The following is a 121,855-nucleotide window of genomic DNA, read 5'->3' on the forward strand; positions in this document are numbered from 1 at the left end:
AAGATGAGACTCATTCACCTGTGATTTTTCTGGCTGGCTGTGGCCCTAAGTAACAGATATCCTGAGGGATTATCTAGGCATGTACTGTATACATGAGAAGCACAGTAAATTAATCCATAATTAAAGCATGCATAACCAACAGGAGCAGCCTCTGTCTCTCTCTGCTACCACGAACGGCTTGTGTGAAGTTCTACCATTGAGTCCAAGGTCTACTTAGGACAGAGGTGGGCAAACTATGGCCCGCGGGACCGTCCTACTCGGCCTTTAAGCTCCCGGCCGGGGAGGCTAGCCCCCAGCCCCGCCCCTGCAGCCGTGCGGGCAGTGCGGCTTGTGCCTGCCCACCTCCCAGGCTTTCCAATAAGCCTGTCCTGCTGCTCTGAGCGGCATGGTAAGGGGGTGGGGAGAAGGGGTGTTGGATAAGGGGTAGGAGGTCCCGGGGGGTAGTCAGGGGCGGTTGGATGGGGTGGAGGTTCGGCAGTGGGGGTCGGTTAGGAGACGGGGGGGAGGGGCGGTCAGGGGACAAGGAGCAGGGCGGGTTGGATGAGTCAGGAGTTCTGAGGGGGGCAGGAAGTGGGAGGGGGGCCAGGTTGTTTGCGGGGGCACAGCCTTCCCTACCCGGCCCTCCATACCATTTTGCAACCCCAATGTGGCCCTCGGGCCAATAAGTTTGCCCACCCCTGACCTAGGAGGTCCTTCTCCCATGGAGCCACAAACTCCCGCTGAGGCCAACAGGAGCAGAAGAGAGGTCTGCACCGGTTAACCCCCTGCAAGCCTGATGCTGCCCCCACTGGACTTAAGGATGGACTCCCATTGACTTCATTGGACACTGGACCAAGCCTGGGTCCCCCTGGACAAAGCTAAATTTCAGGCTGTCAGACCCACAATCCTAACCCAGTCCCTCTTTCGCTCTGTGTCCACAGACTCCCTCACTTCAACTCCCCTCCCATTCCCCGAGCGGCTGCATTGACGAAGCAAGGCGTACGGATCGTCTGTAGGTATATTTATACGTAAATACAAAAACCGTCTCGCCATGCGACAGCGCATAGGAACATTTACAATGATCTCCAGCTCTGGCTCGATCAAGTGAACGTTAAATACAAAACCGAAAAGGTTGTAAAAATAAGAATGTACATTCAGAGAGCTTATTACAGTATAAAGGTACTGAGGGTCTGTTCAGCTGCCAACCTCACCTCCCGGGGCGGGGAAGGAGGGGCATGATGGTCAGATAGCTCAGCAGCACTTGGGAGGGCTGGGGTTGCACAGTCTGTGCGTTGAATGGCAGGCCGGGCACCGCCGGGGCAGGAAGGAAGGGGTAAGCAGCTGCTCCAGGTTTTTGGCTTCTATACCTTAAGGTGGTTTTCGCTTGGCACTTGGCAGCCGCAGCTCATCCCGATGATGTCTGCCTGGCAGAGATAGGCGGGAGGGGGACTCCCTGGAAAAGCACCGCTTCTAGCACAGAAGTAAGTTACCACCATCAGTTGAGTTCAGACTTCCTTGATAACACCCAGTTACTCTGACAGCACTTCTGCCCTGCAACATTTGGTACCTACTGCTGCCCGTCGCTGCCCCCTAGTGAGCAGGTGAGTCATCTCCAGCCTGGGAAGGAAGGGTCCCCTCATCACAGTAAAGATCTGCAACTCCTCACTCAAGGGAAAAGATGGGCCCCGGGACCCCTCCTCCAAATAAGACAGGTAAGACTGTGTAACCCCTGCATGGCACCCCGGCATGCGCTCTGACCTAGCTGGGCCTAGCGCCGCATCTCCGCACCACAGCACAACTCACGCCGTGGTCTGTACGCTGACGTGCGTGTGTACTAGCGAGTGTGCGTCTTCTACAGCCGCAGCAGAGGAGTGAAAAGAAAAAAACAAACCAGAGCCAGTATCATCACAGCGCCATTAACAATGCAAGGCTATAACTCCCCACTCGAGAAATCACAGCAGTGAGACAACATTACAACACTGAGCCCCAGGAGCAGCCAGAACCAGGTGCGTGTGTATATGTATCTATATAATACTTTCGTAGGCTAGACTTGAACACATGGAGTACATATTATATACACACATACAGACAGACGGACACACACACCTAGTGGCAGGTAAGACTGACGTATGTGCCTTTTCTAAGCCCAAGGCTTGGGTGGTACTGGAAATGGATATTTATTTAAGTCAAGTCCTCCAGGTGGATTTCAGGTGGTCCCACAAAAACAAAATCATACTGAGGAGCAGATCCTCTTCCCACTTATCTCTAGTTACCCCTGGCAAATGGCAGCCACAATTTGGTTTGAATAAGGCACAGTTCAACAGCAGGTGGTAATAGTTAAGACCACGAGTCGCTAGTCAGTGGCTACTAGCTGTGATTCATCAGAACCAGCTAGCCAAGGAAAGGTTGGAGCCCTAAGACAAAGGAGTTTGGTTATTGAAGGCTCTGCTGAATCCAGACTGGTCGTGAGGAAGGCGGGCTGGTCGTGACTGACAGGAGAGCCAGTCCCTGCCCTCGGGTTGGGTTGTGTCCCCATTAGCTCTTCTCCTGGCCTGCCCGTGTGGGAGTGGGGGGCAGCAGGCCCTCTCTCTGCACATGCTCAATGATGGCCGTGTAACAGAAATAGTACTGCTCGGGGGTCTGGATGCTGAAGGCCCTCTGCGTTCTCATCCGCATCACCGTCTGGGGCACGTTCAGCGTGCCCGTGTCCTGCAGCTGAGAGAGGCAGATGTCCAGCGCGCAGAAGGTACCTGAGGGAGGGGACAAACAGGCCGTCCATCAAAACACGGCCACTGTAGCAGCACCACCCCACAGAAACACCCGACAACCCTGCTCCCCCTCGTAGACTCCCAGTTACTGTCCTAAGAAGTCCTACAATCTCAGCTACTCTTGGGGAACCACCTGCCCTAACTCCACAGATTAACACTGAATTCTTGCAAGGGGGCGGAATTCCATCCCTGAAGGACATGCAGGGATTTAAGGCTCCAGGCGTGCATGTGTCCTTGTCAATATGCCCAGGCGGATTCCACAGAAAGGAGTTCCCGCCTGAGTCTCCCAGGAAGGACCAGCCCAGTTGGGAGCAATCTGCCATGTCAAAGAGACGCTCTCGGGATCCCAGCTCTCAGGCTGAAGGTACATGGCTCCTCCCGGGAAGGGACTAAGGACTGCCTGAACCAGAAACAAATCACAGCCAGCCCTCAGTGTGCAAAAAGCCCCGTGGGGCGTGGAGTTGGAATTGGAAAGTACCGGGGGAGGGTGACAGTCTCTGTGGCTTCACAGTGGGTCTGGAGAGCATCCCATGCGGGGGAAATACAGTAAGAAGAAAGAAGAGCTATTTCCTTCTGAACTGCGGCGCTTCCTAGGGGTTCACTAGGAATGACGCCAGCAGGGTTTCACTCTGTTCTCTCTGTCTCCTATTTACAGGGGCTCCCCTGGCAGCCTGCTCTCCGGAGTTGGAGAGAATTACCTGTCCTGCCGATGCCAGCGCTGCAGTGGACCACCATAGGCGGCCCTCCTGCGTGACCTTTGAAGCGAGGCCCCAGGACACTGGCCGCCAACCTCTGCTGCTGCTTGACTGCCCCCAGGAAGTCGATCAGAGTGGCAGCTGAAGAAGGGACGCCGTAATCCGGCCAACTCAAGTACTGGAAATGGGACACCAGACGCCTCTCTCTGTGCTGGGTGCGAAAGCCCCGCCATCAGTGCTTTTTGCTTCCATTCCATTCCCCTACCCCCATCCGCCCCGGGAGCGCCCCTTTCCTCTCAATGTACAGCGTGGGACTCCAGGCATTCCCTCTTCTTCCTGGAGCAGCTGCACACCAGCCACTGCAAGCCCAGCAGCATGGACCTTCCCTCATCCAGCCCATCCCTTCTCCTGTCACATCACCCGCATACAGCATTCCCAAGGGTCCCATCTCCCAGCCGGGGATCAGGAGGCCGCCATCAATGCCAAACAACCCAGACACAACCTCTCTCCAAGCCAGCAGAGCTCATCAGCACAGTGGGGTCCCGAGCCCAGATGGCCCACACCACAGTGCTGCCGAGATACCATGCTCCACCCCACGTTTCTCCCTTCCGCAGAGGTGGCCGTACCCCTCTCCCCACGCAGCTGCGATTCTCCGCAGGCAGCCGAGAGGACAGCAGCTGGGGCTCACTCACGCTGCCTGCTCCTTCACGGGCACCAGTGAGGACTGCAGCCTCCTTCCCCCACGGAGCCTAGTCCTCTGGCCCCTTCCTGGAGAGGTTCCTTGCAGCGAGGGGCGGGGGATTACCTCAGTGTTATAGATCTCCAGAAGGGTTTTCTTGTAATGGTTCAAGTTCTCCACCCCAAGGTTGGTGACAGTGAGGGATCCGTAGCACACCTGGAAGTCTTTCTCCAGTGGCCAGTACTGGCCACACTTCCTCCTGCCTCCCTCCTCAAGCCTGTAATATACAAGGGGTGGGGAGAAGGGTGGGTTCTTCATTGCCTCTTCCCTGAAGCGGATCGGGGAGGTTGTTCCATCCCGGCCAAGCCATCTACCGACCTGCAGGGCAGCTCGGTCACAGACATGCTGGCAGGCTCTCACCTGCCTGTACCCTATACTCAGACCTTGCTTGGTAATGGGAGAGGAGGGAAATGGGAGACACAGTCCTCCCCTGCAGGAGGGGTGAAGGACGTGACGAGCCAAGCACCTTAGAAACAATTGCTCTGCTGAGGTTTAGCAGTGACCTGACAGCATTCCCCAAATGCTGAGCAGCCACATGTCAGACTGGTAAACACTACACTCAGACAAACAGCTGGGCCACTTAATCCATCGTTACAGGGACCTTTGAATCTGATAGGTCATTTCGACATACACCAGGGTACTCAGGTTGGGAGTCACAACCATTCTTCCTTTCTTGCCTTTTCATTTAAAAAAAAAAAAAAAAAAAAAAGTTTCCAGCCCTAATGGTTGTGGAGAGAACCTTGTAAACCTGATCAAAGCGTAATTGAATGCGGTGAGCCCTGCCTGACTGGGCGGTTAACAACAGTTCAGGGGCTCTCAACTGGAGTGGTGGACACCAGCAAGCATCAGAGGTTGCAGTTATCCTGCCCTTCCAGGTATGGAAAAAACGGAGACCCACTGATGTCAGCTATTCCCCAGAATGCGAAAATCAGACTCCACACTTAAAATAATCATAATGCTTCGCACATCTTCAGTGTGTTTCACAAACATTAAGAGACTCAAAACTCCATGGGGGCAGATATTAATAGACTGATTTTACATATGGGGAAACTGAGGCAGGGAGATTAAATCACCTGACCAAGGTCACAGAAGGAGCGGGCTTTAGAAATGGGAAACAGGATCTCAAAGTACTATACAAACTCTCTCTCGCTGCATATATATATATATATATATACACACACACACATATATACACACACAGTGAATATATATATAGTGTGCGTGTATGTATATATATAAAATTTGTGTGGCATTTCGTATACACATATACACATGAACTTTTCCTATACATATATACATGTATAAATTACAGCCACCAACAATCAAAATGCAGCCACTTCCTGGGCAGAATATGGCAGATGCTTTAACAGTGCACAACACCTCTACAAATGTTTAGGGCAGCAAGTGAAGAAGAAAGCAAGCTATGCCATATCCGGTGCTGTCTGCTCAAGTCCCAGGAGTAGAGATTTAAGGAAACAAAATGTGATCACCCAAACCAGATTTCAGCCTGCACCATGGCACTAACTCTCATTCTGTAAAAAGGGACATAGGATCTTGAATGTCCCCAAGTGGCCAGGACCTCTCATCCAAGAGGCTGAGTGGGTCTCTGCTCTCCACGCACACTCACTCACCTGGTTGTCATGACAATCACCAGAACGTTTTGCTCCCACACCATGCGCCAGAAGTCGCAATACGTGTTTTCCAGAGGTCCTGACAGGACAGATCACATGTGAGAAAGGTTATAAGTGTTGGACACATCAATTCTCATCCAGCATCCCAGTGAACGTGGGGATGCACAAATTGCACCTCCCACTGGATTGCTCCAGCCAGTCCCCTCTGGCCACACCCTCAGGAACAACCCAAGAAGAAGGCAGCACCTGGACCATTGGTGTATGGCAAATCAGCACTTAACAACGACAACAGATCCCCTAGGGCTGCCTCATCAAATCATGTGGGTCGCTGCGATGCTACATGGAGCTTCTAGGAGTATTAGCTCTAAATGCACATATGGTAGCTCCTGCTTTTCACTGCCCAGCACTCCTGTGTGATTATTAACGGTTGGGTGGTTGGTATTAGTTCCCTTCCCCTCCCAGCCACATTACCGTTGCTGTCACTGATACCAGAGCCAGCTCACATGGCTGGAGAACGTGGCTAGAGTAGGAAGAAACTGAGGAAAATGACCCACTGTAAACACTACACCCATTCCTCCTGCAGACCAAACACGATACAGGCCAAGTGCTTAAAATGGCCAACAAATTTCTAGCTGGCTATGTCTGCCACAGGTTTGCACCCCATTCTTCTGGCCCCGCTTAGCTGCTGGCCATGTCTCAGTTGCATGCCACCAGGTTTGTGAAGAGCAACGTGGTGACATGAAAAGCTTTTGGGAAGAGCTGGAGGTAGGGTTGTGAATTTGCTGTGGACCCTAGACCCCGTGGTGGTTTTGTGTAAACATTGAGAAAGGTGTTGACAACAAAACAGCTGAGCCTTCTGTGGTAGAACGCTGCTGCGTCAGGGATGGGCTGGCCCGTGTAAATGAGGCAGGTCCAGTGCCTGTGACAGAGCGGTACTCCCAATTGGCCATTAAGAGGGTGGGGCAGCACCTGGAGGCTAGAAAAGATCTGGGAGAGACCCAAGGAGTCAGTCAGGAAAGTTTAGGAGACTGGAGGGGATCTCTAGGGACAACTGCCGCATGCTCTCCGCAAGCACTCCCTGGGAAGAGGGAGGAGTTGGCAAGTTTGGAGAAGGCTGAAGAGCAGCAAGATGGGTTTGTTGGCTGGCCAGGGCCAGAGAAGGCTGAAGGCAGGAAGAGCAGCAGAGGACCTTACCTGCTGACATCTCCAGAAGAACCATGAGAGGCCCTGGGGTAGTGAGGGATGCTCCCAGCAGAGAGGCTGTGGGGAAGCTGGCAACAGAGGGGTTGCACTCCAGCTGGAAGGCTGGGGAGGCTGGCTTGCTACAAGGCCAGGAGAGGGCTGCGCTGGAGATCCAGAGCATAGCAAGGGACACTGAGGCTGCGCTGGACAGCCAGGGTGTGGCAAGAGATGCCAGGGCTGTATACTGCATGTACTGTCTGGACAACGCTGGAGAATTCTGGACTATGGTTATGGGACTTGTTATGATGCATATACATGGAACTTTTGTAATGAATTAACCCCACCAGAACATTTGGATTGTTTCGAGGGACTCTAAAAGGGGAAACTGAGGCAGATGCTTCTGTCAGGCCACGACTTGCTGCAAAATGGGGGAGTCCTGGGGGGCTGCTCCACAACAGACAGCATCTCTGCTGCCAGATGCACACCAGGCACCTTGTGAGCTCACTGGGATTTGACGGGGGAGCTTTATGCTGCTACGCCCCTATTCAGTTGGAAATATTGATGGGGATTTTGTTTGTCTGGTAGGAGACCATGTGGTCCTCTTGAAACACTTTTTTTGGGGAGCAACAGGGATGTAGGTACTCGAGAGAGAGAGAGCGCTCTGTAACTAGGCAACGGCACTGAGTGATTTGATACATACTTTGGGGGCAAATAATTTGTGGAAGGGTTTTTTTTTTGTTTTTGTTTTTTTTTTTTTTTAAAGTTTGACCACATGGCTGGACCATGGACAAATCAAATAAAACCAGCCAGTCTGTCCCACCCCTGCTCTGTCCTGACCAATGGCTCAACTGCTCCCCAGAGGAGTAACGGGGGAGGTTCCTGCGAGATGATTTGCCAGGACTGTTCCATTCCCTGAGACCCCAGGGCACATGAGAGTTATACGAGCTCTGGCAAAAGGGGCCTTGGATCATTCCTTAAATGCAGGCAGATGCTCTGCAAGCCCCAGCACAGCGAGACGGATGCTTCTATTGCACAGCAGGTCCCTGATTCAAAAGGAACCAATGTACGTGGTGCCAAGTGCCGTAGAGACTCAGGCTGTGACTGTTCCCGGGAGAGGGCATCTGCCTTAGCCAGGACGCTCGTTTCCAAACAGGCAATCAGTACTGGGTGAGACCTTCGGCTGCCGAACGCTCATACGGCTGATGGGAGAGGGAAGCCATGTTTCAGGACAGACCCCATTCCCTGCCCGCAGGGCCTACAGATACTTGGCCTGATTTCCCCTTGGACTTGAATGGGCGTCAGCACCTTTGAGATATCAGCCTCAAATGGTATGTGCGTGCTGCGATTGGGAGGCCCAGCTGCAGCACACACAGCCGTGCCCGCGCTACCTCGGATCCAGCTAGCTCGCTAAAAATAGCAGCGAAGCGGCAGGGGCATGAACTAGCTGCCCGAGTATAATCCCGCCGGGGACCCGCGGTGCGTGCTCTGGTGGCCAGCCCACCCAGCTGCCGCCACGCTGCTGTTTCTCGCAGGCTAGCTAGCTCAGGTACGTCCACACGTGCTGCATTTGTGCCTCTGGACCGCCTGTGGTCACACCCCCTCTCCGCCAAACTTCTCGTTCCCCCACCCCCCAAAATCCAGGATCTCCCTTCTCAATGGGCATTGGCCGAGCTTCTCCCCCGGCCCTCTGGGCTTTGTGCCAGCCTGCAGGGAGGGATGTCTGGTGTCCCCGGCCAGTGCTGCTCCTCCACTCTGCAGGAAACAGTTCTGCAGCACTTTATCTTTGCACAGAGCTCTCCGGACGTTAACTAACCCTCACAGCACCCAGCTGCTAGGGAAATAAGTAGGGCCCTACCAAATTCATGGCCAGGAAAAACGCATCACGGACCATGAAATCTGGTCTTTTGGGTGTTTTTACCCCGTCTTATATAGATTTCACAGGGAGAGACCGGTGTTTCTCAAATTGGGGGTCCTGACCGAAAAGGGAGTTCGCGGGGTGAGGGCGGAGGGGGAGTCAGGGTATTGCCACCCTTACTTCTGCGTTGCCCTCAGAGCTGGGCGGCCAGAAAGCGGCAGCTGTTGGCCGGGCGCCCAGCTCTGAAGGCCGCTCCCCGCCAGCGGCAGCAGACAGGGTGGCAATACCACCCTTACTCCACTGCTGCTGCCTTTGGCGCGGGGCTCCCGGCCAGCAGCCGCCGCTCTCCAGCTGCTCAGCTCTGAAGGCAGCATCACCGCCCCCAGCAGCAGCGCAGAAGTAAGGGAAGCAGTATCGCAACCCTCCCTACAATAACCTTGCAAACCCTCCCCCCCCCAACTCCTTTTTGGGGCAGGACCCCTCCAGTTACAACACCGTGAACTTTCAGATTTAAATACCTGAAATCTTGAAATTTATCATTTTAAAAATCCCGTGACTGTGAAATTATGGACCATGAATTTTGTAGGGCCCGAGAAATAAGCATGCCACCCTCCAGAAGGGGAACAAACCGGCTCAGAGAAGCGAAGTGACTTGTCTAAACTATTGCTTCACCTCCCAGACTTGTCCTACGCACAGCTGCCGAATAGCCCGCTGAAATCAACGAGAGTCTTTCCATGAACTCCAATGGGCTTTAGATCAAGCCATCACCCGATATCTCCCCTCCCCACCCCTTTGAGTGAGCTCCTCCCACAAGCAGCCATACTCTAGGGATGCTTCCAACACCTCACCACCGCATGGGGAAAAATTAGCATGTGCTCTGCACCCATCGGCAGCCAAGCTCCCCCCCTGCCACTGCGAGTGCGCCGCGTCCCCGCTCCTCCGCCTACCTCCCAGCGCTTCCTGCCGCCAAACAGCTGTTTGGCAGCATTCGCACGCTCGCGCATGGGGGGGGGGAGGGAGAGCGGGAAGGTGGCACGCTCTGGGGATGAGGCGGGGCTGGGGTGGGGATTCGGGGAAGGAGTTGGAATATTGGCAGAGAGGCGGCGGAGTTGGGACAGGGCCTCATGGAAAGGGTGGAGTGGGGGCGGGGGTCGAGTACCTACAGGAAAGAGGGGAAGTCGGCGCCTATGGCTCCACCCTGTTCCTTCCAGCCCCTCCAGAGGCAAGAATCACTCTTTACAGGACTCTGATGAGCACAGACTGGATCAGTGCCGAGACTCTCCCAGCCAGCCACGTTGGCAGCATATGAACAGCAACCTGCCAGCTCACTGCCCCGACACTGCCTACCAGTGGGCTCAACGTCGTGGCGTACTGACCCCATTCTAAGAAGAGTATGATCTTACCCTGAGTACCAATGTAAGCATTCCTTTGTTTATAGCCATCCATGAAGCTGGCATTGATGTAGTCTGTCAGCTGGAGAGAGAAAGATACACAGACCGTTACCACGCAGAGCGTAACACCACAACATGCTGGAGGAGGAATGCCCAAGGGCAGGGGAAAGCTGTTAGTCAGCTGAGCAACAGAAAGAGTCTGAGGTATGCAGGTTGGGACAGATAGAAGAGGAGTGGGCACCATGCGTTCCCAGATTCCTGAACCTCATCTGGGGCATCTCCCGCAACCCAGCTTCCATTCTGGGAGGGAGCTCAGGTTTGCATCAGTTTTAAAACACTTTGACACTGGCCTATTTTAAAACAAAATCCGCCCACGGCCCATTGCACAGCCATGATGCTGTTTACAATTATGCTACCACCACACAGGCCAGTTTCATTTGGGTCAGCAGTGCCATGGGACACGCAACCTGCTCCCACCAGGCTGGGTGGAGCTTAGGCTATTGCTATTTCCAAATACCCCTGACAAATAACCGGGGGGAAGGTGTGCAGTTGAAAGAGGGGAGCCCAAATGCCTGCAGAGATCAAATAGCAACTAAAAGCAGGGGAAGGGAGTGAAATGTGATGGAGCGAAACTCCGGCCCTTCCGATCACCTGGAGGCGTCTTAAAGTAACAAACTCAGCAGGGAAGAGAAACTGTCAAGTCTGACCAGATTCAAATCAGAGCCCACAAATAACCTCCCACGATGCCTTGCTGTCCATGTCGCCCAGGGACGCAGAGGGCTGTTCCAGACATGGGCTCTCTTCACTCCCTTCCTCGCATAGAAAGCTCAGACATGCCGGAAGCTTAAAGGAACAAAGATCCCTTTCTCTGCAAGGACCCAAGTTGGGGCACTCAGGGGTCTGTGTTCCTCCTGCAGCAACTGAAAACTTGACACGCACCCCAGAGTGATGCCCAGAGCTGTATCTCTCAGGGATTTAGGGGTTAGTGTCATAATCAACCATTCTAGGAGTGGCGCCCCCAAGACTCCAGCCTGGGTAGATGAACGAGGCTCTCGTCAGCAATTTTCGGCTGCATGCTCACACAGCCGCAGTTACTCCGAAGCCTCCCCGTGTGCTACGTTCGGGTTCAGAGCTTGACAGGCTGAGCTATTGTTTTTAATGAGTGCCACACTGCTGTCCCTTGAGCAGCCAGCCCAGCGCACTGTTTGGCTCAGTGCCCCCCACATTCACTCTGGCAGGAGGCATTTCTCACCAGGGAGCATGTGCGCTGAGAGCGACAACAGAGGATTGAAACTGGCATTTGGGAGCTTCCAGCTAGCAGAGCCCATAGCGCGAGATGCTGGCTGGCTGTCGGGGCTCAACGTCGTACCCGGCGAACGAGTTCCCCTCTTGCTTTCAGAGGAGAAGCTAATGCTTAGAGCCAGACCCTCAGCAGGTGTAAATCAGTGTTAGCTCACTGAAGTCAATGGAGCTAGGCAGATTTATTTCAGATGAAGATCCAGCCCTTAATGTTAAAGGCCTACGTTCTTCCGAGTGTTAAAGTAGGGTGGGACATGGGGTGCTCCTTTCCGGTCACCCCAGCATGGCCAAGGCCCTCAGGGTTCCCCTTGCCCAGCGCTGCTAGGCATGTGGCTCTGTCCAGGAGAATTCTCCACTACCGCTGTAACCGGTGCTGGGGTTTCCGATGCAGGGACGAGGAGGGCCTGTGCTGTTGTTTAAGCTCAGGGCAATGCACGACCAGGTGGGAGATGTGGGTTTGAGACTCTAATTCGAGGCACCACAGGCTGGCAGAGCATGTAGGTGTCTCCCAACTCCGAGGGAGGCCTCTTCCCACCAGCCACACTGGCCTGCGGGTTTGCCTATGTCCTGAGTGCACAGCATAGGAGACGGAGGGACCTGGTGAGGAGTGTAAGGCAGGACCTGAGGATGTTCCTCAGGGGTGGGAGGGAGCGGCAAGAGGGGAGAGAGTTGCCAGCCTCTCCTGGGGACCTGGCCTAAAAGCACCTCAGGGTCCCACCCTCCAGAGCCTCTGCTCTCTCAGAGCTGGCTGCCCCAGGAGAGACCATGCTGTGAAGGAGCAGGCATATGTGAAAGCCTGGAGCAGGTGGTGGGCTGGGTCTCTGGGCTGGAGAGAGGAGTCCCCAGCCAAAATAAACCCCACCCTCACAGTTTTACGCGGTGCTTTCAAAACACCAGGCCACGCACGGCTCTCACACTGCCCCAGCTGGCAAATCACTCACCCTAGCACACAGGCATGTCCAGCATACGACTGCCACCCCAGGAATGAGGGTGAGGGGCCGTCTAGACAGCGGAGAGTCAGCGCCCCAGGGAAAACTCTGCCTGCTTACCTCCGAGCGGCTGTACTGCTTGGTCAGCTTCACTCGAGTTTGGTCCAGGCATGGCACGTCCCCATATCGGTTCTTCTCCTGGTTATACGGAGCCCTGTGGGGCACCGAAGAGGCAGGAAAAGTGAGGAAGAGAGAGCGGACGGGGAGCAGTGAAGGACTCTGTTCTAGATCACACCATGCGCCTGGTGCCCGAGTTTGGGCTCTGCCGTCAATCAGACCCAGGGCTTTCCTCATCTCGGGAAAGGCCCGTCTAGCAGATTGTTATGGTAAAACTGACACCCACTTCTCGTCTCTGGTAAGCTGGATCGTGATGTTAGGAGGGTTGCTTTGTTCTCCCTCATGCTCTTGGACAGCACTGGTAAGTCTGCAATCCAATAATAAACCAGGCTGAATCTTCCCGGGCAGCTAGAGCAAGGGATCACCCATCCCAATGCACCTGACCGGCACCCTCAGCACAACTGCAACCTTCTCAGCTGGAAGCACTGCCTCCTTCCGGCCGCGGCTTTGCACGGCCACAAAGGAAGGGGCTGGTTTGGTGGCTCTCTGCATGCAGAGGCACACAGCAGAACCAGGTTTGCTCTCCCCTGGCGAGGCCAGTAAGACGTGGACACGTGCACAGTAAATGCATCCTGGTCTGAGGAGTCCCTTTTTCAATCTTACTGCTGATTTCTAAACCATCCCTCTGCCCTCTGTCTCCTGCTGCTGAGCCTGCCGTGAGAGGAAAGAGACTCAGGTCAGACCCGCTGCCGCTGCACGGACTAGCCAGCCCGGGATGAAGAGAATGGAAGCAGCTTCCTCATTGAAAGAGAGGGATTGTGTCAAGCAAGCCCAGCTATGGTTCTGATTTTGCAGACTCATTGGTGATCTATCCCTCCGACACCGCCATCTCCGTGCCTAGAGGCTTTCCTTGCATACTTACAGGGAGCAGATGAAGGTCCCTGCAGGACTCCTGCGCCGGATGTCTTCGTACTCCTCGTAGATTCCCCGCTTCTGCTTTCGGTTCACATGGTCCATCAGTTGATGGACAGTCATGCACTTTGGTCCAGGAACATGCACCGAGCCATTATCTCGCGGTGAAACCAGCGGTACCAAGATCAGCTCATCCAACGGGTCTGGGTGGCCATTCTGCTGGGGGAGGAACCGGCAGTTCCAGCTGAGAGGGTCCAGCTTGAGGGATCCCCCTAGGTATTCAGGGAGACATTCCCGGGGCAGGTGTTCCTTCAGCTCTGACATCTTCACCATCTGAACCTGGGGGAACAGAGTGAGATGGGATGGGGTGAAACGCACCCAGAGCATGGACTTGACCAGCCTGTACGTGAAGAGAGAGGGGCTTGCTTGAGACAGTGGGCACGTAGAAGGGGATGTAGTCTGTCTGTCTGGGGCTAAGAAGTGAACTGATCCACTTCCCTCTTGAAGCCATTACAAGCCTTGTAGCCTGGAAAATTCCTCACAAAAGGGTCTTTGAGTAGCTCCCTTTCCCCTCCATTCTCTTGTTTAGAAATCTGTTCTCTTTAGTGAATGGAGCTGTTCTGACATACTCCAGTAGGGGGAGTCTGCCTTTCCTCAGCTGGAGCAGAACAGAGATCTGGTCTGTGAACCGTCTGGATAGAAACAGCTCCCTTTCCGTGACTACAAGGCTCGATTTGTGACTACTGGGGAGAAGTCCACATTTCAGGTGGGTGCTTTTCATACAAGTCTCCTGCTCTAATCAGGAGGAGTGGGGAGGGCAGGTGCAATTCAAAGCCACAACATTATAGGACCTGGGAGCATTAAACTCTGAGGACATGGTTCCATCTGAAGTTATTTAAGGATACTGATGAGGTTGCCAGCTGTACAGCCTCTTTGGTTAAGAAACATTCACACTATGGTCATCATTTTGCTAGTTATCTGAAAGAGGACCCCTTCCAGGCATGGACTTGGTCTATAGAGCGTGGCAGACACCGGGGGCCGTAGAAAGACCGTACACTCTGATTAAATTCCTTTACTTTGAAATGCTGCCCAAATTCAAGGTCTGAATATGATCTCTTGGTTGATGATTAAAAGGGAATTAAAAAACTGTCCTTATTTTCCAAAAAGGAAGAAATGGTTTCAGACCCTAGATGGTTAACAGAACTCATGGGCAGCCCTGGAAATGGACTGTGAAGAAAGGATTGTTTTAAAAAATAAAATTATTTGCCAATACCCAAGGTCAGGCTTCGGAGTGAGACGATGGTACCTCAACCCCTTCTTGGGAGCAAAAGCAGGAAGCTGCACTCCTTACATTTTGATGACAATATAAACACCCGAACCACTGGAAGGAATGCAAACCCCTGCTTTGCTTTACTACTTGTAGATTCTGTGGTGCTAAATGAAAAGTGAAAACCTAAGACAGACAGTAGTTGGATGTGATACAATCCACTTTTGCAGGAAAAGCCCAGAAGCCTGATCAAAGGACTTTGCAAATTAAAGCCTTTTCCATTTAGCCTGTTAGAATATGATCTGCAATAGGCCGAATGCCCTAAACCCCGCCCAAAAAGTCAGGACTGGGCCTTTAATTTAAGGCTACCTATGAGTTCTGGTAGACCCCAGACCAGCAAAGCAAGTACAGTTGAGTAGTTATGCTGATTTTGATGGCACTATTCATCTACTTAAAGTTAGGCACATGTTTACTTGCTTTGCTGCACTGGGACCTAAATCAGATGGTGGTTGTTTTTTTTACATACACCCTCCCACACATGTTAAAAAAAACAACATTTAATTTCCCCTTTAAACACAACGGGGCCCTGAATGGGACTGGGGCCAGCAGCCACAGTTATCATACACATTAACAACAACAAGAGAGTCCAACTGGAGATTCTCAGCCAAGGGCAGCCTCGGAAGCTTTGGCTGCAAGAGAGCATGTCGCTGTGCCAGCAGGGTAACGGTGCAGCCATTTGCACAGACACAAAAGCACTTTGGTGTGGACACACGCAGGCACAAGTGAGCGGAGATTCTTGCAAGTTCAACAGTCGGGCCCGTTTTTGAGTGCTCAGGGCTAAGTCAACCCTGGGTGTGATGGACACAACCCAGCTGGCTTCAATGCAGCTGCTCCTGTTTGCACCCTTCATGCATTTAGCCCTTAGGCTTATGTTTCTTTAGCAACCCTGGGAGAAATACCCAGCTGCCATCACTGTAACGCATTGGCCAGCGTGTATGAAAAGGACTGCACCAGAGGCTATGAGATCACCTATCTATCACGCAACATCAGCCTTTGCCTCACAGTCTCCCTGCGTGGCACCCTGTTTAAGGAGAATTTCCCCATGGCAGGGACTCTGATTCGGGGCTTTTTCCATGTGCCAGCACCTCCCCACCCCGGCCCATGTTTTACTCACCCTCTCTCGGAGCTTCTCTTTCAGCAGGAGGCTGATGATGGAGTAGGGGACTCGGAACCACATCGGGGCACCCACAATAAACACCTTTTTGAGACGAGCCGGGAAGGCTCCCTGTGGATGGCACACGGATGCATTTTAAAACCACAACCTCAACCCATGCCTTCTCTTTCCTGCCTTCCCCGCTCACGGCCAGCAGGGGGAGGATACAGCACATGCCTGGGGAGAAATTAGGCAAAGGGCCCAACAGCAAGAGGCAATTTAACTGGAGGAAAGAACAAGCTGCTTTAACTCTTTGCTCTTTAGGAAGTTACAGGCGTGGAGCCCACAGGCCATGCTGATGGGTGCATTATAAATGCCTAGCTGTGTTAACACACAATTGGAACTTGGGGATCTTTTTTTCCTTAAAGCTCATGAGTTAATTTGTTCTGGTTTATTTAACTTTTCTGTATATACATAAAATGCATTATGGTTACAGTTTAATTGTCTGTGCGTTGAAAGGGAAAGTCTTGTGGTAACATTTCCCTGCGTAATGCTTCCTTATTTCTCTTATGTTTTCTTCTGGGAAATCAGTAATTGTCAGGATACTAAAAACAAACTAGTCAAAAAACCTTGGCTCTGTTTTATTGAAACATTCTCAGCCATTGAACCATGAAGCAGAGACATTCTAATAGCAAACCCTTCACATTATATAGTACTTACAGGCCTGGTCCAAGCCCACTCCAGTCAGTGGTAAGATTCCCACCAATTCCAGTGGGTTTTAGATCAGGCCCTACATGTCCAAAACATTTTATGATCATTAACTAACTGGTCCTCACAATACCTGCTTTGAAGTAAATGGGGAACTACTCTTCTCCCCATTTTACAGATTGATAAACTGAGGTTGACTAGCCCAAGGCCATACAGTGCACTGGTGGCAGAGCTGGGACTAGAAATCAAATCTTGAGTCTTGTGCTCTACCCACTAGACAGCACTGCCTCACAGTCTAGATAGCTTTGGATAGCAAAGTAAGTAGAGCAGAGATATTAGTGTTTGAAAGAAGTCACTGCAGAGATGGTGACTTCCCACAAGTACTTTCACCCTTTCTATTTATAGCACTGGCAAAGGCTTTGACTCCTGCTACCATGAAGAGTGGAGACAGACATGTGTTCTGAACTCTCAGGGTCTAAGGGAAAGCAGGGTTCAAAGAGAGCTGCTTCACTCTGCAGTCTCTATCTAGGGACATATAGGGCCCTCTTCACAGTCTTTAAAATGGATTTTATCCCCATGACACTTCTGTGAGATAGGGCAGCACTACTGTACCCATTTCACAGAGGCAGAACTGTGGCACAGGATGGATTAAGGGACTTGCCCAAGTTCACACTGGAAGTTTGCGGAATTGAATCTAGGGCTCCCAAGTCCCAGTCCAGTGCCCTATCCGCTGCGCTATCCTTTCTACCCCCTACAATAGGTTGCAGAGTCTCAGAATACGCAGGGGGAGAAGCCTCCGTTCCCATCAGCTCCCCCTGCACCATTTCCTTTACCTTCAGCAGGTTGAGGATTTTCTTGCTCAGGTCCAGCTCGAAGTTGGTATAGTGGGAGCCTGCCATGTCGTAGATGAATACCAGACCGTTTCTCTGCGTTTCAAAGCTGTGTGCACAGGGGAGAAAGAAAAAATCACCTGCCGCTGGTGACGTGGAATCCTGGCGCACAGAGCCACGCAAAGCACGGATTCTTTTAACCCCTTAAGTACCATGATTATTTTTTTTTGCAATGTGTGAAGGAGGATATTCACTTTGAACAACAGAGGCCAGACCCTCAGCTCATTGATACCACTGAGGTTCTGACCCCAGGTTTTTAGTAACAGGAAAAAAAAAAAAAAAAAAAGATCACAGAAACTCAAATAGGGTATTTGCACTATCAATTCTTGGCATAGATGGCAATTTGGCAAACTCCTCACTAGGGTGACCAGACAGCAAGTGTGAAAAATCAGGACGGGGGTGGGGGGCGGTAATAGGCACCTGTATAAGATAAAACCCCAAATATCAGGACTGTCCCTATAAAATTAGGACATCTGGTCACCCTACTCCTCACTGAACTCACATTGACGTCCATAGGACTCAACTGCATGCTTACAGTGTTTTGCTGTATTGGGGCCTTACTACAGGCAAGACCCAGTAATCGAGCATTCAAAGTTAAGGAGAATAAAACCAAGATGGATGCTGGGCTATCAAGTGTTGTAATCCTCTCCCCTGTAAGCAGTTTGGAAATGGCACTTTCAACGTAGCATTTCTACTACAGAAGCACGAGGTCCAATGAATGGGGGAGCTGGCCCTGTTGCTTTAAACAGGATCTGGCCAGTAAAATAGCTTAGAAATGTAACACCTGCAATGCAACAGTTCCAGATGTAAGGGGGCCAAATTGTGCCCACAAACTGCCCGTTATTTTCTGAACTGCAGCCTAAGTGCTAGGTGCACATCAAAAAAATCATTGGTCTAAACTTCGTGCAGTTAAGTGATCCACTCAGCAGATTAGAAAAGCCTGGGGAGGGTTTGTGCACGAGGAAACTGATCAAGGTGCCCGTTGCTTGTTAATTACACCTTGCTTGTAATTAATATGTGCACCACCCTGTACAAACATCTTCTTGCCTCTTGGTTCAAACAATCAATAGCTTCAGCAGTGAAAAAGAAAATCTGTAACAGGTGAAAACCTGTTTTTTCCATTCATGCGGAAACCAGAATTCCTGTTCAGCTGAAAACAGGAAGTTTGTAAACCAGGGATCAATGTGACCCCTTCTCTCTCATTTTTGCAATGCATGAGACAGAGATGGGGAATCAGGATGCACCTAGGCAGATACGGCTTCACATCTACTTGCAGCATGAGACAATGCTTCTGTCTGGGGCTCTCTGAGATCACACTGGATGTTTCTGAAGTAGGGTGCATGGCGAATCGGGCATAGCTAAGAACTTGGTACATTAAATGGAGTTTACAGTGTCCTCTCAAGATTTTTAAATGTGTATTTCTGATTACCTCGTTCGCTTATTGTTGGATGTGTTTAATTATTTCAAAACTGAAATTAAACTGAACGTGCAACGTTGGCCTGCTAGGCAGAAGGCAAAAGCCATCTTTTCTGTAGGGTTTCTGGGGAGGGTGGAGGCTGGGCTCCTGGATGGAATGGAAAAGGAAGGGGATTTTCTGCTGCTTTGATTTACTGGCTCCTTGAGTTAATCTGTCCCTCGTCCCCCATATGGATTTTTTGTATGTTGCTGGGAGGTTATAAGAACGACAACAAAAAAATGCCAGTCTAGATCAGGCCAGCACCAGCTACTGCCAGGTTTCTTGTTATGGGATAACCTGCCTGAAGGTAAAATTTCTACCTACCCCTCTTTGATAAGAAACAGGTTTATGCTCTGAAACATGAGGGAAGGGACTGTCTCTTTGTCATGTGTTTGTACAGCACCTGGTCCAGTGGGGCCCTGGACCATGACCAGGGTTCCTAGACACTCTGGCAATCCACATAATAAATAATGGCGTGTTCCTCTGCCTTCCAAAACTCCTTTAAGGGTAAAGTTTTCAAAAGGGCCTCACTGATTAAGAGGGCTGAGTCCCACTGATTTTCTTATGTCTGTCAGGGACTTTTGGAAATGTTCCTTAACCCTCCTAATATTAACTCTGGGTGCTCTTGTTATTTACAGCAGTGTCCAGTCCTTTTTGGAGCTCTGCTAGCATCTTCAAACTGTGAGTTTAACGGTCCGCTTGCCTTCAGCCTGTGTAAAGGAATCTTAATTAATTTATCTTTAATTACAATAGTGAGAAAAAAACAGCCAAAAAGAAAATCAACAATAATTCCAGTGCTTTGCCAGCTGAGATCTATTTCAACTTTGTAACGCTTTTATCCAAAGGAAATTTAAACCTTCACTAAGTACTTTCCCGATCCAATTTATTCCCCCCGTACCCAGTCACAGCAAATGGAAATAAAAGCATTCCAAGCTGAGCTCTTTTCAGTAACTCCTGATTTCTGAAACTTACAAGCACTTTCACTCAGTTTAGGACCCAATTTACACTCACTGAAAATTCTGATGCTGATTATTTCTGCAGTGCCATGGCATTCCAAATTCACTAGCACCCCAGAGCCATTCCCCCAGGTCAGCCCACATGTTTTATAATCTCAGATGGTAGCTGACTAGATGTACTCACAGGCAGAAGTGCAACTACCTGCCCATTTACAGACAGCAGCCCTGATCCTGAAATTGAATCCACGCTGGGAGTCCTTTGCATCTATACAGATCCATTTGCAGGATTGGGGTTCACATTTGCAGAAGTGTCAGGTTTTGAGGCCATGTCTACACTACAGACTTCTGCCATCACGGGTGTGATGAGTTTTGCCAGTATAAGTTGCAGCCGCCGTGGCTCTTTGCCAATCTAGTATATCACTATAGCTATACCAGCAAAGCCTTCCAAGCATAGACCTGGCCAAAGATTATAAGCTCTTCGGGGTGGGGACTGTGTCATCCTGTGTGTTTCAACAGTGTCTAACCACATCATGGGTGCTACTGGAATACAAGTCACGAACAATGATAATTAAAGGGACGATGCATCCTTTTCTGTGACGCTTGAGGAGAATCCATGAGCAACCCCAACAAAAAGCAATCTTTGCACTGCTTAGAGATTGGACCTTTCAATCCCCAGTCCTTCAGGGTACAAGTCTGAACTGCGAGTCTGCCCAAAAGAGAAGATAAGCTCTTGGGATAATGAATGCATATTCCTCTATGCACTCTATAGCAAAGCACACACTTCTTTTTCAAAATTTAACTTTATGCAGTAGACTATTAGGGTTGAGGGTGCATCAGGCATGGTAACACTCCAAACTAGCCTTGTATTTAAATACCAACAAAATGCATTCATGTTGTATGGAGCAGTGTTTCTCAACAGGCCAGTCCCCGATATGTCCCTGACACAGTTTAAGAAGGCAACAAGCCCAGTCCCTGGTATCCAAAAGGTTGAGAAACACTGATATGGAGCACCCGACAAGCAAGACAATTCAGAAGTAAAGAAGCTCTTGTTTCAGCCTTCTCCACTACGTTCTGACACTGCAACTTATTGGATTCAGAATTCTCCCAACGCAGAATGATCATCCCATGCCCTACGCACTGCAGACCCCAGGGAAGGGGTGAATAGCTAAGAATTTCCTTTCACTTTTGCATCAGGAAATCAAAGCCCTGAAAGTGGGTCAGCCTGTCATGTGTCACACAGTACGCTCCCTGTTTTGTTACATTAACCTTTGTGCATATGAGCTGCTCCAAAGAATGATACTGTTACATATAAAACGAGTATTCTCCCTGCTTCCAAATATGCATGCCCAGATAACATCCTGCCTCGTCCCCCTACCAAAAATCCTCCCTGAAAATCTTCAGGGGAGACCATAGTTCTTAGCTCTTTAAAGCATACCGGAGCCAATGACTCAGGGATTAAGAGATCACGGCTTCCTCGAATACAGTCGAAAGCATCAGGGGTGCGAGATCTTTATGAGTTTTAGCAAATTTCTCAGGGAAGCCAGCTGGGCCTAGGGATTTTCCATAAGCTTACTGAAGGGCAGCAAGCTTTTCTTTCGCAGGCCTTTGGCCTTTCTGACTGAGCCCCGCACAGACAGCTCTGAAGAACAGAGTTCATTTTGAAAGCTCGATGAAAAACAAACAAACAGCAGCATTAGGGACATTCAACCAGCCAAGTGCTGGGATTCAACAGATTAATGCACCTCGCGTAGGAGAGTTTATATTGCCGGGGCGGGGCGGGGGGGGGGGGGGCAACCGTACCACAATTACAGCTTGGCAATTTCAAATCCCTGCTTTAACAGCACCGATTCAATTAATACTCCTCAGCATTTCGGCCAAACGCCCCTTGACTTCTCTTCTTTACGGACCCTTCAAAGGCAGATTCAAGGACATAAACCACCTATGGGGCATCTTCAAAAACTAATCAAGGGCTTGTGTAGCTGTTAGTGTAATCTCCTACATATACGTAGTTATAACACACATGCAAACTACATTCAGAGAACATGGCTAACGTTGCAAAGTCAAGCACTCAAGAGATAGGGAATGCCAGAATGATGGTTGCCTGTGCATTGAATGAGGCAGAGGCCCTGTGGGGAAAATAGCATGTGACCATGGCACCAAAGCCCATATCATAATGCAGCCGCACAAAGGGACCAAATTAAAGTTTCACAGGCTACCGGAATTCTGGCATTTCCTCTTTTGCATGCTGGACTTTGCAGCCTTAATACTGTTCTTTTTGTGTGTGTAAGTTCGTAGGTCTTTAAGAAAGCAAACTGAAAAAAAAAACGAAATTCCATCATGCGGCATCATATCAACACCACAATGAGATACAAGGGTAAAACCAGCCAAGGTAGCAGCAGTTACCCACCATGTGATCACCGATCATGTGGCCAATACAACTTAAGACCCCCACTGCACAGAAATCCTATCCTTGAGTGCTGCAGGCCTCCACCAGCAGCTGCTCACACAGGCAGGCTCTGCCGTAGGCCTGGAAAATCAGCTAGTACGCAAGTCTCCTTTATATTGTAGGAGATAGGCCAAGGTCATTCAGATGAATCAGCTCAGGTTTGCTCTCTTATCCCAAATAGCTTGGGATCTGAAAGAGACAGATTCATGAACTCTGGCGTAGGGCTTAAAAAAGAAACCCTCTGCCTTGATCCCCAGGCCCAGTCCTGCATGCGCTCACATCTGTCTACAACAAGAGACAGAGGCTGGAAATGCTGCAGGGATTGGAGGCGGAGGGGAGGGAAGCCAAGATTTCCTCCCAAAATCCATGCTAGAAATTCAAATTCCTGCCGGGCAGCGCATACTGATGGAAACCCTGGATTGTGGAGTTCAGCAGGACAGGGAAAAGCACCCCGCCTAGATTGCAATGGGCATTACAGGTATTAAAGCCCATCTAGGAACAGCAAGGTGAGCAGGCAGGAGCTGCGTGCCACACGTGTCTGTACTCACCTCTCCACAGCTCTGTCCAGCAGATAGAAAAGCGCCTGGAGCACCACATGTTGGACGCTTTTATTGGGATGATGTAACTTGGCGGTGAAGAGGGCGATCGAGGCTCCGGAGGGGTCCCGTGCGCTCTAGAAGATAATCAGGGGAAAAGCATAAAGACCAGACAGGTGGCAGAACAGTCTCTGCAGAGACCATGGATGGTACAGAGCTCTTTGGGACAGGGGCAGGGTCTACTTGTGTGATTGTACAGCACCTTTGCACTACAAATAAATAGTAATGATGGAGGTTTCATGCTGCAGCAAACTGGAGATGCAGAACTGCGAGCGTGAATGTAGCAGACATGTGCAGGACACCCCATACAGAACGGATTTATTTTAGGGAGACTATTTTCCCCTTTCACAATGTTCATTAACTTGTGAGCTTTCCTGCTCTGATCCCTGGGGGACAAGAAAAGCATGACTTACACCCATGGAGGAGAAGACAATTCTATCTCCTTACTCATTCCATTCTACGAGCCTCCCACTAGTCTACTGCACCCTTAAAGTGAACCAGAGGAGCCCCCGAAAGCTGATCATCTTTAGCTGGCATTTTCCCCAGACCAACCAGATAGCCCAAGGGAAGGGGATAAGCCCAAGGAGTAGCTAACGCCAACTATTGCTGCGCATGAGAGCTGGCCCAGGAGCTCCCTTAGGACCCCCACTTCTCAGGATAGTGATGAGCTAACAGCATCTCTGAGATGTTGCCATCTTGCTCAGCGTGGAGGTAGGAGCAGTTCACTGATGCAGCCAATGGGAGAGGGAGAAAAGGAGAAACTAAGAGGGGAAAACAGCTGTTGTGGGTGAATAAGCACAGCCCCCACTTCTTCAAGGATCCCAGCTAGAACACCCCAAAATCTGGAATCCCTGCCTTAGGGTTACAATCTCATGAGACACAATGGTGCAAACACCACCTTGTATTTCACCTTCCAAGACCCGTGCACACTTAGTTTTTCCCAGTGCTGCCCAGCTCTCTCTCCAGGTTGCAGGCCCTTTGGACGTGGAGAGGGCTCCTCTTGCACAAACCAGGCCCGTGGGAGAGAAAGGCCAGGATGTGATCCCACACTTACCAGGATGGTGAACTTCCCACTGAGCAGCTCAGAGCGCAGAGGTTCTTCGTGAGGTTTCAACTTCACAATTCCTTCCTTCAGCCGAGTTTCCTAAGGGTTCAGAGGCACACAACAATCACAGGGACAGCAGACAGCACAGGAAGCAGCTTCCAATCAGCTGCCATTACTATTTCCTGCTCAGCTGGGAATCATTAAAGGTACATGGCCACCATCACCACCCACCTGCTCAGTGACTAAGCCTCATGCAAATCTAACCCAAACAAATTTCCAGATCTGGCTTCAAAACTTGGGCCACCTTCTCACATCCCTGAGGCTGGCCAGAACCACCAATTCCCCATCTGGGCCACCAAATCTAGCCAGCTAGCCCAGGACTGGGGGTGGCCGAGAGGATGGGAGGCAAGCCAGCTTGTCTGGCACAGAAGCAGCAGACTGGGGTTGTGATGTAGTTCCGGGATTTATATAGGGGGGACAGACACACTAAGAGTTTAGCTGCCATTATGTCCTTTGTGGGTGTGGTTAACCCACTAGCCAGATCCCAGAGCAAAGGATTATGGGTGTATGCAAGAATCCAGAGAGAAACCATCTTGGATTCTCAATTTAATGTTTGTTCAGGTTTCATAGACTGCTGTGAACATCTCCTAACAGTGTCGCCTGAAGAGGCTTAGAACAGATGTGTAGTGAAGTTGTTTAATGCAGGACCAGAAGGCATTTGGGTACGACGGTGATAAGCACGGAATAACTACCTCTATAGCAGTGGTTCTCAAAGTTTTGTACTGGTGACCCCTTTCACATAGCAAGCCTCTGAGTGCGACCCCCCCCTTATAAATTAACACACTTTTTAATGTATTTAACACCATTATAAATGCTGGAGGCAAAACAGGGTTTGGAGTGGAGACTGATAGCTTGCGACCCTCCATGTAATAACCTTGCAATCCCCTGAGGGGTCCCAACCCCCAGTTTGAGAACCCCTGCTCAACAGAATCCAATATTGTTCCTGAAAAGGGATGGGGAAGAAGGCTGGATGTTGGCATGGCCTAGAACTACCCAGTTCAATAATTCCTTGGACACATTCCTGTAAAAAAAACCTGTGACCAAGCAGGGGAAGACGAGAAGCGTCTGAAAGAGAACAAGTTTGGGGGATGGGCAAGTTTAAAACATTGTCTAGGTTTTTTTGCTATCATCATCCCGGCAGGGTGGTTTGAATTGATTTTGTGCCTGGGTGACTCACAATGATTTTGCATGGCTGATTTATACGCTTGTAGGTTTTTCACCAAAGCAAAAAAATATCTGAGAAAAAAAGCATTTGAGAGCATAACTGTTCCCCTGGAAACGAGAACAGCTTTTGCAATGCATCACATCACTTAGCAGCACAGAAAAGCCCGGCCTGACTCCAGCTCCCCCCTTCACCAAGACAGCTCCGGCTCACGTACCCTGTAGGAGTGGAACAGCTCGATCGCTCGGAGGACATCAAACTTCCTAGCCATGAGGAACTTGACGGCCACATTCCAGGAAAGCGGAGATACATTGTACTGCACAGTCCACTTGTTAATCTCCTCTAGGAACTGCTTCGTGGCCTATTTGAGAGAGAGACATGCATGGTAAGGCAAGAGGGAAGAGACACATTAGTGTTTGCACATACTAAATACCAAGGGATGGAAAATAATCTGGTACAGAAGCTATTCTGAAATCCACTCTAACCCACTGTGTATCTAATCACACCTTCTTGTCAACTGTCTAAATGGGCCATCTTGATTATCACTACAAAAGTTTTTTTCTCCTGCTGATAATAGCTCATCTTAACTCATTAGCCTCTCACAGTTTGTATGGCAACTTCCACCTTCTCTGTATCTAACTATCTATCTTCTTACTATATGTTCCGTTCTATGCACCCGATGAAGTGGGCTGCAGCCCACAAAAGCTTATGCTCTAATAAATTTGTTAGTCTCTAAGGTGCCACAAGTCCTCCTGTTCTTTTTGTGTATCTAAAAGCATTCGATGGATCAGATAAGTAGGTGACACATGGTAAGGCAGAAACAATGAAATGAGAAAGGAGATGCAAATCACCAGCTCAAAGCAGCCTGCACAAGTCGGCAGAGAGAAAGAGATGGAATGATTGGATAGCTGGCAGAGAAGCTGTACAGTATGATGCACCAATCACTCAGTCTCACTCTTTTCATCAATCCCAGCAGCCAATGAGAGCGGTGGGAACAAACAAGCTCTGTCTGATTGAGCAATAAAAGAACAGGGATCATTCATTGGTGCATTGTTAGCTACAGCAGCAAGTCACTTTTCTACTTAACACAGGCCTCCAGAGTTTGCATATTGCTTTCCATGGCAGCTATGAAAGGCATCCGGAAGCCATAAGAGTGCTGGGTCATAGCTATGAGTGATTAGTTAGACAAGCCTCAGAGACTGAATCTGGAAAGCCACCCAGTGCTTTTGGAAACCGTGATAGCTGGTAATCCGAAGAAAGGGAGCTAGATCTCCTAGCCTCAGCACTGCTGGATACCTGCTGAGAATGAACTGTACCATCTCCAGACGATGCCAGGTACATTGGAATCCCACCAGCCTTCACCTTACCAGAGTCATGGTCTCTTACTGTCTCAGTTATGCCTCACTAGAGAGACATTTCTCACTTTAGACCCAGGTTCGTTTCCTTCCTACACCAACCTCGTGCTCTCTCGCTATTTCCCTGAGTTATTTACATCGACAGTTCCGACTGGGATAACAAGGTTGTAGATCAGTTACAGTGAAGGAATTCTGGGAGAGACAGAAATATGGTTGGGTGAAATTCCATGGCCTGTCGCACGCAGGAAGTCAGCCTAGGTGATCATAATGGCCTTTTCTAGCCTTGAAATCTATCAACCTATTAAATTTATTCCACATCAGGCAAAAGCATCCTTAGTTACCAGTCCTCTTTGTGTGACTCAAGCTGGGTCTTTGTCCCACATTAGTTATTTATGCAGCACAGTAAGTACATGCATTTCCATACAGTAAATGCCAAACTTGTAAACCTCTGTCTTGAAGGGATTACACTCTAACCAAAAGGCAAAAGCAGGTACAATCCATGATGGAATACACACAGCATGGGATGTGCTAGTGATTACAGTGGAATAGGCGAAGGTTTGTATGGTTTATGAGAGAGAGAAAGAACAAACTTGGTGTGATCTGACAGGGAGAGAAGGCAAAGGGTGAAGACAAACAGAACAGTTGGAGAGGAGATAGGGCATAGCACAGATGATGCCAAGCCACAGGGAGGGGAGGAGTTTTGGAGAGCTCTGGAAGCCAGAAGAGGACACTTGCCATGGAAGAAGAGGTGAAGCCAATGGAGAGAGACAAGGAGAAGGGGGGTTCGGTCAGAGTAGCAGAGTTTGGGATGGAAGAACAGTATCAGGGAGGGATGGAGCAGAGATCAAGGGAGAAGGAGGAGTTGGAGCCACCAGGGTGGGAGGCTGGCGAAGGATGGAATATCTTGGTGACTGGGATGGACAGGAGGGGGGGGATGAATTCTGTTGTAGATAAAGAAGCAAAATGGTTTGGCCATTGGGGGCAGAGGGAAGAGGAGTCTCACGGTTTGAATGAGGTGAACAATGGTGCTTCTGTGAATAAGACAAAGAATTAGAGCAGAGAGGGGATTCTGCAGGAAATACAAGCTCTGGTTTGCATATGCTGAGTTGTTTGAAGCAGCAGCAAAACATCCAAAGAGAGAAATCAGAGGGACAGGCAGGGATGCAGGTTTGGGTTTCTGACAGGCTGAGGAGTATGTTCAAAGAACATGAGCTTTGTTGTGTACCAGCAAGAGGGCTTTCTATGGTGTTTGAAAGGAAACCTCCGAGGTCTTTGCCTTTAAATAGGACAGTAAGACAGCTGCTGATGGCAATTCTCCCAGAGAGAAGAAACTCAGAGTTAAAAACCAGCCATACCTATGAACCTGTTAGTGCCCCTACCCTAGGCATTCCGTCCTGCAAAACCCACCTGGAAAGCTGACAGAGACCACCAACATTGGCTAGATACCAGAGCGCTCCATACAGGAGGGTGGATGACAAAGACATACAGGTCACCACCAGCCATGGCTTTAGTAGCTATACCCCGACCTGCTTTAAATACCACATTGGCTGGGAACCAGTTAGCACCAAACCAGAGAAACAAGCTTTAGCACCGCAAGGAGGACTGGAACAGCAAACATCACACTGACCAAGAAGGAAACAGACTGCTGCCTTGGACAACCCAGGCCAGGTGAACAAACAAAGCCCAGGGCAAAGGAAGGAAGAAATTAAACCACAACCAAACATATAGGGCAGTATGCTGCTCTCCGCTATACCTGGCATATCCATAGGATCGCACAGGTGTAACCACAGGCAGGAGCTGGATGAGGGTCAGTTCTCCTGATCGCTCCCTGAGACAGTGGTTTCCTTTTCTAGCCAAGACAATACTTTTTTTCGCTAAGCTCCTAACGGGATCCTCCAAAGATCCTAGCAGAACAAAACCCCAAATATTCTGCTGTGAGAACACACAAAGGACCTTTTCATCCCCTCTGAGCTGATAATCATTTCAAAAATAAATAACCGACAATAAATCTCTAGATAGAAGAAGCCAAGAACCCTCCGCAGAATGGGGTGCATCACCCGGCAAGATATAAAGATGGCTCTGCATAAAATAAACCACATGTATGATTAATCCACACTATTTGCCTTCCTCAAGCAATAGCGACATTGCCAACGTTCATCATTTTAGTGCAAGACTCATGATATTTGGTGCTTTCCTCATAGCCTCAGCACCAGGAATCGTGTAAATATAGGAGACTCTCGGCTTTCATTAAAAACGTGAGATGATTTTTGAGGCTTGGCTAGACAGCTCTAGTTGTCACCACAGAGGCAGTGGGATCTAGCGTAACGTTTTCAAGTGTCTAAGTCCCGTTTTTTGCTTTTGAAAATTTTACCCTTAGAGGAATAGGGTGCAGGGGTGGGTGGGATTCAAGACAGTTGAGTTCCCTCGCTGGCTCAGTCAGTGCCCTGCTGTTTGACAGTGGGCAAGTGTCTTTACCTCTCTGTGCCTCTGTTTCTCTCCCCCTCCCCTTTGTCTGTTTAGATGGGGAGCTCTTTGGGGACTGGGGCTGTTTCTCAGTAGGTGTTTATACAGCACCTCACATGACGCAGCCCCAGTCTTGGTTTGGCCTCTGTGCCCGTTGGGAACACAAACATCAAACAACAATAATCTCTTTAAACTTAGCTCCTCCTCTGAAATGGCCTCAACTCCCGGGGGCAATTGCCGGACTCTGCCTCCTGCTGGCCAGGATGTGATTCTTGGCTCAGAGCATAGGAAGAACAGTTCTTTCGGATTTGGCCTGGATATTGGTCCTTGTGAGAATAACCTGATCTATATAACGGTGGGATCTTAATAGATATGACAGATACAAATATGCCACTTGCTCTGCTCCATCCCTAGCAACAGCAGCATCAGTCTTGCAATTTCCTCTCTAGTTTTTGTACCGTCCCTTTGAATAGAAGGGAGAGTGGATGCAACTAGCCCAGTTCTATGGGGCAGGGACTGTCTTTGACAATATGTTTATACAGACCTAGCACAATGGGGTCCCAATAGTGTTTGCTGCTTCTTGGCAATCCTCTAACACAAGTCATGATAGCAGCCTTTAAAGGTTGAGAAATAAACTTAAACCCAACCCAGTAGGTTCCCCCCCACACATGGTTTTGTTTGTTTGTTTGGGTTTTTTGATGTGCTTCTACATCATTCCAAAGCACATCCAGGGACAGAAATAGACTGGAAAGCTTTTAGATAGTAGAAATTTTAGTTGACTCGCAATCTGAGAATGAAAACTTTGATCCTACTGAGTTACACGGGAAGTGATGAGAACAAAGTTATTGTTTCCAACTAGGCACAACAAGAAAGTCACAGAACTGCCTAGAAGGGAAATGGGTGGAGTTGCTACTGACCGGAGACAGGGGCATGGAGAGTGGATGGAAACAAAAGGAAGACAAGACAACTCAATTTAATACTGTGTCAATTTTAGATGCCCAGTTCAAGCAGATCAACATTGGTTGAGGAAATGTTTGCAGGATGCAAAAAGCGCACGCACACTTGACTTGAAATATATGCCTAAGTATTTGTAGGATCTTGGCCGTAGATTTGTTTGGTCGAAACTTCATAGTAGGCTAGGTGCTGAAAAAGCAAACCAACTGGTAAAGAGAATAGATATCGAAGGACTGATCCAAAAAGAGAGCGAGGCTGAACTAGTTAGCAGACTGAGAACTTGCTCGTTGTGTTTTGCTTATGGAACTGCAAGTCTGTACACCAGGGGCCCTTTTATGTTTGAAGACTCCATAGCGAGTTACCCACTTGGGGTTCCTTGGTGTGGTCTTTTCAGGTTGATAGAAATCTTGCACCATCCTGTAGCTCTTTCATCTACCTCACTAAAGCCCCCATCACACACATCAACTGGGATAAAGCAAAAAGAAAAGGAGTACTTGTGGCACCTTAGAAACTAACCAATTTATTTGAGCATAAGCTTTCGTGAGCTACAGCTCACTTCATCGGATGCATCGGATAAAGCAGTCGCTTTACATGGTAGCAGCCGAAGAGACAACCAAAAACTTACAAATAAGAGTTAGGTTAGGATCCCAAAAGGTAGTTAAAGAAGAGGGGCTCTGAACCAGAAAATCCAAAGTGACACCATTTGTTTCAGTGGAATTACTCAGGATTGTCACTGGCGTAAATCAGCTAGAATCTAGCCCTCTCTGGGTGTCCCGTGGCACTGTTTTAAGCCTGGGTCAGCAGCTGCAGAGGATTAGCGCTACACTCCTGGGCATAAGCACTTTCCCAGTGGCATGAACACTGACTAAGAACATGCATTCCTGGTCAGTTGAGCTATGCGTCCAGTCCGTGCAGCTCCAACAGCCGAGAAGTATAAAACCCATTATAACTACACACACAAAAAAATTAAGCGCCTAAACCATTCTCAGACCCTAGGGGTGAACTTACAGCTTATAAATACATTATTAAAGCAAATATTTGCAATTCATTTCCTCCTTCATTTACCCGCCAAGACCCATGGTCAAGATTCTGTTGTTTCCCATGCGAGAGATGGTGACAATACAACCCCCCCCCAGAGCTAACGGGCTAGTGAGGTCATCTGCTTTCAAAGGAGAAACACAAGGACTGTTGAACCAGGGTCTTGGCAGGTTGAAATAAATATTTCAGTTTCCTTTTTCCAATGCCTTTTTTTGTACTTTCAACGCTACACACGTATTATGCGAATGATTTCAAGCCAAATTCTGCGATGAGCCATGCATGTACAATTCCCATTAAAGTCAATGAGAGCGGACCGTACACAGGAGAGGACAGAATTTTATTTATTTCCGTTTGTAAGGAAAGTGCCCATCTGGTCCCCTGAGTGATCTCAGAATAACTAACCTCAGCTATCAATATTACACGCTATAATGACTCAAAGGATCTATTAGTAGGAGGGAATTACAGTTGCACCAAGAGACTCCAACTATAGGGATCTGGGGCAAAAATTGGGGATTGGTCCTGCTTTGAGCAGGGGGTTGGACTAGATGACCTCCTGAGTTCCCTTCCAACCCTGATATTCTATGATTCTAAGATGGGGGCCTCATTGTGCAAGGCCCTGTACAGACACATAGTAAGAGACAATCCCTGCCCTGAAGAGTTTATAGTCAAAGTACACAAGACAGACAATGGGTGAAATGGAAGCACACAGAAATGAAGTGAGTTGCACCAGGTCACAACCAGGTGAGTGGCAGAACCAGAAAAAATGCAGTCTCCTGACTCCCAATCCAATGCATTATCTGCTACCGTGGTTCTCAACCACAGGCACATCAACTCATCTAGATATTTGCCTAGTTTTACAACAGGCTACATAAAAAGAACTAGCAAAGTCAGTACAAACTAAAATTTCATACAATGACTTTAGAGTGGTAGCCATGTTAGTCTGTATCAGGAAAAATAACGAGGAGTCCTTGTGGCACCTTAGAGACTAACAAATTTATTTGGGCATAAGCTTTCATGGGTTAGAATTCACTTCATCAGATGCATGGAGTGAAAAATACAGGAGCAGGTATAAATACATGAAAGGATGGGGGTTGTGCCAGCAATGCCCCACTGCCATGTACTTTGGCCAAACCGGACAGTCTCTATGCAAAAGAATAAATGGACACAAATCTGACATCAGGAATCATAACATTCAAAAACCAGTAGGAGAACACTTCAATCTCTCTGGTCACTCAGTAACAGACCTAAAAGTGGCAATTCTTCAACAAAAAAAACGTCAAAAACAGACTAACGTGAAGCTGCAGAACTGGAATTAATTTGCAAACTGGATACCATCAGATTAGGCCTGAATAGAGACTGGGAGTGGTTGGGTCATTACAAAACCTAAACTTAATTTCCCCAATGCTAATTTCTCCCTACTGTTACTCACACCTTCTTGTCAACTGTCTGTAATGGGCCACTCTCTTACCACTTCAAAAGTTATTTTTCCGCCCTTGGTATCCTGCTGTTAATTGATTTATCTCGTTAGACTGACCTCACACTTCGTAAAGCAACCCCCACATCCTTGCATGTATTTACACCTGCTCCTGTATTTTCACTCCATGCATCTGATGAAGTGGGTTCTAACTCACAAAAGCTTATGCCCAAATAAATGTGTTAGTCTCTAAGGTGCCACAAGGACTCCTCGTTATTTATACAATGACTTGTTTATACTGCTCTATATACTGTACACTGAAATATAAGTACAATATTTATATTCCAATTGATTGATTTTATAATTATATGGTAAAATGAGAAAGTAAGTAATTTTTCAGTAATCGTGTGCTGTGACACTTACGTATTTTTATGTCTGATTTTGTAAGCAAGTAGTTTTTAAGTGAGGTGAAACTTGGGGTATGCAAGACAAATCTGACTCCTGAAAGGAGTACAGTAGTCTGGAGAGGTTGAGAACCAACCACTGATCTACTGGACCCAGCTAAAATTAAGTGTCCACCTCAAGTTTTTCCTAAGACACCTGTCTGTCTCACATGGTCTCCAAACTCCTTCTTCAATAGCTTATTGGATTTGCTGTTAAAAACCTTTGAATTTCTCGCTGTGGACACATATAAATTCCTGTTAAATGTGCCAGCATGGATCCATCTGTAAATACAAACCTCCCCCAGCCAGCCAAACTGTCCCACATAAACCAAACTACTTTTAGGTTTGGAGAAGCTATGAAGGAGCCACAAGCAACAGCTGGAGGGGCTGGACAGAGGACAGAGTTTTGATTTGTGCCTAAAGGGTTAAATAATAATTTTTTTAAAAGGCACCGGTTTTAAAAACTGGAATTCTTTCTAGTTCCATCTTTACCCTAGGATTTTCTTTGTACAAATAAGTCTGTTTTAATAACTCATGATAGGGGAATTGGGTCTCTTGTAGTTTAAGAAATAATTAAAGGTTAATGGTTTCAATTAAATGAATTTTTTTCAAAACAAACGTTATGTATTCCTTTATCATTTTTGTAATGCTGTGTATTTATCAGACTCCAGTGTGTAGTCATGTGAAGGTTTTATTCATATAGCAGCATGTGATTTTCCTGTTTTGAAAACTTGATGAGAAGAGAGAGAGAGAGAGAGGAATCAGTACTGCTTTTAACACCGTTTCATTGCTTAAAAGGTGCACACACAAAGGACACCCAATCCCTCCAACTCCTTTGCTCTAAGCTAGAGACCATCTGGCGGGGTGTGTTTTAGTCAACCGTTCAGGATTAAACTAGGCTTCCTACTCCTCCTCTCCTCAAACAAACCCCAGTAGAAAGGATACAGCCAAACGAACACAGACAAAGAACTGAAGTCACCCAGCCCGTGACATAAAACAGGAAGAGCCATTCTGAAATGAAGGAATTTTTCATTTTCCCCAGCATTGTGCAAGAGCAACGAACAGCAAGCAAAGGCAGCTAAGATTGGCTTTCGAGAAATGCCGCCGTCGCAGCGGGAACAGGAAGAATTTGGAAGCTCAAAGTGGTGGTGTAGGGTGTCCGGCTGCTCTGGGGAGCCGGCCAGCTCCCAGCGAGGCAGAACGGCTGGAATGATTTGGAGCCAGTCAGCATGAAAAGGGCCTCCGTGTTAATGACTTCCTATGGGAGGAAGTGAAGGGCCTGAGTTTATCAGCACTTCACCGGCCATGTGTGACTGGCCTGGGCCTGGGCCTGGGCCCCTATGTATGGCTTCACTTCATGATTCCAGCTAATGGGGCAGGATATTTGCCACGTCCCTTCCATTTGCACTGGCTGCTTTAATATGATGAAGCTTGTTATCTCACCAGCCATCACGGAGCGGCTTTTAAGTTATCCATTAACACCACCATTTCCACAGCCCCACGCTCCCAGCAGAGCCTTGCCTGAGCAAGGACGGTAGGGGAAAGCTCCCCACCAGAGGTAGCAACAGCAGGCGGGAACCTTTGCATAGACAAGATGATGATGAATTGCACTCCAGTGGTGCCAATCAAAAGTCAGCCCCCCACCCCTCATTGTGCTGGGGGCTGCACAAACAAAGCCGGCAGTGCTTTTAAACACAGCCTTGCTCGGAGCCTGGAGCTAGAGCTCCCACTGTTGCTATTGCTGGCGGAACTGTGCCGATGTTAGAGAAGGGGGGAATTTCCCACCCTGCATGTAGGCATGGCCACACAGGCTGTAATTAACTAGTTTCTTTGTGCTACATCCATCCCCAGTGTGCAGATCTACCCAGAGCCGAGCCCTCTCGCAGCTCTGAACTAGGACTCCAGCAGCGTGAGCTTCCGCACAGCGGTTTCCTATCAAAGCCTGCTAGGATTCCAGCAGTGTGAACTTCTCAGAACAGTGCCTGACCAACAGCAGCTACTACTCCAGCAGTCTGAGCTCGCTGAAAAAAGGTTATGAGCAATGCCCATCCCAGCCAAGGCTTCTGGCAGCTCCCTGGCAGGGTCCCCTTGAGATTCCAGGTTGTAGGAGAGCAGCCTGCATCCTGCCACACTCAATATTCTTTCAGATAACATGAAGTCATCTCTCCAGGGGATGCCATTTGCCATGGCCATCAAGTGCTAAGACACCCTCTTGCCATCAGTTCTTTTAATGATCCCTGTTCCAATTTCTTTTTCTCCCCGGGGAATTGCAGTGCTTTGTCCTTCCTTCCTGTAAACCCTCTACTGCCTACAAAATGATCTCAGCTGGTCTCTCTTGTTAAATACACCAGGGACTCAAACAGGTGCTGAAGTGTCACATTCTAATGCAATTATTAACACAGGCACATCCTGTTTCCAGCAGATGGTACTTGTGTTTGGGATACTGAAGGCACCATAACGCATGAGCAGGAGGAGGAGTGGGGAGGGAAAGGGTTGCCTTGGTTCTAACCTCTAGTCACACAGCACATAACACAACTCAGCAGCACAGTCCCCGCCAGCCACGACACCACAACCACAAGAAGAGAGATTGCAGCATCAGAGCTCCATCAGAGGGCATGTTCATTCCAACCCCCCGCCCCCCCCCCCCCCAGCTCTGGCATTTGCTCAGGTAAATTACCTGAAACTGATCACACTCTGGGCTCCAACCAGCAGCAACGTTGATGGAAAATTTGAAGGGAAAAAAACCATTTCAGTTATTTCTGAGATATCTGGGTGGGGAAGGAAATGGCATTTTTTCAGCCATTAGGAGAACAGATGTTTTGTGTCCAGCTTACTCAGACTTAAACAAGTCAGTAAAAGTGCCATTCTTTTGACCTTCCAGTCCAGCACTGGGTGAAGAGGGACAACACTGGCTTTAAGTGTCATTGCAGCCTCCTGAATTCCAAGGGGGGCTGCCCAACCCCTAGCCTAAGGCCTCAGGGCTGCTCTAGTTTATGCTGATTGCAAGCTGAGGATAGCCGGAGTGCAGTGTGCTCAGGCTACTACACCTCTTCCCTTCCACTCTCTGCTCCCATACAGTGAGGCATGAGGGGAAGGCAGATTAGAGCTATAAATAGGCCCCTACCGAATTCACGGCCATGAAAAACACCTCACAGACCGTGAGATCTGGTCTGCCACCAGGAAATCTGGTCTTTTGTGTGCTTTTGCCCTATACTACACAGATTTAACAGAGGAGACCAGTGTTTCTCATATTGGGGATTCCGGCCCAAAAGGGAGCTGCAGGGTGGGGGGGTCGCAAGGTTATTTTAGGGGGAGTCACGGTATTGCCACCCTTATTTCTGCACTGCCTTCAGAGCTGGGCAACCAGAGAGCAGCAGCTGTTGGCCAGGCGTCCAGCTCTGAAGGCAGAGCCCCACCAGCAGCAGCACAGAAGTAAGGGTGGCAGCACCTTGCCCCCCCCCCACTCCTTTTTGGGTCAGGGCCCCTACAATTACAACACTGTGACATTTCAGATTTAAATAGATGAAATCAGAAATTTATGATTTTAAAAATCCTATGACTGTGAAATTGACCAAAATGGACCATGAATTTGGTAGGGCCCTAGCTATAAGGATGGTTCTGCATTAAGTGAGGAACTCATAAACACTCTGAGATAGCGCGGACCTCAGGAGGTCATCTAGTCCAACCCCTTGCTCAAAACAGGACCAATCCCCAATTTTTGCCCTAGACCCCTAAATGGCCCCCTCAAGGATTGAACTCACAAACCTGGGTTTAGCAGGCTAATGCTCAAACTACTGAGCTATCCCTCCTCCCAACTCCTCTAAGAGCTGGGGGATTCCCTAAGAGCAGGACTGAAGAATGGGGCCCACAGAATGTAAAATGCTCAAGGCAGGGGTCTGTGACTTTATTTCTTATGAAGTACCTTAGGCACTTTATCAATAATAAATGTTTGTTAAACACTCTCAGAAGGAAGTTTCCCTGATCTCCCAGTGAATTGAATCCCTGGAGTATGTTGTCCGTCAACTCAGATTATACATTCTGGGCTCATGTCTTGCTCCAAGTCTCTCGCAGAGCAGACCACACTGTCCAACCCTAAACAACTTGGAAGAAGTTCATCCCCGAATGAAAATAGGGCTTTGACTTGGTCTAGGAAAGTTGCTTTCGAAATTAAGATACAAGCAAATTGAAAAATATGTGCTGAGCATGCTCAGCCCAGTGTTTTCCTCACCGAGTCAAACACACGTTTGCGTGTGTTGCTCTACGTGAAGGCAAAGCTATTTGTATGGGAGATAATTTTCCTAGCCCCCTCAAGCTGTAACTGACGAGCGGTGGTTGAAACAGTGGCTGTCAACCTTTCCAGATTACTGTACCCCTTTCAGGAGTCTGATTTGTCTTGCATACCCCCAAGTTACACCTCATTTAAAAATGACTTGCTTACACAAATCAGTGTCAGAGAACACTAGTACTGAAAAATTGCTGACTTTCTCATTTTTACCATATAATATAAATATTGTACTTACATTTCAGTGTATCATCTATGCCAGGGTGGCCAAACTTACTGACCCTCTGAGGCACATACGATAATCTTCAGAAGTTTGAGAGCTGGGCGCACCTGCTGGGGCTCAGGGCTTCAGCCCTGCAGCGGGGTGGTGAGGCTAGGGCTTTTGCCCAGTTGGGGAGGGTGGTTTAGGGGCATCAGGCCCGCAGGAGGCAACTGCCAGGGTCCGGGGCTTCGGCCCTGCTCCTGCTGAAGCCCCCAGCCCCAGCAGGTGTGCCCCACGGGGCTGAAGCCCCCAGCCCTGGCAAGTGCCTTGTGCAGGGCTGAAGCCCCTAGACCACCCTCTCCAGCTGGGCAGAAGCCCCAAGCTCCCCACACAGTTTGGTAGATGGAGAATGGGGATGGCATGAGGGGCTCCACGAGCCACAGTTGGGCCACCCCAGTACATACAGCAGTATAAACAAGTCTTTGTCTATATGAAATTTTAGTTTGTACTGACTTTGCTAATGCTTTTTCTGTAGCCTGTGGTAAAACTAGGCAAATATCTAGATGGTTTGATGTACCTCCTGGAAGACTCTACATGTACCCCTGGTTGAGAATCACTGGTTTGAACTAAGCTACTTTATGCAAGTGTTTATAGGTTTGGGACTTTAAACTGTAACATTAGTTGTGTAAGAAAACTCAGATGATACAGCAGTTGTATAAGTCTATCCTGGGATGAATAAATTACGGGAGTCACACAATGTAATTTCTGAGAAAACAATCAGTGGTCTCCATTCCCAGGAGATGGGGCCATCACAAGACAGCCCTCACCATAAATGACAGCCTTGTTGGCTAGCAAACTGGGGAGAACACAGAGTGAATGGACATGGAAAATTAACTGTTTTCTCAAGGCTAGAGCCGATCCCTCCACATCATAATTGAGGCTAACTGGCAGAGCAGTGTGGGGAAAGCTGACATTGGCCTTGCCTCTGCTCTACAACATCAGTGCTGTGGGTTAAACAGAGGACTTAAGACTCCAGCAAGGCTGGGCTTGGGCAGCACTTGGATGGAGACTTCCATAGGGGGAAAAAGGAGTCTGGACATGTGTGTCTATTGCACACTGAACTGTTTAAGGGCCTCACATAGGCTTACTACTCACAGCAACACCGGTTTGCCTTTAGCTCAGATAGATCCACCTTTCGCTTTTGGACACAGCGGTCCCAGGGTAATTGCTTGCTGAAATAGATTCCTTCTAATTAAGGATCTATCTAATTCATTACTCAATGTTTGTGCAGCCTGCTACTCTTCTGCTTTCCACTGTACCCATCATGCTTTGCAGTTTGTAGTGCATTCCGGCAATAGTGAATTTCTCTCCATTTTGATTATAGTTTTCAAATCGCACACACTGCACTTATGGTGCCAATTCACCTTCCAGGATAACGCCCTCTACTTTCACTCACAGCTCTCCGCAAAGTTCAACCTTTGGGACAAACCTTGCCCTTGCAGCTGATGTTAGGTGTAGCTGTGTGTGTTTTTCTCAGAGCAAAATTTGTTCTACCATTATTTAGTTACAGGAACAAGGAGTTAAAAACTTGTCCATTAAAAAAAAAAAAAAAGGACGTCTTGCGCACAAGTAAGTCAAAACCAGCTGAACTTTAACGGTGCACAGGTGGGATTTCCCAAGGCACTCGGCACTGGCCTGATGTCACCGGAAATTTTTAAATGGACTCTGGCAGCACAGTTAGGCCAACTCTTGAGCGCTTCTGAAAATCTTGCTCTATGTACACTTAGACCTTGCTGATAGAAGGCTTCCCACAGTAAACTGGACATGATTCACTATTAAGGCCTGGTCTACACTAAGAAGTGACATCGACTCAGCTACGTCATTCAGGCATTTGAAAAATCCACATCCCTGCACGACAAAGTTAAGCTGAACTAAGCCCTGAAGGCAGCACTAGGTCAGTGGAAGAATTATTCCATCACCTACCTACTGCCGCTCAGGGCGGCGGAAGCCCTCCCGTTGGCGTAGGTGGTGTCTCCACTGAAGTGCTGCAGCTGTGCATTTCAAGTGGAGACAAGCCCTATTTTCATGCACGCATGTTAGCTTCGCAGAACTCAATTTGCAGTTTTATCATTTCAACGGATAAGATGTTTATTTTTAACCCTTTTTTTCTCCTGATTTGTATCTATTTAAATTTTCACAGTTACAGGAAATTACGATGCGGACGGGTCAGACAATTATTTAACGACAGTCTCTAATAAGTTCTCAAGTAGCATTTTTCTTATTTTTACCTAGCTGTAAATTTCTATTATCAATGGAGATTTTTTTTCCATCTGTTTGTGTGTCTACCTGGAACTTGACGTTGACTGACATTCACCAATGCAAATCTAACCTGTCCAAGCCTACACATACACAATGCGGCATCTGGGCTTTTTCTGTATCCATATACCGGTGTGGTATAAAACCTGTGGAGTTGCAAGAAAAATGAAACTGTGTGAGTTAGGGCGTGTCCACACAGGAAAGTTTTCCAGTTAGGCCAGTATAGTTAAACTCCAATGTAACTCCACATCTGAACACTCTGATTCTGGAGTAAGAGGAGTTTGCTTTTTTTTTTTTTTGGGGGGGGGGGGGGGGGCGTTAGTTTAAACTGCTGCCAAAGTGACATAAGATAAACTGGCAATAGCCACTCTTATGCCACAAGAGCATGTATCTGGGGAATTATGCAGATATTACTACAGCGCTTTAAATTCATGCCTCACTTTCTATTGGTATAACTTTCCCATGCAGACAATGACAAACAGGCTGCTGGAGTTTATGGAGTTGTGCAGTTCTATTTTGCATAATTCCATAGCGCTACGGCTATTTTTAAACAAGGGAATTAAATGCAAAATTCCTATCATTGCTTTAGGTAGGTGATTATATCAGTCAGGAAATGCAGTTGTAAGGGTAAAGTTAATTCACCAATGTTGTACTTGAGGAAATCTGGATTACAAGGGAGGCTGTTAATTTAATACTTTAATACAGAGAAGGCTGGATATGCAACCAAGCCCTAACGGCCTCCCCTTTTTGTGAATGTAATTTTCTGGGCACAGTTTTAAGTCCTATAGGCCTGGATCTTGCTAGAGTCTCCCATACACAATCATTTGCAGGTTGGGGCTGTAGACACCTAAGCACTGGTACTTAGATGTCCAAGTGACAGAAATCGTGGTCACAAATAATTGCAGGCCTAAAACTTTACCAGTAATTATGTGTGGATGCAAATGGTGAAGGCCAGCTTTTGAAAATTTGGTCCATTTTCAAAGACAGATGAGGAAACACGGCTACAAGGACTTTAGCTTTTGTATGTCCTGACTTTTTCGCTGTAAGTTTGCAACCTTTGCATAGCATTAGCACGTGTGTATTTGCATTTATTTATAGTTAGGGATTACGCAGCCTGTTTGCCCTTAAGGCTTCACTTTCACGGTCTCATAACTTTCCAAAACACACACTTTTTAGGGCTTATCCTAAAGGCAAGAACTTTTTTTTTTTTTTGGGGGGGGGGGGGGCAAGTTTGAAGAAAACATGTTCACCTTTTATTTAAAGACATAAAATGTTTCATGTTTTGCAATTCAGACCTTTACTCCCAAGTATTACAAACCTCAGATGTCCTAACCATTGATCTAAACTAGCACCTGGGTTACAGTAATATTAAAATCAAAAATAATAAAACCATAATTTTAAATATATTATGAACATCTAACCTGGAGAGATGTGCTATTTGATTATCATTCTCTATCACTCACCTGGAGCAAGCGATCTCTATCATGCATATGGAGTCTTCTATTATAATTCTGCTACACTACCATTTAAAACACAATAATCCATTTAGAATGTTTGAGCCTCAAACAGTCAATAGAAACAGATGGGATTTTTTTTAAAGTGTAATAATTACTGACATGCTATTCATGTGGTGGTAACTCCCAACATGTGGTAGGTGCTATACAAACTGGGGTGGACTGATTTAAATCAAAGGGATTAAATTATCATTAAAATGGGTAATTTAAAATCAGCAAGCACAGGAATCCTTGATTTAAAACTGATTTTAATCTTGTTTTGCATTTGTACTTTTTAATTATTTTCCTAAAGAACAGTTCATTTGCATTGGTTGGTAAACATTAAAACATTTTGATTTGCAACTAAATACAGCCTTTACACTACATTTGGTGCTTCTTTTTGATAACCAGGAAGATTCAAAATATCTATATGTGTTTATTTAAGCAGTTTAATAGTTTCACTTACATTTATTCAGATTCTTAATTTTTACATTTTTATTACATTAGACAACAGTGACTGATGCACTTCTCATTTACTAGATTATTAACTTTTGTACTTGTGATTTGTGTATTTGGATGGAAATTTGAATTCAACTCAAAATGCACAAAACCAGCATTTTTAAATTGATTTTTTTTATTAGTTAAAGACAATTATCTCAATTATGCTGGACTACAACAGAAAATATAAATTTATCAAAAGATGTTTTGCATTTAAAAGTAACTGGTTTATTAAACAAAGGAAGTATTCATTAACCTGTAGTTAGTGAATTGAACATACTGTTTCAGGTCACCACGTCCTTCAAGATTTTGGAACTAGTAGATCTCATCCTCTTACACCTCATTTTTATTCACAGATTAGAAGAAAACATGCTTTCTTACTTTATCAGCTCCCAATTGCTGTCTCAAGTTTGAATGAACTAGTCATTGAATGGAAATAGCTGAATAAACCTAAAAGAAGAAAATATTCTCTCTGCACCTACAGAAGAGGCTACTGATGTCAAAAGCTGGTTTAGCCTTTTAGCAAACTCTGGTTCCAGGTGCTTGGCCAATGATTTCCACCAGTTCAGTGGTTTGATTTTCTTTAAAATACTGGCAGCAAACATGGACTGCTTGAATTTTGTTAGTATAATCTATTAAAATAACAAAGTAAATTTAGGGCTTAATATGGGTTGTCATAAATTTTAAATATGTTCATTTTGTAAGAAAAATATGTATTTAATTTAGATCCTAAAAATATGTTTTTATTTAAAAAAAATTGATTTTAATCTAGACAGAGTCCCTGCCCCAGCAAATAGACAATCCGAGAGTTAAACAAAGAGAGGAAAGATGTTCCAGTGGTCAGGATTCTATCCTGGGCCACGGAAGATCTGTATTCAATTCCCTGCTCTGCTACAGACTTCTTGTGTGACCATGGGAATGTCACTTAGTCTCTTTGTGCCTCCATTTCCCACCTCACAAGGATTACATTAAAGATTGTGAGGCACTCCCATATTATGGTGATGAGGGTCCATATATCTAAGAGAGACAGAATTAATGGCTGGAGCAACAGGATAGGCAGAGAGGTCTCTGTAATGACCAGCACTCACACATATTGCAAGCTCATCTTCCCTCCCTTCTTCCCCCGACCCTGCCATGACTAATCTACTCCCAGCTGCACTTCAAATTAGCTGACTAATTTCTTGTATACATCAGAGCAGATGCAAAGTTTGGGGGACAAAATCTGAATAAGAAGAGGGTAAGGGCTTTGCAGACATGCGTGGAAAGAGCATTCCAAAGCATTCTCTTTTCAGCAGAAGATAAAATCCAAAACATACTTGTGTTGACATTTTAATGGCACAAGAATCAGGGAATCCAAAATTGAAGTGTAAGTAGTACTTGTAACTGTACCCCTTTTTTACGCATTGCAGTAGGGTCTTATGTTACAGGGCCATAAATCAGAGACTCGCGTGATAGTCAAACAGTATGACAGAAGAGAAATAATTTTTCCCTACACTGTTCCTCAAAAAAATCCATGTAAATAGAGTGAATTGTACACTTCTGGAGTGAAATACAGCAACTCTTCAATGGTATGCTTATGACTGCACATTAGAACAGGAAGTGAAAAATACATTTTTCTGAAATTACAGGAGTTATTTAGGTCAACAGAATGTAATTAGTCAGTTTCTCCAGACCACTACAATTAACTTCCCTACTCTTGTGAAAGGTACCCCAAGATTTCCAGTGACCACAAGCTGTCAGGTTTTAACTCTCGTCTGGGAAGTGACGCGCCCAGAAGCACAGCGCCCTGTAGTATCAAGCTAGATCACTGGTTCAGAAATGACTCAGAGGGAAGAATACTACCTTAATCAACAACACTTTAGACAGCACATGGATGTTTCTTAAGATGTCTCACCCAAGTGCTAACTAAACGAAGCTGACCCTGTTTAGCTGGTGAGATATGACAGGCTCATAGCACAAGGTGATATGCCTGCAGCTGTGTTCTTTTATGTAGAAACTGCCCCTTCACCTGGATTTGTACAGGGACACCATTATCCTGAAATCTAATCATGTCTAAATAGGAGGTAAAGTCATTTCAGGTCTCCCCAATCCACCTGACCTGCCCTCAGTTCTCCTGACAACTGTCACGGTTGCAGTTGTGTTTTAATATTAGCCAAGGGTAGGATTTTCAGTGGGCTCACGGCGCTAGTCTAACCGCTCCACTCTGAAGCGATAAAATTCCCAGTGCCTTCACCGGAAGCAGAGTTAGGACAACACTGAATGCTCCAGAAAATCCCTTTCTAAGAGTTTGTCTTTTCCTGTTGCTGTGTGAAAGACCCAAATAAACAAACGGGGAAACTGACCCTACAAGGGAAACAATAAAAAACTTACTATGGACCAAAGTGCTCAAATTCACAAAGTAAACAAATGACAAAGGGGGTGGGCATGGGAAATCATTCCTGTTGCTAAACTCTTTAAATCAGCATCATTTTGGGCCCCAATCTTGCAAAGATTTATTCACATACTTCACTTTAAGCATTGTGAGTAGTCCCACTGAATTCAATTCGGATTACACACACACTTAAACTTAAGCACGTCCTTAAGTCTTTGCAGGATCAGGGCCTTAAGCATTACTTCTGGCAGTAGGTAACATTTTCAGAAAGAAGTCTGACTTATTAAGTTGACAATATTGCTTTAAGTGAAACTGTCCCACAGAATTTTTTAATCACTGCATGCCTTTTATGTGGTTATGTCAGAAGTCCCTTGTTGCAAGAGGGTGGAATTAAAAAAGTATCAATAACTCTCAAAACATTGCACTGCCCGACATTTGTGCAATTGAACGTTGCAGCCCTGGCCCATCAGCCCACCCATTTTCTGGTATGGCGTATCCAGTGACATCAAGAAACCCCACTAGCTTCTCAACAAAAAGTTGGGAGATCATTTTATTCCGTACAAATTACATCAGGATATAATGGATTTAGCACTTCTGATCCATCCACATTACATTAGTGGACAATGTAATTGTCCTGTACAATGTCAGAGATCTCCAGTCCTTACTGACTGAACAATTCTTTGCAATTACCTCGTTTTCCAGTGTGCCATGTCACCCCTATTTGACCACAGTGGCCATTTCTTTTTCAGAGGAAAGAGCAAAGAATATTTTGTCCCCACACACTGATTCGTGCATCCGTAATAGCAGCAACACTGGGAAAGAACTAAAAGCTGGCACTGGTCATATAAACAGTTCCTCTTGCTTCCTTGAGGTGACATGGAAGACTAGAACCCTTCCAAACTAACGGGAGGTTGAAGGTTGAAATCCCGGGGGGTTGGGGGAATCAAAATGGTAATATCCATTTATATGAGGACAGGTGGAGAGAATGGGTTTCAATGATAGCACTACCCAGCATTTCTACTGTAGCCTGAACAGCATCCATAGATCACTGCACAGAAATTATAGAATCATAGAATCGTAGGACTGGAAGGGGCCTTGGAAGGTCATCTAGTCCAGTCCCCTGCATGCATGGCAGGACTAAGTATTATCTAGACCATCCTTGACTGTTGTGTAACCGGCTCTTAAAAATAAACAAGCATACAGGATTTTTTAGCATAAAAATCTTTAGACAAACTATCAAGGTCAAAACTGGAAGAATTCTCCCTCCTCTCCCCCCCATCAGAAGAACCATTAGTTCTTTCCCGCTAAAGGCCTCTGCTTGGATTTTTGAGCCACGAGTACTGTATTTGTTTCTGCTTCCTCAGTGCAACATTAGTAGTCTCTAAGGTGCCACAAGTACTCCTTTTCTTTTTGCGAATACAGACTAACACGGCTGTTACTCTGAAACCTGTCATTAGTAAACAAAGGTTTCAGATGTCTTCCCCCCCCCCCCCCCCCCCCGTGTTACCTATCAGCTCTGTGTTCTTGGGGAACCAGGGCACAGTGTCCAGTCTGTCTGACTCGTGAAAGACCTTCCCCCCACCCACAGCCTCTGCTTGAACCAAAGCCAATCAGAAGACAGTCTTACAAAAAACAATGAAATGGCAGTTGGAAGACACACCTAAACCACTCCCGACAAGGATGACAGGATTAGGAAACTCCCCTAGCCACATTTGCATCAAAGATGGGACAGGGAGGCATCCCCATTAGCATACAGAATGGAGAACAGAGATTCCAAGGAAAGAACCAAATGAAACTCTGGGATTAGAAAAGGAGGGAAGCACTGTATGACCAGGGATCTCTGCTCCAGATGTTAATGAACCCACGCCTGCACACACCCAGCTCAGTGGTTATCAGACCAATCCTAGTAATAAATCCTTTATTGGTATCCAAAATAGTGAAGCTCCCTAATTGCATTGTGAGTTTCCTCCAAGGAACACCGCCCATAGCCAGGAATGATCAGCTCCCATTGTCTAGCCTGAACAAAACAACTTTGGTATACTCCCTTGAGCCATCAGTTTATCCATAAACAATCTCGTGTTCTCCCTTGAACCATTGTTCTTTCCCTACAAAAACCCCTACCCATGCTCAAGTAAGCGTTCTGATGCCTGTATCCAACATCTGCATCAGTTCCATTCGGACTTCATTTTCTTCTGACTGATCATGCTGAGAGCTTTGCCTGTCTCCAGCACTCCGGACCATCAGTTATCACCACCACCTGGGAACCCTGATCGATTCAAGCTTCAGGAGTGGTGAGAACGCAACCCTCTCTCCCTAGGTATAGCCTTCTGACCCTGACATGTGTGATCAGTTACAGTTTTCTAAACCTGACTTTTATCATCAAATTTAATATTATAACTGTTTTGTTTGTTTGGCACCCCTTGTATGGTTATTACCTGGCAATAAATAACTCATGGTTAAGCTGATAGCTTCTCTCTCTCTCCCCTTCATGGATGTTTTTGGCTTCCCCATTCGCTCTGCAGCAATGCTCCTCCTACCTAAGCTAAAGATCCCTGCAGCACCCGAAAATTCTGTGGGGTTTGCTCATTAAGTGGGTTACTACCAGTACCATTGTAATGTGAAAGTGGGGATAGGGACATGCTGAACCTGGGACATATGAGGGTGGCAGACTGAAAGTGCTGCTCGACTCAACCTGCTCAGGCATGCTCTATTCCAGTGCAGTGCCCATGGCATAGGAGGGTGACAGCTTGGAAGTGTTGCTTGACCCACCCTATTGAGTCCAGGGACATATAAGGGGTCAGCTTGGGAGTGCTGATTAACCCGGTCCCGTCAGACGCGCACTGTTAATGTGTAAAAAGAAAAGGAGTACTTGTGGCACCTTAGAGACTAACCAATTTATTTGAGCTCACGAAAGCTCATGCTCAAATAAATTGGTTAGTCTCTAAGGTGCCACAAGTACTCCTTTTCTTTTTGTGAATACAGACTAACACGGCTGTTACTCTGAAACCTGTTAATGTGTGCGTTTGTCCATCCAATTCTGGGGCTGGAAGAACCCAGCCCTGGGGAACTCAGGTCCTGCAAGATAGCTCCACTGGGAGGGAACTTGCAGCAGGAAGAAGTAGAGCTCCGTATGAGAACACAAGTGACACGAGCAGTACATTGATAGAATTACAGAACCTCTCCCCTCCACAGAAGAGTAACCCTAATAAATTAGTGTATCCCAAAGCAATGGGCAAATCTGGTCACACTAGAGAGATTGGGATAAAGGAGTTTACCTGTGACTCTCAGTGCAAACCAGGCTTCCTCCGCAACAGTAGAGTTTGATGTTAAGAAAAAGAAATCTACATCAAGTTTAATGTGGAGCCTTGATTTACACAGGATCGATGTCTACTTCAGTTTCTTTGCCAATAATAACCCAAGAATCATCTTGATTTGTAGAGCAGTTCATGATATTTTAAGAGAATATGAAGTTTAGACAGGTGATGAACCAGCCAGGATCTCAGAGATAGTGGAGGAGTAAGACGTGAGGATAATTAACCATTGGCACAATTTACCAAGGGTCAGGGTGGATTCTCCATCACTGACCATTTTTAAATTAAGAGTGGATGTTTTTTTCTGAAATATATGCTCTTCTAGGATTTATTTTGGGGAAGTTCTCTGGCCTGTATTATACACAAGCTCAGACTAGATGATCTCTTCTGGCCTTAGAATCATGAATCTATGAACAAAAGATCTGCCAAATCAGATTGGAGCACTGGTCTTTCGAGTCTGGCACCCTGTCTGAGACAGGAGGCACTAATTAAGGATTCAGAAGATGAGCAATAATAATAATAATAATGCCCCGGACAAGTTGGGCAATGATGTGACAAGGGGAATTAATTCCTATCTGACCCCTGCAGGAACAACCTGCATGGGATCTGATTAACCTCACTTAGATTTCACCACTACAAATCTCTCACGTGACCTAGAAGGAGAGAGAACGTTGTGGTGAGTGCACATGCCTAGGAGCTAGGAACTGTGGAGTTCTAGTCCCAGCTCTTATACTGATTCCTGTGGCCTTGAGCCAAGTCACTCAAACCTTCTGTGGCTCAGTTTCCCAAGCTGTAAAATGGTGATTACAATTCCTGCTTCACAGGGCTGTTCTGAGGATTGATTTATCAAAGACACTTTTAAAATATAAAGCAAAGTATATCTTTTAAAAAAAAAAATCCAGGCCCCCTTTCCCCACTGTTTAAAACCTAGCTATCGTGTTTTACTCTGATCTTATACAGAAGCCAGTTACTGAGGCCGACTTCATGTTGTAATGAATGTCCATGAGGACCCATGCCCTTGACTTCAGTGGGGCTCAGCACACTGGGTCTACCTGCCTGCCTGGAGCTCACTGCAAGTGCAGGGCACCGGGCTTTATTTTTACTGAAACCAGAACCTGGCAGAGCCCTGGATTTTCTACAGCTCCAAACCAAGCAGATCTGATCTATAGATCTGTGCTGGAAGCTGCATTTCCCTTCCTCTGCTCCCAGGAATACCAGATAGAGATATTTCCTTGGCTGGATTGAGGACCCCTCTGGACTGCTCAGAGGACACTGGTCTAAGCTTGGGCAGAAAAAGGAGCTGCTGTGAGCCCACAACAGTAGCAGAGAAGAGTGGGGGGCGAAGACAGCTGGGTACGGGAAGGGGAGAGCGCCAGGCACAGCAGGCAGAAGCTGTGGACATAGAAGTGTTAAAGATACAGACTATAAGAGTTCTCATCTTTAAAGAGCACAGGAGCATGGGAAAATCAGAGCTGGCTTGAATCAGCAGCACGACCCATACTCACCAGCTTTCCCCACCTTCCCCCCATAACCAAGATGAGGTTAACACCACCCCCACCCCATAAAATTCACAGCACAGTCCCTATATTTATAAGTATGCAACATCCTCCTGCAGTGATGCAACCCAGTGACAGGAAGATACAAACGTCAGAGGGAGGAATGGGGCGTGGGAAGCACAAAATCTTAAATCCAGCCTTGGAGAGAGTGAACTGAAGAGGGCAAAACAGGAAAAGGGGGTGGCCCCAGTTTAAAATGGCTGAGGCAATAATCCCAGTCATCCCCTCATACCACTGCCACAGCATATTTGCTGGGGGGGAGGGGGGGGCAACACAGCACAAATATCCAGTAAGGCTCGCAGCACACCTGACGAGGTGGACAGCCCCATTCTACAGACGGGGAAACTGAGGCAGAAAGGCATAGCCACTCCCTCCCAAGGTCACACACTGAGGCAAGTCCAGGAAGAGATGCCAGCTTCCCTGAGCACAAGCTGCCCTGCGGAATCTCTCGGGAGCTGACAGGGACAGGAGGCAGATTCTACTGAGTAGCAGCCCCTGGAGCAGCTGGGGACACACGGCCTGGGGGAGAGTTGAGTCTTTTCTCGCCCGCCCCACTCCCTCAAACATTACGGGAAGGAGAAGGAGGGAGAAGGGAGGGGGAAACTTCTCTGCACAATTCTCAGTTTCACGTCCCCGCCCCCACTCAAAAGAATAAAAAGGGCCGGGATGATTTTGGGGGGGTGGGGGGGATAAAAGGTGGAAAGGGGCACAGATTGGAAACCCCAGAAACACCCCGGGCCTGTCCCCCCGCCGGGTCCGACCCTGAGGCCCCCATCTGGCTGGGGGTTCAGCCCTCCTACAGCAGCCCCTGGTGGAGGGCTGACCCCCCATCGTCCCCCTACACACCTGGGGGGCTACGGGCGATTGCGGATGGTCCCGATTGTTTTTGCCTTTCGGGCCCCCGGGCGGCGGCTGCCACCGGAACAAGGGGGCCCCCCAACTCCTCCCCCCGCGCTGTTCGTCCTGGGGCGGGGCGGCGCCCCCTGCGTGGAGCCCTATGGGGTGGGGGCGCTGGGGTCCCCATGGGGCCCAGCCGCCAGGCCGGAGACTAGGCCGCGGCTCCCCCAGACCATCCCCGCGCCGCCTCCTCCCCGCCCACCCTGGAGCCCCTGCCCCCAAATCGGGGTGATCCCCCCATTGCTTCCCATGGAGGGGAGAACACCCTTCGGGGAGAGAGCCCCGGGACCGCCGGAAGGGAACCAGCCCCCCAGAAGGGAGGGGGAGGATAGACTATGGGGTCCCCCCTACCCCGACCCTTTCCCAATCGGAGGGGCTGGGGAGCCCCCCAGTTCAAGGCGGAGAGGGGAGAATGAAGGGGATGTAGCGAACGGGGGGGGCCTCGGGGGCACTAATCCAGCCCCTCGAGGCACCAGCCCCCCGCTGGCACCCACATCTCCACAGAGCTCAGAGAGAAAACACGGGGGGGGATGGGGAGCAGTATGTGCCCCCACTTGCCTGCCCCCACAAGGCCCATCCCCCAGTTCGGATGTGCGCGCGCCCACCCCCTGCCCGCCCTGCTTTGGGGCGCCCGGTGTGGGGGTACGGCTTTACCTGCTCCTCCTCCGGGCTCAGCTCTGCGGCCATCCTGCTGCCGCAGCTCCTCCTGCTTGCAAACTGCTGAGGAGGAGGCGGCGGCGGCGGCTGCTTGCTTCTTTGGAGTTTTTAAACCAGGGCTTTCAAACATCGACCAGTCTGACTCAAAAGCAGCAAACCGGCCCCCTTTCCCCCAGCCAACACCCCGGGGAGGGCAGCTGGCCTCCCTCCCAGCCAGGGGCCCCTCAAACACCCCGCTCAACTGGGGACGCTGCTCCTGAGCTCCCAGGGAGCACCCATTAGTCTCTCTTGTAGATTAGCTACACACTTGGAGGGAGAAAGGTTAATGCAGTGATCCCTTCCCCCGAAAAGCTGATGCAACTTGCAAGAAAAAATAAATTAAAGTTCAGTTTTGTTCCCTTTTAAATTGCAACGATTCTTTTGGTTTCTTTGCAAACGTCACGCTCTTTTAGTTCTTCCTCGGTTTCATAAAAGCTTTGCAGGTTAGAGAAAATTGCACACACAAGAAGGGGGTAAAAAACCCAGCTGCTCTGGAAGTTTCATTCCCCCCACAAGATCTGCTTGCGGCTCAGTCCGCCTGGGCTTTTCTTCTCTGCCTTTGCAAGATCCCCCTGCTGTTGCTTCCTGAATATAGTTAGCAGGAGACCATCAATTCCCTCTCTTCATTTGTATTTTCCTTTTAGAGAATGAAGCTCTTTCCTGCAGCCTCCATCTCTCGCTTGTCTGTCTCACAGTCCTTATTCCTCAAAAGCAGCAGAGAGGGAGGAAGGAAGCAAAGACAACCCGTCCCCCTCCCCTTCTCATGGCCAATACTGCTTCCCCTGATGAGCCAGCCAGAGCCCCCAGCAACTCCATTCAGAAACGGAGTCTCATTCACAAACAGCGGCAGAGGACAGCCAGGGAGGGGAATCTAAGGGAAGGAGGAAGGCAGAGAGATCTGCATAGCAGAAAGGGGAGGGGGAAGGAAGAGAGGCATTCGTCCAAAAGAAGGAGAAACAGGAAGCTATCCATTGGGGCAAAGGAGATACAGGGAGGGGACAAAAAAAGAACAGAAAGAGGAATCTAGGCAAGGGAGGGAGAGAGATTCATACAACACAGGATATTAGAAGTCACTCTGTTGCAAGAGAACTCCTGCATACCTGTGAACAGTCTATTAGCTCAACAACCTCTCCCCCATTGCCTATAAGTGACCCAGTTGAGGTGTAAATTCTTTCCCTATCACCTCTAGTCTACCAAGCACATTATAGCTAGATCAGAAAACAACATGCTTGCCCCAAAAGACCTTTGTTCTCTTATGTGTTTGTAAAGTGCCTGACACACTATGGGCACAGCTGTTTGCAAGAACTAGCCCACGCAATCTAAGGCCTGGATCCGGCAATCAGGTTAATGTAGGTGGGGCTCCTGCACCCCTGCAGATCACTGGTGGAAAGATCTGCCTGAGGGGATTCAGTGGCAGGATCGGGCCACAGATAAACAGCATGCAGTAAAAAGGGAGGTGGAAGGGAATTACAAAAGGTGCTCAGATGCTGGGGTGATGAGCAAGATGAAGAGAACAAAAGACAGTGTGACTGAGTGGGTAAATGTAGTATGTTTTACAATTATGGATGCTTTCTTCAAGTAAGCCCCATGGGTGTGGAGGTGAATGGTGTAGGGTTAAAAGGCCTCCTTGCAAATAATTCCCACTCTTATTCCTTCCAGTGCAGCCCTATCTGTGGTAGCAGCCCTGGGAGCACTAGCATGGGGTAAACAACAGTCCAGTAGCCACTGGTGTTTCAACTACCATTTTGGCTAAGCCAGAGCAAATCTACATGACATGGTGGTTAAAATGGCAGTGATTGCTACTACCTTGTCTACACTAGAGCTCCCACCTTCCTTTCCTACCTCCCCTGGAGCTGAACAGATGTGAAAAAGTGCCTTTTGAGGAGGAAAGAGTGGAAGGTCATGAGAAACTAAAGAACTGCTGATCAGGGGAAATTCATGCTGGGCCTAAAGAGCTAGCTCATTTGATCTCAACTTCAGATGCCTGCTTTGTGGCTGTTTCCTGTAATCCAATCTGGATTTAACTACGGTTTTTAAAGTAAATCTCCCCTTCTGTTTTCCTCATGTCCAAATTCTCTTCCAGAATGTACTTGCTTCTTTTTTCGAACTCCTTGCTTGAGCAGTCCAATACATTCACAAAGAGATGTGATTAGGGTGGACTATTGTAGTCTCTGCAATCCAAGATCTGACATGGCCCAGACTCCAAGGTCTGTGTCACGCCACATCCCTGAGGATCACCCCTCACCAGATGTCAGAGAGCTTCCCCTAGTCCACTCTTATCTACTCCCACTCTTGCATCTGGCCATTATAGAGACAATGCAGATAGACAGACTATGTTGTCCTTAAAAAGTATTGTGATTACAAGAGCTTAGCTTTAGTTCTTTCCCATTGTTTACATGTATCTCTTCCCCTTTCCTGTCTACCACAATCCATTGTCTTTACTTACATTGTAAACTCTTTGGGGGCAGGGACCACAGCACTAGTGCAGCAGAGTTCAAGTTCATGACTAGGGCTCCTGGGAGCTACAAGTAAATAATATCTCTCATAGATGTTCATCTTCTCAGAGCAGGGGCCTGGTCTTCTAAGTGTATAATGCCTTGCCCACCAATGGCCCTTCATGGTGATTTTTGTGCTGTATATTACACTGACCTCTCTGGCACTTGCCCTTTGGGGTCAGAGTGACACACTTTGTCAATTACCTGACATATCAGGATCCGCAACAAGCAGTGGTCAAAGAGATCAGCTACACCTCCTCCTTGTAGCATGTTCTGATGGGGGGTGGTCACTATTATTATATATGAAATAAAAATAAATATTTACCTACTAAATTTCTCACTGGCTTAGGGGTTGATGGAGAGAAGCAAAAATCCTCCTCTCCAGTTCACTTACACTGTGTAAGTTACCACACTGATATGCACAATATTCATATCTAGAATGATAGATAGATGATCGATTCCCTTGTAGGGGAACAAGACCAGTAATGAACTAAATCAGCGGTCGCCATTTTTTTCCGTACCCTTTCACCATGTCACAAGTTACAGGTCCCATTTCCAAGGAAAGGGAGTGTGGTCACCACTTCCCCGAATCCATTAACTAGATCTACCTCCACCTCAGCGACAGGCACTTAAAAGTCTGGGCAGATAGTTCTGCTTATATAGCTGAACAGTAGCTGCTGCTAGTGGGGAGTGGGACAGCTAATGCTAAAGGGCTTTTAAAAAATGTCTTCAAAGCTTTGATTCAGAGCAGTTTTCATGCTAATTGCTGCACACTGCCTCTGGGGGGCATGTCTGGGTACTGCAACAGGGCTTGCTCAGAAAGCTATACCCCAACTGGCCTCAGTGGCTGTGGCAGGGGTGGACATTTTGTTCCGCTGACAAGGGCTGCACTGGCAACTTGCCTGCAGCCGGAGGGTTGGTATTTAACTTGCAGGAAAATGGAGCACAGGGCAGCTATCTCCATCTTTTCCATGGAAGTGAGGCCTGTGGAGGCTGAAGATCCTGCAGGCTTACAGAGCTCTGAGCTGGGGCTTGATTGTAGGCCGCCTTTCCACACTAAAGATGAGCACACCTCTAGAAACCCACAGGCCACGCTTTGGCTAGTTCTGCTATACTGGGCTTTGGCATTACATCCTCACAAGCTCTCCCCACTTGCCCAGCTATCTCCTTGTCGCTGCCTCAGCAGGTTCCTGTTGCACCTGGCAGTAACTTACTTTGCCACATACAGATACAAGGAGCGGAGGCAGCTGCTTGTTCCACCTGGAGCAGAGTGGAGAGCACTCTCTTACCAGCATCTCACCCAACAGCTGTGAGTTTATGGAAACAGAATGCTTTGCAGCCAGGGACTTTTGTTTAACACCTTCTCCTCAAACACACCCTTTCATTTTCAGCATTAATTGTAACGTAAAGATTTACTCCTGGAGTCTGCTAATATTTTTAAAGCAGAACTATGCAGCACTATCAGCAAGGGATCCTTTACAACATACAGTTTCAGTTTCCCCCTTCTATCAGAGAAAAGGCTTTTTTCTTCCTACTGTATTTTATACTGGTGACTCCCCTCTCTGCTGGAGGACCTTGGAAAGCTCTGTGAAGGACAGCATATAAGATAGTAACCGGAGCTGCAGCTTTCCCCTTCCCAAAGCAAGCAGCCAGGGATGCTTAGCCTTAGATTCAGATTTCTGGATGATTGAATAAATTAGCACTTTATTGTATCTGAAAAGCACCCTGATTAGAGGCCCAGGCTTCCAGTGTGACTCTTGCACCAATTTCCCCCAACCAGTTGGATTTTGCCATCAGAATCTGAGATTCACAGAGAGCAACAGCATTATGTTTCATAAGCCTGTCACTAGTTTAGGCTACAGCAGGTCTTAGGACACTCATTACCTCACATACTTTCTCCATCCCTCACTGTGCAGGGAAGGGGGGGAGGGGTAGTACAGCCCTCCCACCGAGTTGTTTCACACTAATAATAAACAGCAGTTTGAAGAAGTCTGTAGCATATTCAAGCCACATGTTAACAACCAAATTCATTCACACATCCAGAGCGTGATTTCCTATGTGTGTGTGAATGAAGGGGGATAATAGGCCAACATTCTCTTCCACGCTGAGTTTTCAGTATAGTTATTACAGTTCCTGCTGCCCACTTGTATTATCAATATCAGCTGTACAATCAAACCACTACAAGCCACCTACACTCTTGGCATGGAAACCAGCATTTTCTGGGGAAAATGGGGGTGGGTGGGGGAGTATATAAATTGATCTACTATCTACGCATAAAGAATCATTCCTAGCATCAGGATGCTCATCACCTACAGTACATAATGCAATTTCTCTTCATAACCAAGCAGAACTATCATCATGGAGAATCAGGTACATCACCTGCAGTAGTATTTATAGTATGAAATTTCATCCAACTCTTTTAACCTGAGTGGACTGGTTGGAACCATCACTCGTTTGCTGTCTACATAACATAATAAAGAGTTCAAACCTGTGGGTTAGCATACTGGCCTTTTATCGCCAGTGAAAACCTAGTTTGAGTAACCAGTCAGTTGAGTTTGGTGGTCTCACCCTAGCAGATACTTATTTTAATCATAAAACTAGGGCCTGGTCTACCTAAAAATTAGATCACCTAGCTACATGGCTCAGGGCTGTGAAAAACTTCATACCCTGTACGACGTAGTTATGTTGACCTAACCCTTACCGCAGAGCGGTTGGGTTGATGGAAGAATTCTTCCATCAACCTAGCTGCTACCTCTCAAGGAGATTGGTTTAATATAGCGACAGACAACACCCTTCTGTTGCAGTACCAAGTGTAGACATACCCTGGTACATAGCAATGCAGTTGGAAGTCTGTATACAAGAGAGGGCTGGGACTGAAATAGCAGCGAGAGCACGAGATAAGGACTAAGGTGCATTGATAGAGTTGTGAAACTCAACCATACATAGTATTTTCCTCGTTTCAGTTAGTGCTATAAAGTGCCTGATCCAAAGATAATCAATTTTTAAATACAAAATTAAAAGATACCAGTTATCTAAATGATAATCCGTACTGTAAGAGAGACTGAAGAGTTAATTGTTTTGTGAAACATTTTATTCTACACATTCAACCACACACAAAAAAAATTCAGCCTGACTTGGGCATTTCCCCTACTGCAAAAAAGGGTCAGAGAATAAAATTATGCTGAGTTCTTTTTGCACATGGCCTTTTTTGGATACAGGGGCCTGTTCTGATGCAAGGAAATTCTGTTTCTCAGTAACATGTGGGTGTCAAACATAAAGCCTTCAGATTTTAGGCTTATAGTGCAACCTTTTGAAACTAGAATCAGACTGACCACAAAACTTTCATCGAAAGGGCCTTAAGTGCAAACCACTGGATTGGAGGTGGAAATGCCCCAGACTTTCAGCCTAATAAGGTGTGTCTGCGGCCTGGTATTTGGTGTTCAGTTTACAAACAGGCATCAGAATCCTGCTCCGAGAATGGAGTTTTGCCATGGACTTCAGTAGGAACAGGATCAGGTTCTAAATGAGTAACCATGCAGTTTGGCAAGGCTGTAATCCCAAGAGCAGATTTCCTCAGCAGGTAGGACTAATCATTAGCATCTCCACAGACTTGACAGTCTTTGCAAAAACTGTGTTAAAGCTGACCTATTTCCCTTAAAGGCACTTAAAACAGAGCCATCCAATGATCATCATTATCCTCCTCCCAGCCAGTATGAGCATCAGTGGAAAACGAGAAGGCTGCGCTGTGGCCCCTCACCCTCTCAATAAAACCAACTCATTACAGTAGTCTAGCTCTCCATCTGGCTTGCTGTCTCGACTTGGCTGTTGGGAGATTCTGCTGGACGAGGGGTAGACAAGTGTTCCAACTCGTAACGTCCGTTGTCAGCCACCTCCTTGGAGCTCAAGCATCCCTCCTCTCCTGCCAGCTTTTTACTCTTCTTATGCTCAATGATCTGCTGGAGCTGGTGCCCGGCGTAGTCTGGTTTGGCAGTTAGTGGATTAGCTGGCACAGTCATCCCAAGGATGTCTGATACCATGTAGGGTCGGAGCCAGCCCACCAGTGGGGTGCTGCCAGGGCTGTAGTGTGTTTGTTTGTGGTAGAAGAGGAGCCCATCTATCTGTAAGAGGCAGAGAGAGAGAGAGAGAGAGACAAGGAATGGACAGCATTTACATCAGGGGACAGAGGCATTTCAGGTGTAAGTATGCACATAGAGAGATCTGAAAGCAAATACATTTGACTTTGATGCTTCCCAGCTTTACTGATCTCTTTTCACTTTCAAGCTAAAACCACCAGACATTTTATTTGATTATTTCAGACAATGAGATAAACCAAGGAAGAGGAAAGTGGAAACCGAAGAGTTCCAATACTATCAGATTAGCGCCCCTTTTGATAGGAATACAGTTAAATGCTGAATGGGTCACGTCCATCAGATCATTAGAGAAACACAACAAATAGCTAGGCTAATGTCAGTTGATCAGCTAATATCAGTGGTTTTGGTTTGGTTGCTATGCTCCTGCACTGAAGAGACTCAGGCTGATTTTTAAGAAAGCAGCCTCACAGAAAGAACATTTCAGCATTTTTTGTTTGTTTGTTTTGTTTTTAAATTAAGGAATAGGACACCTTGGAAGTGATTAGTCAGAGGCAGTGATGCCAACCATTCCTGATCTGTCTTCTGCTCCTGTTCCTTCAGCTTCCTCATGCTCAATAAATTCTTAATGAATCCCGGAGGTAATGAATGTCCTTATCTCCCACTCAAATCAATGGCAGTTAAGGGCCCTCTGTACTTGAAGGATCAGGCCCTAAGTCTTTTGCTACCACTGCAATTCAAGCACTGAAGCTGGCTGATGTTACCTTTTAGCCTCTTTTCCATTTAGATTTACCCTGCACACTAAGGATTTTCGATTATCCCTTCCACTGATTCCCATAGGTGCACTTGGTCAGATTAGACCTTACCTTGGGATTTCTTAATGTTTGGGGTGGGGGGGCTCCTTTTAGCAAAGCCGATTGAGCTCTAAAAGGCAATTTGTGTGTGAGCAAAGAGGCTGTGCAGAATAACTGGGGAAGAGAGAGGGTTACTTGGTTATCGATCACTGTGGGGGCTCTGGCAGAAAAATCCCATGGACAGGGGACTTCTGTGTTAATCAAACATGAACCAAAGCAATGAGATTCATATTCTGCTTGGGCAAAATCCCTGAATATTCCGACTGCAAACCCACACATGGGGGAAGTAAGGGATGACTCAGGAAAAGAGAGCTCCTGCCGTGACCACACTTTGCCATGCAGACACATGTAATACGTTCCAGATAACGCACAGCATGCTGTCAATAAGAGGCCATACTAGCCACCCAAAGTAGGAGAGTCTTTAAGTAACTTCGGGACTCTGCTAGGTAGGGACCCAGGGAAGCTCCTTCAGTTGCATTCCTTTTATTTCAAGATTGCAGCACATGGGGAGAGTCTCAATAAGCTGGGCCAAGAATCAGACAGATCGAGACAAGTCATGTCCTCTCAAGAGTATTTTCTGTAAATTATTTCAGTTTCTATTTTCATTCCAGCCAATTTAATTTGCTGTCTGTCACTACACTGAATCACTGTCCTGACGCCAGCCAATTCAGAAAGAAGGTTAATGTTACTGTTTGCACAAGACTGAACTTGATAGGAAACTGGGAAGAAGGGACTTTTATTTTTTTGTGGCCAACACTTTCAAACTTGAGTGCCTCAAGTTAGGTTCAGACTTTGACACCTAAGTAAAAGAAGTTTGTGATTTTCCAAAGGGCCGAGTTCCTGCAGCTCCAATTGACTTCAACAGGATTTTCAATTACTTCCATCAGATTTGTGCAGGCTCAGCATCTCTGAAAAACAGACTCATAAATCACTTTTATTTAAGAGGCCAGTGGACTGATCGAAAGCCCATTGAAATCAACAGAAAGACTCCCACTGACCTCACTGGGCTTTGGATCAGGCCCTAAATTTGGGGTCAGAAGCTTCACTTCAGGGACAGAGGTTTGAAAAATTTGGCTAAACTCACTGCCATCACATTCAAGAAATCATTCAAATAACATGAGCGCTATACGCTCCTCCATAATTAACGAATGGGGAAAATTCACCTTTGCTTTCTTGAAGCAGCCAAACATAGCAAATTAATTTGGTTTTCACAGGATGCAGTCCATAAGAAGGCTTGGTCCACCTGTAGCCCTTATGCAAGTTTTAATTATTTTTGTCCCATGGATGGTAGCCACGCTACATTACAGGGACTTCATGAGCTCCCTCTGGTGGCAAATTTAACATAGTCGTTCATTCAGTTTTCTTTAGTGAATGCTTGGTGACCTATTTCTGTGTCAGTACTGGCTTAGGAAGAGAACTCAGAGCTACAGTTAGAGCCAAATTAGACAAGAGTCAGCTTGATGACCCAGCATGTTGATGCACTAGCCTTTCACGGCTGGAAACCTGGGGGAAAATTGTGACTGGGGTACATGAGAGAGTTTGATAGACTCAATTTCCCTCTCTGGATTTATTGAGAATTTCAGTGTCTTCCTGGTACTTTCTACTCCCCCTTCGGTGGGGTTACATTCTACAGCTCTTTTCCAGGGGGAGATGTCTAAAGGCAGAATTAAGCTTTCTGGCCAAAAATGTCCCTGAGGCTGCCAGCTTCTTCAAGTTTCAGCAGTCAAGAGAGCCTACTGGCTGAAGAATCATAAAGGCTTAATAGATGTTCTGTGCATTCTGCTCTTTGCTTAGTACAATTCCAGCACAAGACCTGGCACTGCCATTCAGAGGACTCAGACTTGCTGACCAAATCTGATGACTATCTTTGCCTTAACAAGAAGGCATCAGACAGTCAATTGTTACCAGCAAATCTAGCATTTGCTTGTCTGTATGTTTCAGTCTGCATTTGTTGTAATTGCTTACATGGGCCTAGAGAGCTCAAGAGATGCAGTTGAGAGTCAGTGAGGCATTTGGCTTGGGGTACTTGAGAAGAGCGGCTGTCTCCCTATCTATCTAGGTTCATATATGGTCACCATCACTGTAGCATCTAAACATCTCAGACACGGGTGAATCTGTCCTCACCACACGAGGCAGGGAAGTAGGGTTATCCCCGATTACAGATGGAGAAAAGATGCAGATGGATTAAGTGAATCGTCCAAGGTCATACACGGTCTCTGTGGCAGAAGTGGGAAATGACTGCAGTCTCCTGAGTCTCAGTCTAGTGCTTTAAACACGAGACCATCCTTTACTGTTGGTCCATTGTATGGGAACCAGGCTGCAGCTGAGTTGGCTTCCAGCATATCTGCAGAAGCCACAATTCCCAAGTAAAATTAGACATGCTGCCCCAAATGCAGCTTCTCTTCTTACAAAACATCCTTAAAGCCATCCCCCCAAACCCCTATACAACACATAGCTCCGTTGTCACTGAGCCATAGCATGGTCCCAAGTTCCCAGTCCCTCCACCGAAGTCAGAAACCCCTCTTACCTCAAAGGGGAAGTCCATGGCCAGCACCTTGCATAGGCTCTCTGGAGTGCAGGGGAAACTCTGCAGGCCCACAAATTTAAACTGAAAGAGTAAGAGAAAATTAGAGCAGTTCGTGCATTCTCTTCCACTGGCCATCTAAGTGTTGCAAAGCTTTGGGTTCTGGAGATAAAGCGACAGGACTTAATTGTTCAGAGGTGCCGATTACCTGCAGTTCAAGTCAATGGCACATGCAGGTGCCCACCACTTCTGAAAACCAGCCCAATGATCTTTTTGTTACTCCTGTTTCAGCATGAGCACAAGTAGCATCTCTTGAATGTCGATGAACATATTCGCCACTGACATAAGATGCGTATCCAGTGAAATCAACAGAGATGTGCCCACTTACGCCTGCAGTGAGTTTAGCCCCAAATCGCTCTTTCGGAGCATATCACTGATCGTACAACCAGCTCCGCCTGGTTGACGGTTACTAGTTTCATAGCCCCACAGGGGTGCATGGCACCATATAAATCAGACTCCCGGCTCTGAAGAGCTTACAATCTATGGGTTCAATCCTAGAAAGACTTACTACCGGGTACAATACTTCCCACTGAGAAACCCTACTGAAGTGAATTACTCGTGGTGGTGAGCACTACACCTCGTAGCAAGTGTTTATAGGAACAAGCTCCATGTTTCTGTTTGCTCAGCAGAGACCTGGGCTGGCAGAGGGTTTGGGGTTTCTTTAACCTCCTTTAGACCATGGCTCACAAATGCAGCAGAACCACTTTAATAGAACAGGGTACAAATCTTCTGTCAACAAGGTGCTTAACCACATGCCTAACTTTAAACTCATGAGTAGCCCTCTGGATTTCAAGAGTGAGAGTATTCAGGAACAACTGTTCAAAATAACAGCTCAGTGATCAGGGGCCTTTGATGTGTTGTCATCATCTCTCATTGGAGTCAGTGAAAGTTGAGGGCACTCTGTACTGCACAAAAACTGGCTTCATCACAGCCTCAGTCCCTTCGACTTCATGCATTCAGCGCAGCTCAGTAAAGGAAGGGCTGGTGCTTTATGAATCTCTGGTTCTGCCTCAAACTCAACCTCTCAGACAGAAAGCAAGTTGTTGAGAGCAGGTGAGGCTCTCTGCTAACACCAAAAGAGGATTCCTATCGGAGAGGAAATGCGCACTAATGCTGTCCCCGGGGAAACCTTGCTGGTTTTCCTTTACATCTGCATTTCAGTCAGGGAGACTAAAAGTGTCGTTGCAGTCAGTTAATACCCTGCAGCCCAGATCTCCTCCAGCACTTAGGGTGGAAAGTCCAGGTTTAGTGTTTTTAAAATGTTCTGTTTATATCCTGAATGTGTATCTCATTTCATCAGAAGAACATTTCAGTGACCGAGTAGTGACATGTGGAGGATCAAACCAATGAACATACCAAAACACAGCCCATTCTGAATAGGAGAGTTAAACCCACACTCTCCTTGTGCTCTGGATACAAAGGACTTACTGGATTAATTCTGCTTTTCTCTGCCAGCCCTTCCTCTTCTTGTATCTTAGAATGAAGCCAATAGAATCGGAAATCTGTCTGGAGAAGGGAGAAGACACACAGGGTAGTGATCATCCATCCCAAACACTAGGGAGTCTACTATGGTGCCTCACGGCATCCACCTACTGCAGATTCCACTGAATCCCTGATATCTGACACGGTTCAGAGAACGAACAATACAATGAGGCTCCCTCCAGTAAGGAGGGGGGTTGAATGCACTGGCTAGGGTGAGGAAAGGTCCAGTACCTGACAGTCATAAACAGGATGCCCCCTCCAACACATCACATCAAGGATGTAGTACGTCTGGTTCACTTCGCTGTAGATACAGTCCAAGATCGTGTAGTCTGTACATACAAACACAGGTGATCCATGCATGGAGTGTTACAGACTCAGGACTACATACTACAGCTCTGACACTATCGGACTTTTACTACGGCTTGGGCTGGAAGAACTCTGCCCAACGCAGCAAAATATGCAGAGCAATCTTCGCTCCCATTCCAGCTTTGGAAGCTACTGCAATCGAATCCAGCACTGACCTAGCTCATAGGGGCACAGGAAAGACACCATTCTGCTGACTGGAGTCAGGGAACATGCAGGGCAGACTGCTAGGCAGAGGAACCAAACTGTAATGAGGAAGCTATGGATCCACTGGAAAAGACTTCCATGCATTCACAACCCCTCTTAAATAACAGGATCAATGCAACTTCGTGTAATATTAGGAAGGGCAAGTTACGGGGACGGACACACACTTTACCCATGGGAATACTAGACAGCCTACCAGTGCAGAGGGACTTGTGTTAACAGAGACAGCTCTGGCTTTTAAGTGGGAAAAGGATATGGAGGTTGTGAGCCTGAGTTCAACCATGTCACACTTCTCCCAGAGAAACTGATCTCAAAATAGTGAAAAAATACCCAAAATATTCCCCTTACATCTCACATCATGATGTAAATGGATAGACACGGAGGCTGGGTTACCCTCTAGCCACAAGGAAAGCCTAGTCCTGCTGGGGCAGCTCATGACTTAATACACACAGAGAAGCAGGCCAGGTCTCTCATACAGATTTTGAAGGCCTCTTCAAATCATTACCTTTCCCAGTTGCCGAATTGCGCCTGTTTCCCCCTGGCAAGAGGGAGGGGAACCTGTTGACACAAAATCCACTCTTGGTGTAAGCTGCAGTGGAGCCCTGCAGGGAAATGGAGAAAGTCAAAACTGCCCCTGCTGCTGTTACACTGCAAGCCACGGGTCTGACTGTACTCAAGGCTTTAAAACACAGATCCAGGTACAATCCCAGACCTGTTCCATGTACCTTACAAGACGGGACTGTATTTTAACAACATCTGGGGACCACTGTATTGAAACCAGGCCCCACAGCATAGCTGATTTTAGATATACCTCCACCGACATCAGTAGCAAAACTTCCCTAGGAGCAGGATCGGGCTTTTTGCAGCATTGGCAGGAAGATGACTACCAGAATTCATGGACAAATATCTGATTTTATTAGGATGGACGGACGGGCGCACATGTGCATGCACACAGAGTTCCACTACTGTGCTTTGTGTGGTTGATATACACTATGATCTCTTACCCTGGATGCCACAATCAGTGCCCTTTTCCCCATGGGACACATCACCAGGATCCATTCTTGTTCCAGATCTGGAGGGACATCAATCAGCCACTCGGATAGCATTAGCTGTAGGGTTACATAACAACACTGTTCATGACGACACTTGGGAACTGAACAAATACTTAGAGGTCAAGAAACACAAATAATGGCCCTGCTTTCTCCAATTAGGCCTAGAACTGCATCAGTGACTTATAGTTCACAGCCCCATGCATCTAAATGGACACTTACGTGGCTATCCGACCTCTTTTTAATAGCACTGAACAGTCCCATAAGGAATGACAGAAGGTCTCACAGTGAATTGAAAGCTGTGGGTGTCAGTCAGTTAAAACATTTATAAGAGTGGATTTATAACAGAGGTAAGGAAATGTGTTGCTACTTTGGGAAACACTTTCACTCTACCTTACTTACCATCCCTACTAAAATTTCACCATTGGATTGGGCATCCACCCACACATACTTACCCTTGCGGTTTTCATTCACACACACCTCCCCCAACCCTGCAGTTCTGCCCTGACTGCAGATGAGCTTTCACCTGTTGCCCATAAGCGCTGTGCACGAATGTACGCAGTGCTCACCCCTGCATGCAGACCACACTCACCCCATACGTGCACTTTCCCACACAGACACATGCGCACACTTATTCCCAGTAGCAGGCCCATCGTTTCCCTGTGCTATGTATCCCTGCTCACTTGGTTAGCATAGCGTTTTGGCAACTTCTTGCCCACGTCAACGTCCATATCCTCATTGCCTGCATCTTCACCTTCCTCCTCCTCCTCAGCTCCAGTCCAGTCATCCTCTGCCAGTCTCCTGGCATGGTTCACATAGTCCAATCGCTTACTGCAGGAGAGAACAGAGAAACGCATTTCCCTCTTTGAAAGGAGACATGGCCATTTCCACCCTCCCACGCACCCTGGAATGCTGCGTCTGGGTCCAGTGAGCAAGGCGCTGAATACATGCGCTTGTTAAGGGAATCATACAAGTAGCCAATCAGGATTCTCAGCTGTGCCCTTTGAGACCATCCGCACACGAGCCAGCCAGAATACCAGAACAACAACTGTTTTCTAACTTTAACAACAGACTGTGGGTTGTGGAGCTCCGACGTCTATCCCCCCCTACACAGCTCAGTGCCAGAGTTATTTGGCCTCTGCCTTAACATACCCAAAGCATGAGCAGAACACACAGTAATCGCACATCCTGTCACTGAGCATTCTTATTCTGGGAAGACACAGCTATAAGGAACCCAAGCGGGTCATCCTCAAAGCTGCACCTCAGAACATGTTCCCGACGGCACAGGGATGCCCCACTCTCCATATCTGCTCCGATTCCCACGCATGCTCTCCCCTTCCCTCCATGCAAACTGCCATATAGGCTACGCACTCGGACACGCCATGTGGAGTTATTCTTCTAGCTCCGTGGATTCTAAGCAACTATACATTCTCACAGCAGTACCAAGGGACCGTTCCTGACCCACTGGTACCAGCCTTCCCCCATCTCCCAGCCCAGCAGCTACACGTGATAGCACTAGTGCCACCCTTCGAACACGCCAACCCCTGGGTAAGTGCTGGAGGCACAACAAAGCCAGCCTTCACATTCACAGGGCACTACAGGGAGTAGATGCCACATAGCAAAACACCATGGATAAAACACCTGGCCTACAAGATCGGGGCAAACAGAGACAAGCCCCTAGAGCAGCTCTAAAAGGATCACCAGCCAAGGGGAAAATGCCATCAGTTATGGGACCCTTACGATTTCTGAAGTTCCAGAAGCCGCCGTCTCCTCTCTGCCTGCTCCAAGGAACTGTACTTGGACTTGTACTGTGCCAGTCGGGGGTGAGGGGCTGCTGGGCTGTTCAGGTCCTGAGACACTGCGAAGCTGGAAGCTAGTGCCTGGTTCAACTCCTCCATTTTACTACCTGGGAGAGAAAAAGCAAACTGAGTGGCATGTTAGGCAGAGTTCATTTCCTCCCGCCTGAGCAGCTTGGAACGGCTCCCCAGACCCTCAGCAGCCAAAGGAAGCAGAAAGAAGAACGGTTGGCTGGAGAGGAGGGAAAGAACATGGTGTTTTACAACCCAGCTGAAAGGACTGCAGGATGGGTTAGGAGAAGGGGGTGGGGATGGATAAACAGAACGAAGGGGAGCACAACACACAGATGGAGAGGGTGTAGCAGACAGAAGAGGAGAGCTGGCGATGGGGCCGGGAGAGATGGCAGGATAGTATTTAACTCTTCACATTGTCAAAGCAGTGTGCAAATATTAATTAACCCTCCCAGCCAGTCCAGCGAGGTAAGGAAATAGCATTCCCACGGCACAGGAAATTGTGGGGACAGAGGTTAAAGCCAACACTGTCAAGCACCTACATAAAGGTGAAGAGAGTTCAGAGGTTCTGAGCACCTGCCACTCTCATGGATCTCGATGGGAGACTATGTTTGGTACTCAGCCCCTCAGGACACCCGACCATTTAATTAGATGCTTCAGTATGGAGGACAATGGAAGTCTGGAAATGTGGGCTCAGGAGGTGCAGCTGGGAACAGAACCCAGGAGTCCCCATGCCCTGCCCACTAAACTGGACCATGCTGTGGCTCTATGGGGGAGAGGAGTGGAGAGATGAGGGGAGAGGTGGATCAGGGGGAATGGAGGAGGAGAGGGGAACAGGGAGTGGGGGATAGAGGTGGTGGGAGTGGAGGAGAGAAATGGGAACGGGGTAGGGAATGGAAAGGGGTAGTAGAGCAGGGAGGATGGGATCAGAGGAGGCGGGAGAGGTAGCAGGGAATGGAGGGGTGGGAGGAGGAGAACAGAGGTGGGGAAGGAGGGCGGTGGGTAGTGGGAAATGGAGGGGTGGAAGGAGGAGAAGGGGGGGTGGGATGGGGGACAGTTGGGATGGGGATGAAGAGAGCGGGGGAGGGATGGGATCAGAGGAGGGGGTGGGTAGTGGGGAATGGAGGGACGGGAGGAGAGCAGGGGGAGGAGGGAGGGATGGGGATGAAGAGAGCGGGGGGATGGGATCAGAGGAGGGGATGGGTATGGGGAAAGGAGGGATGGGAGGAAAGCAGGGGGGGGGAGGGAGGGAGGGAGGGGGATGGGGAGGAAGAGAGTGGAGGAGGGATGGGATCAGAGCAGGGGGTGGGTAGGGGCAAAGGAGGGATGAGAGGAGAGCAGGGGGGAGGAAGGAGGGATGGAGCGGGGGAAGGAGGGGATCAGAGCAGGGGGTGGGTAGGGGCAAAGGAGGGATGAGAGGAGAGCGGGGGGAGGAAGGAGGGATGGAGCGGGGGAGGGAGGGGATCAGAGCAGGGGGTGGGTAGGGGCAAAGGAGGGATGAGAGGAGAGCAGGGGGGAGGAAGGAGGGATGGAGCGGGGGAGGGAGGGGATCAGAGCAGGGGGTGGGTAGGGGCAAAGGAGGGATGAGAGGAGAGCAGGGGGGAGGAAGGAGGGATGGAGCGGGGGAGGGAGGGGATCAGAGCAGGGGGTGGGTAGGGGCAAAGGAGGGATGAGAGGAGAGCAGGGGGGAGGAAGGAGGGATGGAGCGGGGGAGGAAGGAGGGATGGAGCGGGGGAGGGAGGGGATCAGAGCAGGGGGTGGGTAGGGGCAAAGCAGGGACGGGAGGAGAGCGGAGCGGGGAATGGAGGGCTGGGATCAGGGCCGGCCGGGGCGGGCGCAGGGCAGCAGAGCCCGGCCCGCCCCAGCTCGAAGCTCCGCTCACCGGGCCGCGCTCCAGCCGAGCCAAACCGCCGCCGCCACGAGGCCGCCGAGGCTGGTTCCCGGCGGGGCCGAGCGGCCTCCTGCCCGGCGTGCCTGGCCCCGCCCCGCTGCCTGCGGAGCCTCCGCCGGGCCGCGGGGGAGGCTGCAGCGCTGCCAGGCCTGTGGCGCCGGAGCCGAGGGAGGCCGGCGGGCGGGCGGGCTTAGGCCCAGCACGGACAGGGCCGGGTGCGGAGCCGCCGCTTCTCCGGGCTTTCCGCGGCTAATTACTCGGGGGAGGGGGCTGAATTGTGGGTGCCCGTGTCGCCCCCCCCCCCAGAGCTGCTGTGCGCAGGGCGCTGCAGGGGCCCAGCCGAGGAGACAAGCCGGAGCCCGCCCTGCACCGTGCTCCAGCCGGCCCGGGGGTGGCAGCGGGCAGAGGCCGCAGAAAAGAACAGCCTCGGATGTCAGCCGCGAACCGGGGCGGCGGCTGCTGTGACCTGGCCCCACGGCGCTTGCCGCGTCAGGCCCCGATCCTGCCACCCCATCGAAGTGCTCACGCGCCTTACGCCCATTGGCTTTAGCACCTAAATCCCTTTGGGGCGCTGGGCCGCAGAGCGCGAGGGTAGGCCGCGGGTGCAGCTTAAATCGGCTCGGCAAGGGGTTACACTGTGGTCACTAAATGTCCGCTTCACCGCACACATACAAACTGCTAACACAATATTCCCATCAACAATTATGGAAATTTGCAGATAGGCAAAGTGAGGCGAATGGCGCTTGAGAACTTGTGTTTAAGGATCTTTAATTTGTGTATTTTGACATGCGATGTTGACAGTCTGTGTCTTAAGGGTTCTAAAGCATTCTTTTTGAATCTCAACCTTTACTGTCATTAGATAATTGTCTGACCTCCCCACCCCATCATCCAAGCCTCCCGTAATCTGCAACTGTGAAAATTTAAATCGATACAAATCTGAAAAAAATGCTCAAAAATAAGCATATTACTTGTTGAAATTATAAAGAAAAAATAGAATTCTGCCATTAAAGCATTTGCAGGATCGAGACCTAAATAATACTTACCCTGGCATCCTTAATGTGTCCCATTTCTGGTTCATTTTATAGGGCCTCATCCTGGAAATGCTTAATCTCCTGGGTAGCTTTGCTTGTGCCAGTTCTCCCATTGAAGTCAGTGAGACTACTCAAGGCTGCTTATGTCCATAAGAACATTCAGGATCTGGCCCATAGGCTGAACTCTTCAGGGAAGAGACAGTGATGTGCCCCGGGTTCCACAAAAGTGGAATAATAATAATGATTAATAATAAATGTCCAAGTTAAATGAGTCATGATTAAAGCAAATTTGGCCTGTGATGCCTCTCCACACAGATTTGCCCTTCTTTACTTTATTATGTGTACAGCACCACAGACATATGCTCCTTTGCAGGAGGAAAAATACACAGCAAACATAATCCTGGGCCTCCAGTGCAGACTTTGTAAAGGCACAAATAGATACCGTGTAAATGACACTGGTAGCAGACAGGTTTCAGAGTAGCAGCTGTGTTAGTCTGTATTCGCAAAAAGAAAAGGAGTACTTGTGGCACCTTAGAGACTAACAAATTTATTTGAGCATAAGCTTTCATGAGCTACAGCTCACTTCATCGGATGCATTCAGTGGAAAATACAGTGGGGAGATTTATATACCTAGAGAACATGAAACAATGGGTGTTACCATACACACTGTAACCAGAGTGATCACTTAAGGTGAGCTATTACCGGGGGAGGGGCGGGACCTTTTGTAGTGATAATCAAGGTGGGCCATTTCCAGCAGTTGACAAGAATCTCTGAGGAACAGTGGGGGGTGGGGGGGAATAAACATGGGGAAATAGTTTTACTTTGTGTAATGACCGATCCACTCCCAGTCTCTAGTCAAGCCTAAACTAATTGTATCCAGATTGCAAATTAATTCCAATTCAGCAGTCTCTCGTTGGAGTCTGTTTCTGAAGTTTTTTTGTTGAAGTATTGCCACTTTTAGGTCTGTAATCGAGTGACCAGAGAGACTGAAGTGTTCTCCAAATGGTTTTTGAATGTTATAATTCTTGACGTCTGATTTGTGTCCATTTATTCTTTTACGTAGAGACTGTCCAGTTTGACCAATGCCCCTCTGCCAATGCCCCCCCGTTCTCCTGCTGGTAATTGCTCACCTTAAGTGGTCACTCTGGTTACAGTGTGTATGGTAACACCCGTTGTTTCATGTTCTCTATGTATATAAATCTCCCCACTGTATTTTCCACTGAATGCATCCGATGAAGTGAGCTGTAGCTCATGAAAGCTTATGCTCAAATAAATTTGTTAGTCTCTAAGGTGCCACAAGTACTCCTTTCTGGTAGCAGACAGCAGGGTTGGGTTGCGATGGTTGCACACTTTGGCCTTGTGGGACCAATGGATTGTTAGGAGCAGAGCTGTGGGATATTTCAATTGGGTGGCAATTTAAAAAAGTGCAAAAAAAATTAGTTCCGAGTCGGACCAATAACAAACATTTTCCAAATTTTTGGCAAATTGAAAAGTCAAGACTATAACAGGGTTCAAAAAAGAACTAGATAAATTCATGGAAGACAGGTCCATCAATGGCTATAGCCAGGATGGGTAGGGATGGTGTCCGTAGCCTCTGTTTGCCAGAAGCTGGGAATGGGCGTCAGGGGATGGATCACTTGGTGATCACCTGTTCTGTTCATTCCCTCTGGGGGCACCTGGCATTGGCAGAAGACACTGTTGGAAGACAGGTTTCAGAGTAACAGCCATGTTAGTCTGTATTTGCAAAAAGAAAAGGAGTACTTGTGGCACCTTAGAGACTAACCAATTTATTAGAGTATAAGCTTTCATGAGCTACAGCTCACTTCATCGGATGCATTCAGTGGAAAATATCTGATGAAGTGAGCTGTAGCTCACGAAAGCTTATGCTCTAATAAATTGGTTAGTCTCTAAGGTGCCACAAGTCCTCCTTTTCTTGTTGGAAGACAGGATACTGAGCTAGATGGACCTTTGGTCTGACCCAGTATGGCCGTTCTTATGTGAAAACCTATTTCATTTCAGGTCAAGCAAAATGTTTTGTTTAGAATTCAGACATGTTTTAACACTTTTGAACTTTGAAAAAAAATAAAGGAAATTTTGAAACAATAAAGTCATTTCATACCAATTTTTTTTTCATACCAATTGATTTTTTCAGAATAGTTTTTCTTGGAAACAAACTTCAAAACTGGCATGAATTCGCAAAATGTTTTGGTGTAGCTGAATTTGCATTTTTCAGCAAAAATTTTCAACCAAAAACTTTTGGCCAGCTCTTGTTTAGGAGTGATTTGAATGATAAAAGAAATGGCCTGATTCTGTAAGGTGCTGAGTTCCTCTTGGGAGATGCTGGATGCCACCACTCACACTACTTTCCATAGGAGTTGAAGGTGCTCAGCACCTTGTGAGATTGGGCCCTGAGTGAAAGTTGATTGGTCCAGTGATGAAGGCATGAAGTTGGGAGCCGGTGAAAGAGACAAAGGGCATTCTGTAGTTATTTACACCACCACAGAATTGGTGTAAAATTTGCATAAGGTGCAAATGACTAAACAAGGTGCTGGATAATGCTGAATCTGGCCCTTTAAAGCTGACAGGATTGAAGTTTGGGAGCAGAGCTCTAAAAATCAGCTATTAACCACCCTGCCATGATACTGTATGAAAATATCTCATGTAGAATCTGCTTATGCAAATCATAGCGAACCAACCAGCACAGACCACCCTATAAAAATAAAGCTTTTTGAAGGTGATAACAAACAAAACAAAAGAACAATTAGTACCTGAAGCTAGGATGTATAAAGCCAGAAAATGTGTGTATTAAAACATAGGTGTTGGACTGATTAAAGGAGAGCACACTGTTTCTCTTGGCTAGGTCCTCACAGACTTCACTTTTGTTTACTTCCTATAAAGTAGGATGAGTGGATGAGCTGAGAAAGTTGAGAAACTCACCCCTTTCCTTGTTTCTTTGTATTTACAGTCTCAGGTATCTCACTAGAAATTAACACAGTATGGACCGCATTCAGACCTCCAGTCAGCAGGAGCAGCTCCATTGGCTCTGCATTTTGCCTCCTGCACACGGTCTGAATTCAGCTCCATGTGTCTCAGTGAACGCACCAGCTTTTGCGTTCAATAAAAATGATAAAGCACTAAACAAAAACTAAATAGAAGGAGCCCCAGTCTTTACGTGATGTTCTGTTCCTGCGATCACACAGGGCACATGGAAATACCAGTGTTTCCTGCAGTTATTTGTAGTGACGCCCTTGGGTCCAGTACCTATTTGGGGAAATGTAGACATTAATTAATTACTATTTTTAAGCACAGATAATGTGCCAGGCGTGATACAAGCCCTCAAATACAGATACTCCCTGCACCAGTGAAATGTAATCTAAGGCCCTGATCCTGCACGCTGTTCCAGTGGGGCTCCATGTGGGACCACGTTCATTTATGGGGAGCAACTTGCAGGACTGGAGTCCCAATTAGACAGGCAGAGGAGATATGACACACTAGGGGTCCAATTCTCCACTTACTCCAGGTTTACATCGGTGTGACTCCATTGACTTTAATGGAGTTGTTCCTTGTTTGTACCTGTGCAAAGGACAGAAAATCAAGCTCTAGGTTGTATGTTTTTATTATAACAATAATTATTAAAATTATTGACTTATAATAAGGGAATTGGCAGTGTGCCCTTGTGGCTAGTGCACTGGACTGGGAGTCAGGAGACCTGGGTTCTATTCCCATCTCTGCCACTGGCCTGCTGGGAGATCTTACACAAGTCACCTAACCATCTGTGCCTCAGTTTCCCCATCTGTAAAATGGGGTAATGACACTGACCTCCTTTGTAAAGCAGGTTGATATCTACAGATGAAAAGCTAACTATTACCCGCCCCAGCTCTGAACACCCCTGAATTCTGGAAGAGCTCCGATCCAGCTGTGCATCAGGCCCTCTGATACGCGGGAAGATAAATGCCCGCCATTGGTAAGAAACCCAGTCCCGCTGGGCCAGCTGTGCTGGCTGCCTGTAGAGGGCAGCCTGTGACCTAGCTGGGCTCCCCGCTGCCTGGCTCTGTGTTCGCCTGAAGGCTTTTTAAACTTTCGAGCTTCGCCTCCCTCCCTTGCGTCATGGAAAAGGCTGGAGTGTGAGAGGGACCCAGCTGTGGAGCGGGGCAGAGGAATCCAGGGGCACCTGTGGGGCAGAGCCAACAGGGAAAGGGGAGACCCCGGGCTGCAACAGGCAGCTCCCCAAAACAGCAGGCGCAGGAAGGAATCAACAAGGAAAACTCCGCGGCACGAGCGGGACCTGGGAGCTCAGAGCCGGGAGGAGGAGCCCAGAGGCTGGGGCTTCTCCTGCATAAGCGCCCTGCGCAAGAACTGCGGAGGCCGGGATCATCTTGTGCGCGCAGAGCTTTGGCTGGAGCTGATCCCGGCTGGCGGCTCGGCAAGATGGAGAGAAGGGAGGAGAGCTCTCCTGGAGGTGACCGGTCCTTGCCCCTGGAGAAGGGGGTCTGAAGGGGCACATGTGGTTATTTGGGCCTCCAGGTCTCCCCGCAAGGCGCAGCTCCCCAGCAGCCAGAACTGGGACCAGAGTAGAGATCTTTTCGCCCAGCGCAGCCTGGAGAGAGTGTGTCTCCTGGCTTTATCTGTCTCTCCAAACGGAAGTGCCTCTGTTTTGCTGAATTCTTTAGGCAGCTTTCCCCCCCCCCCCGCCCCCTCCCCGCTCTTCATCTCCCGGACACAAGAAAACGGAGTCACATCCCCACCCCACTCCCCTGCAGTCGCTGGACTTGGGAAACTTCATTGTTGTTGACCCCCAAAAGCTGCAGGGAGTGTTCCGAAGGAGGGATCCAGTGGATCGCTGCTTCCCTGCCTGGCGCTTTGATTTTTCATCCTGGAAACACTGCAGCGTTTGGAAGGAACTTCGGTGGGTTTTGTGTGCAGCTCGTTTGAAGAGAAGGGAATTTGCCACATTTTTGATGGTTGTTTTTTGTTTCCTCCCCAAAGGGCTGGATTATTATTTGCTCTGGCTATCAATTTCAGGGCGCAGAGAGGAACTGGTCAGGAAATAATCCCAACAAAAGAAACCCCTTTGCCAAACAGGATTCAGACGGAATCGATGGATCTGACTCTAAAATCTTTCAGCCCTCATCAGGGGCTTGTCTAACGTTGTGTCGGTGGGTGAGTGGCAAATCCTTCCCTTTTTACTTAGCACTTGCCAATTTGGGTTGTAAACGTGATTTAAAGATTCCCTATCCCGGAAGAGCCCAGTTACTTCTCTTTTTGTCTCAGTTTTTAAACTTCGCGTGAACTTTTAACATCTTCTTGAAGAGGGTGGGGATTTTTAGGCGACTGTGTTGTTATTACTGTGTGAGAGGCGTGACACATTCAAGCTTGGATTGCTATTTGGCTTTTTAGTTTCCTCCACCCCCCTGGAGGTTTGTGGATTTCAAAAAATCAGCCCCATCAGGAATTGCAAAATACTTGTGTTGGGATCATTTAAGGTTGTGCTTTTGTTTTGTTTTGCCTTTTTTTAAAGGTATTTTTCAAGCACTGTGATTCTGAATTGCACTGGATATGCTTTTTGGAAGATGGGTCAAGATTTATAATTTTTTTCTTAATCCCTAAAAAAGAGAATTCGAGCAAAAAAAGGGGGGGGGATTTTTGATTTCTTGTATTTGAGCAAGATTATTTTGGGGATGTTTTTAATGTAAATTCAAACACGAAAGGTGGACAGCGCAGAGACAAACTGCCAGCTAGATAAAATCTACATGGAGCTGACAACTTTATGGATGTGTGTCCATCTGACTGAGGCCTATATCACCTAAATGGAGGGTGCAAAACATGTTTGATTGCCCTAGGAATGCCATTTTTAACAGATGAATTTAGACGGCAGTGTGCATGTATAGGCCTTGAAGTTAAAAAAAATTAGAAAAAAATATAAACATATATATTTTTGTTACTTCAAGGTGAATTCAACTAAACTCCTTTCCACATCACTGTTACAGATTATAAACCGGTGTTTTACAGATTATAAGACTGTGTCTCTGACTGTTGAAGCATCTGAGGTGTTGGTTAGTGGTGGTCCTGGGGGATGTCAAGTTATACAGTCCTCCAGGGAGCAGTCATGGCATTGAAAGCCAGAGCACTTTACAACTTCCAGAGTGAAAACAAAGAAGAGATCAGCATCCAGGAGAATGAGGAGTTGGTGATCTTCAGCGAAAACTCCCTGGACGGGTGGCTGCAGGGCAAGAACAGCCGAGGAGAAACTGGCATCTTCCCCGCCTCTTACGTCAAGATCCTCAGGTCCCGGTCGAGCTCCAGTTATACAGACTATTCAAACAGTCCAGCTAGCTCCCCTGGGAATGAGTCCTTCTACATTCCCCCTTCCAACACCAACACCTCCCACCAGGGCAGCTTTGAGGATGATGATGATGATGACTGGGACGACTGGGATGATGGCTGCACAGTGGTGGAAGAGCCGCAGGGAAGCCCTGGCACCAATGGGCACCCCTCCCCTAGCCTGCAGTACCCTGCGGCGTACCCCCACCAGAATGCTGGCTATCGTCCCAAGCCGGCCTTGGAGAGGCAGGACAGCATCAGTTCCTCCAAGAGGGGCAGCGTGGTGGGGCGGAACCTCAACCGCTTCTCCTGTTTCGTCCGCTCTGGGGTGGAGGCCTTTATCCTGGGAGATGTGCCCATGATGTCCAAGATCGCTGAGACCTACACCATCGAGATGGGTTCCAAGGGCCCTCAGTGGAGAGCCAACCCGCACCCTTTCATCTGCTCTGTGGAGGAGCCCACCAAGCAAACGAAATTCAAGGGCATCAAGAGCTACATCTCCTACAAGCTGACCCCCAGCAACATCAACGCGCCGGTCTACCGGCGGTACAAGCACTTTGACTGGCTGTACAACCGCCTGCTGAACAAGTTCACAGTGATCTCAGTTCCCCACCTGCCCGAGAAGCAGGCCACTGGGCGATTCGAGGAGGACTTCATCGAGAAGCGCAAGCGGAGACTGATCTTGTGGATGGATCACATGACCAGCCATCCGGTGCTGTCCCAGTACGAGGGCTTCCAGCACTTCCTCACTTGCCGCGATGACAAGCAGTGGAAGATGGGCAAGCGGCGGGCAGAGAAGGATGAGATGGTGGGGGCCAGCTTCCTGCTGACCTTTCAGATCCCCACAGAGCACCAGGACCTGCAGGACGTGGAAGACCGGGTGGACTCTTTCAAGGCCTTCAGCAAGAAGATGGACGACAGCGTCCTGCAACTGACCAACGTGGCCTCGGAGCTGGTGCGCAAGCATGTGGGGGGGTTCCGGAAGGAGTTCCAGAAGCTAGGCAACGCTTTCCAAGCCATCAGCTACTCCTTCCAGATGGACCCGCCCTACAGTTCGGATGCGCTCAACAACGCCATCTCGCACACAGGCAAGACGTACGAGACCGTTGGGGAGATGTTCGCCGAGCAGCCCAAGAACGACCTTTTCCTCATGCTGGACACTCTCTCCTTATACCAAGGTCTCCTCTCCAACTTCCCAGACATCATTCATCTTCAGAAAGGTAAGCCATGCCCAGATGCAGCTTTCTCTGGGCCTCAGTTGCTGCCATGATAAGCCTGTCTCAGGAGAGCGCCCAAGGGAAAGGCAAGGTTTGGCTGTTTAATGGAGGTGCCCTTCTCCTGAAGGTGGAGCAGGATTGGACTGCATTCCGTTGGGGACAATCTGGGGTGGCCTCTCAAGACAGGAGGTAGGCAGACTCTTATGGAAGTTTCATGGTACTTTGCCTTTAAAAATGCTGTGCCCCCATTAACTAATTCAACCTCCTATTAGTCCTAGGAGGCAGGTGCACATTATTGCTCTCATTTTACATCCGGGGAACCTGAGAACAATTAAATTGGAGTCCAAGGTATCGACAGGGACCTGGAATTTTAGGTGCTTCATTTTTCTGGGTGCCAAATTTGGAAAGGTCCAGATCCTGGTTTTCAGAGGACCTTAGTATCTCCTGCCCCTGGGGACTTCAGCTGGAGTCATGGATGCACCGTACTTTGCAAGTTGCTGAGGTGTTTAAAGTTGAACAGCTAATATTAGAGGCCACTTCAGGAAATTTGGGCCTAAGTGACTTCCCCAAGGCACACAGTGAGTCAGTGGCAGAGCTCAAGTGTTGTTTCTCCCAGCCTCATATTCAGTCTCTTAGACCAGTGGTCCTCAAAGCCGGTCCGCCGCTTGTTTGGGGAAAGCCCCTGGCGCGCCGGACCGGTTTGTTTACCTGCCACGTCCGCAGGTTCGGCCGATGGTGCCTCCCACTGGCCGCGGTTCACCGCTCCAGGCCAATGGGGGCTGCGGGAAGCAGCGTGGGCCAAGGGACTTGCTGGCCGCCCTTCCCGCAGCCCCCATTGGCCTGGAGCGGCGAACCGCGGCCAGTGGGAGCCGCCATTGGCCGAACCTGCGGACGCGGCAGGTAAACAAACCGGTCCGGCCCGCCAGGGGCTTTCCCTGAACAAAGGGCAGACTGGCTTTGAGAACCACTGGCCTAGACCATGCTGCCTCTGGAAAGGGTTGTTTGAATCTCTGGGACCAGGATATGGGCCAGTATCCGCCTTATACAGAAGTCAGATGTGCTGCTGCTTAATGCCCTATATTTCTTGGCATTCCACGTGACCGTCTGACATTTTACCTGACTCTGGCTGCGGCACCAGGCCTAATTTCCCTCCCACCGACTCACACTTAGAAGGGGAAGCGGAGTGCATTTTGGCAGCCCTGTGATTGGTTCCTCGCTGGGGAGTTCAGCCCTGACAGGGACTTTCTTGAATGAACCCTGCTTAGGAATCACCTCATGACCAGGACCAGACAGCTCCTCCTCCTCCTTTCTCATTTCCTACATTAAGATAATGAGACCTTGATTAAGTATCCTCAGTCTCTCCAGTAATGTGTGGAAAGGAAATCTAGCGACAGATAAATCCCCGTTTCCCCACACTGGCAGAGCTGATTGTGATGCATTCGGATTTGCGATGCTGGTTGCAGGGAGCAGCCCAGGGCACCTTCTGCAGGTGGCTAGGATCATGTTTTCTCTGAGCCTACACAGTCATTTGCTTCTAGGGAAGCCCAAGGCCTCTGTTAGCTCCTCTCAGAGAGCCTCAGAGTACAGAGAGCAAGACCTCTTGGAAATTCATTGCCCCATGTCTGCCAGTGCAGAGCTGGCTGCCCAGTTGGGCCAGAGAGCTGGAGAATCTTGTCTTATCCCAGAAGAGGACAGAGAGTGCGCAGGAAACAGGAGACGATCGTTGGCGAGGTGGGAGTAACAAGGCCAGCACAAAGTCTTGGCATGCTGCTTGTCAGAGTAGCGGGCGTCAGAGTCTTGGTGAGGCCTGGATTCCTGAACACACTGTTTCTGTCTGTGTTTGGCTAGCAGCAGAGTTGTGAGAATCACTACAGAAAGTAGTGCACTTGGGGAAAGGCAGTCCCTTTCAATCTCAGAAGTCCAACTGCTTGTGCCAGGCTCCCTCCTCTGTTCATATGTGGCCTGGCGAAAGTGAGACATTTGGGTGTTTCGGGGACATGTGGCAAAACAAGAGGTACTGCATTGTAAACAACCCCAGGAAGCCCAGGTTGGAGGTGCTGCAGGAACAAAATGCCTGCTCAAGAGAAAACAGCCTTGTCCTTCACAGAGGGATAGATTTCCAAAAGCACAGGCACCTAACTCCCACTGGAGAAAAATCTACCCATAGACTGTCTTCCTTCGGGGTTGCCAGCCCCCCTGACTTGCATTTCCATCCAAGGGGAGGAAGTTGGCAAGAGGATCCAGCTCTGATTTCACTCTAGGGCAAATATTTTGCCAGTAAAAGGTACAGGCAGGAAGGCTGGGCTGTTAGGTGGTTTTCTACAATGCCATTGTAAGTATCCAGGAAGCCATAGCACGGACAGAAGGGCTGCGGCTTATGTGTGGGATCTGGTTTATCTTACCAGAACAGTGAGTCACACCTGGCTTGCAGGTAAAAAAAAATGCTTATGTGTTCATGAGGAAGTGTCCTGCTAAATGCTGAGAGAGCCACCCTTAAACTGAGGCCTGATCTACACTACAGGGTTAGTTTGACGTAAGCTGCCTTGCATCGACCTAGCTGTGCCGATTTAGTAACACCACCTTTCCGAGCGGCAGAGAGTCATGGTCGACGTAATTAGGTTGATGCAGTGTCAGTGTAGACACTGCCTTGCTTACATTGACTGTTACTGGCTTTCAGGAGCTGTCCCACAATGCCCCACATTGCCAATACAATCGACACAAGCGCTCCTGGTGCGGACGTGCACGGCTGACACAAGCAGCCAAGTCCACACACAAGTGATTTAATAACTGCGGTGGCTGTATGCCGACGTAAGTCAGGTTGACAACATTTTGTAGTGTAGATGTGGCCTCAGAAGAACCTTGCTACTATAAGTAGCTCCACTGGAATGAAAGGCACTACTAACGGAGTAAAGTGCTACTTTCTGTGTGTGACGATGGCAGAATTTACCCCGGGAGAGCAGCTACAACCCCCCAGAAAACCTGGATAATAGATTTCAGCTAGAAACAATTCTTCTTAAAACTTGGGAGCCAAATTCCTCTTCGGTATCACTCAGCTGCCTTCACTGTACCCCACTGTTCAGCTGTACCCCAAGATGGAATTTAATCTTCAAGATTTTCTATATTTCTTTCCACTCATTCTTTATTACTAAGGACTTTTGTATGAAAGTAGGGCCCAGAATCTGCCCTGAACCAGGCTTGTGGCTGTAACCAGGGGCAGGGTTTGGCTTAGATTAGAACCTTGTTTCTAAAGAGAGCTTCTGTTCCTGCTACATCCTGAGCAGGAGTCATAATCCTCTGTTTGTGACATCATGTTAAGTTCCACCGGCAGCCTACTGTGCTGTCACAAACAGAGGACTCTAACCTCAGGTCAGGCGCACGCAGCTGGCCTTCATAGAAACTCTTAGGAAGGAGAGATTCTGTTTTCATGCAAATAGACTTAGAGCTCAAGAACGGGGGAGAGGAATGCAGCAAACAGCCGAAGAGAATTCCTTCTTGCAGAATTTTAAAAAAAATAGAAACAGCCTTTCCCACAAGCATCAGCTACCTCCCCCCCCCAAAAGGCTTGTCTAGATGGTGACTTTTGTTCATGGTGTCATGTAAGCTAGTTAATTTCCAGTGAACTTGAGTGTAAATGCTAAATTAGTTATTCCACAGAAAGTGTTCCTGGTTGTGGCTCACTTTATGGCTCATTATGACTTTCAGACCTGTTTCTCTGCCTGCATCATTTTTCCTTTGACCCTCCCCTCCCGGAGCCTTAGGGTGAATCATGCCCAAGATTAAACATAGGTGGAGTGCCATCATTTGCATTTACACTCATGTTAGAGCTTGTCTAGATGAGAAAGTTGCAGCAATTGAATTGATGGTGTATTTAAAACCGATTTAGTTAAACTGGTGCAAAAGGCTATGTGGATGCTCTTATTTTGGCTTAAACCAGGGTTATTTTGATTTAACTCAAGTCAATTAGGAACAGCTTTAAGCTAAACCAAAATAAGCCACCTTAAACCAAAATTAGAGGGTTCACCTAGGGGTTTGCATTCATTTAAATCAGTCTGAAAACTGATTTCAGTGAAACTATTGCAACTTTTGCATGTGAACAAGGCCTCAGTTAAACTGGTACAACTTCTGTGTATGGACAAGGCCTTAGTTAGCTCAGATGAATTGGCGATCAATTAAACAGAGCTACAACATGACCAAACATTCTAAGCTAGGCACAGCCTAAAAGTCAGAAATCAGAGAGGGAAAAGCTCTGTCTATTAGTTCAACCCTCAGAAGCAAAAGCAAAATTGAAAGAGGACTCTTGTATCTGCCCGTGAAGTGGCTACTTGACTGTCAGCTTTTTGGGGCAGGGACTGACTTTTTGTTATGTGCATGTACAGTGGGGTCCTGATCAGGGCGTCGAGGTACTCCTGTGATATAAATAATAAAGTGCCTTGTGAAGCCCATTTTGACTTGCCTCTGACACAGAGCACTATCCTTTGCAATCACTGCATTTTAAAATCAAGGCCAGTAGAATTGTTCATTTCTAAGAATGAGTCTGACTCTTCTGGTTTGCAGTAAATTACCCCACTGCAAAGTGAGGGTGAAACACTATCATCTTGATTTGGCAGCACTTTACACTAGAGCTGGTTGGAAATTTTTAATCATAATGTCTTTTTTTTGACAAACAATTACCATTTTGGTTAAAATTAACATGTTTTGAAAAATGTGTCATTTTGATGAAATTTTCTTTAGAAAGAAATGAAATGAAGGTTCTCGATGACATCGAAATGTCTCATTTTGATATTTCCCAAATGGTCCATTTCAATTGTTCATTTTGAAACAAAATTCATTGTTTTTCATATTAAAAACAAAAATTAAAAAAAATTAAATGGTTGAAATTGGAAGGAAATAGTTTGATTTTATCAAAAGGAAACATTTCTGTTGACTCCAAAACAATTTTTTGAGGGGGATTTTCTTTCACAGGAAATATTTAGTTTGTTGTCCATTTTAGAATGGGGAAAAAAATTGAAATTGTGGAATTTCCTACAAACCATAAACTCTGGTTCCTGCTGAGCTCTACATTACATCCACTTTGGACAAGAAGCCAGCGGAGAGTAAGGCCCAGAGTTCATTGAAAATTTACCCTTTTATTCTTTTCCTAAACAGACTTAGATTTTTCGAATCCATATGCAACTGGGGATTCTTTGAACAGGCTGTGCAAACATGTGGCTTGTTTGTAAGTTGTTCTATTTGACTAATCATGGTGTCTGGTCACATGGGATTTTTTCTGCTCCCTTGATCAGAAGGACTGAAACGTCTTAAACAGGAGTACAGAGCCAGGGGTCGGCAATGTGTCCATACACGGACACAAGTGTCTGTGGTAAAAATTTTGAGGTCTGTGGGGGTGCTTACCTCGGGCGGCTCCCCACAAGTGACTCCCCGTCCCTGCTGTTGTGCGGCCAGGCAGCTCTGCAGGCATGCTGCCTCTGCCCCACATCCCATGGGAGCTGTGAGGGCAGCGCCTGTGGATGGGACAGCACGCAGAGCCACTTGGCCATACCTCCGCATAGGAGCCGGAGGAGGGACATGCTGCTACTTCCAGGAGCTGCTGGAGGTAAGCGCTGCTTGAAGCCTGCACACACACCCCCGTGCCCCACTCCCGTGCCCCAGCCCTGATACCCCTCCCACCCTCCGAACTCCTTGGTCCCAGCCCGGAGCACCCTCCTACACCGTAAACCCCTCATCCCCAGCCCTACTCCAGAGCCTGCACACCCCCAGCTGGAGCCCCCACACACCCCAGCCCCCTGCGCCAGCCCAGAGCACCCTCCCACACCCTGAACCCCTCATTTCTGGTTCCACTCCGGGACCCACATCCCGACCCCCTGCCTCAGCCGGGAGCGCCCTTCCCCCCCCGCCAATGTCCGTCACTAAATCCAGTAATTTTGTCAAGTGTCCATCGTGCAACATGGTGATGCTGACCCCTGTACAGTGCGTAACTATCAGTGAATTACTAATGACCCCATACCCATACAAATAACCGTATTTACAGGACGAGCACTGAATCTGTTAATATTCACGCAAACAAAATCTCATTCACAGAGCGTTTACAAATAGTGAATAATAAGGGCAGACAAACAAAGTCAAACCGTCTAGCCATTGGGCAGTCCAATGGAGGTTCATGCATTCTCCTTTGCAGTAGTCCTCCAGGTTCATTGGAAACAAAGGATAAAATGAGAAATGGTGGTGATTCTGTGTGCGTGTATTGCTGCTTGGGAAGGATTTCCCTACGTGTCTGAGGAGACTAGGATCTTCCAGATAATTCTTGCTCTCGGTTGGGGACAAGGTGGAAATGATCTTTAGAGACCTAACACATCTCAAAGTCTGAGGAGTTTGGGGGGTTGTCTTTGTTATCAGATCACTGTCCCCTGTGCTGCACTCGCTCCACCTCAGTTTCCCCAGTGGGGTTTTCAGCCCATTCCAGTGGCTCAGCTCTCTGTCCATTTCACTATGAAAGTTCAAACACTGACACCCCCGCCCCATGCTCCCTTGCACCTGAAGTAACAGAGTTTAAAGTCACAGTCCCCAAATAATCACAAAATAAAGGAGTCTTTGTCCTAGTTCTCAGTCCCTCTGAGGTTAATGGGCCACCTGCCCTGTGGCTGAGCTGTCAGACCCCACCCTTCCCCTCAGGTGAGGCACCCTCTACCATGGCATCAGCAGGTCTCCAATACACCCAAACAGTCCAGTGTCCGGTCTGCCTTCCCTCCAGGGAGGCTCTGACTAGCCACAGTCCTGCCTGGTTCCTGGCTTCTTTCCCCAAGTGAGAACTGCCACAAGTACTCCTTTTCTTTTTGCGAATACAGACTAACTCGGCTGTTACTCTGAAACCTTCCTAGGTAGCTATACCTGAGCAAGCTGTCCCCTTTCATGCTCTTCCTATAGGCCTGACACCCACTGCAGGGATAGTGGGTGGTGCTGATTGTGCTCACTCCAATTCATTAACCCTTTCCAGCCCGTGAGAGGTTTGTATACCCCCATCACAGTCTTATACTGAGTGTACCACTCCAGTTACCTAAGGAATTAGGCCATCTCACATGCCCACATTGTCACTGGTTTGTGAAGGTGAACACAAAGATAGTCCAATATCCGGGAGACTTGGTGGGCGAGGCCTCTGGCTCAGTCATGTTCCTAGTGGCAGGGGCTCTGGATAATTCAATCCTAGATGTTGGAAAGGAAATAACTAATCTGGTTATCTAGTCCATCCTCTTTCCAGTACTGGCTGGGCAGGGACCCTATCAGGAGGGTGTTTGGAGGAGCTGGATGGTATTGGATCTGGTTTGGGATGACTTAGTGATCCTGACTATAGTTAGGTGCCTTCCCTCCAGGGTTGGGTTGAGGCCATTTTTGGGAAAGGGTGGGGAGGTGCTGTGAATCTTTGGATTAAATTAACCTCTGATCCCTGGACAGGCTTGATCTGTCTAGTGCTAGGTGTTCACTGCAGAAACAGGTGTGTTTTTACTTCAAGATGGCTAACTCAAGATCGCTCTCGGGGTGTAAAATCCTAGTGGAGACAAAGGCACAGGGAGTTGTACCTTGATGAACCATATCTGGGATCAACACTAAGTTCTCCTCCTCCAGCTGGGGTCTACCTCAACTATCTCCACTGGGGTAAAGACCATAGTGCCTAGTCTCCATTACCGTTTTACACAGAGATAGCTATCTCCATGTAAAGGCACCGAGTAAAGGCACAGCCTAATCCCTCCCTCCCTCCACTTGGTATCTAAAGTGCTGATGGCCCTCTCTGCAGTATGGCTGGACTCTGCTGGTGGGGCAGGGTGAGTGAGGTGTTTTAACTGGTCGTCTGAGGATCTGTGGGCAATGTGAGCCAGACCCCATGTAGTCTGTGGCAAACTCGCCCTAAATTCAGTGCCAAGGGCTCTGATTCCGTGGCGGTTTAATATTGCAGGCTGGAAATGCTATGGCAGCCTCAGGTGAATGTCAACACTCATTGGGGAAGAATCTGGGAGCTTTGGCAGCTGAGGAAGGGTTGAAGGGTTTTTGAATGCAGGATCAGCACTCTAGCTGGCTGTTTCTGCTAAAGTCAGCAGTGAAATAGTTAATAATGTTGACATTTAAATGGGCCAGTTCACTCTTCTCTGAGCTACTGCTTCAGGCTCTGTGAGGCTCTCTGACTCAGCAGACACATTGGCTCCGCTCTGCTCTGTGCACGTTTGGAAGGTTTTCTTCACAACTGTAAGGGTCAGAAACTCAGAGTGAGGTTTTCAAAGCTGCTTAAGGGATTTGGACACCCAATTAAAATTGATGGGAATCGGGCACCCATCCAATTCCCCCTTTCATGGCTTTAAAAATCCCCCCCCCTTTTTTTTCCCCCCATGAAATATGAAATTCTGGAGCATAGTGAGTGGGTCCTGTGGCAAGTTCTGACACTAGGGAGCACGTGGGGTTGCACAGGAGAGGAAGAACAAGCATGACATAGGGCATAAGATAGGGGAAACATTGCTTATCCCCTGAGAGCAATGCTCCTCAGCAGTACTGGAGCAGTGCAAAGACATACAGAGCATTTTTCACAAGTGTATCAAATTCTGTTAGGAGCTGATGTGATTCCCCTGACATCTTACACGAGTTAGATTTCAAGCAGGGTCTCAAAAAGGCATGCCTGGTCCTCCTAAGCCGCTAAGTCTTTAATTCCCCGCAATCCTTGCTCTTTGGGCAGTAGAGGTTTTAATTTTTTTTGCCTAGGCGAATAGAGTACCTGTGGAAATTCCTGATAGCAATTGCTAGAGCCAAGCATAGGACACACAGGTGCTGTGGAAGCTGCCTTCATGCAGCTCTGCCAGTACATATGAATCCTGACCTTTCAGTCCTCCTGCTCTGGGACCCCACAGAACTCCGCCAATGCATCTTCATCCTGACATGCAGTTCCTGCTATTCATTTCTGGGCACTGTTCTGCTAATGCACCTCGGTGTTGACTAAGCAGCCTGTGCTGATCTTCTTCTGGCCTCTCCTGCCATGGTCTATTTATTATAACAAACCGTGTGGTGCTTTTGTGGTAATTGTTATTTATATAGTGCCATTGGTGTACACAGGTGACATGTGTCAAAACATGACTGGTTTCTGCCTTGAGGCTCTTAGTCACATGTGCATGTTTATGGGAATACATAATAATAAAGGCACAGCAGGTACAACATAGCAGAATACACAACACACAGGACTTGAATGTCCTTTGACTTTCACTGGTGTAAATCAGCAGCAGCTCCACTGAAATCAATGGAATTAATCTGGTGTAAAATTGCCGCAAGAGGTTGTCCACATGAGAAAGTTGCACTAGTTTAACTTAAATAGGGTTTTAAACCAGTTACATTCAACTGAGCAAACTCCTTCCTGTGTGCATAATCTTATTTTGGTTTATGCCTGACTTATATCAGCAGAGTTTACTATGATTGGGAGTAGGTTTAAACAATCCCTGAGAGGCCCACCTGAATGGTGGGATCTAGCAGAAAAGCCTGTTGTGATAAGGACAAACTTCCGCTATGGACAATGGTGAATTTACTGTATTTAGAGCAGGCAACCTAATCTACGTTTGAGCCTGGCACTTGGGAGATGAAAGGTTGTTGAAGACTTTGGGCCTGCTGTACCCATTGATCACACTGCATATGCGGGAGCTGCTCCACTGCTATAGAGATTGTCCTTCAGAGGAGAATTTGGCTTGATGCTGGAATTACTGGGTGAGAGTCTGTGGCCTGTGCTATGCCGCAGATCAGACGAGATGATCATAATGGTTCTTTCTGGCCTTAAAATCTATGAATCTATGAACTGGGGTCTGTTCTATCCTTCTGTGGTGGCTGCCCAGGAGGAAGATAAGTTCCCCATGTTATTTTGCAATAAGAGGAAGAAGCAGCAGGAGTATCCTTCTTTCCCATCCCTCCTGCCACAGATCCAAAGGTGCATAAGCTATTGCTATGTGCAGATCTCACCTTTGTGGTCACTGCACTACTAGAACTGAACCCTTTGCTTTGTTGGGTGTCTTGAGATCTCTGAGACACTGTATAAAACCTCACGCTTCTTCCTTCTGTTAATCTATTGCCTCTTCTAGCAGCTTTAACATTCTGCGTCGCTGTGATGTAGATTTATTCCTAGTCTATGATAATCAAATAATAGGCCCTTATGTAGCTCGCTTCATCAGTAGTTCTCCAAGCACTTTTTACAAATGTGAGTAAGAATGATTATCCCCTCTTCACACGTAGGTACACACGTAGGGAAATGGGATACCGGGAGCAAACACAAGGAGGAGGGTACAAGACGGGAAGTCTCCTGATTCATACTGAGAAAGTAGGGCAATTGGCTAGTTATCTTAAGTGCATGTACACAAACGCAAGAAGCCTGGGAAACAAGCAGGAAGAAGTGGAAGTCCTGACACAATCAAGGAACTATGATGTGACTGGAATAACAGAAACTTGAAGGGCCAATTCACATGACTGGAGCACTGTCATGGATGGGTATAAATTGTTCAGGAAGCACAGGTACAGGAGAAAAAGTGGAGAAGTTGCATTGTATGTAAGAGAGCAGTATGAAACTGGAGAAAAGCCTGTGGAGAGTCTTTGGGTTAAGTTTAGAGGCGAGAGCAACAAGGGTGATGTCGTGGTGGGCATGTGCTATAGACCACCAGACCAGGAGGATGAGGTAGACTAGGCTTTCTTTGGACAACTAACTGAAGTTTCCAGATCACAGGCCCTGATTCTAATGCAGGACTTCAATCACCCTGACATCTGCTGGGAGAGCAATACAGCAGTGCACACACAATCCAAGAAGTTTTTGGAGAGTTTCGGGGACAACTTCCTGATACAAGTGCTGGAGGAACCAACTAGGGGCCATGCGCCTCTTGACGTGCTGCTTACAAACAGGGAAGAATTGGTAGGGGAAGTAGAAGTGGGTGGCAACCTAGGCAATTCTACTCCGGGTTCCAGCCCAGGGCCCTGTGGAATGCTGCTGTATGGATGTATGCTGTATGCCTCCTGGAACAGCTGTGTGACAGTTACAACTCCCTGGGCTACTTCCCCATGGCTTCCTCCCAACACCTTCTTTATCCTCACCATAGGACCTTCCTCCTGGTGTCTGATAATGCTTGTACACCTCAGTCCTCCAACAGTCTGCGTTCTCACTCTCAGCTCCTAGTGCCTCTTGCTCCCAGCTCCTCACACACACACCACAAACTGAAGTGAGCTCCATTTTAAAACCCAGGTGCCCTGATTAGCCTGCCTTAATTGATTCTAGTAGCTTCTTGATTGGCTGCAGGTGTTCTAATCAGCCTGTCTTAATTGTCTACAGAAGGTTCCTGATTGTTCTGGAACCTTCCCTATTACCTTACCCAGGGAAAAGGGACCTATTTAACCCGGGGCTAATATATCTGCCTTCTATTACTCTCCTGTAGCCCGGATCCCAATAGGATTACTCTCCTGTAGCCATCTGGCCCAACCCTGTCACAACTCTCTTAGGGAACTGATGGGCAGGATCCCCTAGGAGGCTAATATGGGGGGGCAAGGAGTCCAGGAGAGCTGGCTGTATTTTAAAGAAGCCATATTGACAGCGCAGGAACAAACCATCCCGATGTGCAGAAAGAATAGCAAATATGGCAGGCAACCAGCTTGGCTTAACAGCGAAATCTTCACTGAGCTTAAACTCAAAAAGGAAGCTTACAAGAAGTGGAAATTTGGACAGATGATTAGGGAGGAGTATAAAAATATTGCTAGAGCATGCAGAGGTGTAATCAGGAAGGCCAAGGCACGATTGGAGTTGCAGCTAGCAAGGGATGTGAAGGGTAACAAGAAGGATTTCTACAGGTACGTTAGCAACAAGAAGGTCAGGGAAAGTGTGGGATCCTTACTAAATGGGGGAGGCAACATAGTGATAGATGATGTGGAAAAAGCTGAGGTACTCAGTGCTTTTTTTGCCTCGGTCTTCACAGACAAGGTAAGCTCCCAGACTGCTGCACTGGGCAACACAGTATGGGGAGGAGGTAAGCAGCCCGCAGTGGTGAAAGAACAAGTTAAGGACTATTTAGAAAAGCTGGACATGCACAAGTCCATGGGTCCAAGTCTAATGCATCCAAGGGTGCTGAGGGAGTTAGCTGATGTGATTGCAGAGCCATTGGCCATTATCTTTGAAAATTCGTGGCAATTGGGAGAGGTCCCGGACAACTGGAAAAAGGCAAATATAGTGCCCATATTTTAAATAGAGAAGAAAGAGAACCCGGGGAACTACAGACCGGTCAGCCTCACTTCAGTCCCTGACAAAATCATGGAGCAGGTCCTCAAGGAATCCATTTTGAAGCATTTGGAGGAGAGGAAGGTGATCAGGAACAGTCAACATGGATTCACCAAGGGCAAGTCATGCCTGACCAACCTGATTGCCTTCTATGATGCGATAACTGGCTCTGTGGATATGGGGAAAGAGGTGGATGTGATATATCTTGACTTTAGCAAAGCTTTTGATACGGTCTCCCACAGTATTCTTGCCAGCAAGGTAAAGAAGTATGGATTCGATGAATGGACTATAAGGTGGATAGAAAGTTGGCTAGATTGTCAGGCTCAACGGATAGTTATCAATGGCTTGATGTCTAGTTGGCAGCTGGTATCAAACGGAGTGCCCCAGGGATCGGTCCTGGGGCCGGTTTTGTTCAATATCTTTATTAATGATCTGGATGATGGGATGAATTGCACCCTCAGCAAGTTTGCAGATGACACTAAGCTGGGGGGAGAGGTAGATATGCTGCAGGGTAGCGATAGGGTCCAGAGTGACCTAGACAAATTGGGCCAAAAGAAATCTGATGAGGTTCAACAAGGACAAGTGTAGAGTCCTGCTCTTAGGAAGAAAGAATCCCATGCACCGCTACAGGCTGGGGACCAACTGGCTAAGCAGCAGTTCTGCAGAAAAGGACCTGGGGATTACAGTGGACGAGAAGCTGGATATGAGTCAGCAGTGTGCCCTTGTTGCCAAGAAGGCCAACGACATATTGGGCTGTATTAGTAGGATCATTGCCAGCAGATCAAGGGAAGTGATTATTCCCCTCTATTCGGCACGGATGAGGCCACACCTGGAGTATTGTATCCAGTTTTGGGCCCCCCACTACAGAAAGGATGTGGACAAATTGGAGAGAGTCCAGAGGAGGGCAGTGAAAATGATCAGGGGGCTAGGGCACATGACTTATGAGGAGCGGCTGAGGGAACTGGGGTTATTTAGTCTGCAGAAGAGAAGCGTGAGGGGGAATTTGATAGCAGCCTTCAACTATCTGAAGGGGGGCTCCAAAGAGGATGGAGCTAGGCTGTTCTCAGTGGTGGCAGATAACAGAGCAAGAAGCAATGGTCTCAAGTTGCAGTGCCGGAGGTCTAGGTTGGATATTAGGAAACACTATTTCACTAGGAGGACGGTGAAGCACTGGAATGGGTTACTTAGGGAGGTGGTGGAATAACGCCTGGCTTGACAAAGCCCTGGCTGGGATGATTTAGTTGGTGTTGGTCCTGCTTTGAGCAGGGGATTGGACTAGATGACTTTCTGAGGTCTCTTCCAATGCTAATATTCTATGATTATATGATTCTGTATAGAGGTTAGGTGACTTGCTGAAGGTTACATAGCAAGACAATGGGAAAACTGGAGACAGAACACAGGTCTTTTGATGATCAACCTGATGCGCTATGTACTGGATGGTGCAGGATCCACTAAAGCCCCATGTATGTTCTGAAAACAGTGGGCTGTTAAACCTGGTAGTGGCCCAGCAACGTTTTAACACATGTCGATCTAGCCACATGGCAGGGCCAAACTGTGTCATACCTTGATGAAAATGTAGCCTCTGTCTGATCCATGAAGTCAGAGCAAATGGTGCTAGAGTATTGTGCTTCTCTAAAGCACACAGGGCCTTCACTGGATCCATTCCTTCTCTTGTGCAGGGAGCCATACTTACTCAGAGATTGCCCCCCTGGGGTGTGATTCCCAGCATGGCTGTCCAGAGCTCTCTGTGGAACATTTGAGTGCGCTGGTGCCTTCCCAGTACCTTGGCTGTATAGCAAAGCAACACTCAAGGCCTTGCATTGATGCAGTTTTTCCAGATGCCTATTTTCATTCAGTCCCGCATAGTCAGATGTTTGGGAGACTGGAAAGGACTAAGGATGAAGAGGGAGGGCATCATTCGTGTGGCTTGGCAGAGGGAGTGCTGGATTTTTCCAGGACCATAGGAATGTGTAGGCATTAGTAGGTATGTGAACCTGAAGGGAAAGACTTGGGTCTAGAGCCAAGGGGAAACAGAACCAGACCATGATGCATTTGTAGCTCTCCTGCTGCTCACAATGAGCATTCGTCTCTCTTGGGATGCTGGGGTGGAAGAGGAGGACACGGTACAGCCTGGAGAGAGGGAGTGCTGGGACACGCTCTTTACATCTTACTAACCCTTGGTGTCTCATTTCTCTCCCCCTTGCAGGAGCCTTTGCCAAGGTGAAGGAGAGCCAGCGGATGAGTGACGAGGGGAAGATGGATCAGGAAGAGGCAGATGGGATTCGGAAGCGCTGCCGCGTGGTCGGCTTTTCCCTCCAGGCGGAGATGAACCACTTCCATGAGCGACGCATAGCGGACTTCAAGAAAATGATGCAGTCCTACCTGAAACAACAGATCATCTTCTACCAGAGGGTCAGCCAGCAGCTGGAAAAAACTTTACACATGTATGACAACCTCTAATGCCTTCCACGCCTGATGCATCTGCTTCCCTCTGTTCATCTGGACTTGCGTGGTTCGCTCCTTGGAGCCCTGCAGACCTTCCTGTTTGAAATGGACTGAAAACAAATGGAAACTCATGATGCCAGTGTCCAGATTCCATTTGGCTTTTCCCCATTTTCCTTGAACTAATTTGCAGAGATATGCAGGAAATTGTTATACTCGTGTCTTCCGGCTGACCATTCCACTTCTTTCTCTGATAGACTGACCCCCAGTCCCATTCCATCTCCCAGAGTTTATGGGCAGGACATAGGTACTTTTCACAAGCGAAATGGACACTGACTCTATGACACTAACTTTCTTTGCAATAAGCTTTAGCTTCTGGAAACATGTTTCCATACAGTAGGGAGGTTAATACACTACATCCCAAGTAGAGTTGGTCAAAAGTTTACACACACAAAGCTTTTCTGATGGGAAAAAAAGGCCTTTATTCAAAACTGGAACTTTTTTTTAAAATTGTCATAATTTTCCATTTTTCACAAAAGTTTCTGTGAGATTTTTTACCAATAATTTTTTACTAGAAACCATTATGGAAATTGGGACTGAAATCTTTATTGACTGTGTCTGTTTACCAAAAATGTTCTGTAGTGCTTTCAATAAAAGGTTGACTATATAAATATCAGCAAAACTTTTGTGGAAAATGGGCCCATTTCAACCCCCCTGAAATGGAACCAGTTGTGAAATTTCCTGTACAACTGTTTTTCCAGCTTTTTGACCAGCTCTAGCAACAAGATAGTTGGCATTGGAGTGCTAATGTTCAGACTGACTCCTGGAAATTCCACATGTAGCTTGGTTGCCCTCCAGTCATTTTCAACCCTAGGAGTGTAATAATCCTGGACTGACCAGCTCTCAGAATAAGAAAGCAACATAGCAAATGCCCCAGGAAAGATCATTCTGCCTCCAGAGTGAGGAAGGTTATGGAGCCATCTCAGTGTTGTTTCTATATGGCTCAGTCCCGAGACAAGCAGGTGAATGTTGGGATGGGACTACACATATGGTACAAAATAATATCCCCTCCCCAATCCTCTCGCCACAGCTCCCCACCCCAGAATCCACTGGGACTGAGACTCATCTCACACAGGCTTTACTCTGACATGCCTTCAATGGAGTCATCCCTGGTTTACACCGGGGAGGGCAGAATCAGGCCCACTATCTCTACGTTGCTGCACTTGATGTTATCTGAGTCAGGTTTAAAGCATCAAAAGCAAAGAATTCTTTATCGGCCTTGGTAAGAGAGTCTGGGCCAAATTCTGCCCTTGGTTGCACCAGCATAAATTTGGAGTAATTTAATTGTAGTCACTGGATTTACACTGATGTAACCGAGAGCTGAATTTAGACCTGTGTCCCCATCATCTTCTGCTCCCGCACCTCCTCTGAGCCCTTCATCCGCAGCTGGAGTTGCCTTCCCAGGCATTCATGCAAGGATGAAGCTTCCCGGAGTCATATTGGCCATGACACCATCCTCCATGCCTGTTCCTTACCTCTTCCCCAGCACTATCGTCTAGGACAGAGGTGGGCAAATTACAGCCCGCAGGCCACATCCGGCCCATGGGACCCTCCTGTCTGGCCCCTGAGCTCCTGGCCTGGGAGGCTAGCCCCCGGCCCCTCCCCTGCTATTCCCCCTCCCCCACAGCCTCAGCTCACTGCCCCGCTGGTGCAATGCTCTGGGTGGCGTGGCTGCAAGCTCCTCGGGCAGCACAGCTGCAAAAAAGCCCGGCCTGACCCAGTGCTCTGTGCTGCGCTGAGGCGTGGCTGGCTCCAGCCGGGCTGCACAGCTGCCTGTCCTGGTGCTCTGGGTGGCATGGCTGTCGTGCTGCTAGCGACCAGTGCTCCAGGCAGCACAATAAGGGGACAGGGAGCAGGGGGGGTTGGATAGAGGACAGGGGAGTTCGGGGTGGTGGTCAGGGGGCGGGGGTGTGGATAAGGGTTGGGGCGGTCAGAGGGTGGGGAACAAGGGGGTTGAATAGGGGCAGTCAGGAAGGGGAGGCTTCCCAGGGGGGCAGTCAGGAAGGAGGGGGGGGTTGGATGTGGCGGCGGGGGGCAGGCACTCAGGGGCAGGGATTCCGGGGGCAGTCAGGGGACAGGGAGAAGGGTGGTTGGATGGGGCAGGAGTCCCGGGGGGGGAGGTGGTCAGGAATGAGAGGAGGGGTTGGATGGGGTGGCGGGGGGCAGTCAGGAGCGTTCCAGGGCAGCTGGGGGATAGGGAGTGTGGGGGGTGGGGATGGATGGGGCAGGGGTCCCGGAGGGGTCGTCAGGGAACGGGGGGGGGTTGGATGGGGCAGGAGTCCCGGGTCAGGGGCATCAGGGGGCGAGAAGCAGGGCGGGGGATGGGGGCAGGGGCCAGGCCACGCCTGGCTGTTTGGGGAGGCATAGCCTCCCCTAACTGGCCCTCCATACAATTTCCAAAACCCGATGCGGCCCTCAGGCCAAAAAGTTTGCCCGCCCCTGGTCTAGGACATACCCTTAGGACATCAAGATGGCTCAACAAGTCCCTCTTGGTTGTATGAAACACATCAGTCCCTGGTGACTCAAGATGCCTTAGCTTACCTTTCCCCAGGGGAACTTTGCAGCTCCTGTCCAAGGATGCCAGCAGGTAATGGCCACTTCCCCCAGCACTGGGCTGGGACACTCCAGCCAGAAGATGAGTCCTGCTGGCCTCACACTTGCAATAAACCTCATTCCCACTTAAGAGCAGCAACACTAACCCTGTTAGATGAGTGCTGGAGGCCGATGTGCTCAAACGTTTTGGTGCTAAGGGCCATGCTGGCCTTGCCTGGAGCCCTAGGCCTCCATCTCGTCTCATTTTCCACATGCTCCCTTTGTATCAACAATAAATGCAAACAACTGTCACGTTTGCCTGCACTGATATCTTCCCTGAGAGAGGGATACGAGTAGTGCATGGGCTGAGTTCTCCAGTGCTTGGCCTGGAGCACCGAGAGGGTGTGCAGACTCCACGAGGCCCAATAGCTCTGAGGCTGCAGTTCCTGGGTCCCTCTGGGTTCAGTTGATATTCCTGGTTGATGCTGGAGAGCTGAGTGTGTACACGCCTCACTAAAGGCTTCATTTGCAGAGGTGCTGAGTGTCTGCAGTTCTTACTGATTTCAACCGGAGCTCCAGCTGCCTAGCTCTTTGAGCAATCAGGCCTTGAGACCATATACATTTTGCTGTGGAAGCCATCCTCTCATGTAGCAGAGCACAGGGGTACAAGCGCCTCATCTCCCAGTCAGCGGAGTCCCCTTTATAAGGCACCAAGAGCATCAACACCACTCTCTGTGGAGAAGCTGCAACAGTGATACGAGCGTCCACCCTCCCGCCCCACATTCATTGTGGTAATACGGACGCCACAAAGAGATGCAGAGCGGAGTTGGCCTGTTCCTGGAAAGCCGCATCTGTCCAAAGAGGTAGTGCAGTCTGGCTCTGAATGGTGGTGACTTTTGCTTCCACTAGCAGCTGTCACAGGTTTCCCCCCCTCCGCCACTTCTTACAATTTTTTCCTCTGAGTTTCCCGTGTCTTTGAAATACCTTGGTTGGGAGCAGAGTTATCCTTTTGCTGCAGGGGCGGAGCATCAGGGTGGAGCTAACCCTTTGCTGGCGGGGCGGAGCTTGGGGCCAAACAGAAAGAAAGGGGAACTTCAGGCCAGCAAAGAAATGTCCCATGTTGGGGGAAGGGGGTAGTTTTTAATTTTCTTGCCTTAGCAGCAGAATTCTGGGAACCAGGGGCTATGAATATAGCTGTAGGTACCTATTACTTCCAGGGAGAATCCACGCACCATACGCCACTCCAGAACAGCATGTGGCTTAGGAGACAGGAGAGAAGAGTTACCATGATGCTGCACTGGGCGGCAGACGGGCCTGGCACTGGGCCCTTGTTTTTAAAGGGAAATGTCAAGAATAAATTACAGCAATGAAAGAAAGTTGGGCATGCTTGGAGTTATTCCCGGGTTAAAAATAGCACTCGGGTCATGTGGTCCAGCAGCATATTGTTAAAACAATAACATCCCTGGGAATCCAGAGGGGCTGCATCTGGTCCCCATTTGGATTGAGTTCTGCTGGTTCATGTTTTTGCATCCTCTTGACAGTTAGGATTGATCCGTAATTTTCAATAAAAATGAACATCTTGGTGCGTGCTGTATACTATGCAGCGAACATGCCCTCATGCCTGCTGCATCCTCACATCCAGCGATCCCTGGCACTTACATTCTCCACAGTGGGTTGACACCCTTCCTGACTCCTGCAACAGCAGCCTAGTACCAGAGTATAGGGCCTAGCACTCCTACTGGGAGAAACTGGGATGGAGTTACTGGGTCCCTCCCTAGGGCTGGCACTCCCGCACCGTTCCAGGGACTGGATTGCACTACTGTAGCTGAGCACCCTCCTGTCCCTGCTCTGACAGCATTTCCTGCAGGGAGAGGTTGGGCCTGGAGCAGCAGTGACATAATTCTATAGCAGCTCCATTTTTCACCCCTGGATCCAGCAGGCTGCCCTTTGCTTTGTTTACTGGCCTTGTGCTGTTAATGTTAATGTTATGGGGCCGGACGAGTTGCATCCGAGAGTGCTGAAGGAATTGGCGGCTGTGATTGCAGAGCCACTGGCCATTATCTTTGAAAACTCGTGGCGAACCGGGGAAGTCCCGGATGACTGGAAAAAGGCTAATGTAGTGCCAATCTTTAAAAAAGGGAAGAAGGAAGATCCTGGGAACTACAGGCCAGTCAGCCTCACCTCAGTCCCTGGAAAAATCATGGAGCAGGTCCTCAAAGAATCAATCCTGAAGCACTTGCATGAGAGGAAAGTGATCAGGAACAGCCAGCATGGATTCACCAAGGGAAGGTCATGCCTGACTAATCTAATCGCCTTTTATGATGAGATTACTGGTTCTGTGGATGAAGGGAAAGCAGTGGATGTATTGTTTCTTGACTTTAGCAAAGCTTTTGACACGGTCTCCCATAGTATTCTTGTCAGCAAGTTAAGGAAGTATGGGCTGGATGAATGCACCATAAGGTGGGTAGAAAGCTGGCTAAATTGTCGGGCTCAACGGGTAGTGATCAATGGCTCCATGTCTAGTTGGCAGCCGGTATCAAGTGGAGTGCCCCAGGGGTCGGTCCTGGGGCCGGTTTTATTCAATATCTTCATAAATGATCTGGAGGATGGTGTGGATTGCACTCTCAGCAAATTTGCGGATGATACTAAACTGGGAGGAGTGGTAGATACGCTGGAGGGGAGGGATAGGATACAGAAGGACCTAGACCAATTGGAAGATTGGGCCAAAAGGAATCTGATGAGGTTCAATAAGGATAAGTGCAGGGTCCTGCACTTAGGACGGAAGAACCCAATGCACAGCTACAGACTAGGGACCGAATGGCTAGGCAGCAGTTCTGCAGAAAAGGACCTAGGGGTGACAGTGGACGAGAAGCTGGATATGAGTCAGCAGTGTGCCCTTGTTGCCAAGAAGGCCAATGGCATTTTGGGATGTATAAGTAGGGGCATAGCGAGCAGATCGAGGGACGTGATCGTTCCCCTCTATTCGACATTGGTGAGGCCTCATCTGGAGTACTGTGTCCAGTTTTGGGCCCCACACTTCAAGAAGGATGTGGATAAATTGGAGAGAGTCCAGCGAAGGGCAACAAAAATGATTAGGGGACTGGAACACATGAGTTATGAGGAGAGGCTGAGGGAGCTGGGATTGTTTAGCCTGCAGAAGAGAAGAATGAGGGGGGATTTGATAGCTGCTTTCAACTACCTGAAAGGGGGTTCCAAAGAGGATGGCTCTAGACTGTTCTCAATGGTAGCAGATGACAGAACGAGGAGTAATGGTCTCAAGTTGCAGTGGGGGAGGTTTAGATTGGATATTAGGAAAAACTTTTTCACTAAGAGGGTGGTGAAACACTGCGTTACCTAGGGAGGTGGTAGAATCTCCTTCCTTAGAGGTTTTTAAGGTCAGGCTTGACAAAGCCCTGGCTGGGATGATTTAACTGGGAATTGGTCCTGCTTTGAGCAGGGGGTTGGACTAGATGACCTTCTGGGGTCCCTTCCAACCCTGAGATTCTATGATTCTATGATTCTATGTGGTAGGAGGGTTAACAACTTGTTTGTGTCCCAGTTGGCTGCAGAGTTGTGTGAGGTAGTTACTTCGCAGGGGACGGCTGAAAGCTTTGTCTTTGCCACATGTTGAAACCAGATGTCCCGAGACCAGACCACGTAGTCCAGCCTCCTATTGAATCACATTATTCATCCTTGCGGGCACACAATGGGCTGGTCTCTCCCTCCCTTTGATTCAGAGTGCAGGCCACAGCAAAGAGCCTGCTACTCCCCGGTACAGCACAGACAGTGCAACAATGGAAGAGGAGCGTGAACTGGCCCGTCCAGAGAAACGTGGGACCCCAGCACCTCATGTCTGCTGGGGCCCCGCACCGCCCATTTCACTCTGTTCATGCAGACGTTGCAGGTGGCTTGAGGAGCCCGGGGCAATGGCACGATGGTCCCCCGTCTCCACCCCTCAGCCCCGAGCGGGAAGCCAGGCGCCGCTCTCCCCATCGCCCAGCCCAGAGACACCAGGCTGCCCTGGCCGCAGGAGCCAAGGGCAGGGTGGAACGGTGCCCCTACGTGAGGGCACTCTGCGCCCTGCGGAACCCTGACCAGCGCCTAGCCCCACCCTGCCAGGGAAACCCCCTCTGATTTGCTGCTTTCCTCACAGCTCCCCCCCCCATTGGCAGAGCAGCCAATCAGAGCTGCCTCCAGGAAGTGAGCAAAGCTCTCTCCCTCCCCTCAGGAGCTGACACCGTTCTCAACTGGAGGGAGGAGGGAGCAGAAGAAGCCTGACAGCTCAGAGTGGCTCCACTCCCTCTTCCCCACTCCTGTGAGTAATGGGTCAGTCCCCTCCTCCCCCTCATCCCAATGGGTCAGTCTGCTCCCCCTCCTGTTTCCCCCCTGCAGCACTCAGCCTGGGCCAGGGGTGAAGAGGTTCCTGGGGGTGAAGAACCCCGGTGGCTGCAGGAGGAGCAGAGGTGAGACTGGGGTTCAGAACAGATGTGGGGGGAACAGGTGGGGGCACGAGGGGGCAGAGGTGAGACTGGGGGTCAGAACAGATGTGGGAGGAACAGATGGGGGCTGGAGGGGGCAGAGGTGAGATGAGGGGTCAGAACGGATGTGGGGGAACAGGAGGGGGCAGGCAGATATGCTGTCACTTTCACTTTGGTAGAAAAGAGTAGGACCCCCCAGGTTTTTTTGTTCCCTGTAAACACTGAGCGGCCCTGAGCTAGCAGAGCTCGCGGATAGTCCCTTTTCTTTGGGTCTCTCTGCTGAATGGCTGATTCTGGTGCAGTCCTTAGGTGGAGAAGCAGAACACACTGATAGTCCCGCCTTTGTAGGACCGCCTTTGCCCTTTACCCCTGCCCCAGTTGGCAGACTGCTAGTGTTGCTGAATGAGCTCTAGACCAGTTGGGCATCTCCAACACAGTCCCAGTGCAAAGAGACAGAGATGCCTCCGTTGTGGCATCTTTCTTTCTCAATGCGCGGCTGATGGATATCGTTGGTGCCTCCCCACTCGTGACCTGATTCAGCTCCCAGGAAACTTTCCACTGGCTTCAGTGAGACTTGGGCCAGGTCCATGGAGAGCTGGAGGTGCCATTAGCGTGGCATCTGTTTCTGATGTTAATTTGAGTAGCACTGATCCTGACACAGGCGGTCTTCAGCTCACTGGCTTGTCCTGCCTGGCTGTAACTCAAGATCTAGGTTTCCACACACAGGCCACCCAGTGGGGTTTCGAGATTACAAATTCTCGTCAATTCCTGATTCTGAAACAGCCTTTCTGGGAAAGGCTCCTCTGATTTAGATTTTCTGTCTCCTCCATAGGGGGGAGGAGGGGAGGGATAAGCTCCACCTCCCAGCAGAGACTGTGGGAAAAACTCCCTGTGGGAACTGAGACCTAGTACAGCTCTGGGAAATGAGACCTTGCCTGTGAATTGTTCCCAGTTCCTGCTGATCGCTTGCAACCTCCCCCTTTCCAGGGACACATACACTCTCCCAGGTGATGTGGGCTGAGATTTGCAAAAATGGGGGCCTAAAATTAAGTTCTTAAATCCAGATCCAGGCTCTGGGTTTTCAGAAGTGCAGAACACCCATGATTATTTATTTGAGGTAGGACCTGTCCTGGAGACTGCAGAGAAGAACTAGATCCCTTTGTGCTAGGCACTGTATAAACAAATAACAGAAAGATGGCCCCTGCACTAGCCGACTCACAATCTAGGATTTAGACAGGATGCAACAGGGGACTAAGCAGACAAAGGGGAAGAGACCAGGAAACAGTGGAAGCAGGTGTGACAGCATAAGTTAGTGGCTCCAGTGGCCTTAGGGATCACAAGAGATTGCCAGCATGACCAACACCAGCTGGGAGTGATTCGTGGGCATCTTAGCAAAGGAAAGCGTGATGGGCTGTACGAAGGCATGATAGAGTTAATGGGCTGCTGGGGACCAATCAGCACTGCCCTGCAACACCTGAAGCTGGTGTCTTCGAGGGAGGAGTTAAAAAGGAAGAGCCCAGCTCAGCTGCTGTGGGCTGGGAGGGAGAGAAGGGACATGTTTGTGTTGCTTTTGGACTTTGGGCACATTGGTAGGCGTGGAACTATTCTGTGACCGAGCTCTCTGGCTAGGTCCAGTCAATGCAGAAGGTGTTGGAGGCTGGGCGGAGCAGCGAGGAACCAGTAGGGAAACAGAAGCAGCGGCCCTGCTGTGCTGTAGCGTGCCACAAGAAGGTGTGCAGGGATAGTGCGTGGGTGCAGTTGTTCAAAGAAGGGATTTCAAATAACATGGTGGCTTTGTGGATGTCGAAGCCAATGGTAGTTACAGGGGTTCACTGCCTCTGATGATTCAGTCCAAGGACAATCAAGTTGGGCACCCAAAAACTGGCATACTCCATATCTGAGGCCACATCTAATAATTTGGACCCTGCCCTCTCTGTGCCTCTGTTTCTCCTGTAGCTGTCACAAGACAGATGATATTTACCCACTTTGTAAAGGATTTTGGGAGCCATGGGCAAGGAAAGCCTGTGCACTTGCAAAGTCTGGCTCCACCCCTTGTCTTTGTCCTTACCGTGTAGCCTCTTGCTCACTCAGAGAAATCTTAATTCACTCAGTGCCAGGAGTGTCTCCTCTGGGCCTCAGCAAAGCTTACTAGCCTGTGCGCAAGGGTAAAGACTAAAGCCAGCTCCCTTCAGGGATCAGCTAAGATCCACCTTCCAGTAAAGAATATGCCCCAGATTGCTCAAGGAATCTGGCCCGCTCTGCCAGCAGTGACTACGAAAAGGAAACTGAAGAGCGAACCTGGTTCCCATTAACATTCCTGCCTTTTCCCTGTCTGCGGCCTGGCTTTGGGTGAGGACTGTGGCCCCTCCCTGCCCTGTGAGTGCACATTTTAACAGATTGATTAAACGATAAACAAATCCACTTCTGCTTCTCTTCACCCCGCAAAGCTCGCTGCAAAGGAATATGCTGCCTTGGGGGTGGGGGGAAGAGGTCGGGCAGGGGATTTGGGAAGGAAGTGCAGGGAGACCATCTAGTGATCTCCAGTAAATCCTTGCCACAGAATCTGATATCTTCTCTTTGTGCATCTTTGTAGCACCCCTACCCACTCCACCTGGAATCTCACCTGTCTGCACCTACATAGTAATGGAACTGGGAATGCCCATTGGTTTGGGTTGGCAGGGTTAGAAACTATTACATTTCAATGTGGCTAAAACCAGCCCAGTGCAAAATAGCTGTTGATGTGCAAGATCAGTAACTCCAGCTCAGATTCGCATATCAAGGTTGGGCTCAACTAGCCCAAGAGCTCAGCTTGTTCACACTTTCCAGCCTAATCCATGCCACCCCCTCCTGTTTTAGCTAAGGTTTACTGAATAGAGCAGGAATGAGTACCTGCAGTACACACTTTAGAACACTAGAGGGTGCTCAGGTAGGGGAAAGGAGGAATGAGATGAGAAAGTGAGATGGTTGGTCTTTTACACTGGGGAGTTGGTGAAAATAAAGGATTCTTGGTCTCCCGTTTATGGTTAGATGAGAATTAACAGGACAAAGTTCCATTAAATAACCTGCCTAAGGTCATACTGGAAGTCTGTGGAGGAGCAGAGAATTTCATGTCCTAGGCTACTGCCCTAACCAGACCATCTTGTCACACAAGTCCCACTTGAGCCCTCCAAATGAGGCTTAAATGTGACTTAAGCAGCACATAAGCACAGTGCTGAGCCTCTGCACAGAGTAAATTTAATCCTGCATGAATGTTAAGCTTGCACTTTTAAGCACTCCAAAATCTGAGATCATCAAAATTGAACTCTCCCTCCTTGAGCACAGGTGTCCTTACGATACTGTCTTTCACTACGTAAGCCCAGACTGCCTCTTGATACATCACATGCTGCTTCTACAGCCTTGGACCCAGGTACATCAGTCAGAGTCCATCTAAGGCATGTGTGTGGAAAAGTGCACAGTAAGCTGTACGTACGCAGCCCACTCCAGGAGGAGTGTAACATCATGGGGTAAAGAGGAGAAACATGCTGGTGTGTGCAGGCCCCACCTAGCTTTGCGGCTCAGCTACTTTTGCAGTTTGCTGCCCCAAAGCCAGTGAAACTAAATCCAGCTTTGCACAAAAAGCTGGACATTTGGGGAACTCTACGTAAGGGCAGTGTGAGCTTGTTTTCAATTTCAACGGCTCCTCTAATTTCCAGTCTGCCCAAGAACGGTCTCACCAAGCAACCCTGGCTTTTTGCCTGCCCTTCCTTTTAAGGGATGTAGTATGGGCCTGATCCAAAGCCCATTGAAGTCATTGAAAAGATTCCCATTGACCTCAAGGGACCTAGCGATACAGCCCAGTAGGGGTTCCTGCTCAGGGAATGGATGAGGTACCTCACAGTGGCTGAGGCAAGGGCTGCAAAGTTTCCTCATGTGCTTCATGTACAGTCACAGCTCAGCTAGACACACACATGCATGCATAGCCTGGCCTTCCTTAACTGAGTTTACACCCGTGGAGGAGGTGGGTAAGGTGTGCTGGAGAGGCAGAGTATCCAGTTTTTTTCTCACAATGAGGAAAAGGGTTGTTTTATTTTCCAGGCTCCATGTTCTTAAAAAAGCCTACCCCGTTTTGGCTCAAAACTTTCCGAAAGAGTTCCCCTTTGGGCATGGATGAAAGTCTAGAAAATATCTGTCTAAAAGGTGAAAGTTTCAGAGAGTTATTAGTGCACAGGAAAAGGGGGTTGGAATGGAGACTGTCATGCAACATGCATTGGGGCACTTGTAGTGGGTGCCAGCAGGGCCCATACATGCCAGCTAGTGTGTGACCCTTTGGCACAGACTAGAATTTACACCCCACGGGTGTGCACTAATGAATCGTGTAGACAAGCCCTACAACACCTCCTAACCTCAGCTGGGAGTTAGGGAAATGTCCTTGTCCCTTAGTGGGAGAAACAGAGGGCCCAGCAATGTTAACCAGTGGCTTACCCAAGCTCACACAGTCTGTGACTGGCAGACCCAGAATCAGAATCCTGGAGTCCCAGCTTCCAGGGCTAGATCTTTTGCTTCATCAAAGTCACCTGGGCTGTGGAGAGTTGCAGCCCCTGAGTATCTGGCTGCCTGGCTTCTGCTCTAATCAGGCTGGCAGGGAGGGAGGAAGCTGCAACCCTGATAGGCTGAAGCAGCCCAGTACATCTGGGGCTGGGCTTATCTTGCTCAAGTTCCTCTCAACTGTTTTTACGCATTGGCTAATTACCCAAGGTGATTGTGAGTAAACAAAGCCTTTCCTTGTGTCCTGTTTAACCCGGCAGAAATAACAACAATTATAAATACTTCTACAGCACTTTCCATCTCAGGATCTGAAAGCCCTAACTCACATGCGTAAACAACTCTGTCTCCCCGCAAGCTTCTGTGTAAATATCACCATGAGGCATACAGGGAAACCAAGGCACGAGGGACTTACACAATTAGTTGTGAGATACAAAGTTATACACTGTGATATATAACTTATTGACTTATGGGGAGAGGCTGAGGGAACTGGGATTGTTTAATCTACAGAAGAGAAGAATGAGGGGGGATTTGATAGCTGCTTTTAACTACCTGAAAGGTGGATCCAAAGAGGATGGATCTAGACTATTCTCAGTGATAGCAGATGACAGGACAAGGAGTAATGGTCTCAAATTGCAGTGGGGGAGATTTGGGTTGGATATTAGGAAAAACTTTTTCACTAGGAGGGTGGTGAATCACTGGAATGCGTTACCTAGGGAGGTGGTGGAATCCCCTTCCTTAGAAGTTTTTAAGGTCAGGCTTGACAAAGCCTTGGCTGGGATGATTTAGTTGGGATTGGTCCTGCTCTGGGCAGGGGATTGGACTAGATGACCTCCAGAGGTCACTTCCAACTCTGATATTCTATGATTCTATGTGTAGACAGGGAATTATGATTCCACCGCAGGGCAAGTCAGGAGGAATGGACCAAGCTCTTGTTCAAACCTCCTTTCCTAGATCTGCAAATGGAGACCCTTGGCCAGCAGATCTCCCTGCTTCTGTGTGGAAGGGGGCCTGGCTCAGCCATGTCCATGACACTATCCCATTCCCTGGACACAGGGGGACCCCCTTGCAGACTATTTCATGCACCCTGGAGTCTCCATGAGGGAGGTTGTGGGAGTGGGCTGGCAAGCTAGGAGGAGGAGTAGATGGAATGGGCTGAAGGGAGGATGGTCTGGGGGCTAATAACCAGGCCTGGGAGACAGGTGACTTTGGTTTCATTCCTTGCTCTAGCCACGCTTAAATAATTCATGTAACCTCTCTCTCCCTCAGTTTCCCCCACCTGAAAAGCAGAGCTAACTCCTGCACCATGGGAGTTGGGCAGGGAGGGTCAATAATGTTTGTCAAGCACTTTGAAATCCTTGAGGGAAGGAGTGAAGCACAAAGTAAAATAAAACGAATGAGGTTGAGTGCAAAGGAAGTGCAGGGAATGCGGGGCAAGTACATTTCCTTCAAGTGAAATCAGCTTCCCAAGGTTGCTCTCGTGTGAAAATCCTCCTTGAAGAATTCTCCACTGGAACAAAATGCACCAGAGTGACACATGGAGGGTGGCAAGGTCAGAGAGAAGAGGGAGGATACAGCCATCGGATGCTTCCTTCCTTAGAAGCCCCCAGCACTGGACATGGATGGAGACAGGAGATCGGCCTGGCAGGATCATTGGTGTAATCCAGTCTGGCAGTCCCCATGTCCTGTTATCTTGTTTCCTGCGCTCAGCTCCCCCACCAGCCAAAAAACTCAAGCTCAGCTGCTTTTATTCTCCAGTTCAACTGTTGTAACCCCTCAAAAGGCCTTCTGGGAATGAATCTCTCCAAAGACCCCCCACGCACAAGGGAGGGACTTTTGTGCCGAGGCTGGGCTGAAAAATGAGCCTCTTTATTCACAAAGCAATGGACTCTGCCGGGAAGCCAGTGCATTTCGCTTTCCTGTTAGTGCAGAGATGTGTGTTTGGATTAGAGATTCCCCCACACCACGCGCACGCATGCAGCTTCTTCTATGAGAGGCAGGCCCTGAGGTTAAGGGCAAGGATGCGGGGGCAGGAGGACTGGCTTCTGTTCCCAGTTCTGGCGCTGTGTGAGAGCTAACTGTTGTTATTACTCAGCTGGATCGCCCAGGGAAGCTATAGTCCCATGCTACTGTGTGTTCACTTCTGGGGCACCACAGCGTCACCAAAAGCTCCGTGCGGGTAACATAGAGCTCCTACTCTGTGCACGGAGGAGGGTGTAGCAGTGCCACCTACCTGGATGGGCTTTGGGCCAGCTACTGCCTCAGTTTCCCCCTTAGTTCGGGGCCAATCGCTTGCCTACATGCTCTGCCACATGTGGGCTGCTGATCTGATGCACTGACTGCCAGGCCAGACTGTCTTTCCAGGAACAGTTTGATTCTTCAACATAAAACTTAGGTACAGTGGCAGAGACAAAAGCAGTTCCCCTTTGCCCTCGGGGCTTTCCCCCGCTTCTCAGTGCTGAAAGGAGGACACACCCGCCTCTCTATCCCCCTGCTCCCAGGTGACCCACCCAGGGGTGAATCCCCCCCGCCAGGGCACCACTGGCTCAGGGAAGTGCAGTTTGTAGCTTCCTGGGCTGAGAGGAGATGAAGACCGTAGTGGATCAGCATGGAGGGGATGATGAAGTGGGGCTTTGACTTCAGCACTGGATGAATAAAGGGGATGGGGCAGCTGGGCCATGAAGGAGATCAAAGAGCCAGGATATAGCACGAGAAACGGCTGAAGCCACACCGGGTGAGCAGGGCTGCCAAAGTTCCACCCCCCCCCCCCAGGAGAAAAGCCTCTTTGAGGAAGGCGGGAGTGGGGAAAGACACATAGACTGTTAAACAGCGCAGTGTATTCCCATTGTACATTGTAACCAGGAGCTCTATGGTGGATCAGGGAATTGAACCCGGTTCTCACATGTCCCAGCCTGACCTGGGCTGTCATACCCTTAATGGTTTTCAGCTGAGCACCGTGGGGGTGTGGCTTCTCTGAGTGCCTTTGTTTCCCCACCCCATCATCACTAGGCATCAATCTGGCCATGAAGTCTTGCTGGGAGCTCCCTCCAGAAGCCGTCGCTGCCCTTCCAAACATGGTTGGACAGCAGGGATCGGCACTCTGGAGCAAATGTTCAAATGGATGTTTGAGCAGGTGGAAGGTTGTAGAGCATTGAGTTAAACTGCAGAGTCCGGTTTCTGATTATTTCATAGGCCCATTGGAGTTGCTACACCAGACACAGCCATTGGCACAGATAGTCTCAGGGGAAGGCAATATCCCCAGCTGCCTGAAGGCACTTGGTCAGTTGTGCAGTGTTCCTTCCTGACTTTTGTAGTGAAGCATGAGACTTGATTACCCCAGCCTAGAATATTCTTTGGATGTGCTGAGATATCTTACTTCAACTGTGACTGGTTTCCTGCAAAACTCGGCCATCCCCACTGCCTTGGTGAGCACCTGCCTGACCACACATAGTCGCGAGGGTGAGTGTGGAGGCGATGAGAGCCCACGGGCCCCAGTTTCACATTCTCACCATCAGTGGCTTCTGGTTTTCCACACTGAAAGAAATACTGCTAGGCAACTGTGTGCTGGGGGAGCCAAGGGAACCAGAGCAGCTGAACTTTGCTTTGCGGATTGTTAGCTGGCCGGTTTGGAATTACACTGTTGTTACCCTGTTTGCTTTAGCCGCTCCCTGGGCACAGGTGTGTACTGTACACCATTACGAAGAAGCAGGAACAGGTGGGGTGAGGGGGAGTTCACGTTCTGAACCTAGGGTGGAACAATTTAAGTCACTGCGTGAGCCTTTTTCTTCCTTTACCCACCTGTGTGACACGACTTGCTTTGTGAGCATTTGCCCAGTGGGAAGGTTTGCAAAAGCAGCAGAAGAGTGCGTGTGTGTGTGTGTGTTGCCTTTACTGGACTCTCATTTCTGAGCAGTTTTTGAAACACGTGCAAGCAAGGTTAAGGACTGACACAGCTGGGGCTGGTGCTGGCAGATCAAAGTGCTGGTGTGGCAGTTGGCACTGACAGGACACTGCTGCGAGGAAGCTTGCAGTCCTGGAGTTTGAACTCACATTGCCAGGCCCCCGAGGAGAGGGCCCTCTCCTTTCTGGAGTCTCAGCTGACTGTGGCAGGGCAGAATTTCCACTGCCCAAGCCTGAGACAGCTCTAAAGATAGGTTCCCTGTGGTAACGTTAGCTGCTCATGAGTCTGGAGTCCCAGCTGCCTGGTATGAAGGCTCTGCTGTGAAAAGGATCACCCTTTCTGAATCACTTCCAAGGCCAGCTGATAGGAGGGCACTGCTGGAGGAAGATCACCTTTCCTCCCAGTCAGTTATGCAGAAATTAATGGGATGGCTCTATTTCTTCCTATCCTCAGTTTCCATGTGGGTAAATTTATGACCTCACAATCTTAGCATCTATGACATCACAGCTAGTTACCGTGGAGAGGTGATGTCAGAAGTCAAAATTCCCCAAGGCCGCATTTGGTTCCAGATAGCTTAATGGCCAATTCCTGTTAGAGCAAAGGAAAAGCAAATCATCTTGCCAGGCGAGAAGAGAGAGCTCTGCTGTGTGTGAGGCGCGCTGAACTCATCTGGCTTTTGACAACAGCTGAAGCCCAGAGAGTGGCTGCAGCTCGCGGTGACACTGCAGCCTGCCGGTGGACAGAGCTGGACCTCTTCCAAGTAACCCAAATGACTGAGCCTTTCCTCTGTTTTTAATGATTTCCTATGATGTCCTGGGGGACTGTTGTGCTCGTGAAAATTACTGTGTGTGTTGCCTTTGCTCTCATTCCTGGGCAGTTTTTGAAACATGAGCAAGCAAGATTAGGGGCTGACACAGCCTTGGAGGCTGAACTCCTTGATTTATCCATGGACAGGCATGGGGAGTAGCAGCCCTCCCCTTCATCCCCCAGTAATGTGTCTTCGCCCAACCTGGGAAGGGCCTCCTTAAGTAGGGTTAGGGGCTTCCATAGACCACTGGCATCCTTGGTCTCTGCTGAAACTGCCCAGACATGAGTCTCTGGGTGATGGGCACTGATGGCCTTGGGGGGGATGCTGGGGAGCAGATGGTTTAGGAACCCGCACTGAGCCCTTCCTGGTGACAGTGGCCTATCTTCCATCACTTGAGCATGTGTGTGTGTGTGAGTGAGAGGAGTGTGTGTGAGAGACAGAGAGAACCTCGTTTGGACTGATTCAGGAGTGACTCCATGGGATTAGTTGGTCAGGCCCAGCAGCACGGCTGGCTCTGGGCAAGACACAGGTCCCTGTCCCAGGAGTTTACAAGCTGCATCTGAATTACAAAGCCCCTTTTGCAACAGCTCACACACTCTGCCTCTGATTTCTGCAGACTCAGGGCAAGGCAGTTGTGTCTCCTGTGAGTGCTGGAAGGTTCTTGTGGGTCGGTTATCAGAGCCAGGGCTCAAGCCAGAGTCAGAACCAAGAATCGAAGCTGAGGGTCAGAGCTGAGGTCAAATACTAAATGCTAGAACCAAGGGTCACAGAATCATAGAAGATTAGGGTTGGAAAAGACCTCAGGAGGTCATCTAGTCCACCCCTCTGCTCAAAGCAGGACCAACACCAACTAAATCATCCCAGCCAGGGCTTTGTCAAGCCAGGCCTTATTCCACCACCTCCCTAGGTAACCCATTCCAGTGCTTCACCACCCTCCTAGTGAAATAGTGTTTCCTAATATCCAACCTAGACCTCCCCCACTGCAACTTGAGACCATTGCTCCTTGTTTTGTCATCTGCCACCACTGAGAACAACCTAGCTCCTCTTTGGAAACCCCCTTCAGGTAGTTGAAGGCTGCTATCAAATCTCCCCTCACTCTTCTATTCTGTAGACTAAACAAGCCCAGTTCCCTCAGCCTCTCCTCGTAAGTCATGTGCAGCAGACCCCTGATCATTTTCGTTACCCTTTGCTGGATTCTCTCCAGTTTGTCCACATCCTTTCTGTAGTGGGGGGCCCAAAACTGGGTGCAATACTCCAGATGTGGCTGCACCAGTGCCGAATAGAAGGGAATAATCACTTCCCTTGATCTGCTTTCAATGCTCCTACTAATGCAGCCCAATATGCTGTTAGCCTTCTTGGCAACAAGGGCACACTGCTGACTCATATCCAGCTTCTCATCCACTGTAATCCCCAGGTCCTTTTCTGTGGAACTGCTGCTTAGCCAGTCGGTCCCCAGCCTGTAGCAGTGCATGCCAGAATCAGGGTTAGAGGTTGGAGGTGAAGCTAGGAGTGGTCACTGAGACGTGAAGGCTAGGCGTCCGGGGCAGGAGGAGATATCTCCCGGCCTCAGGATATTCCAACCCCAGTAGAGCGCTCAATTCCCCCTTCCCCCTCCCCCTCCGCCCCAGGACATCTTGTTCTGCAGAGGATCTGAGCCAGAGAGCTACCTAGAGTGTCTGATCTCCTGCCCTCCCTGAGTGCAGGATTCCCTCAGGATGTCCTGGACTTTATCTGTCTGCTCGCAGGCAGCCTCATTCTCCACAGTGCCTGATGCCCTGAGATGTCTCAGATACCCAGAATGTCTGATTTCCACCCCCACCCCCCGCAAGATCCTTCTTCCCTGGAGGTCTCCTTCCACCAGTGTCTGATTTCCCAGGACTGCTGTGTGCTGCTGAAGGGAGTGTCATGTATGTGCTGGTCTGCCTGGGTGTATGGTGACCTGTGTGTGTGTATGGGAAGGGGAGTTTGTGTGGGTTGGAGAATGCGCGGCAGGTTTGCTGCCAGTGTTGGTGTCTGCAGTGGCGCATGTAGGAGCTTGTGGCTGTGTTCCTGCTTGCTTACATGCCTAGCCTCTGATGTAATGCTCCTCGCAGCATTCAAGCCTGGAGTGACTTGCACTGTGTGCGATTTCTGTTAGACAAAGAAGAGTTCAAGCTGGCCTGGAGCGTTACACCCTCGGCAAAGAAAAGGCTTAACCCCCTGCTGGCAGTAGCTGGAGGGTTTGAGCTGTGCCCACATCCGCGAGCAGCTGAGCGTTACAGAGCCAGAGCTGGGATGCCTGTAGTTCTGTGCTCAGTGCTGCATGCTGACTCGGGAGACCTCTGTACTGGGTCCAGAACCAGAATCCACCCTGGTCTCCAAGAAGAGAAGCTGCATCAGTTCAAATGAAAAAGCTCTGCCCCCCCCCCCCCCGACCCCACAATCTGAGTTTATTTCAGTTTGGTGCCATCTGTTTCTTCCAGAAATAGCCTTTTTGCAGTATCACTCCTTTCCTGGTATCCAGCTGCCCATCCAGGCAACCCCAGCGGCTGGGATTGACATTCGCTTTCCCTGATAACTAGGACTGGTTCAAACACCCTGGCTGGACAGTGGATGTTTAAAAAAAAAAAACAGAGCAATTTGTATGCATATTTGGTAAGGAGCCAGGTGGAGTTATGGGAGGGGAAGCAGGAATGCTGTTGATCAGGTGCCCTTGGCCATCTGATGGTCCAGACGTTGAGGTTCTCTGGGAGATCAACTCCCTAGGAGAGCCGGACAGTCACTCAGAGGCGGGGAAGTCCTCGGGCATCCCACATTCGGGGGCAGAGAGGAGAGGGGTGGACTATCCCAAGACACATTAGAGAATCCCCTGGAGCATCCAAAACTCTTGGTGAACGGGATGTCCAGGGAAATCAGACACCAGTGAGAGGAGACCTCCAGGGAAGAAGGATCTTAGGGGTGGGGGAGATCAGACATGCTGGTGGGAGTAAAACAATCCGGGTATCTGAGATATCTCAGGGCATCAGGCACTGTGGAGAATGAGGCTGCCTACGAGCTGACAGATAAGGTATGGGATGTCCTGGGGGAATCCTGCACTCAGGGAGGGTAGGAGATCAGACACTCTAGGTAGATCTCTGGATCAGATGATCTGCAGGACGAGATGCCCCAGGGGGCATCCAGCACTCTGCTGGGGTAGGGAGATGTCCTGGTGGCCTTGCATATCAGGAGGTAAGACATAACGCAGGATCCTGTGTCCTAGGCTGACTGGCTCCCTCCAGGAGCTGGATCTGTCATCCTGGGTTGCAGGAAAATGCTTGGTTTTTATCAAGGGGCGAGGAACCCTTCTCAGAGAGGGGCCATTTTCTTTCCCAGTGTTTCCATTGAGCCTCAGAGGGTGTGCTCCCTCTGGAGGTGCGGGGAGCCCTCTCTCCGTCCCGTTTGCTGGCTAATTATCAAGCTCCAGAGGCCCAAGGCTTGGCAGTTTGGTGACCTCTCTTTCCCACTCCATCCCCTGTCCCAGACTCAGATGATCTAGCTAACCCCCAGAGAATCCCCTTGCTTTCCAAATGGAGCTTCATGCTGTTCCCAGGCAGGGCGATGGCACCCTCTGGTTGTGTGTGTCAAGGGGGAAGCCAACACATGGAGGAAGGTTGCCAAAGAGAGAGAAGGCAGGTAGGTAATTCTAGGCAGCCCGCCAGCCAGGCCCCACACTGCGCCTGCTCAACAGGATTCTTGCTGGAAACAGTCGGCGTGGGGAAGGGGTGTACCGTGTCAGGCAGTGCACTAACAGACACCGGGTGCGTGGGGAGACTTCTCTTCGTTAGCTGGGCCAAGCTGGAGTACTATTCACTTCAGCCACAGAGGCAGCGCACATACTTGTGCAGGGAGCTGTCCGCTACGTAAAGGGACGCTCTGCAATGATGCATGCGACTCTTGGTATAAAACATGACCTGCCTCCGAGCCAGACTCATCCAAGGGCCCATACTTAGTCATAGAGTTTAAGGCCAGAAGGGCCCACGAGATCATCTAGCCTGACCTCCTGTAGATCACAGGCCACGCACCCCACCCAGCACCCACACAACATGGTCAACAACCAAAACTCCATTACAGCTCACGGGAGACTAGACTGTTATGTGTCACAGGCAGAGAATAGGATGGACTCAGGTGTACCGGTGCCTGAGGCACTTGCAATGGCAGGGAAATGATTCAGTGAGATATACCCAGATAATCCTGGCAAGGGACCGACACCCGCATGCTGCAGAGGAGGGTGAAATTCCCCCAAGATCACTGCCAATCTGATGTGGGTGGGAAATTCCTTCCTGACCCCACCTATGGCAATCAGTGAGCCCATGGGCGGCACATATCGTAGGCTGGGGGAGGCTATGTGTCCCCAAACAGCCCAGCGTGGCCTCGCCCACGTTCCGCCCAGAAGAAGGCCCCCTGCTGCTTGCCCTTTCCCCTTGGCCCCAGCCCAGGCAGGCTAGCGGCTCCTCTTCAGGGAAGTGTGCTGGGGCTGGGGCTAGGGCGATGGCTAGGGTGGCCAGAGCCGGCCTGCGGTCAGGACTTGGGATGACTGGAGTCACCCAGCGCTGGGGCCGTGCTGCCTACCCAGTGCTCGGGAGCCATGGGGGGCCATGTGCCACCCGCCCAGTGCACTGCGGGGGAGGAAAGGCAGGTGGGCGGAGGTGGTGGTGGTGGCTCTGGGCTCCATTGGGGGAAGAGGGGCGGGACGGGCGGGGCTGGCCAGGGTCTAGCCTCCCCAAGACAGCGGGTCACCTGGAGCCCATGGATGAGCCCCTGAGCATGTGAGCAAGAACCAGCCAGCCAAGCACCCAAGAAAGAGAATGCTCAGTGTCACCTAAGAGCCCTGAGCCTCGCCCTCCCACTCCCCTCATCATCTGGCACAAGCAAAGGTTTGCAAAAAGCTACTATCCTAGTCCCATGGGCTGAGCTAAGATTAGGCTCCCCCAGTCTCCTGAGTCACAGTTTACTGCAGGGGTTCTCGAACTGGGGGTCGGGACCCCTCAGGGGGTCGCGAGGTTATTCCATGGGGGGTTGTGAGCTGTCAGCCTCCACCCCAAACCCCGCTTTGCCTCCAGCATTTATAATGGTGTTAAATATATAAAAAAGGGTTTTTAATTTATGAGGGGGGTCGCACACAGAGCCTTGCTAAGTGAAAGGGGTCACTAGTACAAAAGTGTGAGAACTTCTGGTTTAGTGCTCTAGCTGCTAGTCTGGGACGCTGGAGTGGCTAGGTAAGAGGAGTCAGTTGGGGTTGTAAGGAAGTTCTACCCGTGAATTTTGAAACAGTGCTGAATGTGGTTGGGCCTTGGCAACACCTGCAATTAAGCTACGCTCAGTGCCAGTTGCTCTGCACCCGTGTCTCTCATGCCTGGCCCAGCTGAGGGTTGTTTTGTAACACAGCTTTGGATTCTAGAGCACAGCTGTGCAACCAAGAGTGGGGGCTGTGCAAATTCTGCAGCTCTAGATGAACAGAAATGCAGAGGGCCCGGTGGGCGCTCGACAGGGTCCCAAGTAGCCGGTGATGGGTATTTTTAGAGTTGGATGAGCAGTATTAGCAACCTCAGGTATTCAAAACCCAGGAGTCAGGCCCCAATGAATCATGAGCGTGTCTTAAAAATCATAAGAGAACAAAATAATAAATTCTGGGTTGTGTTTGTTTGCGTTCTGGTCTCTGAGTCTTTCCAGAGCCCTTGGTTTACATTTTCCACGTTTTCTTCATGAGAGCTAGAAATGTACTTATTTTTGTAAATGAAAGCTGAGATTCTCCCAATTCTGAAGCTTTACGATAATAAAACACCAAAATCTCAAGAGTTGGCACCTGGAGAAGCGTGCAGATGCTGTTTGCTCTGTGTGCAAATAAGAAATGGGCCTCTTTCTAGATAAAGCACATTATAGTTGTAGCCCAAGGTCAGGTGTCTTTGATCTTTTGCTCATTACAAGTGGTTCATTGGCTGAAGCCCCATGGTCTTCAACCCAGCCTTGGGACTGTGTAATCCAGACTCTGATCTATCCCTCTGTGGCATTTCTTGCCCTGTATTTTGTATAGCCATGTTGTAATTGCAAGGTTTTTCTCGTGCGAGTTGTAACGTGGTGGGCATTCCTCGCTGCTTGTGTTACTATTTTGAGGAACGCTGTTTCACTGCGGTTTGGTAAATGTCAGGGTTAGGTCTGACAGCATATACCGGCCTCCTGTCTGCTTTTCTTTTCTTGTTTTCCAAGGGCATGTTGGTGGCTTTCTGGAGGCTTTGATGTATGTGTGACCAAACGGGCAGCTTCAGATTTTGTGCTGGGGCCAGTTTGCTTAGCCACGTCCTCGCCTGCAGGGGTGGTGGCCAAAGATTTTCCAAAGGGATCAGTGATTTTTGGGTGCCTAGCTGGTGACAGCCTGATTTCAGAAAGTGCTGAGCACCCACTTGCTGGAAATCAGGGATCTCAAGTTGGCTGCTCCAAAATCCCTTAGTCCCATTGAAACATCTTGCCTGTGAACTCATTTGGTGGGGAGTGCTGGGGCAGAGAAGACTTTTGTGAGAATAATCTCCATGAGGTTGAGTGGGTGTATTGTGGAGGATGTCTCGCCTAGAAGAGGCATCCATGTTGCATAGAATCCAGTAATGTTGCGTCCTGGTTTTCTTTTAGGTGTTGTTCTGTGGTGTTGGGAGTAGCATGGAGAATGATTGATTTATCCTTCAGGCCCGCCTGCTTTGCTGAGGTTTTTGTGATTTGTTTTCAAATGCGGACATGGGCTGCTGCAATCTCTGCTCCATCCCCTCTTTGAATGTTGCACTACCGGACACCTGAGACAGTTGCTGTAGGTGTGTCAGTATTCTCAGTGCCCGTGTAGCTGGGGTATCAAAGGAGGCAAAATCTGGAGAGGATGGAAATGTTTTGATGGAAATGTTTTGTTATTACCCAATTTCTTTCTTGAGTGTTCGCAAATAGTTACGGTGCTTTTGACCCCGGTGCTCATCTGAACTTTGATCTTTGCGGCATGCACAGAGGGGATTGATTTCACTGATGTACCTGGAAAGCTGATTTCCTGTATGGGCGTGTGGTCTCTGATATGCAGGTGGGCTGCCTGATAGCATTTTGCTGAGGTTTCAGAAAGCAGTTCCTCTGGGTGCTTTACTGGCCTGCAGAACTTGAAAATGCACATCCAGAGATCAGAGCAAAGAAGTTGGGAGTATTGGGGGTAGGTGCTGGAAAAGGGACGGGAATCTGCAGGTTATTTTCATTTCAAGGAATAAAGGGGGCATCGAAATTGCTACACCAGTTCAAACCAGTGGCCCGTGCAGTCTGATATCTGCCCCAGCAATGACATTTCTTATTTGTGCAACGTGTAGTGCTTAAGGGCCCCAACCAAGATCAGGTCCCGTTGTGCTAGGTGCTGCACAAACACCTAGTAATAGACAGTCTGTTCAGCTGAAGAGCTCATGATCTAAGAAGACCAGACAGACACAGGGATGGAGGGTAAAACAAAGGCATAGAGAGGGGAATTGACTTACCCAAGAGCTCAAGCAGGTCAGTGACCGACGTGGGAATAAAACTGACTCCCCCCAGTCTAGTGCTTTACCCCACCACTCTAAAGATCCTGTGCAATGCTGCAGGGGGAATGTCAGAACCAGCATTCTCTTGGCTCCTATGCTCTGCTCTAACTATTACACTGTGCTGCTTTGCTCCTACTCTGCATGTTCAGGTTAGCCAGGGAACTGGACATCTGGTTTAAATCTCTTTTAATGCGTTCAGCTTGATGGAGGTCGATTTTGTGCTACAGGGCAGTTCATGTTTGGATGAGTTATTATTTCAGTGTAGCGGAAGCCCTCTTTACTTCACGCTGGGCTCAGGATCACAGATTCCTGTGGGTGGGCAATCCCTGACTATAATGGCTACTGTCTTTGGTTTGTTGATTATGAAAACGGAGATTAGGTTGAATCTCTGTTTTAGGTGAAAGACTTCAGCTTGGCCTGCAGGCATTTGGCTTCATGATGAACAGCAGAATGTCATCTGAATAAAGCAAAATTCTCTTCTCTTCTCCCTCTGTATTTGTGCCTTGTATCTGTGAGCTATCGCAGATCAGACGAGGCAGGGGGCTGATTGCTGAGGCAAAGCACAATGAGGATAGAAATCCAGAGCCTCATTTTTGTCTTCTATCCCCGTTGTTTTTTGCATTGGCAAGCAGCTCCTTGGCCAAGTGGATATGCAATAACTCACGTATTCCAGGCATAGATGGAATTGTGTCCCATCTGCAAGATGCCTCTGGCAGCACGGTGCCCCCTTAACTCTGTGCTGGGGCTTTGCTTCTGTACTGACTGCAGGGAGGGCACTGCTACCACTTCCCGCAGCACTCTTTTCTCTAGAGCGTTCTCATTCAAGCCCTGTCCAGCCCAAGCCTGTTTAGTTTGTTAACTCTGCTGAGCTCCCAAGGTGGGACAGCTGCAAGGTTCCTGTCCAAACCAAACTACATTGTGCAAGACCTTAGAAACCACCTTCAAAACCCAGGCAGTGAAGTAATAAATGAAGCGTTCACTGGTATTCCAACAGAGAAGAGTCTGAACCCAAAATCCGAATCCCCTCCACCTCAAATCTGGCTCCTGTTTTTAAAACAGGTTGAGCTAAAACGGGACCTGATCCTTTGTGGGAGTTTGGGTCTGGGTCCAGACCTGAACTTCCATCTCGACATTTTAGGAAGATGCAGATTGGAATATTCATCAACCCTCTGGAAGTGCCTGGAGATGCTGCCTCGAACCATGGTATTTCTCTCCAGGAGGCTGCGAACTTTGTACTATCCAAAGCAAACAACCGGGAGCCCAACTGAGCTCTAATCTGGATTGTGGCACCAACTCACCATGCAGTCAGGGCCGCATTAGCTGGAAAAGACCTGGAAACGCATCTCTACCCCAGCAGGATCTCACTGAGACTCTGCCTTGGAGCTGAGCTGCCCAATGGAGAAAGAAGCTGGGACATGGAGCAGGAAATGGTTTGTGTACAGAGCTCTCCTCCACAACAGACTCAGTGCAGCCCTGCCTCCTTGTCAGTCCAGACAGGCAAATGCCAGTGCCAGTCCATGCTGCACCCACTGCTCCCCTGCCTTTGTTGCTCAGTTCTGAGAGAATAACATGCAAGTTTCTCTTCTTCTTGCCTGAAATTCTGGGAATGTGGCCTCTGACTTCACTGGATCAGATTTTGATCCTCCCCTCCCCACAACTCAGGAAGTGGAGTGGAAACAGTCCGCAGATGGATGGCTTGAGGAAATCCGTGTCCAAATGCTTCTCAGTCCTTGGGCTATGTTAGCTGAGTTGCTGGGATTAAACGAAACCCATGGTAACTGGGGCTGGTAGGCAGGCTTGTGAGGAAACCGATTCTAAGGAATTTAGGAGGGGAAAGATGACTTTGTGGCTACAGCACAGGGCTGGGAGTCAGGAGATCTGAGGCCCAATTCATCCACTGAAGACAGCTGGGTTACACAGGGGTAAATTTGGCCTGTTGGCTCTATTTTTATCTCCTCCATGGATTTACCCTGTGATGTTTGGCAGTTTCTTACTCGCCGTGCCTCAGTTTCCCCATCTGTGAAATGAGGATAATGATACTGTCGCATAGACAGCAGTCCCCTCCACAACTGCTTAGTCCTGGCCAGGACTCAGGGAGACGCTCTAGAGAGAAATTGGGCAGCACAAGGCTGCATTAGTCAGTCTGGGGAACAGAGAGAACAACAGGGTTTGTCTGTGTCCAGCAGCCTCAATAAATAATCCTCTTTATATCCATTACAACCAAGTCCTGTCTCTTCTCTACCTCGAGTGACCCTGCACACACCTCACATGGGGTTTTATGAGTCTTAAATCGTTATTGCTTGTAATGGGCTTTCAGATCTTCAGGTGGAAGGTGCCATAACTTAGCACAACTAATTCCTGCTGATTAGCCTGGAGGTCAAATCTAATGTGAGGAACTCGAGACATTTCCCATTTCTATTCCGAGTTCACCTGTGGCTTCCTCATGGCGTAGGAGTTTGCAAACCTCTAACCCAGAGGCTAGGAGCTAGGTAAAGGCCCAGAGCACTCCGAAAGCTGTGGGATCACACATGCATTGTTCCTACTAGATTCATGAAGACAGCAAGCTCTGCTGTAGTAGGTCTAGACTGCTGGGCACAGTATTATTATTAATTATTTGTATTGTCGTAGTGCCTAGCAGCCCCAATCCTGGCCCAGAACCCGTTGCGCTAGGTGCTGTACAAAAACAGAACAAAAAGGCAGCCCCTGCTTGCTCCAAAGCGTTTACAGTGTAAAGAATCTAGCTCAGGTGGTTCTCCTTGTCTCTTCAAATTTCAGACAGGCGACCACAGCTCGGGTATCCGGATACCAGCGCATGGCGTCTGGGTAACATGAGGCAGATGACAAACGTGCTGTCGTTCAGTAGCTTTCTACATCTGCAGAGCTCAGGTTTGCGAAGGTGCTTCCCTTGCCCCCCCCCCATATGCTTTTTCCTTAACAAAAACAAACAACCCCCCCATCTTTTTCTTTTATATGCATGTGAAATGTGTGCTGGTGCAAAGGGAGTGCAAAGGAGGTCTAAAATGTTCCCAAATCACAGTGGTGATACCACTTGGACTTAAGTGACTATGCAATGCGCTGTTCAATGGAGAATTGGGCCCCTGGTTTCTTAAACATCACCATTAATGCTGTTAATCTTTCAGAGGAAACCAGAAACACAGAAGCTCCCATCTGCTCTGGGTGGACATTAATGACCCAGTCATGCCTTTCTTATTGCTGATTTATTTCTTTGCCTTAGACAAGTCCTTTGGGCTCCCATTCAAAGATCAGAGCTCTGCAGGGAGTTGCTAAGTTTCTCAGTCAGGTTTTCTCCTCCCACCAGCTCACTGATTTGTGCAGTGTACTTTTTGCAGACTCCTTTTTGCCATCCCGGGTGCAGCGGCTGCATTTCCCTGGTGCTGTATGTAGGTAGATGGAGGGGATGAAGGTTGCTGTATGAATGCAAATTATTCTGAAGGTTATGGTCTGGATTAGGCATAGGGTGACCATATGTCCCGGTTTTATAGGGATAGTCCCGATATTTGGGGTTTTGGCTTATATAGGCACCAATTACCCCCCCACTCCCTGTTCTGATTTTTCACACTTGCTGTCTGGTCACCCTAATTAGGCAGCAATGGAACAACCCTGCTAAGTTCCAGCATGTGAAATACAAAGGTGTCCCTGTGTGGGACTGAATCCAGCAGGCCTAGTAGATCTACTTTTCTGCATGGCAGCCATGGAAGATTACAGCTTGCTGCTTCTTTAAGAGCCCCCGTCCTTGGCAGGAGTTCAGGGCTGAGCAGTGAACTCCTCCTCTTGCAGCTTGATCCAGGGCGGGTGGGAAGCGCAGCCCCATTCTAGCCTGAGAATGCTGCCCTGCCGTTTCTATGGGGACAGATTCACAGTTAGCTTTGAAGTGGGCCTGAGCACTGAAGCTGGAGTTTCCCTGCCAGTTAAAGGTGCAGTCCCATCACTCCCTGGCTCTGCTGGCAGCCAAGGAATTTGGCCTGGCAAAAAGAAGTCCGCGCTAACCAGCTGCCTGGCTGAAAGCCCCTGGGGACTGGGAGGGCAGCCCGGAGCTTTAGAGCCTGGGATTTGAAAGGGGCTGGCCTAAGGAGCAGTGATAACGTCAGCCTTTTGCAGCTCTTCCTTCCTCCTCTGCTGCGCAGTGGCTCCTTCTGTCGAGGATTCGGAACTGGGGACTTGGGGGCATTATTTCAAGGCTCCACTCCTCTAGATGCAGCTCCACCCCACGATTGCACTTCCAGCCATGTGTAACCTCCCCTCCAACTGTCCTGCTCTGCTGTGGGGTGGAAATTCCACCCCCAAATCCGTGGGGAGCCTCCTGCAATGGATGTCCTGGGTGCCCTGTCCCTCTGATCCCGGTCACTGGGCCAGTGGAGAGTGTCCTATAAGAAGTGTGCATGGGAGATCCTGCACCCGAGTCCTTTCAGGATAACCTTCTCGGACATTTGTGCAGGACGCGTGGGTGGGTGTAAGTTATGCCAAATACAGACCGGTGGCGACCCACTCAGTGCAGTCTCCAGTGGCTGGCTGGCTGTGGACTGACTGCTGCAAAATGCAGGACATACTCACACACCGAATGAGGCCACCTGCTAATTTTTAAAGTCCACCTGCTTGGCCCAGAATTAAAACACGGAATGATCACAGCGCACGTGCTAGTGTTACTACTCATCCCAAACAGGGCGGCATCAGGACAAGCCTGCAGGTAGAGTAGGGCATGTCAGAGCATCCAGATGTCTTGCCAGTGGAGATGTGGCAGGAGCTGAAGGAATTACCCCAGTGGTATTCAGGAGATGGTCAGCAGGTCCAGGGGAAGTGCTCTGTGAGAAGCAAGGGGTCCTCTAGCCATACCCCGCTGAGCTGTGATCCGATCAGTTCTGCCGAGCTAGGCGCAGCTTGGCTGGGTCAGCAGATGGAGGGCCCTGCTCCAAGGAAAGCCCATGTGCCACAGGGGAGGTGTGGCTGACTGAACAGATGCTAATCTTCTCTCTGAACCAGTTCTGAACCAATGCTCCGACCTGCTGGCAGGGGGCTCTGGAGGTGCTGTCTTTCCAGTGTGAAGTAGCACTGTGGCCGGCTCCTCCATGAGTGTGCCTGTAGAGATCCCAGGCAAGAGGAGGACATTAACCCTGGTGTTCTGTCTAAATCCCAACTTGGTTCCCTTTCTTCTTTTTCTTTAGTGTCTACAGAGGCCTGTTGGGCTGGGGCCCTGTTCTGCCAGGGGCCGTTTCCTCCTTTCTACCTCCCTGCAATCCCCAAGGCAATTCCAATGGCATACAGTGGTCATCCCTCCCTGCCCTCAGATAGGGTGTGGTGCCGTGTGCTATGGCGCACCCCGCAGGGAGACAGTGACCCCTACCCGTATCGCTTACCAAGCTCACAGAAGGCATACGGGACTGTTGGGAAGGGTTTTGAGGCCCTTGGGTCAGTGGTGCCAAGGCTGGTTATTAAAGGTTTTGCAGCTAAGGGCCTGGTAGCATTCATCTCGAGAGGCTGATGCTAATGTTGTAACTCCAGGCTAGTGCAGGCCCGTGACAATTATGTGGCAGGTGTATGGCAGTGCCAAGACAGGAGCGTATCTGGCCTCCATGCCTAGACTGGACGTGTAGGCAGGGTTAATGCATGGAGGAGGGCAAGGACTGGCAGACTGCGTCCCCCCCTTTGCCACCTGTTCTCTGGAATCGTCCGGCTTCTTTCGAGTGCATTCGTATTCCACAGGGAGAACAAATACCTTTTATCTGACACTCAGCTTCCTGCTCAGGTTTTGCCTCTGTTTCAAAGGAACAAAAGCCACGCTGCCTCCCCAACCAGCTTGTCTTGCTCAGGTTCGGGTTGTGATCTACCCCTGGGACTGCCTGAGAAGGATGCCAGAAGTGGATGCCTATGGAGACTGCATTCCCCTCTCTCCCCAGCAGGAGGTAGTCTCTTCCAAATCAGGAATAGGATCTGCTGGTGGAGCTGTGTCTTGGAATGAAGGAGCATGGAGACTAAATTCCCCTGTCCGCCAGGAGGGGCCAGTCTTTGACACAAGGCAAGGGAGTGGACCCTGTGGTGAGCGCACATGGGTGAATGCCAGGGCTGGCTGAGACTGAGCTCCACTGATGGAGCAGGGTGAGGGTGTGTAATCTGGGACATTGAACTCCTCTGTCAGCAGAGGAAGGGGATGTCGAGCGTTGCGTGATCTCATCAGGGCTCTGTGTCGCCTTGATGCTCGGACCGTGCTGTTGTCCTTTTGCCCGTGGAGTGGCTAGGCAGAGACAGCTGTGGAGTGTCAGCCCTTGGGAATAAACACTCCATTCATTCCACAGCTGACCTGCAGGACCCCGTTTCCCAGAGTGCCCCCTCTCACAGAACACAGTCCCAACTGTTCCTTCCCCACACCATGTGCCTCAACCTTTCTCACTCCGTCCCTTTGTAAGTAGCCTTAGAAATACAGAAGCCCCATTAGTTCCCTGCCACATGGGGTTATCTTTAATGGGCAGCTGCTTGGCTCCATCAAGAGGATGGGGATCTGTGATCCTTGCTCACATTCATGGATCTCAGCTGATGTCCCAGCTGGCAATGCCAGAGCACTATGGAGGGGAAGCCCACACTGCTGGAATCCCAACTGGCAATGCTAGGGCCTGCTGGGAGGAAGCGCATGCTGCATGCTGTCATTTCTAGAGCGCTGCTCCGTGGGTGCTCACAATGCTGATGTCCTTTTGAGGGGCGAGACTCGTCTAGTCAGTGTTTTGTTGCGACATCACAGGGCCCGCTGAGTTTAGAATGACCGGAGATCTGTGTGGGTAGGGATGTACATAGGCATGTGCCCGTGTGAGCACGCTGTGTAAGTGCTAAGCATTAGTATTGCACGTGTCTACAGAATTCCCATGCGTGTTTCTTTAGGTTGTGTTATTGTTAACTTCTGTGTTAATGAAGCCAACCCCCGGAGAGAGGGCCACAGTTTGTGAGCTGCGTCTGATCACAGCTTGGGAACGGCGCTTCCCTCTCAGCAGGGCCCACTGGACTTCCTCCCTGATGTATGCCACCCAGATTGTCTCCTCGCCCCTGCTTTTCTCTTGTCCTGGCCATGTGCTTAGTGTGGAGGAGTCCTGTCATGCAGGAGGTAGGACACCGGCTTAGTGCTCCGCCACAACACAGCAGTAACTGGGCAACTCGTCAGAGAAAGGGCAAGCAGTAAGAAGAAAGGGATCCAAGGGATCCCCCCAGCTCCTGTGTTGGGTTCTGGGGCTTCTCTTCCCTGCAGGGTTAGTTATCCATGCTTGTGTCTGCTCTGGAGCTAGTCTCGCTCGAGGAAGAGCGGCCACACTGCACAACAACCCTGCAGCCGCCCAGCTCCGGATGTTTGACAGTAGCTGAGCACCTGGCCTCCCTATGTAAATGACACCTCTA

The 121,855-nt window shown here is 48.9% G+C and overlaps 3 protein-coding genes across 8 annotated transcripts; 1 reads left to right on the top strand and 2 right to left on the bottom strand.

Moving 5' to 3' along the window:
* Window positions 1-987: 987 nt before the first annotated feature.
* On the bottom strand, window positions 988-51,393 carry PTPN9 (protein tyrosine phosphatase non-receptor type 9). The gene is made up of 13 exons (XM_073303455.2): window positions 50,484-51,393; window positions 25,454-25,597; window positions 24,024-24,113; window positions 22,922-23,046; window positions 17,459-17,564; window positions 15,939-16,049; window positions 13,508-13,836; window positions 12,589-12,682; window positions 10,253-10,322; window positions 5,813-5,891; window positions 4,248-4,398; window positions 3,446-3,653; window positions 988-2,729 (listed from the first exon to the last, which is right to left on the bottom strand). The coding sequence occupies exons 1-13, from the start codon at window positions 50,514-50,516 to the stop codon at window positions 2,515-2,517; spliced, it is 1,755 nt and encodes a 584-aa protein (XP_073159556.1). The 5' UTR covers window positions 50,517-51,393; the 3' UTR covers window positions 988-2,514.
* A 4,700-nt stretch (window positions 51,394-56,093) lies between these two features.
* On the bottom strand, window positions 56,094-67,466 carry SNUPN (snurportin 1). The gene is made up of 9 exons (XM_073303461.2): window positions 67,335-67,466; window positions 65,385-65,550; window positions 64,328-64,475; window positions 63,600-63,704; window positions 63,101-63,197; window positions 62,260-62,357; window positions 61,975-62,052; window positions 60,490-60,570; window positions 56,094-57,138 (listed from the first exon to the last, which is right to left on the bottom strand). The coding sequence occupies exons 2-9, from the start codon at window positions 65,540-65,542 to the stop codon at window positions 56,809-56,811; spliced, it is 1,095 nt and encodes a 364-aa protein (XP_073159562.1). The 5' UTR covers window positions 65,543-65,550; window positions 67,335-67,466; the 3' UTR covers window positions 56,094-56,808.
* Window positions 67,467-72,482: 5,016 nt separating this feature from the next.
* Window positions 72,483-92,532, top strand: SNX33 (sorting nexin 33). Of its 6 annotated transcripts, none has more exons than XM_073303465.2 (4): window positions 72,483-73,280; window positions 73,361-73,534; window positions 74,384-75,915; window positions 90,381-92,532. In XM_073303465.2, exons 3-4 carry the CDS (start codon window positions 74,448-74,450, stop codon window positions 90,632-90,634), a joined length of 1,722 nt encoding a protein of 573 aa, XP_073159566.2. In that variant the 5' UTR covers window positions 72,483-73,280; window positions 73,361-73,534; window positions 74,384-74,447; the 3' UTR covers window positions 90,635-92,532. The 6 variants fall into 6 exon arrangements, 5 of the variants coding, with proteins under 5 accessions (XP_073159566.2, XP_073159567.2, XP_073159563.2 ...); XM_073303466.2 differs by having other exon boundaries at window positions 72,483-72,833; XM_073303462.2 differs by having other exon boundaries at window positions 72,483-73,534; window positions 74,362-75,915.
* Window positions 92,533-121,855: the final 29,323 nt, after the last annotated feature.

Source organism: Lepidochelys kempii, chromosome 10 (genome assembly GCF_965140285.1).
Source record: "Lepidochelys kempii isolate rLepKem1 chromosome 10, rLepKem1.hap1, whole genome shotgun sequence".
Classification (NCBI taxonomy): Eukaryota; Metazoa; Chordata; order Testudines; family Cheloniidae; genus Lepidochelys; species Lepidochelys kempii.

Bases quoted from the DNA above. Each gene is read 5' to 3' on its own strand.
- PTPN9 (XM_073303455.2), bottom strand. From the start codon at position 50,516: ATGGCCGCAGAGCTGAGCCCGGAGGAGGAGCAG. The intron at 13,837-15,938 runs GTGAGTAAAACA...CTGTTCCCCCAG, and splicing joins AAGAGAAGCTCCGAGAGAGG to GTTCAGATGGTGAAGATGTC. The intron at 5,892-10,252 runs GTAAGATCATAC...CTGTCCTGTCAG, and splicing joins TGCTTACATTGGTACTCAGG to GACCTCTGGAAAACACGTAT.
- SNUPN (XM_073303461.2), bottom strand. From the start codon at position 65,542: ATGGAGGAGTTGAACCAGGCACTAGCTTCCAGCTTCGCAGTGTCTCAG. The intron at 60,571-61,974 runs GTAAGTCCTTTG...TTACTCTTTCAG, and splicing joins AGAAAAGCAGAATTAATCCA to TTTAAATTTGTGGGCCTGCA. The intron at 57,139-60,489 runs GTAAGAGGGGTT...TGCCTCTTACAG, and splicing joins CCATGGACTTCCCCTTTGAG to ATAGATGGGCTCCTCTTCTA.
- SNX33 (XM_073303462.2), top strand. From the start codon at position 74,448: ATGTCAAGTTATACAGTCCTCCAGGGAGCAGTCATGGCATTGAAAGCC. The intron at 75,916-90,380 runs GTAAGCCATGCC...TCCCCCTTGCAG, and splicing joins CATCATTCATCTTCAGAAAG to GAGCCTTTGCCAAGGTGAAG.